General features: G+C 40.4%; 2 protein-coding genes and 1 long non-coding RNA gene across 5 annotated transcripts; 1 reads left to right on the forward strand and 2 right to left on the reverse strand.

Moving 5' to 3' along the window:
• The first annotated feature begins 7359 nt into the window (after positions 1-7359).
• On the forward strand, positions 7360-85042 carry ulk4 (unc-51 like kinase 4). The gene is given in 28 exon segments (XM_047340830.1): positions 7360-7406; positions 7962-8038; positions 10274-10497; positions 10787-10833; positions 12652-12674; positions 13304-13319; positions 14371-14404; positions 16725-16832; positions 18941-19024; positions 31479-31652; positions 32174-32336; positions 32339-32358; positions 34638-34765; positions 42667-42800; positions 42930-43051; positions 43329-43385; positions 43751-43802; positions 44636-44730; positions 48151-48202; positions 48643-48778; positions 50106-50231; positions 55956-56004; positions 58646-58751; positions 67170-67336; positions 69362-69463; positions 72183-72377; positions 79070-79158; positions 84982-85042. Coding segments are annotated over 28 exon segments (2688 nt in total).
• A 5004-nt stretch (positions 85043-90046) lies between these two features.
• ctnnb1 (catenin (cadherin-associated protein), beta 1) lies at positions 90047-105013 on the reverse strand. Of its 2 annotated transcripts, XM_035163735.2 has the most exons (17): positions 104859-105013; positions 97593-97643; positions 96467-96691; positions 96100-96353; positions 95773-96011; positions 95356-95557; positions 95109-95253; positions 94800-94903; positions 94526-94660; positions 94215-94418; positions 93456-93614; positions 93209-93328; positions 92742-92892; positions 92366-92487; positions 92150-92210; positions 91141-91391; positions 90047-90818 (listed from the first exon to the last, which is right to left on the reverse strand). In XM_035163735.2, the coding sequence occupies exons 2-16, from the start codon at positions 97603-97605 to the stop codon at positions 91177-91179; spliced, it is 2349 nt and encodes a 782-aa protein (XP_035019626.1). In that variant the 5' UTR covers positions 97606-97643; positions 104859-105013; the 3' UTR covers positions 90047-90818; positions 91141-91176. The 2 variants fall into 2 exon arrangements, with proteins under 2 accessions (XP_035019626.1, XP_035019627.1); XM_035163736.2 differs by lacking the exon at positions 91141-91391.
• Positions 105014-108370: 3357 nt separating this feature from the next.
• On the reverse strand, positions 108371-132289 carry LOC118114031. Of its 2 annotated transcripts, none has more exons than XR_004697416.1 (2): positions 132175-132289; positions 108371-108932 (listed from the first exon to the last, which is right to left on the reverse strand). It is a non-coding gene; the product is annotated as an uncharacterized LOC118114031 (long non-coding RNA). The 2 variants fall into 2 exon arrangements; XR_004697415.2 differs by lacking the exon at positions 132175-132289 and adding an exon at positions 120220-120594.
• Positions 132290-144179: the final 11890 nt, after the last annotated feature.

Below are 144179 nucleotides of genomic sequence, written 5' to 3' on the forward strand. Positions count from 1 at the left end.
CAAATTGAAACGCTTTTACTATTTGAATCTATCTCTTGCTTTTATTTTGTAGATCGAAATACTTTCAGAGGAAACGGTAGTCTTAGATTTACGCAGAACTTTACAGGTTGGGAAGTTTTTAACTTTGCATTGAAAGCCTTTGGAATGTTCATCGTTGTTCACTGATTTTTTACATCTTCATGCACAAACCAAGACTTAAGACACGAACGACTGTCTTATGGGATTTTGAAACCAGTTTTTATTTATTTTTGCTTTTTAATTTAATATATTTCGTCACTGTGGTGAGCAGGCATTTCTCTATGATTATAAAAACTTAATCGTACAGGTTTATCTTGATTAACAGCTTCTCTAAGTGCTCATGGTAAACATTGACTGATGAATGGCTTTGGCCAGAAAGAGGACTTAAAGGATCTCGAGGAAACATTTGGTGGCTGTTGCTTGATTATATAAAATGATTCACTGTAATGAACACGAACACGAGGAGTCTGATATGAGAGCTATTACAGACGCTGCATCACATCCACACTGGAGGGTCACGGGGGGCTTGTGTCCCACTACCGGTCCCATTCAATGAATGACGTCATTCTACTCTCATGCTTTGTGTGAGTGTGTGTGTGCGTGTGCATTTGGTTTGGTTGTTCACAATGAATAGAAGTTAGTACAAGTCCTAATAAGGGTTGCTGCACAAACTTGTGTGTGTATACATGTGGATGGGGTTTGCATTTTATGAAGGACAAAAAACACACAAGAATAAATAAATGAATAAATGTAGAAACACAGAATGGCCCTTTTCATTGCAAACAGTATCTTTTATTCATTTATTTGTGTATTTAATTGTTTTTTCTACATTAATTTATTTATGTATGTATTTTTTTTAATCTATTTATTCATTTATTTATCTATACTGATATTATTATTTGCCCTTCATAGATTTCAGGTTAAACTGTGAGCAATATAAGATACAAATCAATCAAATTAAACTGTAACGTTTTATGTTCATCTCGATTTCCAGTTACAGTGAAAAACATGACTTTCCTCTGCAGTGATTTTAATGGAGATCACTGCTGTGTCCCCTGAATACTGTTTTACGCTCTGCTGTCTGCGATCCGTTGTGTGCTCCCATGTCTCCTAGCAATGCAGGAATGCTCCATTTAGAGCCGAGCTACTTAAAACTAAAACACCCTTTCTTTATACATCAATCATCAACATTGCTTACTTAACCCTTGTGTTGTTCACTTGTGTGTGTGCGTGTGTGTGTGTGTGCGTGTGTGCGTGTCTGCGTGCGTGCGTGCATGCGTGCGTGCGTGCGTGCGTGCGTCTGATCATCTGCAAGCCCTGGCCGGTCAGGGTTAGGGTTAGGGTGACCCACGGGTTGTCATTATCCAATTCTCCTGGGGTCATTGAGACCAATGGATTGTCATTCTCAATTCTCCTGGGGGTCATTTAGACCCACAAAGAGGCCGGGGTGTTTCTCTGTGGGGTAATTTAGACCCACAGCTGATTCCAATTGTAATCTCGGAAGAAACACACCGGCTTCTCTGTGGGTCTAATTGACCCCACAGAGAGGCCGGTGTGTTTCTCCGTGTGCCGTTCTCCCTGACCAGGTCACGATGTCACGTCAAGCGCGTTTCCCCAGAGAACAGGTTCTCCAACAGTTGTTCTCCCAGCAACAATCCTCTAAACCCGAAGAGGACGCGGAAGAGCAAGACCGAGAAGCGGATGGAGAAGTGGACGGAGAGCAGGCAGAGCAGACGGAGAAGCAGACGGAGAACCAGATGGAGAAGCAGACCAAGAAGAAGGCCAAGACGACGACGACGACGACGAAGACTACGACCCAGTGTGTGATGCTGCTGCAGATTCGTCATCGTGCTCATCCTCGGAAGAAGAAGAAGAAGAAGAAGAAGGACAAGACCACGGCACCACCACCACCACGGGACTCGTGGAAAGAGAGACCTTCCTGTCAAGAAACGGAGAAATAACATGGTCCTCGAGGGCGTACGGAGGTCAAATAGTCAAGACAGAGAAACACTTCGCCTTTCCAGAGACTCTGGATTTGAAATATATCAACAATGAACCCGGATCGACCAAAGACACTCTATATGAGCTGTACGCTGTTGTAGCCCACTGTGGCACTCACTACTGTGGACATTACACGGCTTATGTACGGGATGGCGAACAACATTTGGCTCCTCCGCTTTAGCCGCATTCAAATATGTAGATGACAGCTTTACAGATGAACAGGGGCTGTCCAGCTGGGACACACACACACTGTTAGCCAGTCCTTCTAGATAACGTATCATGCACGTACTTTGGGCTCCAGGTGCATGTTTCTTTGTCAACAACCGGGAAGACATGATAACAAATCTCACATGGAAACAAAGTAGTCGTTAGAGTCAATGTCAATGTCAGAGTCGATACACCCTGCTTTGTCGGGTCTATCTAGGCTTGATTCGATGTTGCCTTTGGAAGCAGAAATGGTACGATCTTCGTCGCTGTCAAATTCCCATTCGGACAGTTCTTGTTCTTCTTGGCTGTCAACTTGATCACTCGGAGCCTTCAAAGGCTCGTCTCTGTTGAACCTATGCAAACCACCAGGACTCTGCGCTTTGTAGTGCTTTTCTGTAGATTCGTGCTCGGGCTTTCGTTTGTGTGTCGTATCTGGTCGCTTCTTGAGTGTTGTTCTCTCCTCTCGGTCAGTGTCGCTTACAGGGGAGAGAGTGTGTTTTCTCTTGGAAGGGTTAGCCTTTTTATCCCTCCGTTGCTCCTCCCCCTCATGAACATCAGTTTGCATAGCCAATGACTCGCCTTTTTGTGAACTCATCTTGGTCCCTGCATGGTTAAATCGTTTGGACCTCTTGTCGGACTTCACCCGGCTCTTTTTAACATGAGCCTTCCCTTTAAGATGCTGGGCACGTGTCCCCTTGGTGAAGTCCCCACTGTCACGCCTGTCCCCACTTTTGACAAACTTTGCATCTGGTTTGATCTCATCGTCCTCCGGGTCAGATGGTATTGAGTGCTTATAGCTCACAACTTGGTCCTCTTCCCCGCTACACATGGTTGCCTCCGGGTACTCGTCTTCCTCTTCAGACTCCGACAGAATACACCATCTCCGATTAGCTTTTTTGCTCTGCTGTGTACAGAAGTCATCCTCCTCGCTACTGTCTGAGACACTCTCTTCCTCGGAAACGTCATTTATGAAGTCGTCACTGTAGTCGTAGTCATCAAGGCTTTCCAGGCTATCGGATGTATTTGTCATTGCCAGGTCCTCACCCGGGATCTGTTCACACGCTTCCTCTTCGGGGTCGCTTACGTCTTCTGATTCTCTTAGCCAAGGGTGATCCTCGTGGCTATACGGGATGTGTGAACTGTGACTCTTGTCATGTGGCTTCGTTGCGTTCACAGCCTTGCGGCTAGGTGCGTTCACAGCCTTGCGGCTAGGTGAGTTCACAGCCTTGCGGCTAGGTGAGTTCACAGCCTTGCGGCTAGGTGAGTTCACAGCCTTGTGGTTACGCACTTGTACCTTAGCACAGCCTTTGGTGCCTACTTTACCATCAGGACCCGCTGGTTGGCCCTGTTTGAGTTGGAAGGCGGTAATCAACGTGCGTCTCCAGTTGTCGGTGGACATAGACTCTAAGCACTCAATCAGAGCTTCACTGAGTCTATCCTGCACGCCATACCTCTGGAGTATATGTTTCGGTTGTCAACGACCCATTCACAAAGGACGTCGCGATATCTTTTGTCCAGCAGAGTGTTATCTAACCCCAGGAGAGTACAAACTGCCTCTCTCCTCAGCTTGGCACCGGCAGTCAACCAGGGACCGCTCAGCAGCAGAGTCGACATGTTTTTGATCCATGTTGAAATCGGAATCGGGTCCGGTGTAACGATAGAGTACTCCTTTTTCTCGACACTAGCCTCATCATCGCCACAGTCTTCAATGTCGATGTTGCCTTCGATATCAACGTCACATGCAATGTCGACATCGTCTTCGGTGTCACATCCAATGTTGACCTCGGTCTTAGTGTCACCTTGGGCTTCGGTAGAACCCGGGGAGGATGATCCGCTCTGTGGATTGTGGTCTCCTTCCACCCTCAGACCCTTCTTAAGTTTGGCGTGATAGGTGCGGAGTTTTAAAAAGTACACCTTGGCCTTGGTACACATCTATGCAAACTCCTTAGTCTTCAGCCCCGTTCTGATAAGGTTGAACCAGGCCCTTTGGGCTTTGGTTACATTGTCCAGGGTATGCTGCTTGAACACTTCAAGCAGCATACTCTTGTAGATGTTTTTCGGATTGTAACTTTTGACCTGTTCAGATATCATACTTTGGTACACTCTTGGTGGAGGGCTGCACACTTCCTACCCAAACCCGAAACGAGCCGCAGGTCGTCCTGGACCGAGCAGAGCATCTATCCCGTAGACCAGGTCGATTCTGCCCACGTCATTTTACAAACCTAAAACAGCCTCAGTCAGTGTCAGGATCAAACAGCTCGATCGGAGGAACGAGCCCCATCGGAGGAACGTGTGACCCCTCCCACGTCTTTCCCAAACCTAAAGGAGCCGCAGTCCGTATCCGACCGAGCTTGGGAGATCATCTCTCCTGTAGACTCGGTTGGAGAATGGGTGTTGGTCGGTGGGGATAACAGATATCGTCAAGGGCTACGGTCGCATTGGCTACGGTCGCATTGGCTACGGAGTTATTGAGAGCATATCTGCCTACGCCTTAGCAGATCAGATTGTCAGTTGGCTCTGTAACCATGATCCCTCCCATGAGCCTGATATACACACAAATCGAGCACTGTACAAGGTTGCCGAACTAACCTCAGGTACCGGACGAAGACCTCAGCCCCAAGAACCCGGGTGATCAGATGGTGTTACGACGCCATGGTGGAGAATGAACGTCGTTGCCCCCTGATGACCACATTTGTGTGATTGTGTGACCCTTATATACAACAACACTGAAATCCGTATGTACTAGTGTGTGGACTATTCGGTGTTGGTGTTACCAAAGAAACAACTGTTAAATGAAAACCAGTTCAGGGAACATAGTCTGGATACAACACATACCACAAAACGTACATCCACGATCCGACGCCCATCTCTTCACAATGGTCGATCACAACGAGGACTACAGTAATTACTGGTGGCTTGTCGAGAAGGACGATTAGCTCAAGATGACCTTAATAGCGGCCCCCTTGATGATCGTTTTTGGGTTGGTGCTGATCACTCACAGGGTCTGTGGTAAACGGCCGTCCCGCATTTACAACCCGTGTTCGATACCCACGCACAACTCTGTGTACCTTCCCACAACATGTGCTTTTGATGATAGAAGGCATGATGCAATCAACCAGGATGAATATATCATCGACACTAAAGATGCTTCGGTGATCGGGGTGGAAAGGGGTAAATCAAACCTAATGTAAAAAACATTACGGTCTAGGTCTGTGTGTTTAGTGTCTTACTCCTGCCACTCTGTCTCAACAGAACCTGTCGGGGAGGTCCTGCAACAACCGGACCCGGGGAGGCTGAAGAGTTCAACTGCACCCCTTGTCAACCTGAGCTAAATCATTATTGCACTACCATGTCTATTCATTCATGTGAGACAATAAAGACTATTGACATTTCAAAGCTTGTGTTTTATTGAGCAGACACATTGACATACAGGTAACATGTCACATATCAATGACGGTCCCCTTCAGAGTGGCGCTGTGTATCTCATGGCGAGCTGAAGAACCTGATGTGTCAGAGGTTGTAGCGTTAAACGTATGTAGTTAGTTAACCCTCCCGCTGTCCTGCCAGGTCCCTGTGACCCACACTTGTTGCTGGTCCCCGGGGAGCCCGGAGGCGTGTCACGACACGGTACTAAATGCTGGTTGGTTTCCCTGGTACGCCGATAGGCTCCTTTCCTTGCCGTCCTCCTGAGTGTTCTCGGGTCACAATGTCCTGTCATTTCTCAGATGAGGTCCGGGGGCGGCTTCGCTCTCACAGGACAGACTGCTTTGACACCAGGAACCCATTGTCGAACAGTGGCTCCTCAAAGAGCCACATCCCAGGCGTGGGGTCAGGAGGTCTAGTGAAGCTGAGAGTCCTCCAGGCATCTATCACAGAGGTATAATAATAAGTGAGTCCAGTCAGTTTGTGCTGAGGAGAGTTCATCAGGAACAGCTGCTTGTCATACCCGAGGCCCTCTCCAGAGCAGCAGGCGTGCCACAGCCGACCAGCACAGTGGGGAGCCGTACAGCAGCCTCTGGGCTGCCTGCAGTCTAAAAGCAGCAGTCCTGGAGATGATGTCCGTTAGTCCATGGCCCCCCTCTGCCACAGGGAGGTACAGAACGGACGCCCGCACCCAGTGATGACCTGACCAAAAGAAGTCCACCAGCAGCCTCTGCAGTTGTTCCATGAGTCCCGGTGGAGGAGTAAGCACCTGGAGTCTGTGCCACAGGGATGCTGCAACCAGGTTATTGACTATCAGAGTTCTTCCCCTGTAGGACAGCTGGGATAGCAACCATTTCCACTTAGACAACTTTGCTTGCACCTTCCCCTGCTCAGCCCTCCCCACCTTCACAACACAACACATATCATTATATAATAATTTCACCCAGGACAGAAAGTGCTCCCCGACACCAAAAGCCTGCAGTGTGGCAAACAGGAATGAACGATCGACACGATCAAATGCTTTTTCCTGGTCAATAGAAATAATGCCAATATTAATATTATACGTTGTACACAAATCAAAAATGTCTCATTAAAAACAAATTGTCCTGCATTGATAACATCCATAAAAAATCTAGCTAACACCTTGGATAAAACCTTATAGTCACTAAAAAGAGAGACGGGTCTCCAGTTATTTAACAGGGTTAGATCCCCTTTTTTTGGCAGGAGGGATATGACAGCCCGTCTGCAGGAGGCTGGAAGAAGTCCTTTCCCAAACGACCCCTTCAATACATCCAGCAGGTCCTGTCCCATAATATTCCAGAAATGTTGTAAAAAATCTGCCGGATAATCCGTCCAACCCTTGCCAAGCCTTGCCTGCAGCCATCTGTGACACTGCAGTGGTCAGCTCCTCCAGAGTGATGTCGGAGCTCAGGGTGTCTCGTTCACCTGGACTCAGCTGTGGGAGGTCTTGCAGCAAATCGGCAACAGCTTCCCCGTCACATTCCTCTGCCCCAAACAGGTCGGTATAGAAATCCACCGCGTGTCTCCTCAGCAAAAAATGGGGAAATTACATGGTCCTCGACGGCGTACGGCAGACGACGCAGGGGGTGTCCACGCGTAGCGACTCCGAACCCGGCTGGGCCCACGGCGTACGCCGTTTCCCGAGCCCGCGACATCTCATCCGCGTTCCGCATGTTCGTCACGCCGGATATGGAAAAGATCATCCTGGACATGACCAACCTGCAGGGGTTCCGAAGGTACGGAGACGGCTGGAAAGGGATGGACGAGACCGACCTGCGCGCCTACGTGGGGCTGCTGATCTTAGCGGGCGTGTACAGGTCCCGGGGCGAGGCCGCCGCCAGCCTGTGGGACGCTGACAGCGGAAGGGCCGTCTTCCGCTCCACGATGCCGCTCAAAGTGTTTTACGCATACTCGGGGCTACTGCGCTTCGACGACCGCGAGACGAGGCCGACGAGACGCACCTCTGACAAACTGGCTACAACCTCTACAACCCCGGGCCCGACGTGACGGTGGACGAGCAACTGGTTCGGTTCAGAGGTAGTAGTAGTAGTAGTAGAAGTAGCAGCAGCAGTAATAGTAGTAGCAGCAGCAGCAGCAGTAGTAGCAGCAGCAGTAGTAGTAGTAGCAGCAGTAGTAGCATCTGATGAGGATGACAGCAATATCGTTGGACACCCTCAGAGAGAAAAGCAACATCACGTCCACCAGACTGATCAATAAAGTGTTGGAGGAGGTCTCTGCCGCCCTGCCACAAACCATGAGAGTTTTTGAAAAAACATGCTCTGTGTGACCAGTGGAGTGAAGAATCGGAATACAGTTTTCCCCTCCCTGTCCATCACCCCAGCTGTAGGGGAGTGGCAGGAGGGGGGTGGTCAGCTGTTGTCCTTCCCAACTCCTCACCTGGACAACCTTCAGACTGTGGAAAAACAGTCAGTTTACCAGACCTGTGTAAAGGTTCGCACTTTTCACTCTCTGGAAGGGACGAGAGAGTCAAGGTGGACTAGGCTTTTGGAACCGGACGCTTCTTTGAAAGGCAGCTGGTGGTCCTTGTACAAGCTGCCCATCGAATAACGGACAGCAGACCTCCAGTGGAGGGTAGTGCACGTAGGAACCAGGCCTGAACACTGGTGGCGTACATCCGGCGCCAATGCTAGTGGGACTTCTGAAAGCCAGACATAAAATAAGGACACGCCTACTACAGGATGATGTGCTGGCTTTTAGTCACATATGGGCTGTTGGGGGGATTTTATGCTCTCTTGGGGATGATAGGGAACTGAGTATTTACCTTTAAATTGAGAAAATACACTACCGTTCAATAGTTTGGGGTCACTTAGAAATTTCCTTATTTTTCAAAGAAAAGCACTGTTTTTTTCAATGAAGATAACATTAAATTAATCAGAAATACACTCTATACATTGTTAATGTGGTAAATGACTATTCTAGGTGGAAACGTCTGGTTTTTAATGAAATATCTACATAGGTGTATAGAGGCCCATTTCCAGCAACTATCACTCCAGTGGTCTAATGGTACATTGTGTTTGCTAATCGCCTTAGAAGACTAATGGATGATTAGAAAACCCTTGAAAACCCTTGTGCAATTATGTTAGCACAGCTGAAAACTGTTTTGCTGGTGAGAGAAGCTATAAAACTGGCCTTCCTTTGAGCTAGTTGAGTATCTGGAGCATCACATTTGTGGGTTCGATTATACTCTCAAAATGGCCAGAAAAAGAGAACTTTCATGTGAAACTTGCCAGTCTATTCTTGTTCTTAGAAATGAAGGCTATTCCATGCGAGAAATTGTGAAGAAACTGAAAATGTCCTACAACGGTGTGTACTACTCCCTTCAGAGAACAGCACAAACGGGCTCTAACCAGAGTAGAAAGAGAAGTGGGAGGCCCCGGTGCACAACTCAGCAAGAAGACAAGTATATTAGAGTCTCTAGTTTGAGAAATAGACGCCTCACAGGTCCTCAACTGGCAGCTTCTTTAAATGGTACCCAAAACGCCAGTGTCAACGTCTACAGTGAAGAGGCGACTCCGGATGCTGGCCTTCTAGGCAGAGTGGCAAAGAAAAAGCCATATCTGAGACTGGCCAATAAAAAGAAAAGATTGATATGGGCAAAATAACACAGACATTGGACAGAGGAAGATTGGAAAAAAGTGTTATGGACAGACGAATCAAAGTTTGAGGTGTTTGGATCACACAGAAGAACATTTGTGAGACGCAGAACAGGTGAAAAGATGCTGGAAGAGTGCCTGACGCCATCTGTCAAGCATGGTGGAGGTAATGTGATGGTCTGGGGCTGCTTTGGTGCTGGTAAAGTGGGAGATTTGTACAAGGTAAAAGGATTTTAAATAAGGAAGGCTATCACTCCATTTTGCAACGCCATGCCATACCCTGTGGACAGCGCTTGATCGAGCCAATTTCCTCCTACAACAGGACAATGACCCAAAGCACACCTCCAAATTATGCAAGAACTATTTAGGGAAGAAGCAGGCAGCTGGTATGCTGTCTGTAATGGAGTGGCCAGCGCAGTCACCAGATCTCAACCCCATTGAGCTGTTGTGGGAGCAGCTTGACCGTATGGTACGCAAGAAGTGCCCATCAAGCCAATCCAACTTGTGGGAGGTGCTTCAGGAAGCGTGGGGTGAAATTTCTACAGATTACCTCAACAAATTAACAGCTAGAATGCCAAAGGTCTGCAATGCTGTAATTGCTGCAAATGGAGCATTCTTTGACGAAAGCAAAGTTTGAAGAACAAAATTAATATTTCAAATAAAAATCATTATTTCTAACCTTGTCAATGTCTTGACTTTATTTTCTATTCATTTTGCAACTCATTTGATAAATAAAAGTGTGAGTTTTCATGGAAAACACGAAATTGTCTGGGTGACCCCAAACTTTTGAACGGTAGTGTATAGTGTGTGCATGTGTATGTACATGCGTAGATGTTTGTGTATATATGGAAAGGAAAACTTTATTATTTACTAATCTTGTTTTGTGGTTTTACATTTGGTTGTTGATGTAATGAGGGTTTTTCTTCCTGGAAATTCACAATAAATGGATTTTGAAAACCTCTCCTCTCCTCTCCTCTCCTCTCCTCCAGTTAAGGAGCTGCAGTCTCTGAATGAGGAAGGCTGGACTGTTTTCATCCGACAGCTTTGTTCCTCCCTTCAAGAACAGAATCCCTCCACTCCTCTGTCCTCCTCCTCAGCTGCTAATACTCCACTTTCTACCACAGCAGCTCGCTCCAAACTCAACCTGCTGTGTTACCTCTGCTGTGTAGCTGGACACAAAGTTATTACTAACATGCTGATTAACTCACCACTGGTAGGTAAACTGTATTTAGTGAGGGTCACTGTAGAGATATTCTTGCATCACAGTTGGCATAGTTTCAACAAGATATATTTTCAATTTATGCAGTGTGGGAGTCCTTGCTATTCGCTGAGTGAAACTTAGTTTTAGTAGTATTTTACCCAGGTTTTTACAAAGATCTAATTTGATCATTAGTAAAAGCTCTAATTAATCTAATATCCATATTCTCCTTCCACATGTCATTGTTTTTTACAAATTGTTTCTTTTTCTACTTTTTCCCTAATCTACCCTCTCTCTCATTTAGCTGTCAGTGTTGACCCAGCAATTACGACATGCTCTTAATTGGGATGTGTAAGTATAATATGTTTTTATCCTCTCTATATACCACGGAGCAAAATGTTGTACCTTTACAGGAATTTTGGAGAAGTGGTTAATACCGATCCATAGTAAAATCCCGAACTAAAATCTCATTGATGGAGATTACTTGCAAGCTAATGAGGCTCAGACATCCAAAATACGAGTGAATTAAACTATGATAAAACTACTGAATAAAAAGAAAGCAATGAGACAAAACAGCCAAAATTGTTTTGGCATTAAAGTATTAAACATCAGGGGTAGACACACAGAGAACCACTGCCCTGAGTTTCCAAATGACTGCTTTTTACACCAAACTATATCATGGTCGATGAACGCTTAAACAAAGTGGGCTGTTTCTGAGGTGTGCAACACACACATGCAAGCACGCAGGCATGCACGCTCTCTAACCCATAATACTCCAGTCTTAACCCAAAGCCAAGTGTTAACCCTCAAAAAGCAGTCTCTCTTAGTATGTATTAAGGTAGACGTACCTACCAGGATATAACAAATACCCCACATGCTCTTCTTATCTAAATGGAACATTTTAATTCTATATTTTTTCAATTAAACAGGGGAATTCCAAAACCTTTCCTAAATATTTGGAGAACTCAAATCTGCACTACCAGTTTGCACCATAGGGTGGCAGTACATACTAACATGAACCCAATTTATGTACATTACAGACAGGATTTATGCATAAGAGCATACATAAAGCACAACATCAATGAGTGTAGTACTGCAAACAGTTTGTATAATTGTTGCTTTATTTATATTATGTCCTGGTTAATGTTGCTCTGCCCATCTTTTTCATTCTAAGAATGTAATTATTTGTTTGGATGTTGTTCCTGCTTTCGTTCTGCTCGGAGGTATGTAGCTAAGGACGAAAATACAACATGAAGTGGAAATCTTCCCTAAAACAAGATCAGAAGGGGAAGACTTATCTGTAGTCCACTCTTACTTTGTAATACTAGTGTCTACCAGCAGGTGTCCTTAAAAACCCAAAAGACCACGTCTTTCTTTCGCCCAGACACGAAGGCAAATCAAAGACATAACATCAACCTATGTTAGATATGTTAGAGTTGTATTGAAAGTGAACAATGAGGGGGTTGTTGTTTGTTAACTTTCCAGTGTTTCACGCAGTAGAAACCACTTATTCTGCAGCACCTTGTCAGGGCTCAGAGAGTCAGAGTGGGCTCTGCTGGACAAACTGACACCATTTCTAAATGACCTTAAGCATCTTTCTCTGCATCACATTGTGTAAAGAAAGTTTTTATATTGCTGGATAATATAGGCCGATACTGATATATAGGCCTATATCTGTTCAGCCAATATATGGCTTCTGAAGGTGACTGTCACGTTATTACTTTTGTCATAATTACTTAGGTAGTTACAAGACTTTAATGTTTTGCTCATGTTTCTTAACTTTGTGTTGATTTGACAGATTATTTGTGGATATATGTTGTTATAGTTACAGTAAGTAAGAAAGTGATGTGGCTGAACACTTATCTGTTTAATAGGGTCAATCTAGCGGAAACTAATCAATTTAAGAATCCTGCAAATATTTGTTTTAAGATTACAATATTCAGTTTTGTTGAAGTTGTTTTAGATCTGACACTTGAATTTTGAGGATGCAGTTTGTGGTTGTTGTTTTTTTTGTCCACCCAAGATCAGTGAGGGTAGAATAAATAACACAAACACTGGTCAGTATATATCATTGTAGGGCTGATGTATTGGACTGCATTAGTTTTAGTTCGGTGGATCTAAAAAAACTGAGTGCATGTAGCTACATCGTTGTTATACCCATAATCATAGTAAAGGAAGTACTTTAAGGATTTGTCTACATCTTAGACAAGGACACAGAACGAATTCAGATGCTTTACTGAGCCCCCCTCGATACACGTACACACAAACATACATTCAAACAGCGAAGTGCTGAACTAATTTAATGTAAAAGCAGTTTAGTATGGAGGTGAGATCTTTAGACTCTCTCTTTTATTTGATCCTTTCATCCTGAACAGACCAAAACACCTTTTTCTGCTCCGTCTTTTCGTTTCTTTGTCATCTTGATCACATCGTTTTATTCTGAATGAAATCCTTCTGGCTACATTAGTTTTGATCCCACATGCTCCCTTTCCTGGTTTGTCTTTTTCCTCTATCTTGTTCTGACACTTTACTGCTACTAAGTCGTCACGGCAATTTACAAAATGGCTGACTGTGGCATAGCAGTGTTTTTTCAGTGCGCCTGTTGTTAAAGACAAATGGCAGAACATTTTTTTCCCGGCTACCCTCCTACTTCCCCGCAAGCTACCGTAGGATGACAAATTGTTGAGAGAAAGACAAAGCTGTACGTTTGTCCCCATGCATCTTTGTGTGTCTGTTTGTGTCTATTACCATGTCTGTGTCCATCTATAGACTCAGCAGGGCTTCTCTCTGTGCTTGTGTGTGCACGCACGCATAAGCTCAGCAGGGATCCTGGGCATGTAGTCTGTGTTGTTTTGTTTCCCTGTTGGTGTGTGAGCTATTCTTGCGTACTAGTGATGCTAACAGATGACCAATAAAACTGTGTGTGTGTGTGTGTGTGTGTGTGTGTGTGTGTGTGTGTGTGTGTGTGTGTGTGTGTGTGTGTGTGTGTTTCGTCTCAGCAGGGGTTCTCCTGCTGCAGCCCTGCTGGTTGGAGTGACAGGGTTGGGCTTAGTTACCATAGTAACTGCTATATGCTTCAATCACCCCACTCCACCCAACACACGCACGCGCACCCGCCCGCACGCGTACACATAAACACACACCTGTCTGTCTTATTACTCTATGCTTTCTGTTTGTCCCACACCTTCTTTTTGTAGTCTTTCTGTCCGTCTCTCTCACTCTGTCTCTCTCTCCTTTTATAAAATAAAATGAGAAAAAAATGTCTCAGTTAATGTTACTAACACAAGCTTGCAGCTTTCTTTGTGTGAGTTAGAGAAGCTGTGCTTTCAAAATCAAATAGATAAAATGTTCCCCTTTACTTATCATCACATATATATATATATAAAGTTTAAGTTTTGTGTGGCTTATACAGCAGTTTAGCTGGTAAAGCCTTCTGTGCTGGTAAAGCCTTTTAGTTCAGTCTATAGGAACAAACAGTCAGAGGGCGCTGGCTCCAGGAAAACACTATTCAAATCATTTGTGAATACCTCTTGTAGTATAATCATCAGATAACGAATGGATTTTGATAAGAATCAAAATATTCTGCCTTGCACTTTACATATAAGGTCAAGCTGAAAAAAATTTGCAATATTGTTTCTTTGAGATATCTATTGAAGACATTCTTAGTCTGCTTAAACCAAAATCCAACATATCTGAGATTAGGTCTTTGTCTTGTTTAACTGGTGTAAAATCTGCCTCAAGACACTTCAGACATAAATACATTTTTGAGAAAATCTATTATTTAGTTAGTAAATCTTTGTAAAAAGTTAAAATGTAACTTTATGAATTTAAGCAAATTGAGGTGGAAAGCTGTGTGCTTGAAGATAAGAGGGTTACCTCTGACTGCAGTGCTGCAACACTGCTTGGCACACCAGTCTCCTCTGTCCCCTCTGCAGAAACAAACCTTGTATAAGTTATTAAAGTCATGCACAGTTTCCTCTCTAAAGGACCAACAAGCCACCATCCTGTTCTCTGTATTCTTTCTTTTTTACTATGTGTGGCTGTCCCACTTGTACACACATGGTATCTGCCCATATGCATCGTCTGCGATAATGTGTGTTTATGCAAAACTTCTGTGTGTAATATTGGGACAACCTTTTATCCTCTGCACCACTACCTGGGAGTTGTTTATGCATATTAATTCAGCGCATAATGTGTATGTTTCCTCTTGAATATAGTGTGTGTGTGTGTGTGTGTGTGTGTGTGTGTGTGTGTGTGTGTGTGTGTGTGTGTGTGTGTGTGTGTGTGTGTGTGTGTGTGTGTGTGAGAGAGTTTATGTTTGCTGGTTCCACAGCAATGCCTTTAAGCACCTTCTGCCTCAGAGCAGCTGTGTGGTCAGTTTCAAACACAGCCCAGAATGTAAACTCCCCAGTCAGCCATTTATGTTATTAGTGGGTTCAGCTCAGGAAAGCAGGCACAGAGAAGTCATACAGGAAAAGGGCAGAGACCAAGAGCAGTTTTTTCACAGAATGTGTGTGCAGTTAACATACTGGGTTACCACTGACACAGCATGGTGTGAGTCTGTTAATAAATATGTTTAAATGAGGTAAAGTAAATCTTTCTGTCCCTATTTTCAAATTATATAAACAAGACCCACTCAGGATTCTAGTGGGAAACTGATAAGTACCATGCTTATAGATGGCTCAGTGTGAGGATACACAACGGCTAGGGCGAAAATAAAAGGAATGAGTAACTCTCTGGGGAAAGGGAAATATCTGTAGAGAGGAAGACAAACTGTTACCACCTCTCACCTTACAATGAGTAAGAGAGACAGAAGGTGAGCGACAATGACAGTGAGTGAGAGATAGAGATGTAGGTAAGAGAGTGAGGGATATTATGCGATACATCGAGGGCAATTCAAAGTAGAGCAGGAGAAAAGACAAGAGGTAGAGAGAAAAAAAACAGAGGGAGGAGAGAGAAAACAGCAAGATGGAAAAAGTAAAAGAGAAGGAAGAGACAGAGGAGTGAGGCACAACTTGCATCAGATCACAGAGGGGGGAAGCTGGCAGTAATGCTAATGCCAAGAAGCAGCCAGCCAGCAAGGCTGTCTCTGCATATCCTTAACTGTGCGTGTGTGTGTTTGTGTGTGCACGCATTTATTACAATTGCTTATGATTGCATGAATTTGTGTACCTAGTTATGTGATATGTCCCGTAGTTTGTGTGCGTGTGTGCATTTTAGTGGTTTTCACTGAGGCTGTTGTGTCTTCTGTCCTGCCTCATATCTTTCTCGTTACTGCTCTCCCACACATTCTGTGTTTTGTGGCAGAATTTTATATATACCCAACAGTTTAGATGTGGAAACCCCTAGAAGCTACACTTCATTATTTTAGGGTCAGTTACTATTGTCTGACTTAATTATTAAAAAATGTTGTACTTCCACAATAATACCACTTGTCCCATCTCTTTCCTCCCATTAAAACCTGCTTATGAGTAAATGTTGACAAAAATGAATTTTGTGCTCTAGCCGAACCAATATTTTGTCTTAGCCAACAGTGATATTTGGATATTTTGAAAAATCATATTTGGCCAAACATAAACAATCTCAATAGGCATTGCTTCGATTTGGTTGTTTTAAATTTGACCAAGACACAAGTGAACATTTCGTAAGTGCTCTGCTGAAAATCAAAGTTTATTTGTCATCAACATTATGCAACAACTGAACGATTTACACCAAACTTGATGGAGAAACATGACATGAGTCACGGAATCCATGTACGTTATGGGTCCAGGAATATTTTGGTGTCACTTGAACCTGAACATTTTGAGATGTGGCATTTTTTACTTTTTTGTGAAGGAAAAAATATTTGGATATTGATGTAAAAAATATATTTAAGATTTTGACATATATGAGGTTGTTCAATTTGACACAGATAATCATAAATTATGGTTGATATTGTCTTTGCTGATAAATAGCTCTCTATAGCTCTTCTAGTGTAGAGTGTGACCAAATTTGTTCATTCTAAACTCAAATTGTGGGTATTTGAAGTCACAGGAAAAATAGAAAGAAACTACATTAAGAAAACAACTTTTCTACATTGCAGTAAAAACCACAACAAGAAATCAATGACTATCTCTAAAAATGAAACCCCTTTGAAGTCATTTATTTCGGTTTTATTGAGCCTGTAGGTCCTTTGTTTGATTTCTTTTGTTTGTTTTCATAAACAAAGATAAAACTGTATCTCCTCTCTTCTCTCTTTTCAGGCAGTGTCCGCATTATCAGACCTGTTGAGGGATAATCTGAAGAATAGTAAAGTAAAGCATTTCCTGCTGCCACCACTTGGGGAGCTTCTCTACCTCATTGCATCTCAGGTAGGCTCTGCATGTCAGAAGACATTATCATAAGACAGGGATACTGCAGATAATTGATCAAAAGGAACGGATGTTTTTTCATATAGTACCATTCAGACACAAGGCAATTCAAAGTGCTTTAGCATTAGACGATAATAAAATAACAATACATTCCTTAATAGTAAAAAGAGGTTACATACATAATTTCTTGATAAGCCACAAACAATAAGCAAAATGTAGGTTATTTTCCTTCACCATTATTGACATTGGTGACTTGGTCTACAGTGATGTCACAGGGACATTGTCTGTATACATGCATTGTCTTACAATGGCAAGTAAACTGTAGTATTAAAGCCTTGATTTAAAAAGAGATGACAGCTTTTTCCATTGGTGATGAGCATAGATACTAAAAGCTGCTTCAGTTTGCTTAGTTTTGTTTCTGGGGACACTGAGGTGTGATGCAAGGGATTTGGATGTTTCATAACGTAAATAAGAAATATATTTTGGCCCAAACCCATTAAGTGCTTTATAGATGGCCATAGGATTCTAAAATCATAAAAGTCATCAGACACAATATACCAGTCTGTGATTTAAGGACTGGTGTAATGTGCACTTTCTTGGTGTTAGTGAGGACACCAAGATCGATGTCTCGATACATAGTTTTTAGTGTCGTGGATTTAAGGGCTGCAAAGGAAAAAGAATGTCTCCAAACACATGTTCAAAGTTCAAAGTGTTTTATTTGTCATATACAGTCCTGTATTTTCTTATACTTTTTTTCGGGCTGTGACATTGGATAAAAGTTTCTAATGTCTGACTAATGAATGACTAATGTGCTGGGAAGGTTAGATTCAGAGAAAGGCAGTAAATAATGCTAATTCTGGCATACGCAAATGTGAGATCAATTTCAACAAAATTTGAGTATTGAGAATATTCTCAAAATGTTCCTCAAACAGCAAACTAACCGATCCCTAATAAAACCCTCTAGTTATCTTATTTGTTTATAGTCCCGTGGTGGATGAATGCAAAAATGTCTGATGGAGTTTAAGTTCTGTCTGCAGTATTAGGGGTAGCTAATATCTTCATACAGACTGTGAAATCATCCTGATGGGTGGAGCCACATCGGCTGTTTAATGTCAGGAGAAGAAATAGTTTTATTGGAATCATTTGGAATGGCCCTTAAAGAGTCCCCTGGTAAAATCACATGTTCTTGCTCTGCAGCACCAGTCAATGACAACGATTAGCTATAGCCCCCAGTGCTGTCTTCATCCTCAAGGTTAGATGTGGCCCAGAGCATTGTGCAGTAGCAATGGAACAGAGCAAGTTTTATTTTCATGAAAAGACAAAAATATTAGTTAAAATATTTTGGGAATGTAATGAGAGTGCTGGTTTGTAGAGCATTGCGTATTTTATTAGGAAAAACAAAACACATTCACCATGATGACTAATTGAAGAATCAGTTTTGATCATTTAAACCATTCATCAAGCAAAGATGCCAAACTTTCCCTAGTTCCAGTTGATGAAATGTGAAGATTTGCTTTTTTCATATAATTGGAAACCTAAATATCTTTGGGTTTTAAACTGTTGACAAAACAAGCCCATTAAAGACATTGCCTAAGTCATAGGAAATTGTGATACATATTTTTCACAATTTTCAATAATCGTAAGATATAGCTGAGAGATTAATTGATACTGAAAATAGTTATTTGCTAATATGTTAATTTTAAATGAAAAAGTTTATGACCATAGTGAAAACAATTTTTAACACTTACACAAAAATAAAAGTGAGATGTTTCAGTAAACAAACATGAGACATTAAAGAAAACATCAGGTTTATTGTTCATATATACCATGTAAAATCAATAATAAAGTGCTGAATTTAAATGGTCATGAAATCATGTTCATACACAGACATGCTAACCAAATAATCAAGATGTCATGTCTCCCCTGGCTCCCATCTCCCTTCCCCAACTTGGCCCTTTCTTGCCCTTTTCCTCACTCCTCTCTTCTTTCCTCTCCTCCACATTATATCTCTCTGCCTCTCTCTCACTCCTACTCTACTCCTCCACTGGCCCGGCCCCCCCATACATACCCCCTCCTCTCACCCTGTCTCTCCTATGCCTCTCTATCAGGAAGAGAAGAGAGGCTCCCCAGAGGGACTGTGGTTCGTTCCCGCTGCCGCCTACACTGGCTTAATGAGGAGCCTGCGGGAAGGGGTGAGTGTCTCTGTGTATGTCTGCGTGTGTCTGTATTTGTGTCTGTGCTTGTGTAGCTGTGACTAAGTCTCTCTCGCTGTGTGTGCCTGCGAATATGTGTATGTGAAAGTGTGTGGCAGGGGATCCCTATGAACAGTAATGATGAGGCAGCTGTGTGGGCCTAAAGCGTTGTTTGCCAGCTGCAAGTCAAGGGCATGCAGAGCAGTCACACACACACACACACACACACACACACACACACACACACACACACACACACACACACACACACACACACACACACACACACACTCACACGCACTCTTACCTGCATCAAACACAACCCTTTACTGCTCAGCAGCCTGACCTCAGTAGCAATTAGGACCCTCCAGAAACACACATACAGTAGTAGCAGAAGCACAATCGTAAATATACGTAGCTCTTTCCTATTTGCTGGCTCTCTGTTTGTCTCTCTCACTAATCTCTTTTCCATTTAATTATGTTTCCAATCTTATATTAGACTGTCACAAAAACTAAAGCACTCTCCTAAAATGTGTAAAGAAAAAAAACAGGTAATGTATTAATGTTGGCATCATGCTACTGATGACTAGAGATTGATGTGGTCTTATTTTGGTTTGGACCTTGTGCTTCCTATCTTGAGCAATAAGTACCTGGTAACTGGAAGACATTTTATAATTAGCTCTACTTGTTTAAGTTTTTCTTCACTGTGCTCGTATGTAAACATAAGTGAAGGTTAGATCTTATATTTTTCATATTATTTGTAGCGTTCCCACATGGTAGGCCATTGCTGCTGAATAAGGAATATTTTGGTGGGAGTGATGGATGCAGTGGACAGGTAGAGGGAGAGAAGGAGATGGATGGATGTTGTTTTGTCTCTCTGGGGTAGAAGGGGTCTTACTGTGGTGGCCCACTATAGCAGAATGAATATAGATGAAACTGGTGTGCACAGTTGTCAGCTAGTACCTACTGTTGCTTCATTACCACTGGGAGTGTAGTGGGGGGTAGATGAACAGAGCAGGGGTGCATGTGACAGGGAGAGGGGTTGAGGGGAGGAGAGAGGAGGTTGACTTATTTATCATTATTGAGCTGTGAGAGTGCACTGATGGAAACACACACACACACACACACACACACTCACACACACGCAGCCTTAGGGACCAGACACTCATCCTCAGACCCACCCTGCCTCCCTCTTTCCATTTCTTTCTCACCCTCCTCTCCCCTCCCTCTCTCAACCCTGTCTCTCTCTGACTCGCTGTTTTTTTCTGTGTATGCACAAGTATATTTTGGTATTATCATTACAGAGCTGTCTAAATAGTCCAACTTTGTCTCTTGGGGATTGTATTCCTGGCGTTAACGAGATAGTGACAGTAAACTGTAGTTTACTATGCTTCCACAAACAGTTGAGACTTACTGAGATATAATGATATAATTCCTTGTGTAAAAATACCCTGTGCAACATCTCAGGAATGCAGAGTAACTAGTGTAAGTCGGTCTCAGGTTGCAGTTACACCAGCATTTATCACTATCAGTCGAATGCATTATATTGCAATGGGATCACTGCTGTCATTGGATGTGATGCTTTGGCATAAAGTTGAGCTTTAATGAAAATTGCTTTGTGGACCGAATGCAGATTTGACTGAGTTGACCTTTCCTGGAATAGAGAGCCAAAGAGACCACAATAGTGGAGGCTATCATGTTAGGCTTGATGCACCATCCAATTTATCCATGTCCCACCAGAGGTTGCGTCTTTTTGTAAATGATTATCCAGTTAGCTCCCTGCTGTCCGGCAGGTTATCATGGGTTGCTAGTTCTAAAGTGTTCTGCTAGCATTTTAGTGTTTAGCCTGCTAGCTACCTGAGGCACACACCTGCAACTAATTACAAAGTTTTCATCACCACCCATTTGAAAAGGATGTGTCAGCCAATGTCTTTGTGCCACTTTCTTCTTTAAGTGGAAACTCACTCATCAGACATGAACAGCTGTGGTAAGGCCCCCAAAAGACATTGTAATATATTCTGCTTCATTTTGGTTTCTCCTCTTTCCTGAAAATGTTCTTGGTAAACTGTGGAAAATATTGAATTAGCAATGGAATTTGTAATGGATTTCAGTCCCCTTAAAATAAGGTCAGGCCAATGCATCATCTGATTCTAGCTTATACAGATATCTGTAGCACTGTACTGCATGTGCTGGCCTATTATTATCAAGATCCTGCAATACAACAATGCCAAGGATATGCTTTTCGCACTGATGCCATTGCATACTTTGTCCATCAGAGAGCACTGACAAGGTTATTTCCAGTGGAAAATGTCCTGCCAAGTACATTTCTTGGACACAATTTTTGAGAAACAAATTTGAGGGACCTCAGTAATACTAAAAAAGTCTTTGCTACAAGAACATTTTGACCTTGTGTTTTCCTTTACTGGAGATCTGATGAGGATGATCCCAAACAATTGTTTTTTTTTTTACTTTACCTGTGAAGGATGAGAATGACATTTGAAAGATCCTGGGAGATTCAACACCACAGGGTTATCTGAGAGTTGAGCAGAAGGAGGGATGTCCTCTGTGCATCACATAGACCTTTGTGCTTTTCCTGTAACCAGTTTGCTTTTACAAGGCAGTTTTTCTCCAGTAATCCTCTGCATTGGCAACAGAAACACCCTTACTCATCATGAAACAGAAGAGCAAAACTGGTATTAATTATTTGTTTCCATATCTACTTAATGGCTGCTGAAATTCGATGTAGCTTTTGCTGATTCATCAGGCTCCTAGCACATGACCCCTTTCTGGTAATAATCAACTGGAATTATGTACACTGGTAGCCCCGGCTACCAGTGTACAACACAACATGGATAATAAATTACCCGTGTGTTTCTGACTCTGTTGTCTTTGCTAACATCTGTTTTAAAGTTATGTATATTTTACAACTGCTTACATGCATTGGAGACAGGCTTACTTTTGCCATTGCATGCACATTGCAACGTGGTCTCATTGAGTGGTCACGTGATATGCGTTTTCAAACATGTTGGTATTGATGGGGAGTGACCCTGATAAGGAGCCAAAATGCTCGTGTGGACAGATCCTTTTTAGTTTGAAAACATAGTAGCATGAATATATTCTGAGAGCTCAAGGACACTGCACGCCAACTTACACATGCAACTTGCACCCATTGGGCCGTAGTAGCTGTCAATCATGCATACCGTCTTTTATCTATTTTATCTCTTCATCTAATGTATTCTAAATGGTACCATAATTTACAAAATGATCATGCTGTGTTAAAGAAGACTTGAAACTAGAAATTTAGACCATAAACTCTTAGGAAAATGTTTACTGATGTAAATCAAGTGAGAAGTAGGATCATCGGACTTCAATAGAAACAAACTTTAATTTGCAACCAGTGAATTTGCACTGTACTGTCATTTGAGAGTATACAGGTTTCAGGCATTTCTATGCTGGGTTTCCGGACCCAGAGTCTATGTCTGTTTTTATATACAGTATATTCTATTGACAGATCCATGCGGATTTGTCTTCTCTTAAATCAAATATGCAGCTCTTGATCTGTTGATGTTATATGTGTCAAGTTGCATATTTAATATGGAGTTTCTCAGGGATCATGGATTGGCTATGTAAGTTGTGATGAAGCCAAAACACATTAAATAACCAGACTAAGCTGAACTTGAGGACATGAATGAAAGCTTTTCTCTGGAAAAATGTCTGCATGAAAACACAATCTGTGTGAGAATAAAACCTAGATTTGCAAAACTTAATTAAAGACTGTGCATCACACAGAATGTTCTGATATGATCTGAGTCAGACTCCAGAGGCAGAGGTCTCCACCTCAGCACTGCTTCACATCAGTCATTTTATATTCATCCACCACTGCTCTGTTCATCAGTTCCCAATCCCTTTCCTTCATTGATAGACGGTGTGTGTTTTCGTGGTGTGGACACAGTTGTCAATGAGTTGGTGGCCTGTTGTATTAGCTAGCAAAGCTGGTTTGGAACTTGGAAACATGGAAAGATATGACTCCAACAGTTCTTCTCTCTTTCTTTTCTCTCATTTCATCTTCTTTTTGATCCATTAAATCAAAGAAGATGCAAAATATAAAGTTGTGTATTAGTAATATAACTCAATAAAGGTAAGGTGAAAACAGAGACATAATTATTGATTCTTCAATATATGTAGTTGTACAGCAGATATTCAAGGTGAAGCCAGATGGAAATGCCTTATAAACACAGGGGTGGTTTAAAACTCATCACATTATAGAATCCTATTGTATGTAAACTTTTAACCTGCAGTAATTGCATATAGCTCCCTACTTTATTATGTTTCTAAAATGAGACTTAATGTTTTAGCTTTGTGTTTGTTAAAGTCATCAGAATAAAGAGTCAGAGAAAATGTCAGACACTTCATCCTCCCTTGACCTCCTACTTAACCCACCAGGCGGTGAATCTACTTCCATGGGCTGGTTGACTTATGAGAGGCTCAGCAGCAATGTCTTAAGCTTGTTGAACTTCATGACCAGTTTCAAGAGCAGTGTTGTTAACCTTAATCATCACTGTGGTTCTGTTCTTTATTAATTCACCTCAACTACCTTCGTCAATTATGATGAAAGCCTGACACTCATTCCAGGGTCAGCTCGCTCATTTGTGTGATAGTCACCGTTAAACCAATCAAGCCTTGATGTAATAGTGAGGTGTGATCTGCTATTGACGGATTGTTAAATTCCACATGAAGTCAATATTTTTTGGGGTGTTTCACAGTCCTGGTTATTTTCATAAATATAAATACAATCAATATGAGTTATTATTGATGGTATAATCTCCGCCTATCTGAATTTGAAATCACAGGCAATGTTAATTTCTAAACTTGAATTATTAATGATAATTTCAATCATTTCTGTCTTGCAATATAGTGAGAGCAAATGCTTTATGAATGTTTTTAATCACAAACTGTAGTAAATTACAGAGGGAAGTCATGTGCAAGTATTTTTCTGGTGTACAGTGCAACAACCACGGCTGCAAGGAGTATTTTGCCTGCTTTGAGTTGGCTTGTTGGAAGACATGTTTTAAGATGATGCTGCATTGAGTGGAGTGACATATTCATTTGTCAGTAGGAAGAAAGAAGAATGGCCAAAAGGGAGTTAAGACAAACTTTCACATTTATTTTGAGGTGTAGAGAGAGCGCAAGCTGGAGAGCAGTGGAGAAAAACCTTAGATACTCATAACCGACAAAGAGGCTAAGAGAAACATGTGCTCTGCCGCCAGATCTTAAATCAAGATTGAATACATTTTTAATTGTTTCTGTTTTTACAACTCCTAATATCTAACATATTAGATTATGCTCTTTTCATAATTCAAGTTGGTTGTGTTTTAGATTTAGCTGGAAACAAGTAGGAAAAGAGTAAAGTTGATGCCTGAAAAACCAAAACAATTAACTAAAAGGAGCTAAAACACTACATACAGGTAAGGGGAAATGCAGAAACGGGTAACTAGAGATGATAATTATCAGAGATTATAATCGTTGGTTTTTCATAAAGAGCACTACCGTTAATGTGACATATTTATTACATTGGTGTTTTAAAAAAAAAATACAGATTTGTGCAGCTTTGTATTAAATGTATGAGCTACTAGCCCTCCACATACCAGTCAGATGTGGAATGGGGCCAGTTAAGGAGCATTCAGATTCAGAAGCATTGATTATTTCTTTTGGGTTTCACATAACCTTTGGTTGAAAACGTAACATTTGTCAACTCCTACACACTAAGGGATGTTAAGTCGTAGCAGTATGCTCTGGCCTCACTATGCTAATGCAGGTCTGAAGTTCCCAACAAATGGGATGTTAGAAACATATGCTTGACTTATCACCGACGGTAATATTCCACATTGCCTGATTTGATAATGGAACAATTGCATCCTTATTATTGTTTTATGGCATCAATTGTGTATCAAGTACTTGGTGATGCATTTTTCATGTATATTTGAGATTGTCTAACCATGTGGTAAATGTAAATCCAGTGCCACACACTTTTCATTGCATGACAGCAATGAGATTCGGTGCCAAGACCCTGTCTAATACGCTCCAGGCAGTGTGGTTTTGATGCGTTTTCTGACCCACTGGATCACCCCAGCCCCCTCTGCTGCTGTTGAGAGTTTTCCTGATTTACAAGTAAAGCACTGGAGAGAGGGATAGAGATCACTGCACGAGAAGAAGGGTCGAGGGGTGGGGGGTGAGGGGGTTGATGGGTGGGCAAACAGCCAAAGAGTGCATGGCGGTATAACCAGTGGAGAAGGGGATAGTGGGGGATGACGGGGAGTGACAGAGAGGGAGAGAGCAGAGAGAGGGATCAGTGTGGTGGGATGGGGGGTGGCAGGGAGTCAGGGAGTCAGGGAGAGAGAGCTGTAGTTGGAGAGGGGGAGTGGATGGCATGGAGTGAAAGACAGGTTTCCAGGCCAGACTTGAGCAGCAGGAAATTATTTATGAGCATGAACAAGATGATGCTTCTGCTGCAGATGAAGAAAAAGTCTGCATGCGTGTGTGCGTCCATGCACAGCAGGAATGGGGTGTGAACTGTATTACAGTGTTAGAAGCCAAGGGGCAGAAGGCGCGCGCACACACACACACACACACACACACACACACACACACACACACACACACACACACACACACACACACACACACACACACACACACGTCAGTGGTGAGCCTATTAATGATTTATCACAATCTTCCACAAAGGAAAGGAGAACAGAGGGGGACTTTTTAAGACAGTCATGGGTCCTACCCTTGTGTCTCTAACATCAATGTGACCACTACATGTGCATGCAGTCTCTCTCTCACACACGGGTCGTCCACTAACTGACTAGGTTGCTGGTTCGATCCCCGGCTCCCAAGTGTCCTTGAGCAAGATACTGAACCCCAAATTGCTCTTGATGACTGTACCATATTGCTACATAAATACTGTCCATTTACCGTTGTGCAAGTCATTGTTTACTATATACTGTTAGTGTAATGATAATCCCTTTTTTAAGAAACTAGTGCAACAGAAAAATGAGGACGAATAACATAGTGCGTCTGTGTACCCACACTGTGTACCTTTCTTGTTTTGTCTAGATGGATGGATAGATGGATGTACTTTATCAATCCCAAAAAAATAAAAAAATAATTTGGTCTGTAAGTTAAAAAAATTGTCTGTCTGCTTGTCAGCCTTTTCTCAACTTGTCCCTCTGTTTTGTCCACATCTCTTCCACTTTCTTCACGCCTCACCGTCAGGTCTATTAATCAGACCGTCTGTCTCTCTCTTTGAGTGTGGTTATTAGTGGTTTTAGATGTGCTGTGTGAGGCTGATAGATGAGGGTCTGTTTTTGCCATAGGGGCTCATTCAAAACCAGGTGCACTGGCTTCTAAAGGACTTCAATTACAGAGGAAAACCACATCAGTCGTGTGAACACACACGTGTGTGCACACAGACACACACACACAAATCCTGTGTCAGTTCATGTGATGTATTTTTGTGATATATATCTCTTTCTACTTGAGACTCAGAGGCCAGGTGCAAACATGTTGGGATATAAAACTAATCCACTGATCAACACTTGAAGACAGGGTTTTATGGTTTCCTGTCTGCTCTACCCTTAAACCCTTTTCATCTGAATACTATAAGGGAGATTTTTTTTATTTTGAACATTTGCTTCTAAGCCAGTTAATCATATCAAAACCTGATGGAAATCCTGTTTAAACTTAACACATACGTGAAGCTAGTGGCACTCAGTAGAGGGCATACCTCCACCAAGGTCCAACTGTCCCCTTAAATTCCGTCAAGTTGCACCAAAATCTACACATTTATCATATAAAATATCAGTTCCCTAAACATGACAGATTTGTTTTCATTAAGATCCATGGGAAAATGTGGAAAATGCCCTATCTCACAATGTTAAAGCAAATGGAAAGAAAAATCCTGGATACCAAACAAGATTTGAATGGTTTTTCCCTGATTCATCCTACCACCAAGTTTCTTTGAAATCAGTTCAGTTGTTAATGTGTAATCAAACAAACAAATGGACAGCGGTGAAAGCGTAACCTCCTTGGCAGTGTTAATAAAATAATGGGAATGTGTTCCTGACAGATTTTTATATACAAATCATCCAGGAGGGGGATAATACATTTGCAGAAGCAGTTCTATTTTCCCTATTTCCCTAATATCCTAATATTATCTTCTTACAAATACTGTACTTACAAATAAAGTATTCTGCAATACCTGTTGAGCAGTTTCAATTTATTGCCCATTAAGTCATTTTAGATCATGAACCTGTTTAAGAGATTTATTTTATTTTCTGACGTGACAAAGAATCCATTATTATCTTTGCTTTATAATTTTGACAGTAATTCAAACTTCCTGAATCCTAAAAATAATGTCATCATAAAAGCACTATGTGAGTGATTTATAAGGAGACATGGTGCCGTGCAGTCCCTCCACTTAGCTGTAAAATGATTCAGGCAAGTTGGGACGTGATATGGTTTGGTCTTCTTCCAAATATTTCCCCAGTGTAATGATTTTGTTGATCTCCAGACTGTGCCTCTAGTGCAAGCAGGAAGTTGTCATTCTTGGTATTAAGTGAAATCTCTTGGCAGCTATTGACTACAATTTGCCACACATATTCAAGGTCCCAAGTGGATAAATCAAGCTTCTTTCAGACATGCACTGAATTCTGGAGATCCTCCAAACGAGGTGTATGTGTGAATGCATGTCCGAGTGAAAGCCTCCAGAGTTTCTGTGGATTTTCTCCGCCTGCCCCCCTAGAATAAAGACCAGAGAAAGTCCAGAGGAGCCGATGTCAGAACACAGCAGAAGGTCCCCCACTGGATAAACCGAGAGTGAGTGGGGGTGTTGATTACGCTTCTAACAAGCAGCAGACCCGAAAGGAAGAAAAGAAAACAAATATCTCCGGGTGAAAAAGCGGTGTTAAACACATAAAAGACACTGACAAAGTTGTCAAGAGAGTTTGTGGTGATAAGGGCCAACGTGGATGCGATGTAAACAAAAACGTGATCTCTGCAGCAGCATTCATAACGTTACATCCTGCCTCTGTCTGCTGTACCACCCCCCACCTGAATCCTGCAGAGAATTTGTTGCCTGTTGTGAAAGCGTCTCAGCAGAAAACCCCCTGTTGTGTTGTGCATGTGTGAAAGAAAAACTGCGGAGACAGTCCGGACCCAATTTTCTGAAGTTCCCTCTGAAAACAGTTCTGATGAACTTCACTTCTGGTGAATGTGTCAAATACTCAACTTGTTTCATAACAAATACCTACAAACTCACTTCCCCATCAGCATCAGCTATACTTTATGCTCAGTAATGGTCTGGTAAATGGTCTGGTCTCTGCTTTTCTAGTCTTGATGAATTGAATGAACGAATTAGTTTGAAACGCTTTACCGTACCGTTTTTTGCCATCCACCCATTCACACACACATTCATACAGTGTATCTATTTGCAGCACTTTCTCTATGAGAAAGGGCAATTTAGGGGTTCAGTGTCTTGCCCAAGGACACTTCGGCATGCGGAATGACCCATCGGCATGTGGAATGGGCCCCTTGGATGACCAAGCAGCCCTTGTTGTGCCATTTTGACTTGTCTTAGCAGGTAGAAATGGTTCAACATGTTTAACGCTGGTTTCTCTCGTTGGAAGCAACTCTCAGTTGTGGTATTGTGAGGAAAAAAACACCTCGATTATATAACTCTAGTTGTGCAAAATAAAAATGATACAGATTGCTCATCATTTACTCAAAATTTTGGCAAAGCTTTGGGTTTTGAGGAAAAAAACAATGTTAGATGACCTTGTAGTCAAAGCATTGGGAAAGCCATTGTGAAAATTTTTACTTTTATTTCTTTAAAGTTGACTTTCTGGAGATGTGAGGTTTAAGTAGGACACTGAGTATAATATAATGAGTGTGTGAACTTGTTTCTCACACTAGGAGAAATTATAATGAGAATAACTTACTCCTTCCTCTGTCTCCGGCATTTCTCTCTCTGCATCATAATGATGGAGTTTCTTGCATGAACTACTTGTTTCTCACCACATGTAAGGATATATCTCATTCGGTCTCTCTCTCTCTGGCGCTTTCTTTCAGTCCCCCCCTCTCTCTCTTTCTCTGTGTAGTTCCTGGCAGGGCTACAGTCTGTTAAACACACAGACAGTGGGTGTTCCCCCGTGGGCTCATTAGTAAGCTGGCCCGCACGGCCTAGGGAATGCTGGAACAGACCATTCCACTGGTTCCCAGAGGGGTGCCAGAGGATTCATTTTGTTGTCGCGCTACGTTGTCCCTTGGGGATGAATACACAATGTGATGTTCTATATTAGATTAATAGGTAGGCTATTTAAGCTATCAGTGATGATTAGAGTTCCCGTTCGGAAGGAAGTGTGTCTAATTTCAGTAAAAAGTTAAATAACTGTGATTCACAGCCTGCCCATTGATGCATTGTTTTTTCTCAGTCCTAAAACATTTTCTTCAGGACAGACGGAACATTATCTTGCAGTTACAGTGCATATTTTTTGGCAGATCTGATTTCATTTATTTAGTTATTTACAAATTTTGAACATGTTAAAACAGATGGTATTAAGAAAAATCTTTTTGTGAAACTGAAAACAATAAAACATGGGGTTTAATACCTAAAATGAGGATCAAAGCTCTTTCTGACATTGCAGTATTTAGTCAATATGAATTGATGCCTGTTGTAGTAAATTGCTATATTTTGACAAGTTTTGTGGACAAAAGTGTATCAAACCATTATTTATAGAAACCTCTTAAATCCACATAATCCACATTTGCCGTCCGTACATATCCTGCATTACACTGCGTGAGTGTAGGAGCTTGTGCGAGAAAAACTTGAACAGCACAATTCAAGATATATTATCACTTTAATTATTGCATTCTTAAATTTTGTTCGCTGTACTGAATATATAGACAGCAAGTACAGTTATGTGTGAAATTAATGTGTGTAATAATGGGATAATCTGCCACGTGTGCCACTCTGCAGAATTACCATGATAAATAACCACAGAGCTGCTATTATCAACATTTAACACAAAATATAGTTAACTGGGTTTTATGAATAGGCTCTATTGTATCCCATATCTAGAGAGAGTAGCATCTAAGTGATGTAACACAGTGAAACACAACAATAACCTGACAGAGACAATCACTTCTGTTCCACTTCCTGTCTTTCTTCACAATGACTTTCCTGGAAACACTCATTTCCTCCGCCACACAGATTTCATTAGTCTGGCCCCATTGTCTGAACACAACAACACATTCTCTACTCAGGCCAAGGTGTGTGGGTACACGAGTACACATAAGCATACACACAAACACTTGCACACTAACTCGTATATGCTCACTCGTGCACACACACACCCTCCCTCTCCTCTTTGTGGTGACGTGATGCTGAGAGCTAATCTAATTGCCAGTTTGTGATTTCATTGGTGCGTTATTCATTTCTGCCTTTTGCTGTATGACATTTTTCAGTTAAGTTTAGAGTTTGTAACTTAATGATGAACCAGAGAATATGTTGCACAAGATGCCGTGAAAGCACCAAAAACACATTTTGTTGGTGCTCTGTTATTAAGATGGATGTGCACATTTACACAGCAGTATGAAATCTTATCTTATGTATTCTTACAAATAGAAGACACCCACCACTTGGCTGTTCTAATATGAAGTGTTTACACTGGGCCAGCTTCTGCACCCTAGAGGCATTACGCACATACTGTAGTACTTGTACTTGTTCTTTCTGTCAGCAGTCTTAGCACGTTTCCATTATCCATTTAAAGTCCATGTTAAGGAGGGTCACTGTCACAGTGCTGGGGCTGAGTTTGGATTCAAGCTGCAATGTTTTTGACAAATACATGGTCTCACATCCTCTTGCAAGGTGGACCAGGAAAACTAGATCATCCATCTGAAATAGTTTTAATTTATAATCATGTATATAATGCCTGTATATGTGGTTTCATTTACAGCCATTATAACAATTACTGATATACTATGCAGTTATTTTTTTTATGTTATTTATTGCATCTGATAAAATATCTGATAAAATAATAACCAATCGGACACAAGATGGCTAAACTTGCAATAGTGTTAAATAATACTGTATTTCATTTATTATTAATTTTAACTGATTGATCAGAGAGAGTACATAGGCAGTATTATTTCGTTATAGGTCCAGTAAGTTACTTAATAGAATATACCATTACTATAGCATCTGTATGACTCATTATGGTCTAGCACTTTAAATGAATTACTGTTGTAGGAGATCTGTCTCATTCTCACCGTCTTGGTTGGGTTTGTTAATACTAACTTCACTTCATAATTTCAGTTAACTTGTCAAAATTACTTACGGTCACTTTACCATAGTGAATATAAATGATTCAAAACTGTTTGTTTGTCTGTCTCACAGGATGATTCCATAGTTCATCACATTGCTGCAAAAGCCATTGAGAACATCTCCACCACTGATTCGGGATCCTCCCACCGCCTGTTCACCACAGAGATGGGCTCGGCCCTGTGGTACCTGTTCACTCACTCCGATGTGGAGGCTGTCAGACTCACGGCCATCTCTTTATGTTCGCACGTATGAAAACACACACCATTCATTAAGTATGCATTACTACATACAGATGTGTATGCAAACACCATCTCTGTAAGTCCTAGAAACACACATTAGACCTACAAACAAACTTAAGATAAAAGCATCCAAAGTTACTCGGTTGTTTGAAATTGATGAACTGCTTATATTTTGTGATCGCTAATGAAAAATTATGAATCTTGTTTCCTGACCTGCATTATATTCCATACATACTGATCACTATATATGATATCGTGACCAGATAGTGATATATTGGCCATCACTATATATGTTATATAGAAGTTGATATTTTAAATCCACCTTTGTCAGACTGGAAATAATAATATAATGTTTTTGTTAACAGTGCAATAGCTACCTATGGGAACCTTCTCCTTTTTTCAAAACAGCATAACATCGGCAATGTCAAGTTCAACATGACATTACAAGAGAATGGGACAACACAATCCATGAATGACATACGCTACCTGTGTGTGCATGTGTGTTTATCTGTCTGACTGTGTTTCCAGTCTCTTTTCAGAATAACCCGGGTGGTCCCAGCAGTCTTCTCAGCTGTGATTGACACATGTGGCCCTGCGGCCATCTTGGGGGGTGTGGGGGGTGCAGGGGCCAGGGTCCAGCAGCACCTGCTCACTGCTATGGCCACTGCCTTAGTCACCTCACGCATCCAAACACCCACGTCACACAGACCAAGGCATGCACGCTAATTCTAAGAATGTAAGAGTATGTCGTAAAAATGCCAAATTAATGCAAATACACTCACATTACATGTCACAAGAAACCCAGATACAATAATCCATATTGTTTTCATGTTATATTCTATTGGTGCTGCTATATAGAAATTCTATAGCTTTTGAGATAACATCAGTTTTGGGCAGGGTTGGATTTTTTTACATTTACGTGGGCAGTATCACTAATGAGGACGTTTTTACACAAGCACTGAGGGATGAAAACACGAGTTAACACCCCAGCGTCAGGAACAAACGGAACTGTTTTCAAACTCTATAAACCTTTACTGCAGGGTTTCTCTCTGCCCCTCTCTGTCTCTTTGCCTTTACTCTCTCTCTCTCTTCCATACAGTTTATGAACTGATGCTGAACTGTGTGCAAACTAATTTGTCAGGAATTATTTGTTTAATTTTTCATAAGATAGCCATGTAGTGTGTATGTGAAGTGCTAATCTTGGTAAGGCAGGGGGCTAAAATTGATTTGAAGGTTTTCACTTGGAGTCTAGCATTGGTAATTGACTCTGAACTGAATTTATTTGCATTGAGCATTTCCAATTTAACACCAGAATACAAACTTAGTACTTTAACTCTACTCTAATTATACACTGATATGCATTCACCCCCACCCCACACACCACCCCCCTCTCCCCTGGCACAAAGACAGACAGTCCAAGAGTTTGTTTACACAAACCCTGTCTGTCTGTGTGTGTGTGTGTGTGTGTGTGTGTGTGTGTGTGTGTGTGTGTGTGTGTGTGTGTGTGTGTGTGTGTGTGTGTGTGTGTGTGTGTGTGTGTCTGTCCGTCCACACATGCACATACACTAATTTGTGGAGTGTGTCAGTATCTGGGCTAATTGGCCTGAATGAAAGCACTGCAGCCTTCTACTTCAGCAAAGCATTGTGGGTAGTGGGGAGGGACTTATCTCAGCTAGGCACACACTACTGGGCTTTGAAATTAATTAACTTGGTGTGTCTCTCCATAAACACACATCCATGCACACACACACACACAGTCTGGAGTGTATGGTGTTGATGATAATGGTAATGAATGTTGGCCAGTCAAAAATGTTTTTCCAACCAGTTACAGCTTCTGTGAATGGATGTCTGCATGCAAGTTTGTGTACATGTGTGCATGTTTTTGTAATAATGTAGAGTCTGGGCTAATTAAGATTTTAGCCTGGTAGCTTATCACATTTTCTGAATAATAAGTTTTTCTTCACTTTAAGGTACATTTTACATTGCGGAATGTCCTGTTTTTCCACATACATTAATTGAATACAATTCAGGAAAGTATTCTAATAAGATAAAGCTAGAGTATAGCATTGTGTTCAATGAAGATATTTTTTCTTTCCGTATTCTGAATCAAATTACTAAGTTGGGATGTCGCCATCAAAAAAACATTTAGATGTTACTTTGCAATAGAGCCCAACATATCAATCGGCTGATAAATCAATAATGTTCCATTACAGATATATAGGTAAAGACATTTATGTTGTCTAACATGCTCCAACATGATGTTTTTTTCTCCGTGCTGGCCGTGGGCATTATGTTTTCGGTTTGTCTGTCCTTATGTACGCATGCCCATCTGTGCCATTATTTTCAACAGGATATCTCAAGAAGAATTTTTGGTCATTGTAGGGCACAGGGACCTCATGTTTTTGTGAACATGATATATTAGCAACTCCTGAAGGGAGTTTCATGAAATATGGCGCAAACATTCACTAGGACTCAAGAATGACCTGATTAAAAACTGGAGGATAAACCCTATTTTGCCTCGTAAACACATACAATTAGGGTGATTAGAGGTCAAAAGTCAAGGTCACACAAACATGTTTTGGCCATTTAAACGTATCATGTCTGCCTTAAGGGGATTTCTTAAGATTTTACGATTAATTGATTGGATTTCAGTGGTCACAGTGATCTCATATGAGTCTGGAAAAAAATATATGTAGACTCAAACTGCACTGGTTGGCGGAGGTATATAACAGCGGGGCAGTAATTAAAGTTTTGTATCCAGAAGAACATGCAGAAATAGATACACAGACATGCACACACCTACACAATCAGTTTTGATTTAAATGTTTCTTACCTAAAATTGATATAAGTATCAGCTCCATTCGGTCAGGCTCTACTTTGTAGTGTTAATGCGTAAGTGTGATCCACATAGCTGACTTGTATTTGAAATGCATAGTATTGCATCTTGGACTTCACAAGCAGAAACCTGCACATTTCTGTTTGCGTCTTGTAGGATTTGGTGATGAAGGTGCTGCACTGTCTAGAGAGTCCATCCACCGTAACAAGAGCCAAAGCAATACTGCTACTGCTGCTGCTGATCCAGGACAACTCGGACACACTGCTTTACTGCTGTCGTCACAGGTAATTGTTGCTCACAGACAAGTGAAAGTCTATAATGTTTAGATTATTAAACATATATTTGTGTCATTGACTAATTGAACAACGGCTGGAAAGTAGTTCACACAACGAAATGCAATTTTTTTGCGTGTTGAGGTAACATACAAGTCAATGCAAAGACGTGAATTTTACAACTCTCGCCCTGGGTGATGCAAATGGTGCGATTTGTGCGGCACGAACGATGCAAATGTCGAGTTTGGTGCGATGCAATAGATGTCAAATTTGTGTGTATCGCATCATTCGACACTCGAGTGTAAATATTTGAATTTGGGCGACAAATTCATATTGTGAAAGCCAATCCGCGCTGAGAATGAAACTCACCCGACTCCTTTCTGGCACTGATCCGAGCTAAAGGGTGATCAAACCTGCCACTGATCAGCCTCGGGTAGAGCAGTCATCCAGACACAGCTCCTGGAGGATGGGGGCAAACTCTTTTACCTCTATGCTCTTCTGGATGGGCTTGTGGACCTATACACAACGGCACAACTATAGTCGCTTCAGCCAGTAGTCCTCTCTTTGGGAGGTGAACAGGCAATTGGTCGCTGGTTGTGAGTCATTTGTGTTGAATCGCTTTACTTGAATGTAATGTGATTCAACACAAATTATCCTGTGGTGGGAACTTGCATCGCATTTGGTGAGAACACAACATATGAGTTTGATCAGCTGGAAACCTTAAAAGGCATTTTCACATGTTAAACATTTAGTTTTATGCCCAAAAGCTCTTGAATCTTGTCGTGTTTCTTTGTTGACATCTTTGTCAGCGTCTTTAATCTGTAAGGCTCTTTTATGTGTTGGCCTCCTTTTTTTATGCTAAGATATTTGTATTCTTTTCGGGGGGTTTTCAGTTTTACATCTGTCCCATGTTAGAAATCACCCACCCATCTGCATGCAGTGAATCCTCATGATAATCTCCTGCTATTTTCTCACATGGGTTCATGCAGACATTATCCAGAGTTCAGTGCATGTCTGAATAGCAGCTTAATTGCGTGATCTTCAGAAGAAAGTATGTTTGTGGTCTGCAAAGGCAGTAGCCATATGATATGAGTGACCAGGGTTTTCATTCCTGTCTAGTATGAAGGATGCTGAAAGTTTGAAATATAATTTTGTTTTGTTGTTACACACTTTTTTAACTGTAGTTGCAGTAATAACATTTGGACACAACTTTAGGGGGATGTTTAACTGTTGTCTTACCACATGAAGTTCAGTGGCCCCTGCGTCTTTCTGACTGCACTGAGAAAACCCCAAATTCTGCTCCATGTGTTTGTTTTTCTGATATTATTCATTTTACAGAGATTGGCATTAGTACTAACTACCACAACAAGGAATCTACATGGTTAAACTGGTGTATATTGCACATAATCTGATTCCAGCCAAGCTGTCTTGTTGGTCCAAGAGAACCAGCAGGTGGTAAGCCATGATGAAGGGATTGCTGGGGAGAGGAGATGGCATACTCAAGGTTTCACAACAGTATTATCTTCTCTCTGGCACACTTTGTGAAATTGAATCTCCACAGACAACTCTTCAATCACAAAATATGCAGTTATATCTGTAATGACTGATCAAGGCTGCGGGTGTGATTGTGAGCTTTCTGGTTTCACTGCAGGCAGATTCATTGAGCCCATTATGGTGGGATATTATAATCAACCAAAAACATTGCAGACTACTTTACCATTAACTATTCAGTTAAGTCTCTGATATTTGATGCCTAGTAAAGACAGTTTGCTCAGCCACTTTTTCTTTTAGCACCTCAAGAGCTGCTGAAAGAAACAGAGCTGGTTCTAATGTCAGTAAAAATCAGTGTGGACTGACGAGACCAAAGGTTTCAGTAGCACTCACATCTCACGTTTAAATAGAATTCCTCAGTAGTGTACAGCCTCAGTAACTGACTCAATCTTGTACTTTTGTTGTTTGTTTTCAGGTTCCGAGTTATAGGTAATAGACCATTGCCCTGTGAAATTTACTCACACATGGCAGCTGATCACAGTCTTATGTCATTGTTTACCAAAAGCTCTGTTTTCTTATGTCCATAATAAATACAACCCCCATATTTCAGATTTATTTACTCAAGAGAGCATTGTAGGAAAACTGAGAGAAAAATAAGAATTTTCTTATTCAATCAATATAGTCTGGACATGTTATACAAGAAAGATCAGATAAATTCGAACCGACACATTTTCCATACAGACCATGCTCAAAGTGATTTATCTTTAAGCACATAAATCACATTCAACACAGTTAAAGCAGACTGCTTTAAATAACGTGAGACTTCCTTTGGGGTTGTTGGCAAGGCACTTGTACTCTGTGTAACCTTTGTGTTAACTAGCACAGCAGCTGTGGGAATTATAATATAAATGTATGTACCCTGGACATTCAGATTGTGCTGCTGCATGATGTAACTTTACTGGAACTTCAGATGGTTCATTAGAGCTGGTTGTCCTGTGTTTCACCCCACTCAAACTTGCAATGCAGCTGTGAATGTGCAATGCTCATATGATCAGATGCATATGCATGATATATATATACACCCAGTTCCCCTGGTAATTTATGACCAGTTGGTATTTCAGTTTGAAAAAGATGCCCTAGATTACTGACATATGGTTCCTTGTAACAGTGTCTCTTCTCGTCGGCTCTCTCTCCCTCTATTTCGCCATCTCTTTTTTTCTCTAAGTTTGTTTTCTCGTTTATTGATATGACTCTCGCTAACGCTCTCTGTCTCCACTATGGTTGTCTCACATTGTACACATGTGAACTGCCAGATTAAATATTCAAAACAAGAAGGGTATTGTTAGTTGGGGTCACAACCAATGATTTACTTGATAATTGTTTTTTATCACCAAAAAACAGTAAACCAGTCTGTAAACACTATTTCATTATCTATGACACAAATAACCAGAAAACTGCTCCTTGGCAGCTGCTAAAGAGCTCACCATCGCTGTAGTTTGATATTTTGCCAAAAAGGCATTACATATTTTATTTGTTTTAAACAGTTGCACACAATTTATAACACCCGAAGAGTGTACACAAGTTGTGTGTTCATTTACCTACTAATTCCACAAACGTCTGTCTGTTCGTCTGCCTGTCTGTATGTATGTATGTGGAACACATATCTTGCGAACAGTTCATCTAATCCACTTCACATTAGGAATGTGTATTGTAAATTGCCAGAGAAATTCCAATTCAGACTTTGGTGCGATTTGGACGTGTAATACATTAAATAACTAAATAAATTGAATAGACAAATAGACATAAACAGGTGACCAGTGCTCTGTAGCAGTCAGGGGTGCAGTTTGCTAATAGTCAGCGAGTGGACCGAGTTGAACATGTCTTCCATGTCCTTTGCTAGACTACAGCAGCTGTTGGCAACTGGGTCAAAATTTCCACCAGATCATTTTGATACTTTTTCTTTTTCACCATATTGGACTGACACAGACATTCACAGGTGTCACAGGAGCTGATCTCCGTCATTGCAATAATATCCATGGAATCACTTCCTCTTTAGCAATTAGTCTTCAAAGTAAAAGCACAACATTTGTTTTGTCACTGCAATGCTTAAATGCTTAAATTGAGCTGAATTACAGAACTTTTATTTTGAAAAGTTGTGAACTTGGGTCTGAAAATTGTGTTGATTGCTTAACAGACATTTGAAATGGCCGACATGCATGTATGGAAAAATAACAGCAGTTCAGTAAATCATTCACTTGTATGAACCACACACGTAAACATTAATAAAGCAAATTCAGTTACCCTTTATGAAACACATTGACTATAAAATCTTCCTTTCAGACAAATCAGGTAGGATGGACACAAAGTTTTCAAACTTCACTCTCACGCAACGTCGTGCAAAAAGTGACAGTTTATTGTAGAACTGCTTGAAATGCACTCACAAATGACAAGGAATAATTATAAAGTAGCTCTGAAGCATTAACACCAAGCAAAACATTACAAAACAGGTCCAAAGGAAATAATGCACCTATTCCCAGTTTGAGATTCATTTTAAGAAATTGGTTGTGTGGTCAAGAATAGTTTTGAAAAGAGAATACGTTGTATCATATTCTAAAATACAATATCTTTGTGAAAACATTTTGTTCCACATTTTAACAGAAAAATGAACTTTGCAGTTTTACTGTGATCTGTAGACACATGCCTTTGATCATTTACTTTTAGAGTAAAATGTTACGGTACATTACTTCCTGCACTCTACCAGCCTAAACGCTTAAGGATATAACTTTCCATAATCAGAGTGTATGCTCTCGAAGTGGTACCCCTAAATGGACATGAGTCTCTTTTTGATCAGACCCATCTCCCTGAGAGACAGCTTTATGCCTCAGCATCATATACTGGAACTTACAATGGTTTTTGCTTTCTCATATTTAGGTATGAGGCTGAAATCCCTGGAAATCCAAATATAAACTGACCAAACCAAACATGACACTTTAATAGAATTAAGGTGTTTGTAATTTTCACTTCCACTTCAATGCATCTTTTCTGCCTGCCTGTCTTTCACTCTCACACAAATACACACTCTCTCTCTCTCTCTCTCTCTCCCCCTCCCCTCTCTGTCTGTTCACAGTGTTAGAGCTGTCAAATTTGACCTGCCTGTCTCTCTCCCACCGAGCTCTGTGCCTGACTCAACCACACACACAGACACACGTCTTTTCCTCAGTCCTGCTTTCACCCAGACACGTTGTGTTTAATTAGCTCCTCAGTGGTGTGAAAATATGTGTGTGTTTGTGTATGTATTCGTGTATGTGTTTCTGTCTGTGTGAGATAAACTTGTGCAGGCCCTTCTGAGGAAGTGTCAAGATTGCCTTGGGAGTGGAGTGAGATGGCTTTCAACACACACACACACACACACACACACACGCGCACACACAGAGAGAGAGGGGGCCACTTGAAGGTCAGTTGTGTGTGAGTACTTTGTGAGACTCCCATAGTGACTGACAGAGAGGTGGCAAATTTGTCTCTCTTTATTTAGCAATGTGGAAAAATGGCAACACGACTAACTGCGAAACACACCGGCAGAACTTTAGCATGGAGACAAATAGAAAGACAGACGGGATACAGGCATGGAGTTGGGTAGATAGACAGATAGCTACTCAGACACACATACTTGCACGGTAGATGGAATGTTACATTGATAAACATTTTAGATAGTTATCTTTTAGACTGGTGAGGTTATTACAAATACTGACTTAAGTCCTGTTGAAAGTGAAGTATACCCAAAATATAAACTAAAGGGTAACCTCAAAGTACAGCTCAAAGTACAGGATGCATCTGACCACAGTTTATTTTTGTAAATTATAGTTTATATATATATATTTTTACAAATACAATAAAAAACAATACAACTGTAATAATCTCAAAAGCAATTTGCTTTAGGGCAATTAAGAGAAGACCAAAAAACAAGATACAGACATGCAACAAAATACAATAAATACACTTAAAAGACCTGTAAAGTAAAGAAACGAAGTTTAAAATACATAACATTTTCTGATTCCTGCTCTGCATCGTCTGAGTGAAATCCCTGTTTTCTACCTCATCGTGAATTTATTTGGTATCAATCATTTCATTTCCTGCTGTCATTGTTAATTATATCATTGTATTTAGTACCTATCACATGCAATTAAGGTAGTAGATTGTTCTATGATACCAACTACGATGGAGTCATTTATTTGACTGTGACTCTTGCTTGTGTGTGATTAAATAGTGTATAAAGATAAGAGGTACCTATCATTTGCAGGTCTGTTCACAGGTTATGTTGAATGTTGAATGTGAACAGTAATACCAAAGGCAATGGTTTTGTCTTTTTTGTCTTTTTTGTCTTTTTCCTTTTATTGCATTATAGTTATTTTTCTGTTTATTTGCAATAACCCATAACAGTAAAAGGAAAATGAATCCATTAAAATCCATTTAAATCCAATTAAATCCATTGGAACCCTAATATAATATTGGAGCTTTGTTTCATATCATATAACTGGATGATGATCTAACATACAACATTATGAAAAAAAATACTGACTTCACAATCCCCAAACCCTTTGCACCATTGTCACTTTGAAGCTTATAATTAAAATGTGTGAACTAATGTGACCTCTGCATTCATTCAGGCCTGTGTTTTCACCAGGCCTGGATCTAGACTGCTCAGATTGGGGGGGCATTGAGAATTAGGGGTGGGAACTTTTCACACACTGGACTTATAGTGTTGAGCGTTTTTTCCAGGTTTTAAAGACTAGGAAATTCAACCAAGCTTTTTTTAGAAACCAGGAAATCTGGTGTGCACTGATAATAATAAACTTTATTTGTATAGCACCTTTCATACAAGAAATAAAGCTCAAAGTACTTTACATAAAATATAGACAAAAATAATAACATGTTAATAAGAATAAAAACATATTAAATTGTCATTCATATAGGAGAACCGATTTTAAGTAACGTAAGAACATTTTGAAATTACATTTATAAGAAAAGGAATAAAAAAGAAAATGAAATTAAGAAAATGCATAAAAACAGAAAAGAAAGAAATTGATACAAAGTGCGGGCAAGTGCAAGATCTAGTTAAAGGCTGAAGTAAAGAGAAATGTTTTAAGTTTTCTTTTATAGACGTTTACTGAACTAGCTTCTCTGACATCTAGCGGCAGTCTATTCCACAACTTTTGAGCGTATAGTTTACAAAAGCTCCATATCGATTTTAACTAGGGATTCAGCTATGTAACTCTGTGCTCACCCATTCAGAGCCTTGTATGTAAGGAGGAGAACCTAAATGTGTTTAGGTAACCAATGCAGAGCAGCGGACTAATGTGTTCTCTCCTCTTGGTTTTTGGTCAACGACTGAGCAGCAGAGTTCTGAATAAACAGGAGTCTATTGTTTTCTTTGTAACACCTGTAAAAAGTACATTACACTAATCAATCGGCTAGAAATGAAGGCATGAATCAGCTTTTCTGCAGCTGTCTGATTTATAAATGGCCGAACCTTTGCTATGGTGGAAACATCAGGTTTCGGTCACCTTGTTAATGTGGCCATTGAAACTGCAAGTACAGTCCAAGATAACACCTAGACCTATTACTTCTTATTTAATCCAAGGAGTTAGCTGACCCAGATTGTTTTCCAGCATATTCCTTTTTGGTTTTCGGCTGATTTAAAGGATTAGCGATGGAGGGCAGAGCATTATTATCGTTCGGCTCAGTTGTGTATCATCTGCGTAACTATAGAAAAAAACATTGTGCGCTCTGATGATGTCACCCAGTGGCAGCATGTACAGTGAGAATAATAAAGATCCCACGCAGCTTCCCTGTGCAACCCCAAAACAGCTGTCATGTTTGTCACATGATCTCCAACGCTGACATAGAACTTCTTCCCTTCAATGTATATGTTTTCAACCAGTTTAGGAAACTGTCAGACGGACCAAATTCTCAAAACAATTGATGATGAGGTTAGCACTGCTAACCTTATGCTCTGCTGTGAATTTGTAAATAGAATATCACTGATTAGTGTTCAATTCTCACACTTTGGCGTGAATAAAAACTTGAGGTCTGTCTGTCTGTGTCATGCCCGGCAGCCCAGTTTCCCCAATCTTTTTTATGCATGTTGTCAAAACAGTTCACAGACCAAAATTATGTTTTTGATGCGTCTGTATTATTTTCATTATTTTCATTGTAGTAATTAGGTTAATATTGGTGAATATCTTAAAATGAATCAAGCAATAAAATAAAAATAATCCTTACAATTTCAATAGGGCCTCCCACTGTTCAGTGCTTGGGCCCTAATTAATTAAAATAGTGATCTGTTATTAATACTAGAGACAGATCAGAATTTCTTTCTTTTCTATTTTATGACATACAATGCATGTGTGTCTCTTTCTCTGTAGATTCATCAAATACTTGGAGAGAGACCTGCGTGAAGCCACACCTCTCAAAGTGAACCCCGGCCAATCAGAATACCTGTCTCAGAGTCCGGACTTACTGGTTGTATATCTGACCGGCGTTTCACCACTGATACTGGGTACAGACAGAACATTACTGTACAGTAAAATATTGTAAACAAAATCTTCAAACATTGTTCTTGATGCACAGTAACCCATCAGCCCTCAACTTTCATCCCTTCTCATCTTGTCTCCTGTCCTCTCTCTAGAGGACGTCCTATGTGCATTGAGAGATGTGATTGGCAGGAGACACCAATCTCCAGCTCAGAGCAGACAGCTTAAACACACCTTGCCTTGTATGTCTGTTGTGCTGGACCTTCTTTCGTCGCAGGTATCTGCGACTGAAAGGAATATTGTCCACAATTTACATGCTTTAAAAGTCCTGTTTTTAACAAATATACTGTATGTAATTGTTTGGTTAGGTTAGTGCCAGATGGATACATTAGGATTTAGTTATGACACTATACACCATCTGAGTTTGTGCATAAAATACCTTCCAGACTATAATGTCGTCTGAAGCACTGACTTCCTCTGCGTTTTTTTTCACTAATTTACTTGTTTGTCCAATCAAATCCTTCTATGTTGACTGTGACTAACTCTTTTCACAGGTCTTTCGATCTCAAATTGTGACTGACGGGTTTCTGGCTCAATTTGGATTGCTTCTTGTAAGTGTTCATATTACAACGACTTGTTATCTGCCTCCACACCAGACTGGCTGTTTTACAAACTAATAACACTGTGATGCATTGGGGCATTTTGAATATAAACTTTTGGAAATATTAAAACATGCGATGACTTCCCAACAAGTTTAATCTATTAAGACAATTACAGTCATATAAAGAGAATTCCTAGTTTCCAATGTCGTCCTTTAATATTTTACAGGGATACAGATAGAAAATAGTATCTGAAAGACACAGCTAGACATGGTGATAAGTACTTGGCAAAAAAATATAGTCTTTATTAGTTACAGCACAGTAAAACTAACAAGGTTTTTCGTTGATGTAACATTTCTCCACTCTCTTTCTCTCAGAACTATGTCACCTCTATAGAGTCCAATGAAACCAACCTGGCTAGAGCTCTGGGTGAGTTACTTTTTCAACTTTCAACTATAACCTTCTACCATAGGCACCTGAGCAATAGTGCAAGTGCATCCCCATTATTCAGTAAGGGGGTGAAAGTTATAGTTTTGCGACTCCAATTTTTTGTCTTTATGAAAATAAACTTCACACAGTCCCCACAATTACTTTAGTCAGCAACTAACAAAAATAGGCAATAGATAAAAGTACACGTTTTGACCATGCTTTCTATCCAAGTTTAAGAGGGAATTCCGGTATTTTTCAACCTGAGCCAATGAGGGTGTGTAAATGAATGGTACTAAGACATTTTTTTGTTTTGTTTAGTTGTTTAGTTTTTGTAAGAACTGTTCATTTACAAACCCACGTTTATAAACACAGGTCCCAGGTAAAAACCAAAACAAAAAACATAATTACCCTGTAAGGCCACTGTTGGTTCTCCTATACTTGGAAGGGAAGGGTGGAGTATCCAATTGGCTGTAATGTGCAACCTCAACACATGATGCACCTAAATCCTACACGCTGAACCTTTAACAGATTTCCACTTCATATCTGGAAAAAATATTATGTGGAAGGTGAGAAAACGATACATACAGTACATCCTTGAAGAGACAGATGTGACATTGAATGTTAAAAGTGTTGTACACAAGGCAACATTAGCTGTAGCAGCCACTGTATATAGTGGCATAGCATATTATCAACCACACTTAAGCTGACAGTTCACAAATAAACATGCAGATGTTGGTAAAGAGAATTCAGTTTCTGGCCACCTTGTGTGTCATCCTCCACTTTTATTAAGGAGATGATTCAGTAGAGCTGAATAGTAATTGATTCTCTTCTAGGTGCAGTAATATTTGATGAGTTGATCAGGACATGTCTGTCCATCGTGAAAGTCCTGAGTCAGCACCACGCTCTCATCACTTCACATCATCGTGCTGTAAGTATGCAAGCAAGTGAAGATGCAACCCACTTTCTGACTCAATAGCTATGTCATACACATTGTTTATAAATGTTTTAGTAAACTGGATATGTGTCTACTTGTCTGACTGACTGATTTTGCTGCTAGTTTTATAAAATATAAAGGGCATACCTCCACCAAGGCCCAACAGGAAAAAAAAACAACTGGATCCGGCCCCAGTGATCTGGATCCACACCAAACTTGAATGGGCTCTTCTTGCTTGACCGATATTACATCCTTAAATTACGTTTTGTGTTAATTCATTCAGTAGTTTAATGCGTAACCCTGCTAACTAACAGACAACACAGAGGAAACATAACCTCCTTGATAGAGGTAAAACAACAGGTATGTTGTGATATTCAACATCTGTTAATCACCTCTGACAATTTCTCATAAATCTGGTATTTTTTTGAAAAAATTGTAATAATTACTCACAGAAAACAGGTGAGTGCTATAAAAAATGTCAGGTGAATGTTAGAATGTATCCAGTTTTTGTCCATTTCATATGGTAGCCCCTAGTTTGATATTCACTGTGTGTTCCAGTCCACTAAACCTGTCTAAAAGTGGTCAGAGGACACAGGGTCAACTCGTGGGCTATTAGGCAAGACACTAATCAACTATTGAACCAACAGAGTCTCATCAGATCTCTATCTGTTGCGTGTGTGTGCGCATGTGATGGGACGATAAGATTGCATTTAATGACTATTGACGAATGGAATTGTAGAGCAGCAGGAAGCACACAGGATTGAGGGAGAGAAAAGAAATGAGGAATAGAGGAAAGGAGCAAAGAGTAGTCTGCTGCTACTGAGAGTCAATAACACAGGAAGACACTTTAATTACCATCAGCCAGCCTAGATTAACTTTTATTGCCCGCTGGACAGGGAGACATAGTTAACGTGTCTGAATCCGTCTGAGTAAAGTTTGTTTTGCCCACTGAAACAACTACTGTGTGATTGAACTGCTGTGTGGAAACACAGTTATTAAGACTAATAATACTTCCAGTTGGTTTCATAGAATGATTTTATTGCACTAAATGTGCAGTCAGCCACTAAGGTTGGTTCATTACTTTTTGGGTTATGTTTACATATTTAGTAATTCATAGCAGAAGATGAGAAAACAAATAACATCTTTTCCTTAACATTTTTTTATATATATGACCAAACCAATTAATTTAATTGAATAATTTGTTTATTTTGATACCAGAAGTCGTTACTTTGGCAACACAATATGCCACCATCCTCTTTTCAACCTAGTCTGACAACGTTTTCTAGAAAGACTAAGAGATATTTTGAGCATCATTATAAACTTCTGTCTGCAGAAGCTGTTTGCTAACAATAGCCCATTTTTTGTTAGATTAATGATATACAGTAGCTCCAGCACAGCAGGTACTGTATATTAACGACCATGTAGTTGTATGCGCTGCCTATCAACAGCGTACACATGAGGTTTGTTTACCAGCAACATATTTCAGAAGACCACCTGTTGCCTCTGATTTGCAAATGGTAGAACATGTAAAATAACAAGAGCATAACAATATTGCATCTTTCCTCGTCCTGTGAGAATACAGATGAAATAGCATTTTACTATTTTTGTAGTGGCTGCAAAGCAAATTGTGTGAAATTCATCGTTGGTTGCAAATGTGGTGTTTTTGCCCCACTGTACAATAAGCAGAAAGATGACTCTTGTAGAGGGCAAAATCAGAAAACTGGGGAGAAGAAAAAAGAGAAATAACACACACACCCCATCCAGGCTTTTGATGGTTGTGATATTAATACACAGGCCATCAAGTGGTGGACAACATCCTTTGTACTTTTCTTTCTCTGGCTTTCAATGTAATGACCTCACACGCACTCACTCAGCATTAGTGTTGTTTCTATGGTAATATTGGTAATCATGCAAATTCATGCAATACAGATTCATGCCTAAATAAAGGCTTTGACAGTGGCGGAAGTACATTTTCTCTGTGTGTGTGTGTGTGTGTGTGAGAGATCAAAGAAAGCACTCAACAGTGTATTTCCATAGTAATTTGATCCTCTGTGACAGTGGTCTATGTGGTTGATGGCCACTGAATTAATATAGAACAGTGTCTTCTATTCAGTCTCATCTAAATATATCTGTTTTTAGATTTGCTGTATATCAAGTAGGATTTCAGAGGAAGGGATGAGATTGCTTTTATTGATATACTTTTTTTTTACCCCGAACTAAAAGGACGTGGGACCAAATTAAACTATCGGCTATAATTATACTGTTCATATTCAACAGTTAGATCTTAGATGTAAAATAATTTATCATCACAAGGATCACAATTCATTCTGCCTGATTCTGCAGAGGGAACCCTTTGGAATCGCTTCTACTTTTCTGCATTATTTGTTCATGTAATGTGATCCGGTCTCTGTCCAAGTCACAAGTGGAAGACAACGTGCTGAAGCTAATTACATACACGAATTATGATATTTTGTGTTTTTACTGAAACGTGCTGGTGGGAAAAGTAAGTGAACTATTTATTAACTGCTCGAAGCTTCTCTGGTTACAATAATTTCCTTTCTTATGGAACTGCTTCAGATCATCCACATTCATAGGATGTCTGTTGTTGAAGCGCTCTGTAGAGTCATTCTACAAAAATTCGAATGCGTTAAGGTCTGATCTCTGACTGGGCCACTTCTATAGGTCGATTGTCTTAGTTTGTAAGTAAATTGACTTCCATGTTTAGGCTCATGTTCCTGCTGCATCCCCTAACTTCTACTGAGCTTCAGCTGGCGAACAGCCACCCTGACATTATCCTGTAGTACCTTGAAAATTAATTTTCCCCTCCATGATTGCGAGCTGTCTAGGCCCAGAGGCAACAAAGCTGCCCCAACTAATAGGCCCCCCTCTACTTTGTTTCACTGTTGGGATGATGATTTTATGTTGGTCTGAACAGTTTATAATTAGTTTCATCCGAGAATAAAAACATTTTGCCAGTAGTGTTGTGGAGTGTCAAGGTGCACTTTGGCAAACTTCTACGCTGTGCTTTTGGAGTCAACTTATTCTGACACCCCCTTCTTGGGAGGCTAGCCGCTGAGCTAAATAATCTGCATTCTAGCTGTGGACTGATGAATATCTAAACGTTTTGAGATTACTCCGTAACCTTTTCCATCTTTATGCAAATCAACAGTTCTCGATTGTAAGTCTTGTGAGACCTCTTACTTTGTAAGGCCCAGTTTGATGATTTGTGTGCTCTTAGTTAAAATAGTATATTTGTTCATGATTGTAACTTAAATGAGGATCTGGCCATGTTTTTAAAGGGTTCACTAACTTTTTATGCCAATGTAGTTCATCAGCCTCTTCCAGAGTATTGTAGTCAAGGACCAATACCGTGTAATGTGTTAATTTTTGGGGGTCTTAATATGTCTCTTAAAGGTTGTGGATGCCATCCTGCCTCCTCTGACAACACTGGCTTTCAGCAAAAATGGTAAGAGTAGTGGTGAGTCGTTTCAGGGAGAGTGGAGAGAGAGAGAGAGAGAGAGAGAGAGAGAGAGAGAGAGAGAGAGAGAGAGAGTTGAAACAGAAAAGGAGCAGAAATAGAAGTAAATGTCAGAGTAAAGACTACGGAAGAGCAGAGCAAATAGCAGAGGTGAATAAGTGGAAGAGGCATTTATAATGATAGAGCAAAATAGCAAAAGGACATAATGACATTCACCTTTATTTCATGTGATATTCACCTTTCTTCCCCATAGATAGATAGATAGATAGATAGATAGATAGATAGATAGATAGATAGATACAGTAGATGGATTGATTGATTGATTGATTGATTGATTGATTGATATTAGCACAATGTTATTCAGCTGTTGAGTGTCACTGATTTTGTGTAAAATATGAATACATTTTTTTTCTGTGTTTATGTTACAGTGGAGTGCTCTGTAGTTGTTTTGATGGTGCTGTCCGAACTCAGTCTCACCCTGTTGGTCCACGATGGTGATAGTTCTAATAAAGATGAGAAGACGAAGGAAAAGACAGAAACTCTCATTTACAAAACTATTCAGATGTTTACTCTGGCTCTCTAAAGTGTGGTCAAGTGCATTGTTGCTTTGATTATCCTTGAGATGTGTCTGGAATTGGTCTGAGTTCATCCAGTTTAATTCAATTGATTGGACGTAGTTTAGAAAGGCAAACATCTGTTTATGTAAAGTCCCACAATTCACACAGCGTGCGATAAAATTCTGTCGAGGCTTTGATCAGGACAAGGGCATAAAACTATTTTAAAGAGTTGGGTGTTTCTAAAAGCAAAGTGACCACAATGATTTTGAAATGGCAGCAGTTTGGGACCAGCAGGATTCTGCAAGATATTCAAGAATCCATTGGTCACTCAGCAGAGCCTCAGAAGTCCTCTGCAGAGATGAAAATAATGACCACCAACTCAGCCAACTCCATCAATCAGGCCTTAATTGTAGAGCAGCTAGACTGAAGCCACTTGAAGTAAAAAGCATGTGACAGCCCAGTAGGAAATAACTATATATACTCTGAGAACATGATATGTTGCTCGGGTTGTTTATCTCATGTCATCCTATGTCGGTAGGGGGTGGTAATTAGCTGTGAACTCATTAAGAACCAGAGTTGGTGAATGTCGTGCCATTATTACTGCTAAAAGGTGACCTGCAGCGCTCTCTCACTGCTCCACTCTTAATACATCAAACTTACACAGAAACATTTTTATGAATTAATAATCATACTGTAATAAAATAATTGTGATAACTCAATTGTTAACAGGTCCACTCAAGATCTTGGGGTTTCCTTCAGTCAAGCTAATTGTACATATTACCTGATACTCATGGTGTTAAACAACATTATTCAAAATCGTACCTCTATCCTCCTTAAAAATAGAATATACAAACTTGTTTTTGTTCTGCTTCTGTGGTAATCGTCACATCCAAGTACTTGACATGAACAAGCATCTGTCTTTATGAGTGTTGACATCCAAAGATCATACAATACTGTAGAGAGCAGAGACAGTCATGCAGTAACAAAAATAGACATTGACATTTGTGTTATTTTTTCTCACAATACTACTCCCCCTACATATCTATCCTGCCAAAATGTCCTCATTTCTATCAATTTTGTCTTGTGCATTGCCTCTTGTTCACTTTTATTTCCACCCCCATTTCTCTTCCTCATATCTCCCCCTTGTCCTCTCCCCTTGCCTCTCAAATTCTCGCCTCTGCTCTTCTTCCCACATTTCCTTTTTCTCTCCTCCTCCTATTATGAATCTGGTTTCCCCCTCCCCCTCTGCTCTGTGCTCTCTCTCCAGATCTGTTCCAGTTTACACTCTGTTACTAATGATCAGAACAGTGTATTAATAATTAACACTACGAAAGCCAAATGTTGTACTCATGAATGTTTGTGTTTAGGTATGAATCTCTTCTTCAAGCGGCAGAGCCTGTCCCGCTCTACGCACTCAAACTGCTGGTATCAATGACGGAATACAGCAGGCAGACACAAAGGTACTGTACACAAAGCAAAGGTCCCTCATAAGTCACACACAATCAATCACACACACAGACAGAGAAGGCATTGTAAGACCAAAATGTGACTGTACTATTCGAAGTATTAACACCATAGTTTACTGCTTTTATATTATACATCTATTAATGTTGGTCCTATGTACAGCAGCACAGACTGACATGCAAACCTTCTCTATAGATGCTGGTCAGGCACCTCTTAAAATCCATTATTCCTTCTAAAAGTAACTGAAAGTATATGTGGACAATAGGTTTGTATGGAGATATTCCATTATTATTGCTCTCTGTCCAAAACCAAGCTTTGGTTGTATTGGAGCGTTTTGCAGTCCGAGCAAATAAACACACACAAATACACTCAGGCACATTTTAGGCTCTGAATGTGTGATGTTTCAATGCCAAGGCCAGTCACTCCCAGTCCAGCACTGTGAATCACTAATAAGTGTTTCTAATTCAAAACCATGCACTCACAGATGCATACATGTACACACAAACACACAAACCTACCATTGGTAGTGTTTTATTTACTCACTACAGTACAGAACATACAGATGTACACAAATAATCATTATTTATTGACGTCGCTGATACACATTCACAGCTAACAGCAACATCAGCACAGCAACTCCAATGCCAGTGATCTACAGTGAAAACGCCAATGTTTTCTACATTAGTAATCAGTTTAGTGGCAGGTATAAGCTGCTGTATCAGCTAAGATGTGTAAAGACTTGACATGTTGTGCAGATATATATCTTGGCACACTAGCTACTCCTGAAGAGCTTTGTTAAAAAAGTGTAATGCACATGCTTGAAATATACAGCTCCAAGGCAAAATGATTGCTTCTGTTAAGATTCACTGCTGCATAATGTTGAAGTAATTAAAATACAAAATAAGTTCTAAGGAAGCAGCCTTCTGACACCAAAATAAAGAGGTAATATGTTACAGAGAATCTGCTGATCCCTATTCTAACATTGAGATTGACTCACCTTGTGTATGTGTGTGTGGGGGTCTTTTAGTGAGTGCCCTGACGTATGTGTGCTTGATCGATGTGTTTGATCGATGTGTTCTGACAGCAGCTGTCAGTAAATCTTGATTCTCTGGTCACCTGTCTTCTCTTTTCAGCTGTTGACAGACACAGAATGTGAGGGTGAAAATAAAGGAGCAGAGAGAGAGAATGGGAGAGAGAAAATGGGAAAGGCAAGTGATGGATGGAGGGGTTGATGGAAGGACAGATGGAGGAAGTAAGAAAGAGATGTGAAGCGAGATTGAGGAAGATGAATGGAAGTAAGAGTGGGCAATCTTCCTACAAAGTCATACCATGACCTTTTTAATGAACAATAACAATCCACAATCTGAATTGTGATCTTTCTTCCCAACTTTGTAATGTGCTGCCAAGAAAATCCGGACTCTAACTAGCCAGACTTATGTATTTGCATCATTTAAAACACAATATTGCATTGACAACACTGTTTGTAAATGGTACATCTGTGTGTTAAATCCCACAGCTTTTAACGGCACCAAGAATTTGATCACCTGGGTCATCTTTTTCCATCGTTTACTGCTGATATCATATTGTGACTGTTAATATTTAGTTTGTCCCTTATTTTTTCCTCCTCTTCCATCCACTCATTTAATCTACTTCAACCATTATAACTTAATAAACCTCTTATCACTAATGCCATACTCTTCGTCCATCTCCATCCATCCATCCCAGAGTTCAAAGTTCACCCACATAGGAGAGTAGGCCCCTACTTCTCTTATCAGTTATATTAGCCCTTCTCATCTTTGTCCTTCTCTTCCTCCCTCTCTCCTCATCCCCTCCTTCCTTGACACAAGTAGAGTGATGTGAACTTTACAAATTGGTGTCAGCACTCTTCTCTCTACATCTGTTTTTTCCTCTGACATTATTAACAATATTTTACTTTTTTTTGCTCTCTCCCTCGTTCTCTTTCTCTCGCATCTCTAATTTATTAACATTAGTCCACATTTCTGTCTTTCCCTGTGCCCTCTCTCCACAACTCACCCTCCATCACTGCGGTTATACAATCAGAAATTAAATTGCCTGGGTCTTGGTTAGATAAGTGTGGCTATGAAGCCAGCCGTGCGGTAATTAGATGGTAAATTGGGGACATTAACGTTGGGAAGGCAGCCTGCTGTCTCTCTCTACATTATCACAGCCCAGACACACCTTCAAACAACTACATTTACTGTGACCTTTAGCCAAAGAACCTCGTGCTCTGTGTGTGTGTGGGCTTTGTATGCTTAAATGTCCTTCTACTGGATCTATCTGCAAATTGTATGTGGATGCGGCCTTTTCACACATTATGCTTATCAACTTAGTATAAGGTTTTATTTTCTCATGGTTTACCTTGCTTAAATATTGTGTCGGAATTTTTAGAAGAATATCTACTGTATCTTAAACCTTCATAATTCTTGCCTGTGTGTCTTTTACTTTATCATTCGTTAATAGCTTGACTTAGACTTAAGCCATTACATCATGAAATGGCTCCAGTCCAACTCTCTCAATACCAGAGAAAAGAGGAATCACTAGGTGTTAACGACACCTAGTGATTCCTCTGGTGATCATTTTCACATGTTAAAAGCATGTTATTGCATGCAGGAGTCTGTTTGCGCTGCTCTCTAGCATGAATAAATGCATAAAGAAAATGTTAAATACTCTTTAGATGATATAAAAACGAGGTGACGATTTGTCACTCATGAATAATTAGACCATCCTTTTGATTATACGTTAAAATTACTTCCTACTGCTAAAATACTGTATAACCTCACTATACTTGGTGTTTATAATGTTTTCACTTGAAATATTTTATTAAGGTCCATGCTGCCTTTTCAAAACCATCATGATTAAGTTTGATCTATTACTGTTTAATTGACAGCAGCAATATCTGACTACAGTGGAGCATGGGTTAATCTAGTTTAAAGCCTTTCCTTATTGTTATACTATATTCTCTATTATAGAGCTGGTGATGTATGACTACTGCAGTGAGGGCCGTCTTATGTTCTATTATTGGCAGTGTGTTGTGCTCTGGTCTGTTCAGTGTCTGGGCACACTGTCTATTGATGTATGGCTGGTAGGTGGACGATGGTCGAGTTTATCATGTCACGCTGGCCTGGCCTGTCCTCTCATGTCTCAGGCTGTCACCTCACTAATGGGAGTTCATCCATCATATTTGTAAACACGTACGTACACACACACACTCACGAGCACACACACACTTATGCCTTCATAAAAGACCTAACATAGTGTACTGAGCAAAATAGCACAAGTACATCCTTAATCTCTGGATTCATTCATCTTGTCAAGTAAAAAACTGCTCCCACTGAAATACCTGAGCCCTGTGTGTCTACATGCACCCTGTGCCTACAGCCAGTGAGACATCTAAATATAAAACACGTCACTATTCAGCTGAAAAATAGTTCCTATAGATTTGAATGCTCTAACTTCAGTGGGGCTGATAGCATGTTAAACATCGCCGACTCGAACATTAAGCAATTAAATGAAAAACCTCCATGACCAATGGTTTATTAGGTCAAATTATCTCATTGAGCATGGTCAGATGAGACGGAGGATTTGTTGCTGTTGTGAACACGTCTGTGCAGAAACCCTTTTTGCTGCTTTGTGGCAAACTGCAGATATAATCCAGACCCAATTCTCCGGAATTCAGGTCTTGCCTGAAAATGGTTTAACAAGACTTGTTCAAGGTAATAGACTTGTCAAAGTTGGCAGAAAATGTCCCAGTCTAACAATCTAACCATGCAGTCTTCTAGTTTTACCAAATTAGTATTACAACTAAGAAGTTCAAATGAGGTACATGATCCCCGAGAAGACTGAAGCAGCTGAAGTTACTCTTTTGCCCAATAAAGCTTTCTTTTTCAGATGCTGACTGTGAGCTGAGAAGTTGGTGTATTTGTGGGGAATATGTCAGCAAATGTTTAGTTTAAAAAAAGTGTAAAAGGTAGCATGCATGACTGAAGCAAAAATACTTTGATTCAACAAGGATGAAGAGATATATATATATATATATATATAACAAATGACAGACGTGTGAGATTCCAAAAATAAATTCATTCATAAAATAATATTACAAGAATGAGCTCGAAATGGTAAAGAAACTTAATATTAACAGAATAAAGTCATAATATTACCAAAAAAAGTCATAATCGTAAAAGAGAAAAGACAACATTTTTCTAGGAAAAGCAGCTACGAGAAACAATGCTCGCTGGAGTTTTACTCCTTCTTTATCCAAAATCTTAGACCAGTCTCATTCTGAAACTATGAAACCTCTTTGAAAATCATGCAGCTGTAACCAACGATATACAGTCGACCACTATCAAACATTTCCTTTTCCACAAAAGAGGCAAATTTCTTAAAGCCTGTGTGGTTCCTTCTTCAGAATAGACACAGTTTCTTACACAATCTTTCCAAAGTCCTGATACTTATGATAATGTGGTGCTGATGTGTATTACGGTAAGTATTATGGTATATGTGAAACTTGTTCAAAGATGCTCCACATTCCTCATTTAAACAGCCTAAAATTATGACTTCACTGTTATAATATGACTTTATTCTTAAAATTTGAGAATTTTTTTTCCTTCAATGTGGCTCTAATACCCAGTGGTAATAAATTAGGCAATTGACTTGTTTAGAAAAATAATAATTTAAGCCGTAAAAAAGGAATGTCAAAAGTTACGAAAACAAAAGTTACGAAAAACTTGTTAACACCTCTAGAGGGCAGTAACATTTAGTATTTCGGCATTTCTACAAGAACTTATATTAAATGACAAAAGCTTCTCAGTTAATATGCACCATACGTAGGTCCCATCCCGTTCAGTCCCAAAAGAGCATGTGACGAGGTGCAACATAATGTTTGTAACTGTAGGACACTGTTGAATCAGCTTGTTTAAAGGTGGCCTCCATGAATGGCCTGACGCCTGTTGGACAAACTATAAATCATAGTTAGAGTGAGGACAGATTTTTTAAATCAATGGTCAGGCTTTGTTGCCTTCAGTATATTAACACCTGTCTGACTTTAGGCAGCTTTGTTCCCACTGCAGCCTGAATGCCTTCTTCTTTCCAATACACACAGTGTGTAGGTGTGTGTGAATATGTGTGGACAATCCAAACACACAGCAGTTGGTTGTGAACCTCAATCAGTAAGGGAAAAGACTGTCATTTCTAATATACTGTTGACATTCACATCTCTCTCTCTCTCTCTCTCTCTCTCTCTCTCATCACTCTTTTCTTTTCACTCTCTACTCCCCTCTTCCACCCAGTTGTTTCTCACCTCCTCTGTCCACCCTCTGTTCTATGTCCTAATCCTCTCCTCTCACATCCCACCTTCTCTCTTCTCATCACCAAATGTAATCTTCTCCTACCTGATCTTCCCCTTAAATCTCATCTCCTCTACCCGTGTCCTTGCCTCTCTCCGTCCTCACCTCGTCTCACTTCATCTGCTCTCATCATGTCTCCACTTTTCGTCTCTACCCTCTCGCCAATCCCACTGGTACCAGAAAGGAGTCGTTGTAGCGGAACTTCAACCATAATGAAGATGAAACCTTCCAGTGTGTGTGCATGTGCAAGTGTGTATGTGAGCAGTGCAGTGAATTGCTGCTAAATTTAATTAATTCCTCTCCCGCCCTTTTCTATCTCTCATCCAGTCTGCGTTTTTCTCTCTCTCTCCCTTTTAGGTTGATCAAACGCAGTAGGATCCTACCAACAGTTTTTCAGCTCATTATGGTAAGAAACCAATCTCAGTAAATCAGTTAATCAATTAGTCTCAATTCAAACAATCAGTAAATCACTCGGTCATTCAGTCACTCAGCAAAACTAACCCAGTTATCCCAATCTGTGTTATTTTGTCATTTCTGCTCTGTTTTATTACAGCTCCTTCCTTCTCTTACCTCTCACTAACTCCATCTAACCTTATAGATGTATTTATGTAAATTAATCCAAGTGGTGTTGAACTATTAGAGGGCTTGTGTAATTGACTGGCAGGTCAGCAATAGAGAGGGAGAAGGGTTGATAGAGTGGGAATAGTGCACACACACAGCACATATACACACAAACACCTCAGCACTTGTCTGTTATCAGCGAAGCATAACAACGTTTCCAGCAGACAATTTATTTCACCTGACCCTCTTTGCATATACGCACAATCTAATGCACCCACCGACAAGCACAACACAATATGTTTTCAGAAAATCAAAACACTTGTGCTGCAACAAACATCTTATGCTTTACACACACACACACACACACACGAAATGTGCTCACACGTTCTCACTTAATAATCAGTGTACTGCATGGCTGCCCGTCCAGCCCTGACTAGCTGATGCAGAATGTTAAACACTGTTATCCACAGCCTGATTAACTTTTCTCCTGATTGTTTACTCCTGTCTGAAGCAGTCATGTCAGGATCCATTAGTGCCGTCTGTATTGCTAACATGTGGATTGATTTATGCTGCCTGAAACACTCTGATCTGGATTGATTGGCCCGTCACTGGTGATCACACTTGTCATGGAGAAACTCACCTAATTGTATTTGTCGAGATGATGAAGTAGTTCTGCTTCAGACATTAAAGGGCCTCAGGAAGCCATTTAGACCATGCTTCTTAATTGGTTGGTTGCTGCGCCTGAGGAGGCAGACTATTCACACCGGGTTACAGTCAAATACATTTGAAAATCTTGCCTTATTTAAACCATACTGTAAGTACGTACACCTTATGGCTACTAAGTTGTAATGCTCTGAGTCAAGGGGCAGGACAGTGAGTCTTCAAGTTAAACATCATTTTTCTTTGACATTCCTTGTTGTTTTTTGCCGGCGTTACGCTTTCAGTGATGTGCACAAAGTCTTTTCATGGCTTGTTAGCCCATAAAGATCACAATAAATTAGCTGTGTCATTTGTTGGTACTGACAGGCAAGTTGTCCTAGGTGTGGATTGATGTCGTTGTCTTTCAGCCTCAGGCTACAGTGCATGATGAGTACCAGTCAGGCTTATCATACCGTACACAGATCACACTGATGCGCACAGACCCTGCAGGCAGAGCTGGTGCATCCCAGAGAGGATCAAATAGTGAAATGAGGGCAGGAGAGAGAAGGAGAAGAGAATTAGGGAGGAGAGAAGATTTTTGAGAAGGAGAAAGAGGAGAGGAAGAGAGTAAATTAAGGAAAAGCAAATGAGAAGGAGTCCGTGAGAGTGCAAAGAGATAGAAGTAGGAGGAAAGTGGAGACTGCAGTCTGGCTCCCTCTTTTTAAAACGATCTATTATCACAGGTCACGAATCCACCATCCTCTGATAGGTTAATTCGATTTTTTTGCTCAACATTGAACCTAATATACACTTACAGTTCACAGTAGATCAAATATGTAATTATAAATAAAACACAACAGTGCATATACCAGACAGTTTCTTTTCTCTTGCTGGTTGGCTTCTGTGCTGTGTGACCCAATACTAGTATTAGTAATACTTAACTAATTTGTCATTTTGGGGGGTCCTGCCCACAGTTTCACAGATTTGTGTGTAATAATGCTTGTGGGAAAAAAACAACACCCTAGGTACAGTACATGGTGCGAAAAAAAAAAAAAGCTAAATGCCTTAAAGACTTTTTTAAAATTGCCTTTATTCAAAAGCCATGCTTTTGCAATCTACTCTATAAATAGAGGCTCCAACTAATAGCACTTGTTGGAGCGCATACCTCCTCCACCAAGGCCAAACAGTTCCCTTAAAATTGAATCAAGCCGCACCAAATTGTACACACCCTTAGATATCAGTTCCTTAAATATGCATCAAGAGTCATATATTATTCCCCTGGAAAATTTGTGAAAATGTAAAAAAAATATGCCACATCTCGCAAAAAAAATGAATTAAATATTCTTGGATCAATCCGTCTGTCCAGATCAATGGCAAAAGGTAATGGGTGTCTTTCTTAGCCCATGTCCCATTGTTACACTGACTGAACATCTTTTCAGCAGTTGTATGTTGCAGTTGCAGCAGTAATGGACAGGGGTGAATAACATGGAAGTTGATCATTTGGAACTAAAGCTTCCAATTTTGGGTTAAGCAGCATACATGTGTTTTTACTAAGAAAGATGTATGCCTTTAAAACAGATTCAAATCCATCGAATGGTTATCCATAATGGTGTGTTTGTGTTTTTATAACTCTGCATACACACATACACAAACCACTGCCTATTGCGATGTGACCCTAACCCACTATCTTATCTTATCATAGTCCTATTATAATTATTTACATTAATAATCTCAGGTCACATATAGTTTGTTGTTCAACAGTAGATGTTAGAAGTGCTAATAAAGTTACAAAACATATGGAATACTGGCTGTTGGAAGATCTCCTGTAACTTTCTCTCTCATTTTAGGCCAATAGAACTCATGTTAACAGTGGGATGGTCCAAAATGCAGTTGCCTTGCTGTGTAACCTCACTGAAGATTCAGTCTTAGACCTGGAGCCACTTCACCTGAAAGGTACAGTATGTCTGCATATAGTTTGTATTGAGATAGAGAAGATGCTACATTTCCCAGCTTTTAAAAAAATTCTTTAACTGGACTTCTCATGTAGTGCTCTCTTTTACATAAGTAAGGCTGACCTGTCATTAACTTACAGCACTACTGCACCGTGGGTCAACATATATCCCCTCAGTTCACATTAGTTATTGTAATTTTACTTGTTGACATCTAGTTTCATCTAGGTCAACAACTGTGTGTGTGTGTGTGTGCGTGTGTGTGTGTACTTTTACAGTATAACTTGAGGACCAATTTGAGCCTAGAACCTATAGAGTGAGGATATTTTGGCCAGTCCTCACTTTCTAACCCACTTTTAATGGTACAAACGTGTGTCTGTGGGTGTGTGTGTGTGTGGCAGAGGGATGGTGAAACTCAATAATATTAGAATTTCTTGTCGATTCTGCATGATTCGAATGGATCCAGTGAGGGGTGGAGTAATTCATAATGTACGACTTGTGGGAGGACATTTTTCAGAAGTTTTCAGGATCATTTTAGGCCCATTTGAGGAACCAAGACATAGTTTGGGATTTGGACTAACATTAGAAGGAAGGAATAATAAGCAGCTGAAATCTAGCGTTACATAATAAATCCACTAAATTAAAAATGTTCACAAGAATAAAAATACAAACACTCCTCTCTGCCTCTGTCTGTCTGTCTCTCTCTTTCTGCCTCTGTTTCTCTCTCCCTCATAATTTAGTTTCTCATTTCATGTATCTTTTTCTCTGCACCTCTTTCCCTTCACCACCCAAAAAACACCATAACTATCAACCCCTCCTCTCCCTCCATTTCTATTGGGTCAGCAGTACAGCAGTTCAGTAGTCAGCATCATTATCGTCCAATCACCTCTCCTCTCAACACGAAACTGTCAACCCAGCACTAATACTGGCCAGGCAATTAACACTATCTCTCTCTCTCTTGCTCACTCTCTCTTTCTCTCCTCTCCGCTCATCTCCTCTTCTCTCCTCTCCTCCTCTGTTACCCTTTGCCATATTAACTTGTTCTCATCGTCTTATCCATCCTTTTCCTCATCTATCCAGTTTTCTAATCAGCTCACATCTCGCTCCCTTTTCCTCCCCTCTTCTGGCTTCCCTCCATTCCCATTTTTACCTCTCCCCTAGCCTCTATTTTGGGCTCCTCTTCTATCTTCTTCTCCCCTTTCTACACTCTTTTTGTTGTGGTTCACTCTAGATCGGTGTGGTGATGGCAGAAAGGAGGGAGAGGGAGAGAAGAGGAGAAGGGAGGAAGCATGTATAATTGGCTTTTTAAGGTGTGACAGAAAGAGGAAGGGAAGGGTGGTGTGTGAGCATGTATTTGTGAGTGTGTGTTGGAAGGCAATGAAATAGACAGTGAAGATGCACACTGTGCTTGTGTTAATATATCTGTGCGTATGCTTCCCTGTTTGTGTGTGTGTTGGGTGGGTGTGGGGGACGGTGGATGCAGGAGCACCCAGTATCTGTGTGTGTGTGTGTGTGTGTGAGAGAGAGACAGAGGGAGGAGATGACGTTTATAATTGGGTAGATTTGCCTCTGACTGAGATAATACCCCCTGGGGAATGAAGACAGAGGGAGTAAAGGGAGAGAGACAGAGATAGGGAGGAAGAACAGAACAAAGAAAGAAAGAAAAAAGAAGAGAAAGGCATGAAAGACAAGAAGGAAAGCAAAACGGGAGGTAAAAAGGGCAACACGGAGCAAGAATGAACTATAGAGAAAGAATATGGGCATTCGGGTGAGACGACAGGGAGGTGGGATTAGATGATAGAGGAGAAAACTGGAGGATGAAGTTTGTGACAGTTTGATAGAGGGAGAGATAGAGAGGCGGGAGAGGAAGAGTAACTTGATTGGGGAGTAAGAGACACTCCCTTAACAAAGTTTGTTGTGGATTGTTCTGTTTCGAACAGACTAATGTGGAATGTCTTGGTTATTATCTGATTATATAATCATATGAAGCCTTGCCTCTCCCAAGGGCAAGTTTGAGAATCATTTTGTAGGTACATTGACAAGCAGCCTGCATGATTTAATAAGAACATGATACACGTAGAGCATGTAGAACAGCCAAACTCTGTTTGCATCTTAAGCAAGCCCTCAACTTGGTCTTAGGCTGTGGTGCTGACAGGGTGTCAGTTAATTAAAGCATGTATGTCCTTTAATTAATTAAAGTCTTCAGGGGCTCTGTGTGTCTTCACAATCCTTGAAGGTCTTTGAGGTTCCTCATCGGGTTTGATCCATCACCAATCTTTGTTATTTCTCCTGACCTTCTGTGAGAAGCTCAGAGGAGTTTTTTAGGTAATTGCTTCTGTGCTGCTGTTTCCATTTATAAATTGCCATTTGAAATTGGGCTCAGGTTATTTCCCCAAAGGTGTTTAAAAGTTTATAATGATTCTTCCACACCATGTCCATATGTGTCCAATCAATAACAATGCCCTCTGGTATCATTTATACCACAGCCATCTTCCATATTAATGTTTTTTATAGTAGCAAGCATCCAGTAGGTGACTGAATTGACAGTTTAACAATCAATCAGAAATAACAAATTCAAGGTTTCACTTTGTGTCTTCAGTTTATTCAGTTCATTGATTCATTGGTGCTGGTGCAATTTGCATTGAAGTCCTTGGATACACTGAAAACATATAAAGGCAAAAGATAGATTTGTAACATTATTTATTTTAGGAAGAACAACATCCCAGTATGAAAACCCAGTCTTACTATATCAAATATGTACATTCATGGTTACTATACTGTGATTTTCACCATTAATGATGAGCATACTCTTCACTGGCTTCAGAAAGTATTCAGACCTCATTTTGTGCATGTCATGTCATGTCATAGATTTAATTTTAAATTGATACATTTGGAGTTTTTGCTTGTAATTCTACACCTATAAATACAGAACACATGTTTTTAGATTTTTTCCGAATGTCTCTAAAACCCAAAACTGAAATGTCCCGTACGTATTCAGACCCTTTATGTGGCACTGCAAGCTGTGGTCAGATACATCCTGGTTGTCCATGGATGTCCATGGGTTTTGTCCACATGCAGCTTGATTCACCTGTAGACCAGGTAATTCTACAAAAAAGCATTTCTGAAACCTTAAGTGGTTTCCATTAGCTTTAATGAATCTGAAATGGAAAACAGTTAGGAACCACTTTGACTTTGGTCGCTCTACTCAGTTCCATAAGTTGTTTGCAGAGTTGAGCGAACCAGCTGGAAGAACGTTAATCTCAGCAGCAACCAGGCCATTATTGTAGAGAAGCTGGACGAAAGCCACTTAAGCATTTTTTCCACAGGTCAAAAAACCACAAAATACATCCACTAACTTCTGACCTGTATCTGCAATGGGTCAAATGACTGTGCAGTAGATTGACTACTAGTTTATTTTTTTTTTCAGCTCCGTCTCCAGTTGGCAGTGATTGAAACATTACACCCTACTGAGCGTACTGATTTGGGAAGACAGTAAAGTGAGAAACGCCTCACTTTTGGCAAGTTTGTGATGTCATACATGACGTACTGGGGGAAAAACAGAAAGGCAAACTCTACCACTGGCAATGCGAATGGAGCCAATCGCTTTTTTAGCATTTACCTGCATTTAAAAGAAAACACGTTTGCCAATTAATTTCCTGTAAATTTGGAGTGGCCTCTTGAGAGCATGAAGGGAAAGATTATCTGGTCCGATTAAACAAAAACTTTACCTCTTGTGCAGAACTCCAAACACATCGGCCAGTAAACACCAGGCACTTCTAATGTACCTTATCCCCATGAAGCACTGTGGTGGTATGGGGCGAGCTTCTCAGTGACACGGACAAGAAGAGTTGTCAAAACTGAGGGAAGGATGTATGACCTGAGACTGAGGCAATGGTTCACTTTTGCGCACAACAATGATCCAAAAACATAACGTTTTGACAATACTGTAGTGGTTTCAGGACAAGTCTCTGACTGGCCTTGAGTTGCACAGTCAAAGCCCAAACTTAAACCCCACATAACATCTATAGAGAGATCTGAAGATCTCAGTTCATAGATGCTTCCATCCAATTTGATGGAGCTCGAGATGATCTGCCAGGAAGAATGACAAACTACTCAAATCCACGTGTACAAAGAGTGCACATACCCAAGAAGACGCAAAGCAAATCTACAAGGGACTGAAGTAAGGGTCTAAATACTTGTTTCAGTGAGAGATTTAACTTTTTAGTTTTCTCATACATTTGCAAAGTATGTTGTTACTTCGTCATTATGGGTTAATTTAAGTTGAATAAATAAGTTTGAGTTTATAATGAGTGACAAATATTGCAATTATATCACATTGTATTTTATTACAATAAAGTGTGGAACAGATTAAGGGGTCTGGATACTTTCTGGCACCAGTGAACAAGGTGTTAACAATCATTAATGTGGAAAATAACATTATAAAAAACTGCTTAAATTGAGCTTCATAAATAAACCGAAGCATTATCCATTATTTACAATAAATCAGTTTAATAGAGGTTTTCCCCCTCAGAAAACTTTGTTTCTTTATTTGACAGTAATGCCCTGAGCCAACCATCATCGTCCTCTGCAATAGAAATCATTTTACAGTGGTTTATAAATAGATGATATTGCAAAGCATTGTGGAACATCTATTTTTAACCTAGTTAATGTCTAATCTCCAAAATAGGACAGACCACAGTGGTTTCCACTCACTCACCTGTCAGTGAAACCAATATTCATAATTACATAATGCACAAAAACACGCACACAACACACACAGACACACACACACACACACGCAAAGATGTCACACTGGATGCTCTGGCATCTTATTTATGTATCTACCTAAGAAAGATACAATGGGCTCCTTATATGTATTCGTATTCAATTGCAGAAAAAGTCATGTCCCCATTAGGTTTGGTTCGGTTAAGGTTAAAGTCAAAGTAAGAGGAAGGGTTAAAGTTAGCTATGATGCTAGGTTAAGGGGCTAGGGAATGCATTATGAGTTAAGGGTCATTATGTTAGCTGCTGACATTACTTTTTAAATTCAAAGTTTCCTTGAACTTTGCGAACTGTTGTGCTCAGTACAACAGTTCACAAAGTTCAAGGAAAATTGAAATGATGTCAGTAGTGTGTCAATTCAGGGGCTGCTAGACAAGACTTGATTACGAAGACTCCTTCAAATGCAGCCGACAAATGTGTTTTTCCCCGAGATACAAAGGCTCCGTGTGGATCCCTTTTGGGCAAAGCAATGGGATTCATTGTGTTTCTCTTGACAAGCCATTTTTCAAAGAGGTAGCCAGCAGGCAACGAGATGTCCAATGCTAAAGTATCAGGCTGCAACTCAACCGAACAGCTAACCGCACACAAATTAAAAAAGGGGCATTGAAATGTTCTCGTCGTAGCTGGTGACGATCACAGAAATCCTCTATAGACCACTTAGTCTCATTTCAGTCCAGCCTCCGCACTCTACAAGGCCCACAAAGACTGTGTCCTTGAGTTGGGACACAGCTTTTGTCCCTCACACTTCCTGTAATTTGCACAGCTTGTTAAAAGTAGCCCCTTGTTCTTTAAGGTTTGTCAGACTATTCAGCTGCAGCTTGGTGCTTGTTGAGCATTATTTGATCAAGAGTAACCACAGTGGGTCAAGAATGCATAAATGTGCTTTTGTTCAATCTGTGAGCAGTTGAGGAGGTTGTTGTTGATCTATAGGTCAGTGCAGAATCTGCTTTACTGACATAGCATTGGTTTTATAATATTAATATGGAGCTAAATATCTCTTATGGTTTTAATTTATTTATATAGATTAATCGATCACTTTAATCTGTATATGCAGTGTGTCACAGGTTGCTGTTGAAATTCTGTCAAATAAGTGTTATTGTGTTAAAGGGCCCATATTTTACACCTTTCTGGGATTTAATTTGAGGTATTAGTACCCCTAAGATGATATATCAGTGGTTTAAAGTCGAAAAAACTGCTGCAATGTGTATTTCCATGTCCTGTCTTCTGCCTCTCTCTGGAGCTGTAGACATAACAGGCTGTTTTCCCCTTCCTCTTGAGCCCCTCCTCTGATTGGCTGACTGCACTTTGAGTGACACGCGACCAGACCAGACACCGGTCTCATTCTGGCGCATTCACTCCAGTAAACACAGCTGAAAGACACGTTGTACTGTTTTGATACATCTATAGAAGACCAGCCACATATTTGTCGGTTACAACAGGATGTTTCTGAACGGTAAGTTACACCGTCCTCATGTCTGTTCAAGTTTTAGCAGGACAGTCGGCCAATGTAGGAGTAACGCCCCGAGTTACAGTACGGAGTTTCACAATGGAGTTTCAATACGAAGTAACGTCTACGTTACTCCGTACTGAGCACAGCGACGCGGCACATCAGAAGTGACTGTTTTCATACTATGAGGGTCCCTACTGACCCCCTTCAAGTCAGTACGGGTAGTAAAAGCCCAGAAAATGTATTTTTACGCAATTTGGGCCCTTTAAGAACAGACATGGTCTTTGGTTGTCTAAACAGTGAGAAACATCAGTTTTCTCTATATCACTATTTACAGTGACTCACAAAATATGCAATTTTATTCCATAAGAAGTACATGGAAACAGGATTGTTGATTTGTTTCTTAACAATTAAACAGCCATATAATTTAATTACATTGATGCCTTGAGCAAACAGGTGTTTTTATGAGCTACAGGGTGTTGCCCATGGTGACAAAAAGTTGAAAACAAGAAGTGATTGGAAATAAAGTTGCTTAGACCAATTCCTTCTCCATTCTTCAGCTTTTCTGGCTTTTTTGTCACCCTCGCCTTCCCACAAACCTTTTTCTTCTTTGCACCTAGCTCATGTGAAAATGTGTATAGTGTGGAAGAGTAAAAACTTCATCTTGGCCTTTGTAGTGCTGGTTTGTCTACATCAAACTGTAGCAGGTTAGAACACCAGTTTGAATATTTAGACTCCTATAAAGAGAATTTTATACTCTAATAGGGCATATCATCATCATCAGTAACACGCAGATGCTATGTCTGAGGATATTCCCAATATGAACATAAAAAATTTGCAATAATTTTAGATTTGATCATGTATGCAGCTATATTGTTTTAATGGCTATAATCCTTTGTAAATAGATGACTCATATATGGAGTTTATTTGATAAAATATACCGTTTTTTGTCTTTTATTCATAATATGTTGCAGATGGATAAGTATAAGGGGGGCAGCTATACTCAACAGACATTAACAGAACGACGTTATTAATATACATGATACATGAGAAACAATCTATCTAGAGCAGAGTTTACTTCTAAACAGGACTGCATTGTCAGAACACATTAACAGAAGAAGGTCTTTGTTTGACTGAACAGTCCAAAGTAGAGCAGCCTGTTTATTTAATTTATGAGGCCGCCTGACAAAGTAACAGTACATCTCACTCACAGAAGTCTAGCCTAATAGCTTTCTAGTGTCTGCACTGTTGCACTTTCACTCACAAAAATAAACACACACAACATCTATATTCTAAATAAAGATCTTTTGGAATAGAAAATAACCTGGCTGTACTTTCCCCAGTGAAGACAGTGAATCGGTTCATTTGTTATTTAACTCTTATTTTTAGTGAACAGAAATGGAACTGACTTTGGACTTAGGCTCATGCAGTGTGCATTTTTTCTCTCTCAAATGCATGTGTCATGTCAACCCATCCTGTCTCCACTTCCAGAGACATGTGGTGAGAACATCTCAGGGACAAATACACACAACAGCTAACTACACAGATAGACCTGCAAAATACACAGTATCTTCTGTTCCACGTTAAAATTAATGAGCAAGGAACGTGGGTTTTCACTTTAGTGAGTGGTATTTATTCATGGCTTAGCAAGGGTAAGCAGCTTTAAACCCTGTTCTACATTGGATGGTTTTCTAGGCAGAAATGGAGGGAGGTGAAAGAGATAAAAAGAGCAGAACAGAATTTATTTTTAGTTGAGCATCTAAACTGAGTTGTGCTCCGATGTTATCGCTTGTGTTACCATTGCATGCATTGATACGATTCGATCCCTCTACAGTATAAGTTCTGTTTAAATTGTTAATTTTTAAATCAGCTATTTTCTTTCTGCTTGGCCAGTTAGTGACAATGAAATGCTAATGGACCGATGAGGGAGAGTGTCTCTTATCTTGATCTACTGAGGAGTCGAACCAGAGCCTGCAGTCACAAACATTTACACACTCAGGTTTCTCTTTACAACTCAGTTAACATGTGGCAAAATGATATGTGGTGGGTCTGTTACATTTCCTTGGCTGTGGTTAATGTGGTGTAGATTGTCCACAGAGTGTAGATGATGATATCTTTCATTTCACTGGGCTGAAACAAAGTCCAGCAGGTTAGCCATAGCCTTCTCATGATGATATCTTCTCTGCCTCACAGGCCTAATGGAGTTGGTCGTGACTACCTTCTCGGCGGCTGCAGTGGTCTACCTGGACGAAGACAGGCATGCCACAAGGAAGATCGGCCATCTTGTGTTAAAAGCTCTTCTGGAACTGCTTCACAACATACTAAAACAAACATTACATCTCGTCCGCTCTGCACTGAAGGTATCAGCACAGTTAAATAAACAATAAACTCATCACCCTCTTTTCAGCAATGGTCACTAAGCTGCCTCTCATTGCAACAGAAAACAAGAACCAACCTCTAGTGTGATCTTTCAGTGCTTTATAAGCAGTGTATTTCAAATGATCCCCTGCCCCAGTGTCAGGGATTATGGTCGGTCACTTGCACAAAGTAATTTCCCAGAAGCATCAATAAAAAGCTTATATAAAAAAAAAAAATCTTTAAAGAGAATACATTTTAGATAAAGATTTCTACTCAACAAACTAAATTGAAGTACGTCTTTTTTTCCATATTCATGTCTGTGAATGAAAACCTGCTGTTTAGGCACATAAATGGCTTAATTGTAATATTAATTATTCATTAGATATTAATGTTAATTATCTTTTGAGAAAATATAGATATTTTAGGATATTCGGCCTCAAGTTACAAACCAATATCCTTACAAATGTATAACTACAACTTTCTGTTCTCCTGCATTGCAACAGTCCTTGCAAAGAAATGGCCTCGCTTGTATTTTATAATATTTTTCATTATTGTTAGCTGTGTTTCAGTTGTTTTGCTGTATCATGTAATATTGGTCCTTATAGTCTGGTGTATTTCCCACATTGATTCACTACTATTTATCAGTTTCATCTCTGCTGAGCACAGAATCACAAAGCGAAGTCAGCTCCCTAAAAATGTTGTCCTTGTATCTTGTCCCTGAAGGCAGGTGTGTCTATGTGTGTTTGTTTGTGAGTGTGTGTCCATTGATGTGTGCAGTGGAGGCTAGCAGGTTTAAGCAACTGCAATATTGAAGTTGTGAACTCAGGAGGAAGCAGATAGGGTCCCAAGTCACTGGGACACACGTGTGCACGTGCACACACACATTCTCATACTTACAGGCGAACGTAGAGGGGCCTGTCTGGCTATGTCCCTGCGGCCTCATTATCACCACTGGCTTTGTCCTCAGCTTGCCTCCCTACACACAGATGCACACACACTCACATATGCTCACATACACACACCAGACCCCATCTCCCCATAGTGTGCACCCCAGCCCAACGCATACATATTAATGCTTAGACGGGGGGCTAAAGGGGAGGCAGGGTAAAAGACTGGGTGGAAGAGAGAAGGACAGAAGAGGGAAGCATGGAGAGTTAGGAGAGACAGAGATGGAAAAGGGAGCAGGGCGAATGTTCAGCGGAAATCAATTCTGTGAGAAATGCAAAGCTCATTAAAAAGAAAACTTCTGCCCAAACCAAATTCATTTGGGTAATAAGGTCTGATAAGGAGAGAGGACGTGACTAGACCACTCTCCCCAAACTATTACTCTGTTGGTCAAGAGAGAGAGAGAGAGATTATATATACTTCATAAAAAAAGAAAAAGCAGGAGAGGATAACAGAGGAGTGACTGTGGGAGAGAGAGAAAACGTGTGCCAATATTAATCTTATTCCACTGCTAATTGGGCTGAAGTTCCACTGTAGCCATGAACTGAACTAAAATAAGCCAAAGTCAGGGACAGACGGTCTAAAGGAGCAGTGAGGGTGGGGTGTAAGTATAAAAGGAAGACATGAGAGGACTTACATTTTATGAGCTTATTTTTACAAAGTCGGATCAATGTGGGAATGATGAACCTTAGTTCCATTTTTCTGTTGAAAAGGTTGTATGTTGTATGTTGTGCCAGCTTGTTCAGTTCAGTGTAAATACGCAAAGCAGTGTCTTCTTAATGGTAATATATCTCTGTATAAAAGAAAGTGACAATTAAAATGAATAGATGAACGTATGTTGTCCTGAACAAGGGTTAAAATAACAGAGTATAGAGGAAAACTAGTTCCTCCCTTAGTCCATCTATCAGTGTGTCTTTCTGTGTCTGTCTCAGTCTGTCAGAATCTGTCTTGGCAGGTCTCTGGATCCATCATTATTGACTGTCAAATCTCTATAAATGATTTAACGTGTGTGTGTGTGTGTGTGTGTGTGTGTGTGTGTGTGTGTGTGTGTGTGTGTGTGTTGTGTTGTGTTGTGTGTGTAGAGCCAGAGGCTATCTTGTCCAGCAGTAGACAGGGAGGCAGCAGAGAATCTGTTCCTAGCCAACAGACCCCTGAGTCAACTCAGCACACCCTTCATTCACATGGTGAGACCAACACTCAAAGAGCCGAGTGTGTGTGTGTGTGTGTGTGTTTGTTTGGTTATAGACTGTTAGTGTGCCTGGTACAGTTAAACAAACTGTGGATACATCCTTATTCATGTGGGGAAATGTGAGTATGCATGTGTGTTAGAGAGAGAAGAAAACACAACAGGAGAAATGGTGCCTGCCCATGTTTTTCCACATTCTGAGAATTAGTCTGAGTGAACCTGAATTAGTCTCCAGGCATTATACAAGTAAGAAAAATTACAAGTATTCATGAAATATGATGTTAGCAATTGAAATCAACTCCTTTGATTGAAAGTAATACCTTAAGAAGCACCTTTCACCAAACACTAATGTCCACCACAGTCACTTCCATGTGTACTTGTGAGTGTAAATCTCATGCTCGGCTCAGACCACAAAATTTTAGACTGTTGAGACTAGAGTCATAAATCCTTGCTGTATCTTAACTGAGATACATGACAGACTACATGTTCCTCCCCATCCACAGTTTGCCATTTTTACGATGTGCCTAATGTTTCTTCTTCATTCTGTCGACACAATCCCTTGAGGAACTAGAATGGCACTGAGTAGAGCGCATACCACCGCCCAACAGTCCCTTAAATCCAATTAAGTCGCACCAAATTTCTCAAACTCATAGATATCAGTTCCCTTAATATGTCAGATTTTTTGTATTCCCTGGGGAAAATAAAAAAATATCATCTCACAAGGGTTAGGTTAAGAGAAAGTAATACAAAAATACAGGATCCCCCTGATCTGGATCCTTCCAGTGGTTTTTGCACAATCTTGCTTACAAACAAACAAATTGATAGGGGGGAAACCTAACCTGCTTGGTGGAGGTAAATACAAAACAAAACGGGGTGTTGTTGCCACAGCTCGACAAACCTTACTTGAATCACAGCTCCATCTTCCAACACCATCATTCTTTTTTTATCTTACCCATGTTTACATTTATTTACAGCATAATTTTTCCCAGCAGAACACCATCATCTGTGTTCCATTGGTAAACATCACAGAGGTGACGAAACCGGTCAAAACAAAGAGTCTGCCAGTCTTTCTGTTTCCCAGAAAGGCTTCCATGATGCAGCATCAGTTGTCGTCCATTACGATTCACAATAATTCTGTAAAATTATATTTTGAAACTAACACCAGATGAATCCAAAAAGACCATCAGAAAAAACATCTGTTGTTCCGTTATGACAAGTTTCTTTGACTGCAGCTTGACTGTTGCTTATTTCACTCATAAAAATCATCTTAATTCCTCAAAATTAAATAGTCAAAGGTTTGTCATGAAAAGAATCCCCTCAACACCTTAAAATGACTGAAATGCAACTGTATATCTTTCTTCATCATTTTGTGAGTGGGATCTATGAATATGCTGCAGGACGGGTAGTCCCATCACAAGTTGCCATGAGTGGTTTCATAGGTTTGGGACATAACCCTGGCTGTTTTAATCCCTATTTTTCATACTGGTACTTGTTTAGTGTACTGAATTCCTTTTTCTGCAGTTATTACAAATATTATACCCACACATTTACAGAAAGGAGTCTTATATCTGCAAGTACCCACACAAAAACTTGTGCAATCTGAAAACAGGAAGATAAGAGTGGGTACAATCATGGTCTTTCTGCTGAGAGAAATGTGGAAATGTTTTCACAGTAGCTATTCAAACAGCCACACATTCTGCCACTATATAGGCAGTATTGAGGATTCAATAATTGGATAAAGAATAAATGTGATGCAGAATAAATTCCTCCTCTATCTGCACTCAAAATCTTAGAACTGTTATCTCAGTACAATGATATAGTTCAAATCTAATTCAGTAATTGAATAATGCCATTTGTGTCTTTCATTCTGTAACTTTTTACTTAAAAACAAAATAAAAATGATTTGTAAACTTGATGAATAAATGGATATAATGGAGAAGAGAAGGTAACGGGTGGAAGACGTTCAACGGAATGAAATGGGGCTGAGACTATGAAATGACATGTAAAGATGGAAAGAATCCATTCAAAAGAGAGAGGGTGCTGTGAAGCATCCTGGGAAGTTGAGGACGTAAAGGAGGGAAGGGAAAAGAAAGGCGAGTGGGAGGAGGAGAGGATGGAGTCTCAAGGGACACAATAGAGGTTTTTACTTATACTTGACACATCGAGTGTGAGCCATGTGTGTGTGTGTGGGTGTCTGATTGTGGGGGAGAGGGTTAAGGGGGCAGCTGACACACCCCCCCAGCCTCTGCACAGGGCTTTTGCCCCATGGGGTATTATGGAATAGAGAGAGCAGAAGTGTCAATATGAATCTAATATCATCAGTAAAGCAGGTAGTGGACCAATTACTGATGCATGGTGAATTAGTAAGATTTCAATAGCTGTAATAATTATTTTCCACAGTGGGTCAGTTATAGACTTATCTTATTCATATACACATGGTAGAAGGAAGGGGGATCCTGGATGATTGGCTGTTACATTTTTGATATTTATTTTATATGGACTATAAATAAATCAATGCATCGATACAGTACAGTACATTATGTCTCTTATTATTTTCATAAAATGTAATTAATGCCATTTAATTAGTTTAATTATTTATGGTATGTACTGTAGGTACACCTGGAAGAGAAGGTGAATTAAATCACTATTTAATGACCACATTATTATTATATATAAACAGGAGTTATTTTTTATGAACATATTTTCTCTTTCTGTAGCTGTCCACTGAAAACCAGGAAGTGTGGGCGGAATCCATTCCATGTCTGTACCTATTGGCCCGGCTGTACCGTGGAGAGGGTCACGACTGCCTGTCACCTTCCTGCTTGCAAAGCTTCTCACACGTGCTCTCCACACACATGCACATGATGACGGCCCAAATACAGCGCACAACCCTTAGTATCATCAAACAGCTGGTGAGTACATAGAATGACATGCACACACAAATATAAACAGACTCACATCTGCAACCGCAAACACAAAGCAAATATCGTATGTCAACATTACTTGTATGACATTTAACTGATATTTATCTGTGTTCAGTGTGTTTTCCTAGTACTGGTCAAAACACAACCCTGAAGCATGTTTGATTGAAGAATCTTGGGCCACTGAAGAATGAAAATATTGGAATAACGGGAACTGACTCAGACACACGCACACACACACACACACACACACACACACACACACACACACACACACACACACACACACACACACACACACACACACACACACACACACACACACACACACACAGTCATGCTGTGCTGAAAATAGAGAGCAGTTTCACCACGACGTGACTGACAGAGGGAGCAAGACAGAGAGGGAGAAAAAGTGTAGGTTTGTATCAGCCTGTCACTCTATGTTATGAGTGCCTGTCCAATTTTGTCTGATAGTCAAAATGATTTGTAGTACAGGCCAAAGACGGCTGACTTCTACAGTCTACTGGAGTGAAGCAGGTGGAGATTTATTAAGGCTTCTATTCTCCCATTTCTAATAATATTATCTCAATCTGGAAAAATGAGCAATACGGATGCAGCTTCAGCAAACTGTCACCAGAATTAGACAGGTTTTAACTAGGAAGCAATTTCTTGTCCTGTTAGACACACACCACAATAAAATCACAACAACAATTCAGTACGCAAATTAAAAACCCAATGAGACAGTTGAGTAAACTGCCAGTAAAATAGCGAGCAGACACTCAAACCACATCAGACAAATCCTGTTGTGAAGCACTCAGACCACGGGTTTGGTATACATTCTGTAGCCTTCCAAAGAAAATAAATTCATATTGGATGATTCTGCAGTACAAGATTCACAGTCAGTGCCAACACTCAGTAGCAATGTAGAAAGATATGACTGTACCATCTGGACAAGTTAGCAATTTACTTGAACACCAAAGACCAGGGTTTGCATCCTTTCTCAGGCCAGCAATTCAGACTTAATTTTTAAACCATGATGGCATTTCTCTAACCTTAAACCAGAAGATTTGGTTAACTAAACTTAACCATACTTAAGGAATAAGATGCCTAAAAATGTTGCCATTGAGAATAATCCAGGATTTTTCTGAATTGTACAAGATCAGTTTGAACTGTCAGGTGAAAGAAAGGACACAGCAGGGTTGGAGGGGACAGTCCAGTGAAACTACATCTCAAAATCAATATGACCAAGTTTGGAGAAAAATGGCTGATTTTGCTGTCAACTACTTATGAATAATGTAAAATACATTCTTAATGTTCTGACATGGCTGCAGGGTCAATGAAGAGTTGCTGTACTTTGGACACAAGGTCAGCTGTCACCCTGACTTTGTCTGGAGGCTACCTAATATCTGTAGGTGTGTGTGTGTGTGTGTGTGTGTGTGTGTGTGTGTGTGTGTGTGTGTGTGTGTGTGTGTTAGTGTGCAAGAGTGCAAGAGTGCATGTGTATGCAGTGTGCAATGTGTGTGTGTATATTTTTGATTCCTCTCACCAATTAGATCAAGACACCTGAACCACCCACACACTAACTCCCTCTATCACACACACGCTCACAGATTTACCTCTTTCTCTTTCTGACTGTTGTAACAAATTTGTCCTCATGTGCAAACTTCCTCATTACCCACTGTGCTAACAGCTACAGTAACATTGACATGTGTATTCTATATCCTGCTCACCACCCTCAGCACCACAGACACAGACACACACATTGTCTCAATGTTAAAGTGTTACTCTCCCTCAGCATACTGCTGCAAACCTGTTCTCCCACCTTGCACTTTTTTCTACTGGAGTCCAGTATAGCTAAACTTAAAAAAAAAATTTTTTTAAATCCTCTAATCGTTTGCTAAATTTAATTTTCTTGAATCTCATTGTCAGTCAGTCAGCAGAGAGCAATGTGCAGCTTTGAAAGAAAGCAACAGACATTCCTTATCCGCAACAGACACTTTTTCACAGCTGCACCGTCCCTGAAACACAATGACTCACATATTCTGTCTCAAACACACACCTACACACGCAGACGAGTGCCTGCCCTTCAACAAAGGCTTTTTAATTATCTTTCATTGATTTCAGGGCTCTGTTAATCTCAATCAAAGATCCCACTAATAGCTTGGAAACTGTCGGGGAGGAGTGATGGAGAATGAATCGAGTGAATAAGTAACATTTTCAACTTGTCTTTTTTTTCCAGTCACAACTTGGAAAGACTTAAAGCGGAATACTAATTTAATGAAACCGGATTCAGAGGAAGTTTTCAGAGCAAGAAGCATTCATTATTTCTTTTAAAGCAGTTTGCTTTGTCACTGTAAAATGTTTTTTAGACTTTACAATCTCCCTCGAGAAACACTGAATGAATTGTGTTCAATAACTGGTGGTTAATATGTATGTAACAGAGGTCCTCTCAGTCTCCGTTATGTTTCTGTGTCACTTCCGGATTGCATGCAATATTTCCACTAAAATACAGTGATTTGCACAGTTGAATAATTGCAAATTAAATAATGAGGACAGACAGAGAATATATTTCAGATTTGATTGTGGTTGTTTTTAGAATGGTTGTCTGTGTGTATTGTAGTGTGGTTATTCCGGACGCCAGGTGGTGGGATTGGTGCACTACCTGTAAACGACATTTCAGCAGCGTGATTAGTGGAGTGCAGACCGGCAATTCTGTGGCTCGCTGAATCAGCAAGAAACACTACATACTACATGCATCTATTTTTTAGGTTTAACTACAAGACAAATATACACTCACCTGTGCTCTCCTGTCTCTGGATGCTCATGTCGAAGAGCCCCCGGGGAAACAAGCACCTTTTTATCAATCCGGGAGGGTTTGAACGTAGGGGAGAGGCATAGGGGGGGTGGGTGAAACATGAAGGGTTGGTTTGTTTGCTCTGTATGGTCTTAGGATTTCTGACATTTACATTTTTAGATAGTTTATGTATTGTTAGAATTCGTTTTGTCAGATTTTTGTATGGTGTTTTTTTTATGTTTATGTGGGATGTAAAATAGGTCCCGTTGAGCACCCCTGCTGTTGGTAGCACCCAGAGGTGAAGAGGTATATAAGGCTGCCCTTTATTCCACCCAATATTTCCTTGATGCTGTCTAATCTGAACTTTGGTCTATGAATAAATCTACATCTGGGGTCGGTTAAATCTCTGGTCTCTGCCTCTTACAAGGTCATCCTAACAACGTACAAATCATGTTTCCCTCACTCATGTTAACCTGTCCAGCAGTGATAATGTTCATTACTCTTGTATTTGTGTGTAAATGTTGTCACACACAATATGTTGACAGGGTTGGATGTATGAGGGAAGGCACACTGCGGTTGTTGACATTGTCCTGTCTCACTGCTTGTTAATCTCACACTTATGTCTAGAAGCTTTCTCATCTCCATAGGCTGAAATATCTCAGCATAGTCTCCAAAATGTCAAAGCAGACATCCAATTATTGTGACCTGTTCCATGTTTGAGCTGAAACATGAACATTTATTTATTTATTTATCAATCCATCAGTCCCACCGTTCTAGTGCTTCCTTTCTCTGCCAGGTGCTCAATCAAACTCACCTGACTGTTGTTCCATATCAAGTCTCGACAAGTGGCATTAATTGAACTGAAGATATATATTTGTGTTCAACATGTTTTCAGTTCCATCAAGATATTTTCCTCACACCTATCCAAGTTGTACAGATTGAAAAATGATGACTGGTTATTTGTGACCAGTAACTTTTTCACAAAAAGGTAAATACATAATACAACAGTATAAAAAAGGCAGTTGTCTCATTCTGCAAATGTGGGTCCAAAAGAGGTGAAGAAATGAGGCAGTCATAATGACCATGATGTCATGCACTCTAATCAAATGTGATTGTATAGTGCCAAGATTATTCAAATCAAAAACTCTCATAATATTTTCATGGACAGTGAAATCAAATGTCTGCACAGGACATGAAAATGTCTCCAGACAGTCCCCAGTGTTGGTAAATATCTCTCAAAGAACTCCATTTTTATAACAGCAGTGTGTAGCACTTACCTGTTATCCACTGAACAATCATTCCTCAATAATCTCACTCACATTCACTTATTTATGCATTAATGTACCACTCTCTCTCTGTTGTCAGATACACTGTCACTATATGACAGCCCTATTCTGTCTTTCTAAGAGGCATCATGTCTGTCTGTCCTTCTGTCGGTCAGTATTTGAATCAGGTGTTGATACGGTAGAAAGGGAGAATCAAAGAGGTGGACAGTGAGGGTGGAGATGGGTTGATAAGAAAGTGTGTGTGTGCTTGCGTGCGAGTGAGGCGAGCATCTTTGTCTCCTCCTAACTCCGTTGCCTAGCAACAACCATGCTGTGTCACCACAGAGACAGAGGTGATGCTGTCACTGGAGATCAGAGAGAACACATTCACAAAACATTGACTAGCACGCACAAACACAGACGCACACACAAACACACCTTGAACAGGGCTTAAAGAAACACAAGCAAACAGATTTGTTATAATGTTTTATTGATAGTAAATTGTTACATAAGTTTAACTGCCACTGTAATATTAAATCATATTATTGTACTTAGCAACCAGTTTAAACATTATAATTGCACTTTTGTTAGTGAGAACCATTGTGAACACACACTCAGACACATAGCAGTGTGAGGACTAGGTGTGTAGCCTTCTAGAAATAGAAATAACAGCAGTTCAGTAAATAATTCAAACATATATATAAACCACACATGAACAGTAATAAAACAAATTCAGTTTCATTTTATAAAAGACATTATCTATAAAATCTTCACTGCAGATAAACCAGGTAGGATGAACACAAAGTTGTCTAACTTCACTCTGCACCATAGACTGTTTATAAAAAGCTATGCACACAAACAAACAATACAAAGTGACAGTATATTGTAGATTTGTTTGACTCACTAAAAAGGAAAGATGCTGAAGTATCTCCAGAGCACTATCACAGGACAAGAAGATAGAGCGGACACTGCCCTAGTATAAAGAAAGAAGGAAAAATAACAGAGTGTTGTGTGCATGTATGTATGTGTTTGTGCGTTCAACTGGATTTTAGGGACATTAGCACTTAGATCAATCTCCTTTGAAATGGTATTGACCAATTACTGGGATGTCACTCAGCAGTTGTTCATACCAACATGCAGGATGATTGTGTGATGATCAGACAGACTGATGTGTCTTATATGCTGTGATCAACACAATTCTGTGAAAAGATGAAGAATGTGAATATTGGGGCAGTAATAAACAAATGTATCATTGTTATCATTAGTGAAACACTGGTTACTGCTGCTTGGCTTCCTGCTGAAGTCCTCAGAAGCCTGTTTAAAAAAACTGACAATCGTGACTGGTGTTACTTTGTTGAAAGTAAGAAACATCACTGATAAACAGTTCAGTTATAACAGGCCTGTTTATAAGGCCTGGAAAATGACATCATACAAAGCCACACTGAGGATTAATGTTTTTGAATCAAAAGCAATATTGACCTTTGGGCTTGTTAACTTGTAACATGACACAAGGTGGTAAGTTTGGTTTTTGTTAAACTAGTTAAACAGACAAAAAGGAAAAAAAGATTTGAATTCTGAATGTATTTTTCAGATAGTGATTTTCAGTGGGGTTTTGCAGAATTGCAGGTCACAGTTCACATGTGGTCAGCTTTGACTGGTCATATCTGTTTTGTACAATCCTGTGGCAGTGATGATCTCTTACACTGTGTTAGTGCTCAGTATTTGTTTTCAACCTTTGTTGAGTGTGGACTGCTGCCATTTAACTAAATACTAAAGTGGCCGTGTGTTTTTTCTCTTTCATCATGAAGCTTAGCGTAAGTTCAGTCAGGAAGACCTAACCTGCATATTAATCAGCTGATTGTGGGTGTTCCTAAATTTCCCAGCACCTGTCAAACTTTAAAATCCCTTCTCTCTTCCGCAGTCAGCCGTCTTTCAGTGACGCGCATAACCCCTCCTCCACCCCAATCTCCTCCAGTCTCCAGCAGAATATTCATCACCTCTTCCGGATCCCGACCTCAACTGATCGTATGCATAATCCCACATCGTGTTGGCAGCGATCATGGACCTTGATGATGGATCCCAATAGTATCAGTGGATCATGACAATGGATCGTGGATTACGGCGGCACCCGATCATGGTGGGAGCTGATCGCGGACTAAAAAATCATCAAGACTGCCTGACAATATACCTATTACTCGTGGCATCCATTGCACTTCTGTCCGTCCTGGAAGAGGGATCCCTCGCATGCGGCTCTTCCTGAGGTTTCTACGTTTTTCCTGTCAAAAAGGTTTTGTAGTTTTTCCTTACTCTTGTTGAGGGTTAAGGGCAGAGGATGTCACAATTGGCGAAGTCCAATAGGACAATTCTCATGAATATGGGCCATCCAAAACAATCGATTGACTGATGAACCACCACCAGTGTCTAGACCCGGGGGGGTATTCCTGTTCGATGCTCTGCTCCACCCCCTTCTAATCCTGATGACATCTCACAGGGGTCTAAAATGCCAAAGACTGTAAACATTCACATTACTTCTGTTCGTTTGTCAAAATAAACATCGTTAAATTGAGAATCAAGTCTCTCCTGATTGAAATTATTTTGTCCTTCCTCTCTCCCTGTTTCTTAAGGTGCAGACTACAGACAGATCTGATTGGTTAGAATGTCCTGAAGGGGCGGATCTAGTGAGTCTACTGAAGGATATAACCACATCTAACAGGTGAGTGTGTCTGCTGCTTGTGTATCTCTTTAGCCGTTTTCAGGCATGACCTGTGGATAAAGTCTGATGAATTGGGTCCAGACTTTATCTGCAGTTTGCCTTTCAAACATGCAAAACGCAGCGGGAGGTTCTCAGCACAGACGCATTCACAACTGCAACAAATCCTCTGCATTATTCAGGCGAGCGCTGATCCAGTCGGGTGCAGCAGGCAGAGGCAGGAAGTGATGCATTAATTCCACTATGGAGCTCATGTGATTGTTCTTTTACAGCACATCAAAAACGATGTTTTCTAAGTGCGCGGCTCCACTTTTTCACCCAGAGATATTTGTATTCATTTTTGCGCCTGTCACTTATTAGAAGCGTCATCTACCCCTTCATTAGCACTCTGTGAATCCAGCGGGGATCCCCTGCTGTGCTCTCACATCGGATTCTCAAGATTTTCTGCTGACTTTATACTAGGAAGCCAGGTGGAGAAAGTCCGCAGATAATCCAGAGGCTCTCACTCCATGACATTTGTGTTTACACATGCACCTCCTCCAGAGAAAGTGCAGAGTATCTCTGTAGTAATTATTAGGGAATATTGCCTCTTCAATTTGGTAGAATATATGTTTTACATAGATCACTAAAGCTGCTTTCATGTGTGATGTGAGCTGGTGACAGGGCACGGTCTCAGTTAAATTGCTCAAAAATAGCTGGGGTCTGTGGTTCTTGCAGGACTGTAACATAACCAATAATTTTATTTGGACTAAAATGATTGGCTGGTGTACCTGTCTGTCACTAAGCAACCTGCCTGCCTGCCTGCAAGCACCCTGGCTGTGCTCTCACTGCACATGACCAGAGTCTTCAGCTGAGGAGACATACACGATGAAACAGAGACGATAGTCAGACGTTTGCGAGCGAGCCACAAAAGAGTCGTATTCTTGCAGTTGTCAAGCATTGGTTGCAAGTGTAGCCTACTAGATTTTCCAGGATTACCAACCCTATCTTTAACTGTGACTCTTTCATGACTAAAGCCATTTTCAGACATGACCTGCAGATACAGTCTGGACAAGTGGGTCCAAACTTAACCCATACTTTGCTTTTCACACAAGCACAACATAGCAGGAGCTTCTCTGCACAGGTGTGTTCACAACAGCAACAAATCCTTCGTATTATTCAGGCATGCAGCAGGAAGTGTCACATTCAAATTCAAAACAACGTCATTTACACCATGTTTTTAGCCTAAATATCACTTGGATGACACCACTCGAGCAGTATGGAGGCATGTTATGTTTTTTTCCTCGTGTTTTTTTACATTTGAAGAATTGGTCACAATTTGCTTCAATTGTATTGGATGTGACAGCCACACTGTTTACCCCTGAAACTCCAAAAGTGTTTTGTTAGTGAATTTAAATTTTGGGGTGAACTATCCCGTTATACTCACTTTCAACCATGTAGCAATTAACACGTTCTAAATGAAGGGAGGAAAGTATTCTACATGTGCATTGTCAGACTGTGTTTTGCTGTACACTAGAACAAAAATATAAAAACAAAATTTTTTATTAAGTAAAAGTGAATCAATCGGATTTTGAGTAATGCTAATATTTGTACATTTCTGCTTATTTAAAAAGTAAAGGATTCTACTCCCCTATTTCATGAGATTACTTTGATGCCTTCTCTACTCCATTTTAATAAACTCAATCACTTGTTTTTGTCATAAGTGAGATCTATTGCAAAGCAGCAGGGTGCCATAAAGACAATGACATCTCAAACACACATCAATTTAATATCACTGAGCTGTGACTTTAGAATGGAGCAAATTTATATGAACATCCTTGTGTGTGTGTGTGTGTGTGTGGGGGGTCTTTTCTGAGTATCTCGGCTGAATATGTTTTCCCTCTTTGAGCCAAGGGTTTTGTCACCGTAGCGACCGACCATGCTGTCTTTGATCTATGAGACTAGCTTCCTGTCTCTCTCTCTCTCTCTCTCTCAAACACACACAGACCTTTAGTGTATACACACACACACACTCTTCACACCCTTCTTCATACAAACTCTCTCAATCACACACACAACCTGTCAGATCAATAATAAAGGTGTATTGTTGTCCTGCTATAGAGGCCTCTGCTACCCTCTCCCCCTCCCTCTTTTCTCCTTGGTCTCTTGGTCCCTTTTTTCGCCTTTTTGTCACCCTATACCCATTTTTCCTCCTCTCTCCCCGTCCATTTTCTTTCTATTTTCCTCATTTTTTTTCTTTTCGACCGCCCCCCCGCCCTCTCATGTTTTCCCTCTCCCACTTCTGCTCTCCTCTCCCCTCGTCTCCTCTCTCTCCTCTCCCTCTCTGGCACATGAAAGCAGAGATCAGCTCGAGCTTTGAAGTAGCGGAGACTGGCACACTCCCACTGGTTTAGTGGTAGGAGGAGGGGAGCAGAGGTTTTCGGAGAAAGGGCAGGAGATGAGAGGAGTTATGAGGGGAGAGAGAAGAGGAGAAGAAGGAAGGGGGAGGGGTGGAGATTGGTTTTAATTGAGAGGAGGAGGAGGAGGTGGGCCAGAAAAGTGAAGATGGAAGAAAGTGTGAAGGAGAGGGGAAGTCTGGGCTGAGATCCTAACCTAAATGATGTCATTCAGCCTTCACCATGGCAACCTGAGGAATGCTTTTTCAAAACCTCAAGCCTGATCAAGTGTGGTGGGGGGTGGGAGGGGCCGTAAGGCCCAAAAACCTGATCCCTAGTTTATTGTGTCAGTCAGTTATACACATGAAGCCGTCAGCAGTGCTGAGCACTAATGCCTGCTCAGGCTGCAGAGCTGCCAAACTACAAAACTACTCTAAAATCTTTAGCTACAGTTTGTGAAGAATTCTACCAAAGCACATGAATACCTTCAATATGTAGAAATATCCTAAACTGCAGCACATCAGAACTATGATGGTCTGAGTTTTACAAATCTTTTTAATCTTAAATCATTGTTTCACTCTAATTTCTCCCCATTGTAAGGGCAGTGATTTCTTACTAGAGCAAACCAGAAAGTATCATCTATATAGAGCGTGATGAGAAGAGTTGATGGTTTGAGGCAAAGGTTGGGAGCCACTGGTTTAAGGAACATGACATTGGTACATTTCATGACAGTGTAGACCATGCTGAAGGACTGCGATTAATCCACAGAGGTAATCTCACAGTGAATGAACCAATTTACTGTGTTAGTGTGACGAGAGATGAAGAATGTAAATTAATGAAACAGTTTGAGGAAACTCTAGTTTCCTGCTTTTATCTGAAATGGTGGAAAAAACACATGTAGTGTAAACTAATGTGCTGCTGCAGCCGTCATTCAATGTGATCTAAAACCATCTGTTTCATTTTCCACCATCCTCTGTGTAGCTGATGGCTGTGGAAGTTTAATGAGTGACCAAACTAAGGTTTGGGCTAAAACTTTATGGATCCAATTTATTTATTTATTTATTTTCCAAATCCACAAACTTTCAAGGATTTCTGAGGCCTCTGGGAGATATGATAATTAGCTTAATTATATAGAGTTTGAATTAACTAAGGGGAGTAAGTGTTTTTTTATGCTGGCATGGATTCCCTCACAGACACCTGGGAGGAAGCTAAGAGGGCAAGGGGGGGAAGAGGAGGGGAGAGAAGGAGTGAGGTCATAGACAGCCCTGGGGGTCTGAGTATATTTTTAGTAAACCATAACAAATATGTCATGTGGCAGAGTAAAGTAAAGAGAAATCCAACCTATGTAACATCAAATATGACATAAGAAACTTCTAACATACTACGTGACAGTAATTTAAAGACAACAACTCACAGGAAGTCATTTAAAAAGAACTGGCACAAGAAACAAAACTGAAACCGCAGCAAACACGACCAGTGAGAAACTAAACCAGCAGCTCAGACCAGAGTGGAGACTCGGTATAGAAACTGTAACTCTCCACAGAGTCTATTCATTCAGTCCACTCAGCAACACAATCCACCTCAACACAACCTTGATTCCTTTCATTGTCATTTTCAACAACACGCTTCCACTAACAACACACACCTCCAGCAGTTTGCATCGGCCCCCCCACTCCCCACCTCAGTGCCTCTTCCCCAGTGTCTGACTTTTTTATTTTATAAATGATCCCATAGTCATCAGTTGATCATTCTGTGAGGTTTTTCCTCTTCAATCCCTCTTTAAATAAGCTCAAATTGGTTTCATCGTTGTAGATACTCACTTGAGTACATTTGTAGTATTGTTTATATAATGTTTACCTAACTGCTGCATTTTAATGTTTGCCATCAACTCTCGTCTTTCTGCACCATCCTTAACAACAGTGATGTTCTTGACGGCCAGCAGGGGACTTCCTCCATTTTGTTCATTGTGTCATACCCCTAGAGGCCAAGGAAAAAAAACCTGTCTCCTCCATTTTCTATATTATATGTATTGTGCAATGCCCCTAGAGGCCAGGTACGATACTGCATGCTTTCACCCAGCACACCTGTAGTGTCAGTTCACCGCGGTGAAGGCATAAGCCGACAGTGATGGTGTATGGTGTCTTTCAATGCTTCAAGCCCATTGAAACAAAGGTCTTTTACCCATTTAGAACCACTTCGAGTGCTTGGACCTTAACCCACAAGACTTATTGTGCATTCACATGGTGTTGGAATAATTGCAAATTACTTCCCCACTGGGAAAGTTCACATGAACGCTATCTCAAGTCAGTTTCACGAGTGGCCAAGTTGCTGACATCATCACTTATAAATCAATTAACATAATTGACATTGGAAGAGTGGCTTCACAACTCGGGAAATGGGACCTTCAAGGGAGCATGTGACTGCACGTTTATTTTAGGTGGTGTTAATAAAGTTATTAGATCAAATCTTGGGTGTATTCATTCAGCCAAAGGTAAGATTGGAGTCGCAGTTGAATTTCCATGCAGACTGAAACCATTGACCTGTGGGTTTGTGTAACATCTGCTGTGTGTGTCCGAAGAGAGTGAGAGAAATATGAAGGACTTAAATATACTAACATGTTAACCCTTTATGAAATGTTACAGAATACAGTTTACCTACTGGTACCTTATGTACATTATGTGATGTTATGATCTGCACATTTCAACCCTTGTATGGTGCTCGGGTCTGTGGGACCTGTTTTCAATGTTTGCTAAAAGAAAAATGATGCGATAAATAATTTGTTCAACCTCAGACTCATTGGCCTTGGCTCATTTTCTGTGATGAACATATAAAAGAACATATTTTCAGTGACTGTACACTGTACACCCCTCAACACATTTATATTACATATGTGGTGTTCGGGTCCACTGGACCCAGGACTACGACAAGTGTTAAATTGTACATTTCTGGCATCTCTGCTCTCACATTCCTGCACATTTTACCCTCTGTCTTGCAGGAAAAATTCTCCATTTTTCTCACACTATCCCAGCTGCAAATTTGGGGCGGGATACAACAAATAAATAGCTTTGACTGTGTGGTTCCTTATCACAATCTATGAAGATGGCGAAAAGATACTCTGCTCAGAGGGCCTTAGAAATGATTTTTGAAGAGAGAGAAGCTTTGGAAGACAATGAAGAGGAAGAGTTTTCAGAATATGAAGATCATGTTTCTGTCAATTCAGAGTCTGACAGTGAGTTTGAAGAAGAGGATGAGATTGACCATCAGCCAGCTACGAAAAAAGTCCATCTGCAGCCAGTCCCAAATCCAGGCCGTCCGCAGCCAGCCCCAGGACCAGGCCGTCCGCAGCTGAGTGACCAAAACATGAACACCACACAAGGGTTAAAGAAAGCCTGTGTAAACAACATAATTGTGATACGGTGAATTAACAAGCTAATATCTGATTGTGTCCCAGGTGTCACGTTGATGTGGTTCCACTGGCTGGTGAAATCCTCCAGGAGATCTCTGGATCCTAGAAGCTTCTCCTCCTCACAGAAGGTCGACAGTGTGCAACCCTTTACCACCACCACTTTAAAACATACGCATGATTAGCGACGTAGTTATTCGATATTTCACTGTTTCTTCAGATAACTTGTGTCTTCATGGTTTATTTAAGTAGATGTGTTTGTTCTTTGGAGATGTCCGTTTTGGATTAACATAGATATGAACTTTTTTCAATAAGTTAACTGTTTAGATATTAGTTATTTATGTATCACATCTCTGCTCCTCACAGGCTTGAAATAAACATACTGATGTGCTGTATGTGGTTGGTTGATTCTGAGACAGGCTCCTGTGAGCTGTGAGACACCAGTGAATCTGTCCGTGTGCTATCAGAGCGTTCACTCGACTCTACATGACTCATTACGTTCACAAATTGGATCAATGACTGTAATAAATATTGCCCTGTCACGACAATAATTTGACAGCTCAATCAAAACATCCATCCAGTGTCCGTCAGGCTGTAGAGGATTACAGTGAGGGTGTTCATCCAGCCTGTCAGAGGCATCACAGCACTAGCCTCTGGGTTTGCCTGGTCTCATCCACTCAGTATTGGAGGCAGAGAGTCTGAGGCTGCAGCTGTGAACAACACACTTTTCAGCTGCTGCCAGCATTTCTCCTTTCCTGTAGGCATCACACACTGAGGCTGGTTGTGATCAGGAGTTAAGATACCACACAAATGAAGCAGTTTTCTTCTGCAGGCTGACAACAGGGACCAGAGCTGCCAATATACAGACTGAGGTAGTTCGCTACAAAGTCAGATAACTTCATCAGGTCGTTGTTGGGTCTGTTGCCTAATACGAGGTGCATTTGATTTCTGATGCACAATTACACAGAGTGTCTGTGAGGAGACAGGTGTCCCAGCAGTAGCTGCCTCTTCCCTCCTCCAGAAGCTGTAGCCGCTCTGCAGTGTGTTTGAGCTCATTAATTACACTTTCAATATTCAACGTTATTGCTTTCTTCCTTTCTATCAGATAATTGTCTTGTAGTTGTTGTTCTACCGCTTGATTCCGACCAGGATGTTTTTAATCCGCTGCCTCTCGATACAACTGCACAGAAAAATGGATAGGTGCCTGTTGCAGTTCCAGCACACAGCCGGGGGTGCTGGTAAGTCTGTCAGTGACATCACAATAGTTGTCTAGCAGACTTTTGGCAACAAAAACTCAAGTTAATCACGGTCCAGGCAACACGGAGGGAAATTAAACATTGCTCTTCTTCATATACTGTATTATTGATATTGTAACAATACAAAGCTGGTTGATAATCAGTTTAAGACACTGACTAAGAAACGTGTGTCCTCTAGGTGACACCACCTCTGAGAAAACTAAAATCCTGGACACAGTCATGGTCACCACTGGCAGAGCTTTTACTTCTTCACTCCAGGTTCTAATTTCATATGCAAAGCTGACTAATCTCACGAAAGCTGCAGCAGACACAACTGTCTAACATCGTTCACCAAGTTTTACCAACTGAAATTTAGGACACAGTCTCATACGGGGAAGACAATGACCTGAACTGACTTCCTGCCAAACAGCGCGTCTCTGCAGGTGGATGTGGATGCTTGTTTTCCACACCATGCTACCCAGCTGTTTGTTGGGTAAGACTGAGGGTCACACTTGTGTTATGGTCCACGGCTGTCAGATCCTGCCTTGTTACAGCAGAGAGCCTGATTTTAATTTGACCCAAAGAGCCATATAAGCTGAAGTTATTATACTGCTGTGTATGTTTGACTGTGTTTAGTTGAGACACAGCTCAATACTACAGACCTCTGAAGGCAGCATCAGTGATGTGACTGGTCAAACCATAGACTGTAAGGTCATAAATTCAGCCTCCTCCATGTTATTGGATGGGACATGGGACAAAACTAACAACTTACGTTAACACATTTTTCTCAAAAATGGTTTCTGTCATTGTTGGTAGTTCTTAGCTGAGACGAGTCATTGGGAGAGCATCAGTACACTCTAAAAAGTAATTCAGGTGACCTGTTACAGCCACTTAATTAAATGCATGGTAGCAGGCCAAAAGATCGAATTTATTGATTCAGATCAACATTTTAAGTTGGCAACATTATTTTGTTGAGTTATGATGAAATAATAATGTTGATAATTACATCACCTTAATATTGTGTCTTATTTCAAGTTAAATGTCTGCATTAAGTGATTTGACATAGAGTTTAAGTTCTAATAACTTCATAAAATTTGCTTGCCAACTTAATTTTTCGCCAACTTAGTTCAGGATTTTAAGTCCCCATTTAACACGCCCGGACATGTTCAGACAGTTGGGACTGCCTGTCAGAGGACCTGACTGAAGGACATTTTCAAGGCAAGTATCATCTCACTCACATGTAAAAAACAATAAATTTCAGTATTCTCAATTGTGATCTTGACCATTAGTGGGCTTGTGTACGGATGTTAGGCTACAGCTGCTGGAACATGTTGTACTACTTCACATAGCTAATGCTATTCATATTTAGCAGGCCATCATACCATTTAATGTAACTCAGCAAGGGATACAAATGATAAAGTTTCATTTTACGCATCTGCTCAGCAAGAGGGGTCTTTTCATTTATGCTGTGGAAAGAGAAAGCATTATCTCTTGTTTATTTAACTACAAATTACCAGCCTTTGGAAAGTGGAAAGTTCTGTGAGAGGGGTGAAATTAGTGGAGTTTCTTTTTTGTCTTTCTTGCTCATTTAATTCAGTGTTGTTTTTATGGCTATTGCACATGCCAAAAGAGATGTTAGGTGTGATATTTGTAGTATAAATGATTTTAGATATTGGTTACTGCTGTGATATAACAACTTTGTATTTTTCGTAGTTTTAAAGGCTGCATTACATTTCATTTTAGGGATAAAATATCAAGACCTACATTTATCTACTTGACATAAAGACTTTGCATTAACAATTGTATCCAAGATAGGCTTACTATGTCATTCTATTTTGATTAGTGTTTTAATAAGTTGGCCCATTTGTAAAAAAAATAATGAGCTGGGGTTGCAAAATGTGTAAATTTGGAGCCTCTTCAAAAACAGAGTTGCTAAAACATTACAGGCTACACCATGGTCATGGGGGGCAATCACTGCCATGTCTTCACCAAGATTGTTTCTCTTCCTTCAAAACATGGGGTAGCCTGAGATCACATCTATCAAGGAATCACTCTCAGGAAACTCAGGAAAGAGTGAGATGTGTAGAAAGTCTCTCTTTTACTTGCCAGTGTTGCAGTAACAGTGCAATCTCCACAGAAAAGGAGTTTTTTGAACATCACGGTCAGCATTTGAGAAACAGAGAATCTGAAGCATTTCAATGTTTTGTCAGGTTACCCACCTGATTTGTTGCATGATCTGTTTGAGGGTGTGGTTCCCAGAGAACTTGCTCTCTGTCTTCAAGTGTTTATCAAAAATAAATACTTCAACCTTGATGAACTCAACAAATGCATCAAAACATTCCCTTACAAATGGTCAGACAAGACTGATGCTCCACAGCAGATCCCTTTGACTTTTGCAGCAAAGAAAAGTGTCGGAGGGAACGCCCATGAAAACTGGTCATTGCTGCGATTCCTGCCCCTCATAATTGGATCAAAAATCCCTGAGGGTGAACCAGCATGGGAAGTACTTCTAGTACTCAAAGATATAGTTGAGCTTGTTGTGAGTCACGTTCACACTGAGGAAACTATTGGTTATCTAGATAGTAAGATCTCTGAACACAGACACAGGTTTCTCATATGCAAGTGATGAATATTGCCATTATTGGTGATAAGCAGTTGACCCCAGGATCGGACCAGAAGTCAGCAACCATCGTGGTTGAGGGAGCCAAAAATCCTGGTGGGAAAGGACATGCCAAGTTGCTGTGCTTTGCTCATGGGCACAATATATGCCCTGAATCTGAGTTATCGGAAGGAGCTTAAATCAACGTTTTAGGTTTTTCAGAAACTGTTCCTCGGACTTGATGGACTGAGAACCAGTGCAAAAGTGACCAATCTCAAGAACGCTATTTTCTGAGGATTTGTTTGAGAGTGTGAAATTATAGGGAACACAAGGCACTGTGTTATTTGTGTGTTATATGTGGTTGTTTCTCTGTCAAGTTGCCTGAGATATGGTTTATGTGCAAGAAATATTGTCTTAACGGTTATTTAAAGATTTTCAAAGAAAGTTATTTTAGCCTACAGAGGAAACGCTAGTTTTTGTGTTTTGGAAATGATTGTCGGTTTACTTGTCGGAAATGATTGTCGGTTTTATGCATAGAAATGTTCACTGTTCAATTGAACTGCAGTTCAAAATAAAAAAAAGTTAAATGCCAAACAATGTTGTTGAATCAATTATTTTTTTCTTAAAGGTTACAATATCGTCAACTCAAAAACCTGTGTTCATTATCATTGAAATCAAGTACAAAACACTTTAAAAGTCCTTCTCAATAACTTGGAAAAAGTACTTGGAACAACTTAATTTTAATGAGTAACCAACCTGAAAACTATTGTTTATTGTAACAATTTTTAAGTAAGTAGCGATTCAAAATACCTTTGATTGCAGATGAAAAGCTAATTCCCCTAACTCAATGTTGGTTAAAGATAATTTGCCAAAAACTCAAAAAGATCAACGCAAACTGGTGCGTTAATTTTTTTTTAGACTAAACAACAGTTTTTAGAGTGTACGACCTTACCATCGGTAAGACTTGTCCAGATGATGCCATCGCTGCAAGATGGCAACGTTTGTATCAAGGATTTTTTGGCTTCATCTCTGGATAGTGGGAGGAAGTGGAGACGTGTCGTCCATCTTTTTTTATAGTTATTCAGAATCATCTGACTTGGTGAGATTTAGAAGGAAACTCATAATTGCATTTCTACCATAACCCATGATCTCTGCTGTGGACTCACTTGTAGGATTTAGTCAAAAGATCGGTAGACATATTTATCTCATAGTGTCTCCTTGTGCAACCCGTCCTCCTGGCTCTAGGGTGTAGGTGAAATGAGACGTGGAGGCGTCCAGGTGAAATGACAGTCCATTTTATTGTTTCAGAACACAGCAGGCTACAGCAACCAGCTCCTCCCACTACCCCTCCCCTTAGTAACAGCAGACCAGTAAAAGCCCTCCTCCACCCCTCCAGCTTTAGTCAGCTACACCCCCTTTGGAACAGCAGAGACACGTCAGTGTCCACCTTTAAAGCAAGAAAATAGCTTGATATTTGGACCATGATTTCCAATTCATGTTTTTTATACAAAAGCTACACAATGTTACACTTGATCATCAGAATACAATTCAACTGATTAACTTTAGTGTTTGGACACCATTTAAAATGTGATCAGATTCTTTACTTTAATGGAGCATTACCACTAAAAAAAACTCAACACTATCAGACTTAAAATACAAGGGACTGCAAAAACAAGAGATGAGTATCATAATTCTGAATAATGAAAAAAGCAAACTAGAACCAGTTTGTACAATTACAGACTTGAGGAAAACAATAAAAAAGTAAAACAAGTGAAAGAAGTAAAAATGAAAAACAAAATACATAAAAAGGGTTTTTGAAAATCAATTGTTGAGATCAGAATCCATGTGTCATGTCACGATTTGATGTCAGCCCCCCGTCAGGCTGAGAGACCAGAACAGAACCGCACTTAAATCTTGTTTGTCCCAATGGAGTTCCCATAGACAGGAAACTCTGCTTGCTGTTGTTGAGTCATCTTCAGGCACTTTCTGAAACCCCGCCTCCTCCATGTGGGCGAATCACAATGCAGGTTCATCCAGATCACATGATACAGCTGCAAGAGGGAGGAGAGGCATGAGTGGAGCAGACAAGGAATGAGGGGAAAAACCAGAGGTGAGAGGAAGGAGACCGAGTGCAGCCTCGGTAAAGACCACACACACAGATCAAACATCACACACACCACATCACACAGCGTTGCAATTAGGAGCAGTGTGACCATGCAGCAGCCTCCGTGAGTAAATCCACTCTCCTCCCCCCTCAGCCATTTTATCCAGACACTAAACCTCCCTCCTGTGCCTCTGCTTTATCGGCACAGGAAATGGCTCCCTCTCATGTCAGCTAACACAAGGCCACAGAGGGACTGCAGATATTCTTACCTAGTAGAAAGAGTAGTTTAATGTTGTTCTTGGTATTTACAGGTCGGTATCAAACCAGGCCAGTTGGTTGGAGTCGCCGGGTGGCAGGCCCTCTATCAGTTCCTGGGCGTGTCCCAGGTCAGGCAGCCCCTCAACTGGGGGATAGTCCTGGCCCGGGTGGTGGCCTCCACCCAGATCGTGGTCCATCATGGGCTCCATGCCCATCGTGTCCCCTCCGTAACCCCCTGAATGGAAGGAACGGTAGCTTGGGTCTGGGGGAGGAGTGGATGGAGGAGAAGCAGGGGAAGCAGAGCAGTTGTTAGAAGCATGTTAACAAACCAAGCGGTCACACAGTAGTATGATCAATCCACACTACACAGCAACACAGCACACGCCCTTCCTCTGATCTACTGCTCAACTCCCTTCAAAAAGACTTTGAACTGAAGTTAGCTGAACTCGTGGTCCAGTTCACCACGTTTACTTTGGTCCCACAGACAGAAAAACATCTGCAGTGACCAGGTCATTCTTTCATTAGTCGGACTGAGAGCCAATTAAAGCTGTTAGTGCTGAGAGAGAGAGAGCGCTGTAAATTAAACAGCCAACGCAGGCCCCTCAGCTTATTGAGCAGTACACAGTCCAAGGTCCTGCTACACTGGTAACATTCAGATGACTGACAAATGTGACAACTAAGAGCTGCAGTATTGCATGTGTTAGAGCCACCTGTGTTGTGCTGACTGACCACAGGGAGAAATTAAGTATTACTGCCCTTCTTCACTGTCTGTGGTTCTCTGTCTATCATGACCTGTTACAACCAATCCTGTTATCTGCAGTAATAACAAGGACAGAAAGAGCTCCGTCAGTGGACTGACAAAATTTAGATGTAAAGGGGAATAAGAGTTCCATGGGTTTATAGGAACTCATAGGACATAATTAGCCTGAATTCAAAGGCACTGACAACAGCTCTGACATTCCTGACTTGTCCCCCATGTGTTAGAGCGCCCCCCCCCAAGCCGGAGGTGAGATGACTTACCTTCCTGTCTGTAGCCCAGATGATCTCCCTGTGCTCCGATGTCCAAACCCAGGTCTCCAGTCTACAGAGCAACAGACACACACAAAGATGAGCAGGAGGCAACCGTTTGTAATAGAGCACAGACATTTCTGCACCAAAGTTAACTTTAAATATCTGAGCGTTTTGTGCACAAACATCCTGCTTTAAACACCAGAGGTGATTTTAAACGTGTCGCACCTCGTTCCAGGCCATTGGTTCTGTCCTGAAGAGCGAGCTGGTGAGTTCTACTGAGAGGCGTTTCTTGTAGTCCTGGGGTTTGTCCTCAGACATACGGAACAAAACTGCTGCAGCGTAGGTGGCTGGAGGAAGACGAGGGGTTTATAGATTAGTCACGTTTATGTGGCGTGTCAAAAATACACTTGCTATAAATAACAGAATAATGAAGCCATCATAGGGGGTACTGCCATGAGTCCAGAACAGTTTTTTCTAAGTGACAGTGTTTTATACAAACATAACCAGACATTTCCCAGTGGGACTCACTCTGAACATCTGTGGAGTTCAAGAGTAGCCAGTATGTGAATGACTGCAGTATGTAAATGTGTTGTTCACATACCAACTCCTTCGTTGCGGCTGTGCAAGAGCTCTGTGAGTGGCGCAGTGGCTCCCTCTGCCTCGATGGCCTCAGCAGCCTCTTTGTCCTGAGCCAGCTCACACAGGACGCCTGCTGCTACACGCTGGATGTTCTCAATGGGAGAATACAGCAGCTGCACACAAATACAGACAGGATGCTCAGCAAAACTCAGGCTGCACAGTATTGTGCTGCTGCAGACCACAAGTTCAGGGATGCAACAATGAATGTGATGACACAGCAGACAGCACAAGAAACTCTTCTTTACTGACCATGGAAAAAGTCATGATTTTTAAAACTACCCCTATATTACAAATATTTAGATCCATTTTCCCCATTAATTTGCTTCTGACAATTATCAAGTTTATAACATCTTGAAATCTTCAGAGCAGTTCAAGCTCCTCATTCTCAATATTATTTGGGTTGACTGTGTGAAAAAAGCATTATTGTACCTGTACAAAGAGTGGAATGGTGTTTAGTCCTCTGATGACTATTCTGTTGTGGACATCTCTGGCCAGGATGTGAAGTGCTCCTGTGCAGCCCTCCACTATCTCCTCCATACGAACTCCCTCCTACAACACAATTAGTCAAGTTCAAACTGTAGGAAACACTTTGATGAAACATGGCACCACTGGACTATGTGTTCCATTATGCCATGCTGGTTTAGTTATGGACATGTGTGTTCGTGCGAGCTCTCACCACAAACTGCTGCTGTGTGCCTCCCATGCTGGTGCGTCTCTGTGTGTCTTGGTGTGCTCTGACCAGCAGCTGAACCAGTCTGGGGATGGCTCCCTGCTCCCTCAGAGGAGAGTGGTTTGCAGGGCACAGAGCCAGATTACGGATCAGACCAACTGTCGCCTGATGGAGAAACAGTTACATGTTATTTAAATGCCAACTTTAGGTAGTTAGCTTTACAGCTGATCAGGGATCACAGTAAAAAGCTACGTTTTCAAATACAGGTTTGTATTCACATATGTTGAATTGCAACATCCTAATTCTCTCTTGATTCCCTCTGCCAGACCACAGGTGAAACAATTTGTCTCAGTCGAGGGACAAATTGTACTAATACTGATTTTAGTGGTCAATAACAACAAATACCATATATTATAGACCTGATGATGTCACTCAGGTGCACTTTGCGGTCTCTACATTGGACTGGGCACAGAACAAGCAGGGATTTGCAACTTACAGCAGTGAGTCAGTGCATTTTTATTGCACAAAACATTCAACCCTGAGAGGCCCAAAGGAGATCTGCTGCCAACATGGGTCAGTAGCCAGCTCCACTACAATACTGAGCCTTTAAAGCCAGGTTTGGCCCATTATTTTGGCTTCAATGTTTGGTTAAGTGTAGAATGCTTCAGTGCACTAAAAGTACAGCCAAATAACTGTCTGACAGTACGAAGAACAGCTTATGTGGCAGACTGCTGCTGGCAAGTCTGTGCGCGTCTGTGTGTGTACCTTAATGAGAGGCCAGTGTGACGGCGGATGTAGTAATTTGACAACCACAGGCAGACCGTAGTGCAGTCTCACAGCATTCTGTGCCATCTCAGCGTCCTGGTGTCGAGATGTGAGGTGACGCAGGGCACAAATTGCTGGCTCTGTGATGTCTTCTCTGTCTCCTGCCCGGAGCACTGTGCGCACCAACGCCTCAATACCTCCAACCTACAGAGAGACACATTAATGATACATCACACATTCAATCTTACTGTCTCAATCATATTAGAATTTTTTTAAAATATGAACTGTGTATGTGCGGTGTGTCTCCTCACCTGACAGACCATCATCTTGTTCTTGTAGTTGTTACAGGTCAGGTTAGACAGAATACCAGCAGCACAGGTCACCACATTAATGTCATCACTGCCGAGCAGCTGAACCAGGGTTCCCAGCAGACCCTCCATTCCCTCCTGTAGAGATACACAGTTATGTTAACATGCAAGGAAAGACTGGGAAGTTGTCTGTATAGGCATCTGCTCAGTAATGTTGCCCGATACCCCACATAATGACTTCTGCTTCAGTGTTAGTACAAGGGACAGTTCTCATCACCTGTTTGGTGGCAGCATCTGATAAGTTCCTGAGAGTCCAGAGACAGTTCTGGACCAGTCTCTGGCTGGGGTCTGTCAGGTGGAGCCCCAGAGCCTGCATGCCTCCTGGAACATGGAGAGAATTAGTTACCAAAAAGTAACATGTTAGCGTTATCACAAATCAATATATTTTCTGTTATTGTTGTTTGCTGCAGTGGTTGAGATGATAAATACATTTAAAATAAGCCAAAAGGAAGAACTCATGAATGTACAAAAACAATAAATCTATAATAACAGTAGCATGATATTCTCTCGATTGTTTGAGACGTACCAGCTTCTACAATGGCAGGCTTGTTACTGGAGCAGACTGACAGCACTTTGAGAACTCGGCTTGTGGTCCACAGCAGCTTCTCATAGGTGTAGGTCCTCATGATGTTGACCAATGCCTGAGGGCCACCACTGGCCAGGATTATCAACTACACAAACAGAACACATGTAAAACATTAGGGGTTTGAATGTTCTCATGATGGCCACTGTGGAGAGCTGTTGTCTTGAAATGTCAAAATCCTGCTATTCACCTTGCTTTCCTGGTTGCCGTAGGCCAGTATCTGGAGACAGTCAGTGGTGATGGCCAGGAATTTGACATTGGTCTTGTTGAGTAGAGCCACCATTTTCTGTAGACCACCAGCTAGACGGACAGCCATCTTGGCTCCTTCCTGGTGCAGGAGGAGGTTGTGGAGGGTGGTGATAGCGTAGAACAGGACAGAGTCCACTGGTGAACTGCAGGACAGACAGATTATTAGATTACTGTGCCACTGGAAAAGATGCACAACTAAATCTCTGTCACAGTTGATAGACAGCGGAGTCAGAGAGTAACCATTAACTGAGAATCAGAAAATCACGTAAAAAAAAAAAAAACGTTGCTTTCTGTACAGGTGAGCAATAGTAAATTAAATAAAAGAAACAAACTATCCTCACATCGTCCTTTCACATACCCAAGCATTTTAACTAGAGCAGGTATTCCTCCAGACTTGAAGATGGCCAGCAGACCCTCTCTGTGATGGGAAAGGTTGTGCAGTGTTCCCGCGGTACAGCGAGCCGTCTCTACATCGTTTGTGTTCTGCATGGTCCTGACAATAGCAGACACCATCTGTGGGGAGCGCATGATGGCGTGGCGAGAAGCCTCTTTCTTTGAAAGCTGGTGGACCATCACTGCAGCTTTGTTTACTACGACCTGGAGGAGACAGACACGAACGTTATGGGATGATAGTAAGAAAAAACAAGAGCTAAATCCAGGAGATACTTTCACAATGGACAAGTACCTGGTCTTCATCGTTGAGAAGTTTGGTGAGTTCTGGTATGGCTCTGGTTGCCAATTCAGCGTCATCTTGATAATTGATCAGATTGACCACGGCGTGTTTGAGCATTTGCGATGGCTCTGCCAGCCTCTGGACATTGGTGGGGTTTGCTGCATCAAACTGTGTCGAGGGGATCTGCATGCCCTCCTCAAGAGTCTCTGGGAACATTGCCGCACGCACCCGCTGTGCACGTGTCATGGCATACTGACCATCTATATCTGGAAAAGAGGGACCATCAGTTGTTTTGTTATATTAGGTTTTAAGCTCCAAGATTCCATGTGCAGTGAACAGCTCTTTCTCCTATTATCAAAAGGAGTGTATCACAACTTACCTTGTACTTGGTCCTGGGAGAAGTTCTGGTTGAAGCCCTGCTCCCACTCATACATAACCTGGTTGTCGACATCGTCTTCCTCAGGGTTGCCCTTCCCACTGAGGGAGGGAGCAGTTGTGGTGGCACCTGAATGGATGCCTGAGTCCAGGTAGGACTGTTGTTGCCAGTGACTGACTGCTGCCTTACGGTCTGGCTCCATGGCCATGTCCAGCTCCATCAGATCAGCTGTAAGAGACAGGCGTATTAGAAAGTGTGCATCAACAAATGGAAAAATAGCTTGTTCAATTCTTCTATCGAGGGAAAAAGGCTCTGGCTTGTTAGATTCTTTAGACCAATCACAATTATCTTGGACAGCAGCGATCTGTAAAATAGTGTTTTAGAATTGCAAATTCCCTGCAAAGAAAATATCATAAAAAGCAGTCAGACATGGGAAGACTGTTTGCATGATCCAAATCTTTGTCCAAATAAAAATGTTGGCCATCTTGCACTTGTAATTTGTTGTTTACCAAGGTGAAGAAAATTTGTAAATGGTGACAGGCAGGAACCAGAAGAGTAAAATGCTACGCAAGACACAGCCAATAGTTGACTACAACCAATGAGCAGAGAAGCTATGTGGTTATCCACTAGAAAAACTTGATGCAGTCCATGATGCAGCAGATGACAATAATGACATAATGCAGAGGAACCGGTATTGTCAGCTTTATAATTTCTTTGGAACAGTGTTGCGGGAGAAATAAATGGTCTACACAATAACTGTCAGAAATTTAATTGCACTTGTCCTATCCAGCAAAAGTATTTTGTAAAAAGGATGGTTCAAAATACTGTATTAACAATGTTATTTAATAAGCAGAGTACCAACAGTCTCTGAATGCACAGGATAGATTTCTATCTCACTCTAACCTGCCATTTCACCATTTGAGCATGAAGTTTGATTTCACACTAAACTGAAATCAATAACTAATTCACTTTGCTCTAATGAGAAAAAGATCTGCACCAGGAGAAGAGGCAGTTTGGAACAGCAGCAAAGTTTAAACACACTGTGTGTGTGTGTGTGTCAAATATGCAGAGAAATGATTAAATAGAAGCTAGAGAGTAAATAGGTCATTTCTGAAAAATATGAACTCACCCTGGGAAGCCATGTTCCGTTCTCAAACCGCGACCAACACAGCTTCCTGATCTGAAACGGAGAAAAAAAGGCAATTAGGGCAACTACCCCAGTCACAGCTCGCCTTTGCTCTCTACACTGCCGATCTACTTTCTTTCCAATCAAACACAAGACATTTTATTTTAAAACAAAGTGATCATAGCAGAGATTAAGGCCAATTGTTTGTGTGTGTTTTTTCTGAGGTGTTTTGTTAAAATGAAGCAGTCCAGACAAGTAAGTTTCCTGGGCCTTCTTTCCTTTCCTGCCTCCTCCCTTTCTTGGATTTCCTCCTCTGTTCACACCAGCCATCCAAACAGCAGCAGCTCGCACACAAAGCCTTCATTAAGTTTAGCAGCTAGCTACTATTTAGGTGAGGAAGGACAGGGGGAAGTGGAGCATTGGGTGGAGAGAAAAGAGGCAGGAGGGGGGAGGAGGACATACGCATTCCTGCACTGGCTTTGAAGCTGAAACCACACTCTCCAGGAAAGTAAACACTGGCAATGGCAGCAGAGAGGTAGAGCAAGCGAGCAAGAGGGGATAAAGTCAGAAAATGTTTTTTTCAATTCAAACTCATAGATATATGTCATGACAGTAACACACAAAAAACACTAGGAAAATAACTCAAATGAGAAAGTGGGGCTGTGGTCCCTGAGTCAGAGACTCTTTAGTCAGACCCTTTCAAGTGTATCTGTAGTTACTCAAAGATGAGTCCTCCATGATGAATGTAGACCAAACCCCATTCAGTCACGGTATACCAGTTTGGACATGTTGTAAGAACTAAGAGAAAAGTGATAAGGGTATGGCAAAAAAAAAAATATGTACCACAGCTCTACGTTGTTGACATCAAATCTCTTTAGCACTGTTCAAAACGCATTAACGCAAAAATAATTTACTACAAGACGGTCCGGCCATGTTTCTATGCAATAGTGTGAATTTAAGTAACCTACTTTCATCCCCACAAAAACAGCTCGTGTAGGATTATTTCTCAGTTGTCCCCACTGAAAGTCAGTGTATAGCTGTTTTCAGACATGACCTGCGGGTAAAATCTGGAGAATTGGCTGCAGCGTTTACCCAAAGTTTGCCTTTCACACATGCACAACACAGCGGGTGGTTCGCTGCACAGACGCTGAACAACAGCAACAAATCCTCAGCATTATTCATGCAAGAGGTGGAGCAGTTGGGTGCAGCAGGCAGAGACAGGAAGTGACGTATTAACTCTGCTGTGTAGATCACGAGATTTTGTTTACATCACACAGACACTGGCTCTAGCTCTTATCACCACAAACTCTCTTCACATATCTTTTTCGCAGGGAGATGTTTTCTTTTTGTTTTTTAAATGTTTGCGTCCTTTGCGTGTTTGAACCGCCAACCCCCCCCACCCCGCTCGTGGTGAATCCAGCAGGGAATCCCTCTCTGTATTCACACAACACTTCTCCTGGATTTCTACAGACATTATACGAGGGGGCCAGGCAAAGAAAGTCTGCCGACACCGCAGAGCATCTCACTTGGACATTTGCGTTAGCACATGCCCCTCCTCCGGAGTAAATACGGAGGAAGTGCGGAGTTCAGTGCACGTCTGAAAGCAGCTAAAGAGAATCACATTCTGAGCAGCCACTTTTTGCCCCAGGGCTCAATGCAGCTGTGTTACTGCACTAAGGTCAGATGTTGTTAGTGACAGCAGCAACTCTGAGGTCAGTGCCTGTAAAATAAAAAAAGGTGAAAAAATTGCTGCGAGAAATACTATTTAATAGGTCAGGTAACTGTGGTCTGCAGAAATTTGACAGTCAGGGTATTATTCACAAAATAAAGTAGTAGAATATAATACAACATACACCCATCCCCTGTAACAATTTACATCTAACTACTGAGTTAGATGAATAATTACATCCCCCAGAAAAAGAGTCTTATATCTATCTGCCTGTGGTCAATGACATAATAATGCCTAACAATGTTACAGTCGATATCTGAGAGGTATCCTGTCTTCAGAATTGATCTACTTTTGGTCTAGTTTCAAAGAAAACACTCGGCTGTGAATAGGCTGTCTGAATAAGTCATCTGATCAACTTGATCAAGAGACACCCCTCAGGTCTTCTCACATATCACATTTTGCAATAACAGAAGTCCAATAGATATCGATACGCTTATCCATTGTGTGCCAGCACAGTGAGGAGGTATAACACAAAATTGATCTACCTCAGATATGTAAAATGATTGTTACTATTGACAGACATGAACATTTTTTTTGCAATATAATTGTTGGCTTTATCGCCTAGCACCAATACTGTGCTTTTTAACAAGGATATAAAAGACTCAGCTAATGTATTAAGGACATTGTACAAGTGCTCCTCCACCGTAGTGAATTTTTTTTCAATGTGTTTAAATACGTGTCTCCTAAACGTTAGAGTGAATCAAACATACACAAGGTAAACTTTAAGTCCTGTAGCCTACGTGTCCTAATAACTTCTGATTAGTGTTGGTGTTTATTGTTAACGTGTAATGTGAGCTCAGGTCATCAGGGGAGTGTGGAGGGAGGAGCAGGGTGATACCACACGGAACGTAGCGGAAACAGCGCGTGAATGCACGCATTGGGGAAAGTATTAACCGACATGTGCAAAATTAGGTTGGTTAGAGGTTATAAATGTTTCTTTCGATACATTTCATTAAGTTGCCATGCCCTGCTTCTGTGTATTAAAAACATAAATTTAGATGTTAATTTAGGAGGCTTTTTGATCAGATGGTTCTGCATTTCAAGTATCTGGGTGATGTCTCAATCAATACTTTCACATTAGTGTTCTTTTCTCACTTATTCACCTTCATTGGCTTTTAGCTTTGCTTCGACCAGTTCTTTAGAGTTCTTAAGACTAAAATCCAACCAGACATCTGCCTCTAGGCTTTGTGATGGCTTCAGTGAGCTACGACCGCCCCCTTTGTCTCATGTGGACAGATCTTGCTGCGTAAGACGAATGACTACATGAGACAAGTGATAGTAAATCTTTAAAGACTGTAACAGTCATACATCAAAAGATCTAGCTCAGGATTTTGTGAGTCAGTATCGGATCAGTTAAATGAGGATCAATTTAAATATGATTGTTCTTTTGTTTTAATGAGCCCTACTAACCCCTTCAGATTCATACAAGTATTTCATGTTCTTTAATTTCTGCTTAAGATCAAATGTGATTTGGTGTTTGAGTTATATGCCAATATTTAACAGTCTAAAAGATATTCATGAGTATAGGCTCCAAAAGCAAAAAGCCAACAAATGGTTATTTAGACACTACAGTTGGTGATTTAAAGGTTTACATTTTGTTTTCCTGAGGACTTGTTATCTCAACTTTAAAATGCTCTATACCATACGTATAATATATTATGTCTAGAACAAGAATATAATGGAATCAAATTAAAAATGATAAAGCTCAAAGAGAATACTAAAAGGCTGAGAAAAAAAAACAAGTATAGCACATAATAGTACAAATCAGTCTGGCATGAGGAAAAGCCGATGTGTAGGAGTTTGTGGTATTAAATGGTCATCAATATACAGATTAATTCAAGGACAACTGAACCACTGCTCTGAATTACTTCCCTCCTCGCACACCCACACCACACAACTCGGCTGTGTCATTAAAACACTATCTTGAGTCAGGCTCCAAAACTGCTGCTTCTAACCACAAACACACCAACTCAAACTCGCTGTTCACACGCCATCCTCCAGAGCTGTGCAGGCCTGCCCTCACATAACCCAGCCCTGCCCTAATGGGAGCCATATGTCCCATACAAGGCTGCAGAAAAATCAAACGTACAATCAAAGTGCACAGTGGAACCATTTATCATTCAGACTGGTGGAAAATGTGGTCTTTTACATCTGGCTTTGGGAACTGAGCCGACGATAGCTTTTTTTGAAGGCCGAACGAGAAAAGTCTGGTCTTCAATTGAGAGTCACAAATGGCCGCCTTACCCTAAAGTCAAGAATCTGACTCTTAAAACAAAAAGTCATTACAGGAAGAGTGTTCCTAGATATCAGGCTTGCAGCCGAACCACAAGAATCTAAAAAGAGGTTTCTTTCTTTGAAGCCACATGTGAAATCCAATATGTAGAGTTGTGCCTGATCCAGTTTCAGCCATATGACTCAAACCAGATGAGTAATGAGTGACATAGCAGTCACAAGAGTCAGATAGTCAATCTTGGCTTGTGCAGTATGGATCATCAGGATAATTATGTAAAAAGTAAGAAAATAAAAATCTTGATTGCTCTCACATACTAAGGCAAACTTGGCTCGTTGAACCATCAGGATTTCCCACATGTGGCTCTTGCTTAATTGCACAGAGGTCATCTCTGTCAAGATTAGGCACTAAGCCAAATGACTGACAAGTATCATGAGACAACTTCATTAAAAAATAATAAGTCACCAGCTCGTTATTCCATGTCCACAATGACTCCTGCAAAGTCTAAAGCGTCTTTAGAGTTTAAATATCTAAAAACACGAGGAGCTAGCTAAGCACAAATTTATAAAAGGCTGTGAGCTCTAAGTGAAATTTTGAGTTTTTGAACACCTTCAGGCACAAGAAAACAATGACAGATGCTGTCACACAAATAAAAAATCCTCGTCCTCACTGCTGCCCTGTGAGTATTGTCTTCTCCTTTCCTTTTTTAATTTGTGGGAACTTTAAATAGACCAATCCTGGGAGGGTTGGAAACCATATTTATTCATAGATGGCAATCAAAACAGACCAATCCTATTTCCACTTTCTAAACAGAAAAGATGCTCATTCTGTCAGCAAATTTGAGCCTGGCAACCAAAAAACAAGGTCAGTTAAGTTTCTATATTTACCTAGTGTGCAGAGGACAGCATTCTATTCCCATTTCAAAAAAATAAATCACTGTATGAAATGCACTTCTAATTGCATTTCACTCATTTAGCCCGGAGACATTTGGGACTTAATTTTATCCTCCTAGTGTGAGGTGGCATTTAAATAATTCATGCTAAATTAATTTGTTAGAGGTAACAAAGTCCTTGAGTTAAAAAAAAATAAAATTGAGAACAAGACTTCAAAAGGAGTTTCAACTAAATCTCATCTAAACTCCCGCACAGCCCGTTCTCTCCCCGGTGACAAAAGCCCACAGAGTGGTTTCAATACAGGCACATAAGATAATGACCCAAACAAGCTGTATTATCAGCACAAGCAGGGAGACGGAGCTGCCACAGGATTCAGTGTTAGCCACGTAATGTGCAGGGTCAGCAGCACTCACTGCTGGCTGCCAACAACACAATGAGCTCAATGCCTGCAGCCGCTGCAGTGTTTTGTCTGTGTCTCAACTGCACAATAACACATGCCCATGGAGAAACACGAGCCCTGGAAATGCTTATATATTGATTGAAATATATTTAAAAAAGGAAAAATTTGAATGTTGTATTTTCTTGAGAAAAATCTAATCACCAGTTTAAACTGAACATTTATTAATACCAATTGATCAACACTTATACTGATAATTTCAGATTTACTTTAACATTTTTTTTTAAATGTTCCTCAGAAATACAAGTATGACAAATAACCACAACGGTGAATTCAAGAGACAGAAAGATTACATTATACGGTAATACAATACCACTAAAGAGGTTGATGACAACAGCCTCCTCGCAAGTGGATCACCTCAAAACAAACCACTACCGGTCTGTGATGTAGACAACACCCACGCTTCCGTCTTTAGAACAATTTAATGCACTGTTTGAAGGAAATTTCGCTGACAAGATGATGTTAGTCAGTTTTTGTTCCACAGTGTAATCTGATTGGAGATTGATTTTTTTAAACCATGTTGAGACAGACCTAAAGTCAATGCAGCGATTTCTGTGGTATGAAAATACTAGAGATTTGTGTTATTGGTCCAGTAAATGCAAGTAAAAATTGGATCCAGCCCCGTCCTCATCTAAAATAAACAGTATAGTAGTTTCAGAGCTTTAGCCATTTAAACAAATTTGGGAGCCGCCCGATGAGATGTCATCATCCACGCAGATAAACATCGATGTTTTTTATCTAAATCATCATTTCCGATGTAACCAAAACATAATCAATGACGTGTAAAACCAAATCTCAACCCTCAGCACCTTTAAACCACAGAACCATTAAGTTTTATCCACAGAAGCAGCCAGTCCGCTGGTTTCCAGTATCGACAGTGCGGCGAGGAGCAGCGAGGAATCCAACTTTCCTCCGTAGTGACCCGCCGGTCCGTGCCCAGCTGCTCAACACACACACACACACACACACACACACACACACATACACATCTGGCTGAGCAGCTGGAACTAACGCGAGGAAACCAAACCCCCCACACACAATAGATCGACACATTATCCAGACAATCATACAAATATTAGCGTGGTTCTCCCCGTCTCCTCCACAGCTGCCCGGACTTTCTTTACTCCAACACCAGCGACTCAAATTTCACACCGTGGCTCCTCCTCGTCTTCCCCAGGCTCAGGGAGGAATGTGTCGGTCTTTGTTTAAAAGGACGATTGGAAAACACACGCACCGACATTTCACTAAAAACTCACTCGCGTATGATCGTTGACGAAACATTTAAATTCCAATTCCACCGGCAACGAGCTTCATTCAAAGTCAGAGTTTCGAGCAGTTTTCAGTTTTTATAAAAGTTCAAACTCAACTTTGAAGGAAATGTTTACGTAAAGGTCAATAGACCGCTGCTTTATCTAACTGGACTAAATGGGTACATGTGAACACATGGCCACCGCAGACCGGGCTCAACAAGCGGGGTCTCTTCTCGTGTTAACTGTTAAACCGAACCAGCTGCAAAAACAAGCGAGTCCGACTAGAGCAGCAGCACAACTGGGCTACTGTTGGTTAAGCTAACTAACCCGGGCTAACGTTAGCTAACTAGTGAAACAAGCGAAGACACAACATGTTGCGTTTACTCCTAAACCTCCAAAAAGGTTCGGAATAAAACCGCGAGGCAGTGGAACTACTGCCCACTTCTACCCGCTGGTGTCTGTGTTACCGGAGCTGTGATAAAGTCAGTGAATGTCGTCGGTAAAATGTGGATTTTCCCTTTAGGCGGTGGCCACCGGCAGATCCCAAATATCTGCCGGGAGAGGCTCACTAGCAGCGGCGGCGGCAGCAGCATCATCCCCGGCCGGCCCGCACACAACAACCCGTCCGTCCCCGTTCCTGCTGCCAGTCACCGGCAAGACCAGAGGCAGAAAGTGAGCGGAGCCCATAGCTGAAGAATGGGGAAGCCTACCCTTGTCAACAAAAGCAACTCCGTCCACTCGGGTCCTGGAGGGTAAAAACACGTAGAAATGGAGAAAGAAAGTCGAGCTTCAGCGGGGAGCCCACGTCCACTCCCTCCTCAGTCAGACTCACACCAGCCCGGAACAGACACTGGGAAAGGTAAGATGGCGGCGTAGTTATATAGACCGAACAACACCTCCCGGTCGTCGCGTATCCTGCCCTGCGTTCTAATAAAATAGAAACCCAAATCAAATAAATCTTTACATTCACACAACTACTTCACGTTCATACACATTTATTATCTAACATGAAACCACGCGGCTTGGTTATGAGTTTTATTTCATTCAAACAATGTAAAGCAAACGAAAAATAAATCACTGCCTGCAGCAGAGTATGAATACACAATTGAATGAAGTTCCGGCCGACTAGAAACAGGGAAATCCAATCCAAGTCAAACTTCCTGGGCTGAAAGAATCTTCTACACCTGAGAACGGTGACACATCCACGTTCAGTCAGATTAATGAGTCAGAGTTTCACCGTTTATCAGCAGAATAACAAATGACACACACATTCAAAAAGTAGTCCACACTATCAGTAGTATACACAGTAATGAACAACCGGTTTAAAAACACTATAAAGACAGAAGTTTCATTAGAGCTACCAAACAATGTGATCACCTTATCAAAAAGCTAAGTGACACCAAAGGTCAAACTAAGACTCAACCTCTTAAAATCGGTTCTTTTCCCAGGCCAATGCTTAAATGTTACATGGCTGGAATTATTAGAGTATCTCTGCAACTACAGGGTCTGTATGAATAATATTGATATCCACATAAGGGTTTTTATATAAAGATCTCCGCAGAGGTGTAACCATAAGCATATATGTTACTAGACCAGAGAAGATGAAGATGAACAACATAAATGAAAGATTTCATGTCCACCCTAAAAATAAAATAAAAAATTGAGTGAATATCTCCAATGACAGCACACAATAATAAACTTTGAAAACAACAAACAGGTTTTTTTCACTATGTTGGCAGTCGATTAACAGACACTGAATGTCCGTTCATGTCAAATGTCAAGTCTCAGGAGCTGACCTGTTCACAAACCACTGTTCTGTCAGACATTCAGATTGTTCTTGTAATATGTGTGTAAGCATTTCATTGGGTGTTGGGGTCCCTAAAGCGATCAGGTGATCAGGCCTCTGGTCCTGCAGCAGGGTGGAGCACCTTCCTGATGAATTTGTAACCCAGTGATTGAGTTATTGATGAATGAAATACATTTGCCTGTGTTTGTGAATTAAATCAAATCTCACACGTTAAGGGAATATATAAAAGAAGTGACTCATTACCACTGTTTTTTATAGTTTGAGTGGGAGAAAATCTGAGTTCAGGCAATTAATTGTATTATAGACTTAACTGATCAAACAATGCCTGCATTCCTAAAGGGATTATTTCTTCAAAATATTATAGACTTAGATTAATCATATTTCCTGACTCCATTAGAAAGCAGATTCAGTCATTAGAATTATTAGTGATCTATGGGCACGGCCGAGGCCCTTTTAAGGGAAAAGTGTGATCTCTCTTTTATTCTAAGATCACAGAGTTGTGGCTATTAATTTTCAGATGACTTTTTTTATTTCGTTCCATACTAAGTGAGTCAAACCATGTAGGAAATTTAAATATGCATTACAAGTCCTCTAGTCGGTGTTCGGTCGCTTAATGTCTGTGTAATAAAAGATGGAGAGCAGTAATGTGCTGCCTTCACACTATCCCTTCATTCTACAGGTGACACTGTCATGGACAAACACAGGAACAAGTCTCTCTTCTCATCTGCCTGCAGGCTATTTCATTAACCTTTATTTACAGCATGTGGGTGGAATAAGTTAGTGAAAGCCAAACTCTAATTCTTACAGTGCAGCACATGGGATAGAACATATGAGAATTATGACATCACCTAGTGTGAGTCCACCTTGTGTCATTAGATTGCAACACTGACATTTACAGAAACTGTGAGTGATTCATATGATTTTGAACGGATTTCAAGCCACAGTGAGAATTACTGTCAGTCAGTTTAATATACAGCCATGGTTTGTGAAATCAGTTCACGCAGTCACGTGATCTCTCGGGAGCGTGCTGATATAACCAGACTCTGAGTGGTGGCACAGTGGGTGACTGGAGAAAACAGGATGACGTCACATCGCATGTGAGATCTTTTGATTATATTCCAAAACATATGTCAGCAGAAAGGAAGTGCAGTGGTTTGGGGACCATGTGCTTGGTGAGGTGTGTCTCTAATATGGCTGAGGATATCTTTTTTCCATGAGCAAGGCACTTAAACTCCATCTTTACTCAGTATATATTCTTCATATCAAACACTAAACACTGTAGTTGTGGGTCAGGTTTCTAGGATAAAATTAAATAATGAAAAACGTATCTCTGAACAGGGAGAATGGTGCACTGCCATAATAATAAAATACTTTTGTTATGATGTGATTTGTAACCAGTTAACTGTCTTTCTATTGGTGAAATAAAGTTGAGCTAACCTAAAAGTATTTCTAGGAATTGAACTGTGTACCTGTTTATATTTCACTTTGGCCTTGACAACACAAACATCTGATAATTAAGATCATATATCAGTGAAAAGGAGCATGTTGCATGTTTTTTTTATATTGCACGTTGAAAACCTTTACCAGTTGGACATGTGTTGGCCCATCACAAATCAAAATGCAGACGTCTTTTAGTTCACTGATTATTACAGCCTTTTCAAAATGTTATTGTGTCTCTGACAGATGTATCAGCAATCAAAGCTGTGTGTTGCTCCTGTCACACAATGCAAAAGCAACAGGAATAAATAATGTAACATGAACTCCTTAAACAAAGACAGCAGAGGATTGACAGGGTTTCAACAGAGGGTGCTGCACTGCAGCTTCAGAGCTGGGTTTATTCAGAACCACACTGTAAACATACACTGTATCATTTTGTGACCACTGGTCCAGGATCAAGAACCAGGGTTAAAAATCGAAATTACCGTTCGTGTAAATTTATCTGTGACTCATTTTGCATCAATCAAACTGTCTTTGCGCTCAGTGTTTCTGTGTCAAGATGTTTCATTGAAAAACACAGTCAGCTTTCGTGTTCAATGCGTGTGGGATTATACAGAAAATCAGATCACATTCATGTAATTCCATTCACATTGTTTTGTTTTGCTATTTTCACACACCGCTATACGACCTCTTTTGTTACATTACAGTTATTCCTGTATGTGAATAGTTAAATTTAGACCTGTCAATCACTTCCCCTGTCATACTGAACTTTTTAATATTTCTACATTGCAGCCCAAAATAACAAACAGGTAATAATAAGTGAAGGAAGAGATGAGACGTTTTCAGCCGTGAATCTAGTTTCTGTGTGTCTCGAATGAAAATAAACAGGAGTAATAAATATAGATAAACTATGAAAATCTGTTCTTCTGTTAGTGTAAGAATGGAGAGGTTTCAAGTCAAAGAGTTGAGGTAAAAAGCTACGGCTCTTACAGTTTATTCAATTTACAATTTTATTTAAAACAAAACAATACAAGTAGCTTAGAATTAGCTGGGAAAAAAAGCCCATTAAAACTTTTTTGTATTAAGTGAAAGCTCTTTTTAACCACAATGAATCTTTATTTCTTTAGATGACTCACCTGAAGACGGATGTTCACTGTACAGAGTAACTACATTTCCATCCCTTCATAGGGAGTCAGGTAATACATTGAGAAAAAATATGTGGGTCACATTCAATCCTCTCTATCCCGGTTTATCAGAGGAGGACTCTCAGCTCGAGGACACGTGAGGTTAAACATCCAATTTGGTTTGATCCTGGAGAGATCCTGCCAAAGATTAATCCATAATGCCTGTGAAATGGCTCTCCATCCAACAAGCTGTGCTGAAATAACACAGATTGTTCTGTGCCCAAACACGCTGCGGCCCTCCAATGGCCCGGTGTTGTGCCACTTCAGGGAGCCCACATAGCTCTTGTTCTTCCAGCTGGAGAGGCCGTTTCATGTTCCACTGTGGCAGCTGGACGAGTTCGCCGGAGGATTGACACCTGCAATTTATTGACAGTAAGACAGCATATTTTATATTAAGCATATAGTGCATTTATAATGGCAATTTTGTATTTATTTATAACTATACATGTAGTTCATAAAAACTTTGTAAAAGGTAAAACTTAATTAATGTAGCACAGTAATTATCAATCCTTAGTAGTAAAGAAAAATGTGTCACATGTTGACTTGCAATGCAGGACACGTTAAGGTTGATGTTATTCAACATCATGTATGCAGCTTGCGGTCAATTCAGCTTTAAAGGAAACAACTAATAGTGAATAAAATATGTTCACTGAGTCCATGAAGCCATCAACCTTCTTTATTTCTTCACATGGTGAAGTGGTCTGACGTTCCAAACATTAAAAGAATTACCGTCCTCTAAAACTGACAAAAAAACAACACCATGCATGTGAAAAGCAGATTAAGGATCTCGATACACACCGGCACACACAACCAAACCTGAGGGGATTGCATACTTTATTACCCACTCGCAGTGCACAAATAAATACACACCTTGACTGAACCAACAATTATCCTGACTTGTGCACTCATCCGGCTTAATGCACGACTGAGGAAACTGCACGTGTGTGTGTGGCTTCTGCTCTCACTAAACACAGGACGAGCCCACGATAACACAAACCTCAGGATAGCACACTAATAACACACACACACTGAAGCAGGAGGGTTTTGGTTTCCCTGAGGGTTTATGTTCACAGGAGGCACAGGTCAGATTCAAGCTCTTTTTTTATTGGCTGAAGCCAACTCGGTGTGTTTCCATATGTGTGTGTGTGTGTAGCTGCATTGACATACGTGAACTACAGTCTTTAATTTATTCTACATGTCTGTGAATGTTTCCTTTAAGACTTCCTATATGGATATACAGCGTATGGTATTTCCTCAGTCATGTGTCTCGCCCTCTCTGTCTAAACACACACACACACACACACACACACACACACACACACACACACACACACACACACACACACGACACAGGCAGACAAAATATGTACATGTATATATATATACAGTCCCCACCATAAATATTGGAAGGGCCAATGCCTTTGTTTTGTTGGACACCAGCGACATTTGGATTAAGATCAAAAGATGAATATGAAACACGAGTTCAGATTTTCAGCTTTTATGTATTTACGTTTGGATGTGTTAGGACACAGCGCCTTTTCTTCAAATCCATGCATTTTTCATGTGAGCAAAAATATTGTAACATGTGACTGACAGGTGATTCTTTTTGCCCAACTACATTCATTGTTTAAGCATTGAATTCTGTGAATACTCTGGATGTATGTGTCTATCTTTCATACTCTTTCAGCGTTTGATTTTACCTCTGAAGACTGCATTTGTTGTTGAAAAGGTAAAAACAACATAAAGAGCAGAGAGCTGTCTATGGGAGAAAAGCAACCCATTTTGAAGCTGAGAAAAGAGGGAGAATCGATCAGAGCCATTTCACAAACATTGGGCAAAACCCATACAACAATTCAGAATGTACTAAAAATCAAAAAGAATACTGGTGTAGGAGACATCGTACAGAGAGTAGTCATCACGACACAGTCACTATGGTTTAGAGAAACACTTGCATCATGGTTGCGGGGTTCATAAGTTTCTGACCTAGTTAGGGACCTGATCGGTCAAGGACAACAACATTATTTGAAGAGGAATTTGAGAGCAGGGACACTGAAGCCAAACCACAAAATGCAATCAGCAGCAACTGGAAGGTCAGAGTGGAATTAGCAAATAAGAGATGAGGTGTAAAAGCTCTGGAACAAAGTTTTTCTGGATTGATGAGATCAAGATTCACCTCAATCAAAGTGACAGAAAGGCCCAAGCGTGGAGAATGAGAGGATCTCCTCATGATCCAGAACAAACAGGTTCTGTGAAGCCTGGAGGGAGTAGTGTCGTGTCTTGGACTTGAATGGTTGCTTCTGGAGCGGACTCACTAATCTTTATTGAAGATAAGACACATGACGTTAAGAGCAGAATGAATTTAGAATATTTTGCCTGCCCGACTTACAACTTACCGCAGTAAAAGGCTGGGAAAGCATCAGAAGTGAAGAATATAATATTGCAAGCAAGGGTTATACAACTAAATAATACATTTAATTTATATATATATATATATATATATGTGTAAAGAGAGAGAGAGAGAGAGAGAGAGTGTGTATGTAGCTATTCCTGAGGTTACCCTAAGAGAGACTGCTAAAGAAATCCCCAAATCCCAGGAGAGCATAATGCCACACACACATACACTGGGCCTAGGTCTGAGGGGTGTGGTTCCTTTCTCTAGCTGTGAAAGAAAGGGGCAGGACTGAACTATAGATAGGGGCAGACAAAACAAATACCCCCTCAAACACAGGAACACACACGCACATTACAACAGCAGCACAGGCCAAAGAAGTGCTATGGACAGGGAACACATAGATGCAATGTTTGTTTTGGACACTTTCGTGTCAAGGGCTTTGACTTATGGCCTTATTGAAAAATGGCTCTCATGCAGCCAGACAAACCAAACATAATTTTTTAAACACACAGTGGGTACAGGACTGCACAGGTCTCAATCTGTGACCAATTTCAAATGTATGTGTATTTCTTTAAGTAATGTATCCCCTATATTTATGAATATGACATTTATCTATTGAGGCCTAGTGTATTTAATATGCAATATAAAATACCCTGAATAATAATCCAACGTTCTTCACTATCACCTTCAATACATGCTATTTAATTTAGTTTGCACCCCTGCATCTTTCAGCAGAGGGTGAATTTTTAGTGTACGGGACATGTAAACATTGCATCATCTAAACCACTGAATGTACAGAGGTGAAATTGCTTCTCTTTTCTTGGACAGCGCAAACATGGCAAGATTATAAAAGACAAAGATACCGTAATGAAAATTCTAGGTGTCATTTTTCAAACACGTCCATTTGTAATCCAGTGTGTGAGGAGAAGGAAACAGAAATCCTAGAAAAAGGTGAGATGACACTGCAGGGAGCAGATATTTGAGTCCGGCTACAGTGGGATTACGAGGATTGACCAGTATAAGCCGATATAGGAAAACAATGTGAAGGAGACACTTGACAATATTGTCAGAGCTAACATGAAAAAAAAAGAAGTGGTGCTGTAATACAATACAGGAGGCCATCTACAAACTGCTGAATAGTGACTGAATAGAAAGGATGCTGCGGTGCTGAACTAATTCTAGACAATAACCTCATTTCTACAGCAGAGACCAGTGGGATTTTAGTGTTGACCACTCCAGACATCAAAAGCTTTCCTCGCTCACAACCGCCTGCATGACATTTCACCTGCCTTCCATGAATCCAGTATTATTACGGCGGTAGCCAAGGCTCGGTCTCTGCATCTATACTGCATTAGTGGTTGCCATGGTAAAAGTCCCCCCATCCCGCATCCATCCTGTGCAGACAGAGAGGCAACACTCATGCTGGTTTCTGCTGGAGCAAATTGAGGGTCTGATAGTCAGACACAGCTGAAACCTAGAGACAGCTATTCACAGTTACACGGTGCAGTGGTGTAATTGTGATCTAACTGTAAAATCACGCTGAGATTTCTTGCACTGTGTCCATCACATGTTTATGGCACAGCACAATATGGCAACTAGCACAACAAGCCTGTGGACAAGGAAGGCCGTGCACTGCAGCTGCGCTTGTTTCCCTCTGAGTTTTACTCCATATTGAAAGAAAATTTCCGATGTCACCCCCCGGACAGACAGACAGACAGAGAGGGAGGGAGGGAGGGAGGCCATGTGCTGGATTACAGTCAACATGACACTGTGAATGTGCGGCGGATGCACCAGAGCGATCCCACTGCTCCCTGATATTTCATTACTTATCACGATGTCATGTTCAAATTACACTCCACATGGAGAGATCCTGCAGCCGAAGGGTTTAAAGCTGCTAAAAGTCATTTATCACATAGATTATCGCTAACAGCTGCTCATTAAAACCAGCCACATCTGGATTTATGTGCCATTTGTGTCACATTCACTGCCTGATCCAATGACCGTCAATATTATTGTCATATAACTGTGAAGTAAGAAATTATTTTTTACAAGGCAAGAGCGAGCAGAAATGTTAGTTTGATGGGAAATAAGAGGGTCATTTCAAATAGTTCTCTACAGTGATTTTTTATTCACAATATAAGAGATGTGGTTTATGTTGGATAAACTAGAAAACATAAATCATACAATGCTAAAATAATGCCGGGCCATATGTTTTAACAGCTGTTTGAGGGTAAACAAATTGACACAAGGCAAACAACAATCATAAACTGTATCACTGAACATTATTATTTAAATAAATGATTATCAGTTCAAGGAAATTTAAATAAGGGAATTGAATGAGGAAATAAATCCCTTTAATATTACAATTACACACAATTTTAAAATAGAAAAAAAATAGATGACCCATAGTTAAAATACATGTTACCATACATGCAGAAAATGAAGCAGGCACAGACAATATGATTTAAGTAGAAAAATGTAATAATCTGAAATTCAGCATGTCAAATTATTGTTTCCAAAGATGGAAGATTGTCATCCTGCGCTAGTCCTTGTCTGAGACAAGGAAAGTGATGCCATTAAATAGATCAATATTGAGCACATATTCCATTGTTACGCGATGATTCAATAATCATGATCTGTTCAGCCCCAACAAATTTGAGCAATAAACCTGATATAAACAGCTGTATCACGTTTCTATCAAATCATCTTTTCGTAGCATAACACAACATCCTGTACGGCTGGCTCCAGTTCACCTTCAGCTTAATCAATTTAGGAAGCCAATTTTCTTCCAAACGTGTCACCATCGAGGAGGACAAGGTTGTCATATCCACCTTATTAGGACTGAATACTCTATCATTAGCAAATCAATTGCACTCTCTTTTCACATTTGGAAGGGGTTGAACCGAGAATGAGTTGAAATGAATTCATGCCCTCCCCCTTCTGTACAAAGCCTGGTTCACGCACACTAAGCTATATGTGAAGCGAGAAAGCCTTTTCTTCTACAAACTATTTGGAATTGTCCTTTAAAGTTCTCCACTCGCCCCAAAGCAGCTTATAGACAACAATGTCAAGTTGGCCCATAGACGACCTCTAGCATGACTGATCCTCCGTATGTCTGACAGACCCCGTGTGTGTGTGTGTGTGTGTGTGTGTGTGTGTGTGTGTGTGTGTGTGTGTGTGTGTGTGTGTGTGTGTGTGTGTGTGTGTGTGTGTGTGTGTGTGTGTGTGTGTGTTCATGACAGGGAAAATGTGTTACACTGATGGAAAGAGTGAAAAAATGAAAAATAGAGAGAGAGATAGAGAGTATTGTTTTTAGTTTAAAAATCTGCAGCACACACACACACACACACACACACACACACACACACACACACACACACACACACACACACACACACACACACACACACACCATCACAATGACACGTTTCTGTTTATGTAGACGGTTGGATATGAATAGCCGCCTACATCATAGGCCTCATCCAAACATAATGAATGGAGGTAATAGATTCAATGGTTAGAGGGAAATTGGCTTTACACACATTCATCTTAATGAGAGATATATATATGTGTATATATATATATATATATCAGATGTGTGATGTGTGTGTGTTAGAAATTATCAAAATTATCGAAATCTTATCATGTAGATATATTGTCAGAAAGGTTAAGTGTATAGATACAGACGTGCTGTAGATATTACAGGTAGTGATGTAGAGAGCTTGATAATCAATCTGAAACATGTGAGTAATTTTTACCTGTAGAGATAAGAAATGTGTAGTGTGATAATAAATATGAAAGAGGAGTCACTTGAAATCATTTAGCATTAGAAGTCTGATCAAAAGCTAAAAAACGATTTACATATACATATTTTTTCCCATCACAATGCCTGTGGCTTCCCTATATTGATGTATAGCTATACATATATATATATTTATACATACATACATACATACATAAATATAGTTTATGTATAAGACTATTTTAGAAATTAATATTAAGAAACTGAAGAAATTAAAATCAAGTTTGAAATGGAACTGCAAGTTAATGTTTCAGGAGATTGTTCAGTGCCTGAGATCCTATGTGATCATGATAAAAAGAACCAAATGAACTTGAGGAGTTCAAACTCTATTTAGAATGAACTCTGAGCTCAAGGTCAAAAATCTCACTTAAAACAAGATCGTATGTCATAGGGTCCACAGCCAAAAGAACAGGTTTTACAGTAAAACAAGTAGTAGTTCAGAAGATTGGCACATCTGATGGAAAAAAACTATACACATAGAAAAAGAAAATGAAAGGCAAACTTTACTTGCACCATTTTTGATTTGACAGGAAAACTGTATCCATCAAATAAGGTGCATTCAACATATCAAGCCAATGAAGGTGCTGCGCTGTACGATAATTTTATTTGCTTCATATGTGAGAAAATTAGTTAAGCTAAATTATAGAACATAATAATAATAATAATAATAATAATAATAATAATGTAATAATTGTTTTTAACCTATTTAATTATGAAAGTATTTGACATATAAAAAGACCCTATAATTAACAATTTTCTTTACAAATGGTAAACAATATATTAACAATCCTAGCTAATTACATTTCAATGTAAAAGCTAAATAAAGCTCTGTTGCTGATGGTTTATTTCACGTTCATTTGTACTTTTTAAATATTGAGGAGACACAACATGTTTTGGTGATGAAACAGATCTGAACATGGTCTGCGGGTGTGAAAATGTTTTAATTATGTTTTTTTTTTATGATTACATTTTTTTAATGGTACTGGAAATAGCAAGTTAATATAGAGCATTCACAATACATTATGATTGATATTAAACTGATGTCAATATATTGTAATAATCACATCTGAATAACCACCTGAAAACATATAATTATGTGATTATTATTGTGATTATTGTCATTATTCTGATCACTGTGTGACTTTGCTTTGAATCTGTATACCAGATGACTAATGTAGGATCTTTAATTATATTATATTACAAATAAAATTGTAAATCACGAATCTAACAAGGCTGAGCAGCACATTACCGGAAATGTCTTTATGAAATAGAAAATAATAGAGCTGCAGTTTAATGGAATGGAGACATTTAAAACAAGACAAAATAACACTTGTATTTCTTTGGACATTTAAAGTTATCTGACAAGAAATTTTTTTTCACAATGATGAAATATGTAATGTTCTGCTTTACAAGAACAATCGCTAATTCGGCATTTTGCATGATATTAGTTTATCAATCTGTTATAAAACCACCATGTGAATATAACAACCTATTACTATGAAATATATCTATATAGAATCCAGTCTCACATGCAACCACAGTGAGGTAGGTGTGAAGTTATAACATGTCTCTAAATATGTGAGATGTCACTGGGCCAACTTCCATGCTTTTATCAAAAAGATTACACAACGATTTTGCACAAACTCCGTCCAGCCATTGTGAGAAAGTCTAAGACAACAAATCAGCATCGTATGAAAATGTGAAGCGACAGAGGCGACACAAGCTTGTAAACAATGGTTATGGTTGCCACTTTGGCTGTCTGTCTCACTGACCGCTCTGTTAATCCACTTAACACACAATAGACAGCAGGCCCACTGATCTAGTGGATCACTACCTCGCACAACACATTCCTAACGATTTATGACTAAAATATATTTTATTTCACTCCACTGTTTTGCTGCTAATATATAAATAAGGACTATAGTGGTAAAAAGTCACTTAATTAATCAGAGTTGATGTTTTCTATATGGAGAAAGCTGGTCTGGGTCATTGGGACTTGGATATGGTCTGAGTAATTTTTCACGGTGTCTTCTCCTTCGCTCTCTTCTCAGCATTACCTTAACAAAAGCCTCTCTCTCTCTCTCTCTCTCTCTCTCTCTCTCTCTCTCTCTCTCTCTCTCTCTCACACACACAAACACACAAATGCAAACACACACACACACACACACACACACACCACACACACACACACACACACACACACACACACACGTACATCTACTCCACTAGTGTGACAGACAGAGAGACAAAATGGCTGAATAGTGATGGAGGGGCTGTGTGTTCCTTTATGTGTCGACTAACCAGCCAGCACTAACATGTGTCAACACTACACTCATTGTCTGGCACACAGAAGGAAAAACTAACACTCTTTTGATAACCGGACAAACGAATGAGGACAAAATAAATAAAACTTCATTTATTGTGAGAGGATCAATAACGAAATACTGCATCAGGACAGTTTCTCTCACAAAGGAAATATGTTTTAAGAGATTACAGCAGCTGGTTTCTGTTCAGGATTTATTATTCTATTTTTTAAAATATTTTCTTGTAAAGCTGTATGTGAGCGACCAGTGGAGATTTTGTAATGGCAGCTCCAGCGTTACAACAAAATGCTGGCTGACGGCAACCTTTTGAAGCTTGCTGCAGCAGCAGTGCCGATATTCTCCACCACATACAGTGTCATCAGTATTCTGCAACGCCCGCCTCTCTCCAGCTCTGCTGTATTTTTATTAATATAATTGACAGCTGACATCATCTTTGAATGCATAAATAATATTCTATAGATCCAGCGCCAAGCAGCCACTGATAATAAACAAAAAAGTGTAGAGATAGATAGATAGATAGATAGATGGATAGATTTCCCTCAATATTAGTAAGAAATTAGTGAAAACATTGGTTTATGATTTAAAGAAGATAAATACAATCCAGTCATTGCTATAATAGAAAACTGTATTTATAAGAGATACTGATTTTGCTTTAAATGTTATTAGATTTTGTGCCATTCTAATTTTTTGAGAGAATGTTAGTGAGTCCTAAGCAAGTGAATCCTTTTCACTCAACCACTGAGGACAGAGAGAGGCATAGTAAAAGAGGTGGAGAGATAATGAACCTGTGTCTGCTACTGCTATAGGCAATCAGGAACTAACCTTGTGAATAATCAAGGCTTGGCAAGCTCGTGAGGGAGAGGGGGTGAGAAAGGAAGAAAAAGAGGGAGAGAGTGACTATAGCACCAGTCTAATCCTATCAGTCCGGTCCATGGTGTGTGTGCATGTGTGTGTGTGTGTGTGTGTGCGTACGTGTGTGTGTGAGGGTTGTTTCTTTAGGACGGCTCCCACAGCGAGCAATGAAAAGCAACCTGGATTCAAAACCTAAATGCATCTGTGTTTGTGTTTATCACACAATGGTGATCCTCTCATTGAGGCCTTCTATACATCTGAATCATTCTGCGGCTCTTTCTGCTTCGCCATGCATTTCTAGGGTTTTACTTTGTGCCTGTGTGTGTGTCATATATCAATGTTTTCCCCTTGAAATGGCTCTTTCACCTTAGGCAGTGCATCACTGACACCTGCACGAAAAATTATGCTGCATCTGTTCAGGTTAAAATCAGCATGTATTAGCCCTTACACTGCTGGTTTTATAGAGTCAGGCATGGGGGGAGTTGTTATTGTCTCTGCATCAGTGCTGTGACTCTGATTGTGTGTTTATTGTGTTGGGTCAAGTAAATGGAGCTTGAAATAAGAGAGCACAGCTGATGACATAGCAACTGTGACAAGTTATATTTTCTGTCATCCAATAAACATGATGAGCAGCTGTCACTGGTGATGAACACCACACTGTACATTGAGCAAAAACAAACAAACAGAAAAGAAAAGAAAAGAAAAGAAAAGAAAAGAAAAGAAAAGAAAAGAAAAGAAAGAAATATTGGAAGCTTCACAAAAAGCAGCATGTGTTGCAGAACCTAGGTATTGATATACATTATATTAAAATGCAGTCCCATTCTTTTTTTAACGTGATGTGTGTGTGTGTGTGTGTGTGTGTGTGTGTGTGTGTGTGTGTGTGTGTGTGTGTGTTTGCCCCCGATATGGTAACTGTTCTCCTTTTCGAAAAGAATGGTACGGAACAATGACCTCTTTCGTGTGTGTGAGTCCACATAAGAGTCGACACAAACATGCTAACACATACCTAATGTGTGTCAAAATTAGTGGGGGATTGCGAGCTTCTGTCCACCTGTCCACATGCAGCATCAGCTGTTGTTTGTTCAGACACACACACATACACACACACTCACACACACATACACACACTGTCTCAACTACTAAGCTTACATAACTAAAGTGCAGAACTAGTAATTGTAGTCAAAGCATTGTTGGACATCCACACACACATTAACACCGTCCCAACTCACGTACAAATAATCAGACATACACGCGTTGACGGAGAAAAAGAACAAATCGAAAACAGCGAACAGCAAAGTGAAATAATCGTGTGACAGAAATCAATGTGACAACAATGCTGTACAGAAACAAAAATTACTAAGCCGAGTCCTCTGTCTCCTGAAGCCGTCCAATAAAAGCATATTTCTCGCCCTCCATCTTACAGCTGGCTGGCCGACAGGCAGACAAAGAGACACTACTGCAGTGTGAAAATACACTGACGTAGCTGGCTTCTCTGTGGCTGAGATTTACTCTGTGTGTGTATGTGGAACGAAGTAAATATGCATGCCATATAGGGTGTGTCTATGTGCACAGATGTTTCATGTGATTTCATGTTGCACCAAGTTTGTCTTATTGTCGTAATAATCCTATGTTTGTCTTTTTGGTGTGTTTTGTTGACATGCTCTCTCTGATTCTCACCATCTCAGCTCTTTCCTTCCCCCTTTCTCGGTCACCCATCCCCCTCTCTTCTCCTCTCCTCTCCTCTCTTCTCCTCTCCTCTCCTCTCTTCCTCTCCTCTCCTCTCCTCTCTTTTCCTCTCCTCCTCTCCTCTCCTCTCCTCTCCTCTCCTCTCCTCTCCACAAAACAGATAGTATATATATAATTGCAGCTCTACAATTTTAATGACAGTCTTCTCAGTAACTGCCTGGATAGACGCAGCAAGGAAAGTAAAAACAGTGGCTTCTTTGTGGGGAAGCTACACATGTTCACCCAGAATACATTTAGACATGCACAAAAAACCTTTCTTCGTCCTACCAGTAATAAAAATGCTTCTAATTAAAAATATGTTCGTACCATTACAATATGAGGATTCTGAGACATAGTAAGAGATGCCAAGCTTTTACTCCAGGACTACCAATGCTAACAAGCTGATACATGTCCATCCAATAGCACATTCCTAATTATTCAAAAGTATTTGAAGTAATACACAAGCTACCCAATTATAGACTCCTCAGAGAAGAACACACAGCACAAGTCACAGAGGTGCTTAAAAGTTGCATGTTGCAGATGCTCACCTGTCTGAGAGAGTTGCTGTCCACGTGATGGGGGCCTGCCGCTCTTTTCTTCTACTTTAAGCTGACTAAATGCAAAGAATGGGCCGTCAGCTAACTCTAAAAAGCAAGTTAACTAAGGGTGGGGAAAAAGGAACCAAAATGCACCGTTGCACCCGTCTTTGGTGTAAGATTCAATTAAAAAGTATTAGAAAGAAGAGAGAGAGAGAAGAGGTGATGAGGACAGGACAAAATCTAAGAAAGACAGAAAGGGGAGACATGCTCGCACTTCACTGATCCAACTTTCAACTTTGTGAACAGCTAGGAGCAACAGATGCAGTGGTGGTGTATTGTGGAGGGTATTAGGATGAGGGACACCCCAAAATCTCCCCCACTGCGTGTACGCGTTTGTTTGTGTGTGTGTGAGTGTGACAGCGGGGAGCAGCTCAGTGCAGGACGCGGCACGCAGCGAGGGGCCATTAGACATGGTGGGGTGACCCACATAAAAGACACTCATACACACACACAAGCATGAACCTTTCCCTTTAGCGGCCAATGTGCCATGATAACCATAAAGCCAGGATTCTTTAGCATGGCCATTGTCACATGGTTCTCACAGTGTAGGATTTGGTGGCAACTGCTGGTTCACTGAGTCTCGGCATATTCAGTGGCAATCAAACAAACCCTTTTCACTGATGAAACACATTCTTCCTGCTCAATTTTCTAAGTGGAAGTTTTTTTTCACAGTGTACGTGTTCTGCTGCACTTTGGCTTGTGGTGCTGCTCTGTGCATTAAGTCTCAACACTGTGAAGGGCAGATTTCTGTCAGCACTGACTCATTAGTGCTGATAGGATGGGAAAGGGAGTTTGTGGTGGGATATGCACTTTATTCTAACACACGCACCTGACAAGGCCACTCCAACACTTGACTGTAGGTGTGATTGTAAGTCTGAATGGTTGTTTGTCTGGTGACCTCTCCAGGCTCCAGGTTCCCCCTGCGACCCTCAAAGGATAAGTGGTATAGATAAAGGATGGATGGACATTTTCTGCTGCAGATAAATTTGATGTAGTGAAATAGATTCATAAATATTGTAAATGTGTTCCTGTTATTGTTCCCCCACTTGTACATGTACTTAATAAAAATATTAAATAAATAATTTTTCCTTTTCACTGCATGTGCAGCAGCAGATCTGTTCGTGCATAGGAGGCCATTTCTATAATTTAACAAGATTTTATGGCAAGCAATCTATACGATCTATATTCAATGATGTTTACTCACGAAGATATCTCCCATCCTGTTATCTTTCTGTGTGTCACAGCACATGCTCAGTTAGCCCAATTTCCTGCTAAATAATTACAGCTATGCATCCTGACTTCAAATGTATAAATCCATAACATTACATTGAGGGAACTACGTATACATAGCAAAGTTGTGAAAATCAACCAAATCTCTTCTTCCAGCTCCATGCTGGGTCCTGCTACAACAACCCTGCTGGAAGTAAATCTTCCAGAAGACAGTTATCAAATGCAATCAATATGCAGTATATTGCAGTTATTCAGAATAATGTTACTTTCTGTCTGCCTTAGACTGTTATAAGACTATACTAACTATGACAGTGTTTTTACTTAAAGGTTTTTAAATATTTGTATAACTTTTAAATAACATTTAGCACAAAACTGGAACCTCAGTTGGAACTCTGAGGGCTTTAACTGGGAAAACATTGTGATTTAGATGATTTCTGATTATTTAAGTATTAAAAATTGGACGTGAATGTGAACAACTGTGGTTGCTCAGAGCATGCCTGAGGTGTCAGTGTGGTGTAAATGAGTCTGCATCCCATCATCAACAATGGACAATGATAATTAACTTTTTAGGCTGTGGGGAACAAATCAGAATCTTTGTTCCATATGCAAACATATGAAACTGTGATCTGTTCATTTGTTTACCTGTGCTAACATGCATCTGTGCTTATACTGCATATATACAATATGGTGACATACTTTCAGTACGACAGGCCTAATGATTAATTTGAATAAGTTGGGGCAGCGTCAGGTTCTCCACCAACTCCAACACAATGTTTGTGTTCTATAATAAATCTTGAGCCATGTCTTTTTTCTCTCAGATAATTATCATTTGCCTGCTCAGCTCCACTTCCTCACAGCAGACAGATTGTTGAGTTGGTGAGTTGGCCTGCAGTTCTGAAACTCTCCTTCTTTCATTATCCTTATCTCTCTCCTGCCCCCACAACACGCACGGACGCACAAACGCACACACACCCTCTGGCAATGTGTGTGTGTGTGTGTGTGTATATGTGCACATGCACAGCAGGGAGTTGCCAATTACAGCAGTGATTAAAACCCAGTAGTGTGGAAAGAGAGAGTGAGCGAGGAAGAAAGAAAAAGGATATGGACAGAACGACAAGCAGATAGATAGAGATACAATGAACAAGGACACAACAGAGTGCCCCCATATGCTACACAGTAGTAGTAGAGGTGATATTTGTCAAAAGGTCTAGAAATGGGTGTAATGGGTCATTAACTGTGTGAAGCCCAAGAGAAAACTCAGTAAACACTATTGTGTATTTGTGTAACCAGCATCACTATTGTAAGTGGGATAAAACCAGATAACCATAGGCAAAGTGCATTCCCTCAAAAAGAAAGAAAAAAGGGAAAGCGTCCATTGAAGGCCACATTGACTTACAGTAACAAGCCACCAGCCGGTCCTGCCATCTGCTGAATAAGTTATGCCACGACATTAAACATTTTGTATTTTCATATGTGAAGCCGTAGAGTTATAGAAAAACATACATGACACGAGATGAATATGAATATAGAGCCTGTCCTCTCCTCCCATCCTGGCGTAGTTCACAGAATAAGTAAATGGGTGAGAGCTCAGCCTGGAAAATTAGGTAAAACATATTTTAATCTTTAACCTCCTCTCCTATTTACCTCAACATCGAACCAAACTATCTACCTTTTAGTTCTTTACCCTCATATACATATGGAGAAGAATAGAATAGGGCACAGGACTGGAGACAGAAGCAGAGGAGGGATGTGTGGAGGACAGGAGTGGTACTATGCGCATATATCGGTAATGCTTAGATTAAACTTTTTAGTTATTATAGTTGTTAAGAACATTTTAATTCAATCAAACTACTTGAGTGTATCTTACAATCTTGTACATATGTGACAGCTTATCTGGTCTAAGTTCTGGTTTCCTTTGCATTCACTGTAATAAGTGTTGATGCATAATTCTGGATATCTCAAATATGAAGCCTTATTCATTATCAATAGTAATGGTCACGGTCTTTCTCATTGGCGACACAGGTTAGAAGATATAATTTCTTTCCTCAGTCTTTCAGGAGCCAGATTTGTGTTTATGTGTAATAATAGAACCGTAAATGCATCTACTCCTCTAATTGATTGATGTAAGGCGACCACAACCTATCCCAATCTTTAAATGATGAAGTCACCATGGCGTCACACTTTAAAGAGGCTGGTGGCTGAAACACTGAAAATGGAACCAATCAATCAGCAGTTGGCTCTGTGCAGGGTCGGACAGATGTAACCGCCACATTTCCTCGACTACCGTGTCATATTTATCACAAACACAGGCTCCCGACTGATGAGAGGAACCATTTAAGTCACCGTCCTGTTGCACTTGCATGCGAAGAGACTTGTGCTTAGAAATTACCTGCATATTGACATGGGCTACAGAAACCAAACTAAGGCCCCTTTTTTAAAAAAACGTGTACACCAATTAACACCTGACTTTATACTGCAATGGGAATGGATTCTATCTGCATTCACTCCCAAGTCAAATGACTGCAGAAGGCACAGGTTTTATCAGCAGTTATGGAAATATGGCGCTCGGGTGAACGATTTGACAAAACAGTAAGGTGAGCGAGCGCCTCAGTTTCTGGTGCGTTTATGATGTTGAGCATTGGGGGAAAAAAAGTAAAATCACTATTTTTTTTGGCGGGTTTAAAAACCTGCATATATCCGCTAATTGTGAGAGAAGACGTTTTTTTTAAGTGAGAACAACTGCTACTTTTTTAATCGTCCTTTGTTTATGATTATATGAACTCTGCCAAATGAATAACACATGAAATACGGACACATATCTCAGATTATGGTTGGTTCAATCTGGTGATGTTAACTCTTAAGATACCAGCGTCAAAAATTATTAAAAGCGGCCTCTCCTTCTGCCAACGGGAACCTAGTTATCCTGTAAGTGAATTAAAGAAAATCAAAACTGGCGGTTTTCCTCAAGACTAAGTCAACAAATATCTTTCAAAGCTAAGTGTGCAGTGTTCATTCAAAGTCTTGTTCAGTGACCCTTCAAAAGATCACGTGGACACACCAGCAGCTCAAACGGCCATTGTTGGGGTGGATTGTGTGAAGGAGAAGTTGGTCTTTGTCAGCGCTTGCTTGTCAAACACATCCTCCACCGTTTGTCTTGAGGACAGAGTGGAGGACAGAACACGGTTGGTAAACACACTTTCAATACAAATTTGATATTTCGCTGCTCAAAGCTGAATTAAAATTCCTTGATTTATTTTATTCATCATATCGAAAGCCAGGCAGCCTCTTTCTAATGAAGCCAGTGGACAGTTTGATGTGTGTGTGTGTAGTATGTGTGTGTAGTGTATGTGCAGAGTGGCAGGTGAGTGAGCTATCTGCAGCGCTCACACACTCACCCCCTGCTGTGTTTAATCAATACCATTTTGAATTCCAGCCCTTACACACACATATACACACACACGCACACACACACACACACACACACACACACACACACACACACACACACACACACACACACACACACACTTTGCAATATCTTTCTGTAAGACACCAAGGGAATACTAAGTATGAGTAACTTCACACTCCTCAGTGGTAAATTGTACACACACACAGACAGACAGACACACACACACATAAAAGTAAATGTGTGTATTTATTTGTGTGCCTTTTCTTGTGGATATGGGATAGGTGTGTGTCCATAACAACTAGTTAATTCTCGTCCATCTTGTCCCCAGGGAGAGCGGAATATCGAGACTGAATGAGGTGTGTGGTGTGTGTGTGTGTGTGTGTGTGTGTGTGTGTAAAAGCTTCTTGAGAAGATTCAGAGCAGCAACTGGATCGATTCGACCTCACTGAGGATGGAGAGAAAGGGGGGTTAAACAAGACAATAGGAGAGGAAGAATAACAACCCTCATTCATCATATTAATAATGATACACTTACTGTTTTCATTTTTAGTATTATTATTATCATTATTAATATAAATGAATTGTAAATGTTATTTAATTACTGGAACTTAAAAAGCTACAATCCTACTCTTGATGTCTTAGTGTGAATGGTTGAAGGTTAAATGCTCGGGTCAGAGGCATCGCCACAGTGGTTCAAGGAGGACGGAGCCCCCCCCCACATCTGCTCAGCCAGTGCTGGGACCGAAATATCATGAAACCCCAATGCCCAACAAACAATTCAAATTTGAAAGACTCTTGATTGATCATATATAAAAGGTAATGTTTTGAAATGGATAGAAATAATGGAATATGCTGCTCTCACTGAGTGTATATAAATCTAAATGCTCGTAGGAGTCAAGATGTAAAGATAAAGTTCAATGAACAGTTTTAGTTGTTTATTTGAAAATGTCTGCATTTTTGTCCAGTGTCAGATGAAACACTGCACTCCAAACGTGAAGCTAAGCATTGCCATTGTTTTCACTCTGCTTCTACCTCTGTTTTACATTTGATCTTTTTCCGGAAGTGTTGTTTTTGATCAACTGGTTTTTTGAGACTGCAACATCTCCATTTCACTGCTGTCAGTTGACACCCCAGTTACATGTTAACTATAGTATATGTATATGTTTATATATTCGATTTCCTGACAGTGTGTTTTTAATGTTAAGGATGTTTTCTATATTAGATCTATATATATTTTGGTCTTTTAAAACAGCGAAACATTTCCGAGCTCTTATTTGCCCAAAATAAGATTATGTGACGTTATCTTTGTGATACAATCTTAGGGGAGTAGGTTTCAGTCAATTAATATACACTAAAAATCCTGGGGATCACAGGGCAGAGGTGTTTCAGCTCTGTGAGTTAAAATATGACTCACAAGCTATTTATGAGCTGTTTCCTCATCCTGCCGCCTGTCTCCACTGTGTGAAAATAACTAGTTAGAAAAATCTGAAAATGGGCCGCATCAAGACGAGGGGATAATTAAGGCAAACATGCATCCACCCCCGCCCCCAGCCCCCCTTTGCAGGGCGTTTTCTGTCCCTCCTGACACCTTGATTTCCCCACACACACACACACACACACACACACACACACACACACACACACACACACACACACACACACACACACACACACACACACACACACACACACCTCCACCACCAACCAGCTCCCTGCTGTGAGAGCAAACACTCATAGCACATGATCATCATGACGATATGGAAATATGAATTATGCATAAAGGCAGCCTCGCCTCGGCTGTGGGTACAAAGCCGTGTGGGTGATACTCTCCTTTCAAATGATATGGGAAATATCCCCTTAGTATTAATAATATAATAATCTATTCTACCACATTCTTCTCCGCCGTATTACTCCCTCATTGAGCCGTGCTTTGTTAGGTGTTCCACACACTGAACACGGAACTCTTAACACGTCGAAGAAAACATTTTGTGAGTTGTTTGCTTATAATATTGAAATTAGCATAAATGATTAAACGTTGTATTCACATTTCAAGCTTCATCACAGAAACACCGGTATTGGCCTTTAATAAAGTGTTGGAGCTGTGTGGGGGGGGGGATGTAGTAATGTTTTGCTGACTTTGCTTCTCTAAATGTTCCTGTGTCATTTCAAGGTCACAGTGCAATTAAACATGCCCACAAAGAACATACATACAGTATTAGTCCTGCAGAAAGATAATACAATGCCATGTGTTGTCTATCGTATTATTATAGGCAACCATTTCATCAGCTCAGTATTCAAGGGATCCTGACAGTGTGTAACCGCTCTCTGCGTCTAAACTTGGGTAAGAGCCCTCTGTCTAACACACTGGCTATTATTAGATATTTGTCTAAAACAAATTTGACGTTGAGATTATTAAAGTAGCAACAGATCCAGTGTTGACAGGCAGACAAAAAAAGTGCCTGGCTGTATTTTCTCAGAAAAGAGCAGTTCCTGGAAGGAACAAATAAAACAGGAGAGGTCCACAGTGGCTCGGAAACAAGGGGAAACAAGAGCTGGCTGAACGGTTACATTATGGCTCCCTGCTATTTCTATAGGTGTTAGGTGAGCCAATGGTCTGTGAGACATAACATTATAAAGACATGGCTGAAAATGGCTGGAACATAAAAAATGAATAAACAAACGCTGTTCCATTTTATCTGGCAGCATCCAGCCATACGAAAATGCTTTGGATATAAATCACATTACATTTTGGCTCATTTTAACATTTTTATCCCTGCAGGCAAAAAGAAATGACCATATTACACCGGGTTCATCTTTGTTAATCAAACAAAAGAATAGATTAAATAATGTGTGCTTTCTGCTGTGCTACAATTCCCCCCCCATCAAGCATAATCAAATGCTATTAATTATTATTCACATTGCTTTCTAAATTATCTTGTTATTAGGGTCAACATAAATTCTTGCAATCATAGAAATATTTGTATGTAGCTTGGCATATTTATTATGATTATTATTATATTATTATAATGTATATAATAATAATACAAATAATAATATATCCCCTCAATTGTCAGACTAACTTTGAAAAAAGCTTTTTAGTTCACAAAGTAATAAAAAGAAAGCAATGTTGAGAAATGCATATCACATTTAAAACAGTATATAATACAGTACTCAATATATCAACCCATCCGTTCCATTCATTATTACATTGTTTTATTGAATTAACCACTGCTTCTTGTTTGTTTTCCACTGTGAAATGTCATCTTGTTATAACACATTAATGTCAACATTAATCATAATGCACTTTTACAGTAAAATATTTGAAACTGTCACCTAATGCAAACATTATATTGTAAAGGCCTAGTTTTGTATGCAGTACCTTTAAATTAATTTGGCATTTCCAGTACGTTTTTCAATGTGTGTGTCTGTGTATAAATATGTGGCATTAGCACTTATTTCATGTTACTGGGCCTTAATGCATCGCACTAACAGTATAAGCCTGTCTAATTATCTCCTCAGTGTGGCAGAGTGTATACACACTAAACAGAGATGACAGATGTGTGTGCAGGTGTGGACGCGCTCGTGTGTACGTGTCAGTTAGGTGGGTGCAATGGTGCTGACGCTCCCATAACTGCGTGCTGACACCTCCTCAGTATGTAAGAACCATCTCCTGCACTGCATTATTTAAAGGTTGAGAGGGAGACAGACGGGGGGAGGGAGAGAGGACGAGGAGAGATAAAGGGAGGGAGGAAGATTCAGGTATCCTTCGCAACTGTCTCTACAAGGTGTCTGAGTTATAAACCAGCGCCAAACTTAACTAATTACTCCACTCGCCCCCTCTCTTCCTTCTTGTCTATTTCACCTCCGGTTCCCAATGCGATTTCTCTCCCTCACTTCTCTCCCCCTCCACTGTTTCGTATTCTCGTCTACATCACCTTCTGCTCTCCCCCCCCTCACACCCTCCCTGCCTCCCTCTCTCCTGCTACAGCTAACAACTGAAATATGATTAGCACATTGGAGGGCTGAAAACCATCGTTTTTTCTTGATGGAGAAGTCAGGCACACACACTAACACACACACATACAGTGCAATGCCGAGAAAGAAAGAAATGGCGGGAGAGAGGAAAGGTAAGGCCAAGACACATGGTGTGACGGATAATAATACCAGGGTACCGCATCGGCCCACCATAGGTTTCTGTGTGGCGTTTGATTTAACCTCCATGTTTGCCCAGGTTTCCTCCCGCAGCCCAAACACACACACAAGCCAGAGGGATCGGAGAGCGTAAATTGCCCCCGAGTGTGACTGTTTGTCTATCTGCATCCTCCATATGATGCTCTGGTGACATGCTTAGGGGGAGTTTCCCTGTCCTCTGCTCAAGGCATGCTGGGAAGGGCTCTAATCCCTGCCCCCTCCCTTTCCACCGAACAGTAGAGTAACTCAGTAAAGACCGAACGAGTCAATAATCATGATGTTGTATCATTGCACGAAGTTAAAAAACACACTATCAGAGCAACTAACGTTAGTATTTTCTAATTTCTCCTCTACCGTAAATACTGCAATCTTATTTCATCGTTATGTTTTCATGGCTCCTCCTAAAATACTGTGGATGTTGTCGCGGCCGTCATTCATTGGTTATCATTCAGGCAACGCGCACTCCCACAACAACTCTCCTCACATAACCCCTGTCCATATTTAAACCTGAAGAAGGGAAACACATTGTGAACAGCGCCACTATTTCGGTCTTAACGTGTTTTAACAAAGTTACACACTGAAGTAAAATAATCAAGGAAACAACAAACAACAAATCAAATAAAGAAAAAACTAAACTTTTGCCGATTATTGCAATAGTGATGCCAACAACAATTCTAGGAAAGGTTTGCCATCAACGGTAAATTACAGTCTAATTAGAGAACAGCTCAGGATACTGCAGAATCTCACTGACACGGAAAATATACTAGATATTAAAAGTATGAAAATTATTGGCAATGATAATATCATTGACTGATGACGCAACCACGTGTCATAACATCAAATACTCTAATCGTAAATGTGACTTTCAAAGTTTCTGTTTTTAGTTATTTCTTTAAAGAACGTTGAGTATTTCCACAAGAAAGACAAACAAAGACTAGCAGGGAGAAAAGCAGAGACTGTGAGGGAGTGAGGGAATGAATAAGGGATCGCAGGAAAAGACAAGAGAGGAGGGAGGGAGAGCGGAGTGGCTTCAGGCCGATGTGAAAGCCAGCAGGTCACAGAGGTTCCCTTTAAATTTAGAACAAACCACGGCCACTGAATGTCTCCTCCAAAAGGCTCAATGACTGATTATAATGGCTGCCTGTTTCGATCTCATCCCGTCAGCCTCTCGCCGCTGCTTTCTGAAGAGGGCTGTGACTGCTGGGCTAACGTGTGGGCAGCCCTACAATTTACAATTACAATTAAGGCATTTAGCTGACGCCCTTATCCAAAGTGACTAACAATAAGAGCAGCAGCAGAAAAGGCTGCATGTGTCTGGTAAAAAAAAATGGAAGACTTAGGAAACAGGTGCAGAGCCAAACAAGTGAAAGGAAGAACATAGAGGAGAGTGAGACCACAGTACAACACACAAGTATGAATCAACATAGCCGGTGAATAGGAGAACCAAGGTTATACTGTGTTTACACTGTGGGTGATAACAGAGCGACTTTATTTTAATTCCAAATGACCATACCTTAAAACACCTCAGCAAGGCTATAGGCCAGACAAAACAGTTTGTACTGTATTTGTGTTAACGTTATGAAACGTGTGTCTGTAACTTATATGTTTAAAAAAATGCAAAAACTATACAGGAGGACAATTATTAGAAATGTTTGCTGACCAGTGCTAAGCTCCTCACACCTGGTTTACAGTGGGTCATTTTCCTTTGGTTTTTATGCATTAGATTTAATGTATTGACATATAAAATATCACAGGTTAATGTCTTATAACAACAGAATAATAAGGTGACGTGTGCACAACAGGCCAACAGAGCACCGAGCTCAAGCTAGCACTCGAAGTTTCTTCAAGGTCAAGCTGCATTATCACTGATCACGCGCAGGAATCAGCATTCATCAACATTCATCAACATTCATCAACATTCATCCACATTCATCCACATTCATCAACATATCACTCAGAGTCTGACCTCCATCTTCAAACGTCAGGGACGAAGAAGCTGCTGGGTGACAGAGTTGTTTCCTTCACTCATTATTCTTCACTGCACAACAAACTTAAAGGCCTTAAACGCTATCACACGTAATGTTACTTCTGCTAGTGTGCTATCAAAAACAGTCAGTAAGTAGTGCACACACATACACACACACAGAAAAATGCCAGCTAACTTTTAAATCTACTCACAAACCAAAAAAATCCCTTTCATGTGCTTGTTTAATATGAACACGTCATAATCAACATGTCTGACTATTTTAAAAAACCCTGCCAAATAACATAAATTTGTATAAAAACTTGGACAAAATGCTATTGCATCAAAAAAATATTCCGATTTATAACTGCCAATGATTTACAAGGCAAAATGTGTTCAGCAAACATTGAGGGAAGATCCACACAGATCTTCTATTTCTTCTTCTCTGCACAAACAGTTTTTGTTTACCTGTTTGTCCGTCACCTGTTAAAAATACTGTGATTGGTCAGAGTCAGGTCTCCTCCCTTTTTCATGGTATTTAGTGCAGAAACCTGTTGTTTCGTTTGGGTCCAAGTTTCCATTTAAGACTTGAGACAAGAAGCAAAGAAAGAAACACTCTAGAGTAAAATGTTATTTATCTTTTCAGTTATCCAGTGTCAAAAATTTAAACTCAACTATCATCATAGTTCTATATATGTAATAATTAAGTAGTAAGAATTAAACCATTATAATATCCCTGTAAGAAAAGGTCTCATAAGCATTGTGATTACTTAGAGACTCATTTTAAAATTTCATGTTGATTATTCAACCCTCAACTTAAATTATTTTCAAATTGAGAACCATTACCAAAAGAAGATTAACAAAAGATAACCTCAAATATATTTGTTATTAAATTAAATTTCAATTTTTTTAAATTTGTTACTAACATGAAATAATATAATAATAATAACATAACAGTAAAATTACATCAACAATTTTTTAGATTAATGTCTTTCGTCTCAAACAGATCATGTAAATAATCACGAGATACATTTGTAGTATTTCTAAGAAAAGGGCAGCATTGGAAACATGAGCACAGAGCAGAATAAAACCAAACAGAGCAGGTACTCACTCAGACAGAAGTAGGAATAGCCCCCAAAAAACACATCACTAACATGCTGAAGTCTGCCTACGATCCTGTCAGGGTGCAAGCGAGCTGCCTTGGCCCTGGCTGGGCGTTATTTGTGAGCCAAATCCTTAAAGAACAAGAAGCTTTCTCTGTGCCTAAACCTGCCGTCAGACAGGGGGCTTTGAAGGCCCCCAACCGAGCTCGGCACTGAGCTTTGAAGCCAACTGAAAACTCTGCTTTATGAGACTAAATGAAAGCGAAGAAAAGGGGGAAAGTTATAAAAAGCAGAGAAACACATCAGCACTGTTTCTATTTTTCTCTGCTGGTTCATGGTTTGTTGTGGTTTGACGATTAACTGGAGGATGTGTTTGTCACTTAATATAAATATATATAAATTTATATGAGGTCTGCGGTACCATGTATCAGTAAGTACTGTGACACTGCAGTTTGTTGGTCTGTCTTTTCAGCGTAAGACACAGCTGACTGTTTTATGTCCCAGGTATTAGTTAAAAGTATTGATAAATGATCTTAATTTGAAAAAGTGTATTCAAAAATGAGAACCAAATTATAGTGTATTGACAAATTGTTTATCGTTAAATTTAGTAATTTGTTCATGTTTAACAGACAAATTCTCTGTTGTTTTATAAGATACTTTGTGTTTTATTTTACAACATTAGCAAAGAAAAACATTTTCGAGTGGTTTTGTAAGGGTGAAAATGTCTGCAGTACGAAATGTTTATTTTCTTACACTCCAACAACCATGATATACATAGTTTTTATAATCTTAAAGGCAGATATTACAGAACAGGAAACACAGAAAATGCTGTTGTGTGTTATGTTGGTGTGAATGTTCATGGCCTTGGACAGGTTTCCTCTTTACAATATTTTCCTGTAAAATGTTATTGCTTTAATATGAGGTGAATAATTCAACTTTAGAGAAACTGTTACTGCTGTCTTTGGCTCAACCAGTAGAATTCATGTTATAATAACACCTCCTTATTCCTGGACTGTCAAGGCCACACCTTTTGCTGTGGGGCCTCTATCATTTGTTGTAAAAAAAAAATCATGTTATAAAATAATTCCCTTAGAATAAATACTTGTCATTTATTCGTCATCTATTTATTTCCACATATATCTTTATTATGGTGGCATAAAAATGATGCAGTATTTTGTGTTGTCGGTGTCTTTTCATAATAATCACTTATTAGAAGTAATGCATATCTTAATAGGCTACAGAGAATGTAAGGATTTCTGTTTCTCATATAATGTAATTGTCTTTTCTTAAAAAATACATTTTTTAACGAGAATTTTTGCAGCATGTTTGCACCACATATTATCACATTTATCACCATTACACTTGAAGTCAGATTGTCCCGGTTGAAAAGCTGCTGCCTCACATGGTATATTGAATAGTTTCATGGTGATAAAGAAGGGTCTGTGTGGCAGGGTGAGTAAACACTGGCTTGTGAGGGGAAAATCTCACTTCTCTTCTTCTGCTCCGTCACCTTGATATCTGAACTTCTGCTCCGCAAAACAACTCTGGAGCCAAGAAGCGTCCATGAAACATCATTACCACGGTGCTTCTTAAGTTCCTGTTGCCTTATTAATCATCAGAAAAGCAAACAACACCTATCTAAGCTGAAGCCTGTGCATTTTTCGAGGTGTTGCCGCTGACTTTTTTTTAGACGCACATCTGCGATCAGATCACAAGCTCTGGACTCTCAGAGAACCATTTATCACTTTCTCTGCCCCTCTTTCCACCGCTCTCTCTTTTCTTTCAATACGTCCTTTAGAAGCACACAAACCATCTCCAGCAGACAAAACAGTGGACAAGCCTCTGTGATGTTCTGACTCATTCTGCTCCTCTCCTCTCCAAAGCCTCAGGGCCGACGCATTGGGACCCAAAACCAACAGGCACATAATGGGGCCTTGTTGGGGCCGCCTTAATGTCTCTAATGTTATGTAAATGAGGAGGGAAGAGGGCAGGGAAGGAGAGGAGCGGAGGAGGAGGCAGTGGGAGTGTTTGTGTGTCCGAGGAGGCTGCTAAGCTCCCATTACCAGGGGATTAGGCAAATGCTGCCGTTGTATCGATGCTGGTTCGACAGCGAACCGCCAACCCTAATCCCCTCCTCTCTTCTCCTTCCGACAACGCCTCATCAACGCCTCCTCTCCTCCTCTCTGTACACCCCCCACCCCACCACCAATCGTTTGTTAAAAATCTCTGAACTTTCTGGATTCAACTTTTCAACTCTTGTTTCTCACTCATGCATATACGCTCGAGCTGACACAAACTAAAAAAAAATAACACAAATACCAGTAGAATTACTTGGTTCACAGCCAGTGTAAATTTGTCTGCTCATTGATTTCTCTGACATGTGATGCTTGTCTGTGGGTGTGTGTGTGTATGTGTTTGTGAATGTGTGAGAAGTGATCAATATTGAAAGCCAGAGAGTGCCTTTCTGGTTTGTCTGTGATGTGTTCGCCTGGAGCCTCAGATTGCAGCTATGACCTACTGGCTTGTGAACGCATCATCTCTTCAGTTCACCGCTCCTCTGACTCTGGGCAGGAGGACGAGTGCTGGTCTCTGGTTGCTGCTCACCGGTCCCTGGGCGCCCTGGTGGCTCCTTTAAAGGGATTCTGGAGACATCTCTGTGCTTCATCCTCCTGCAGAGAGACGAGAGAGCGAGATAGAAAGAGAGCACATTGTTCACAGTGCTCTAGTTGTAGCCCGGCAATTTCCTTCAAACTTTCTCCAGCATGGCTGCCTCTCACATCTCTTTTATTTTTTTTAGACTTCATAATTACATTACATAATGAAGAAATTAATAACTGATCAAAAATAATAAATCATAAATATACAGGGGAAGGATCAAGTGTGACTGTTGAAACATTTATTAGCTCTTTCTGGCTCTAGGGTTTTCATATATGAGGCAAGAAATACAAAGGAAACTAAATCCATCGCTAAATGCACATGTCGGAGATAATGCTACATACATCATACAAGCTGACATGCAAGCAACAAAAAAGAACAGATTATTCTCTGCATGTGTTATCGCTAACTATTCATTATAGCTCAGGTTGAAGTATGTCATCAAGTGAGGAAGCTATTCTGAGACAAACGAGCTGTGAGATGTTGGTATGTGTGTGTGTGTGTGTGTGTGTGTGTGTGTGTGTGTGTGTGTGTGTGTGTGTGTGTGTGTGTGGAAGAGTGTGTGTTATTGTATGTGCAAGTGTGACACAGTTGCAGATAGAACTTGGAATACTCAATTATCACATTAGCACAAACAGGGAGAAGCCGAAAGGCTACACACACATATGCCTAAGAACAAGTGCACGCACACACACTCTCTCTCACACACACACACACACACACACACACACACACACACACACACACACACACACACACACACACACACACACACACACACACACACCACCCCCACATATCTCTGGAACTGCAGGCCCCCTGCTGAGAAGCTCAAACACACCAACTGAGGGTGGGGGCTGGTGGTGGTGGGCTCGGGGAGGAGGGGGCTGTTGGGCTGTTGAGAAGCATGAGGCTAGTGAGTGACATTGAGACCAAGGTTAAACACAAACCATCCGTTCTGTTCTGCTGTCGGACGTGTTGAGACCGGCAGCAGCACTGCGTCACAAAACACGGCCTCCTCGTTCATTTCAGACACCGATGCATCGGCGCAGCAGGGGTGACGCTGCTCAGAGCAACAGCAAAACAGTTCAACCTCGCTCAACCTTTGCCGCATCGCACTGCAACAGCAAATCAGATACGAGCATTTACACACCCTGAAATGTGTAGATTTCAGCTTTGTGCTAATTCCACTATTCACCCTGTAAACAGACAGAACCTTCGGTTGATATTCATAAACCTAAAAATCTCAGGCTGACACTAAACTCAAAACAACATGAAATTTGACATGCAGGCAAAATTACTTGTAATAAAGTGCAGACAGAGATTACACAGGCCTGGTCTGTGGTGGCTAACGCACTGCATCTTGAGAAAAGACCAGCAAAGCCAGGGAACATGTTCATCGGTTCCACAACATGGGCTGCGAATTCACACAACATAACCAAATAGACAAACGCGCTACAAATAGACACACCAAAACAAAGAGACAATGTTAAAGAGTTTCATTTCTATTAAGCCGTTTTCATACATGAACTTTAGAAAAAGTCATAATCTAGCAATATATTAAACAATATTTTTTTTTTGTGTTAATTCTTTATGCCTTTGCAAAGTTGTTGCACTGAGCAGGAATCTTGCAACTAATAACCCCCACCTTCTTATTATTTTCTTTCTTTATAAATTACCCACTCACAAGTCAGAGAAATCAAACAGGTGGTTGATGCTGTGGATTATTTTGTGTAGCAGTTGTTGCCAATGAAACACTGAGGCCTGTTGTTCTCCTGGATAAATAACTGTACAAGCACTGACAAACAGCAACATTAAAACTCACTGCTCATAAAATCACCCTTTGTTAGGAAAACATGATCTAAAGTCAAGATGTATACACCTGATGCTTGTGGCAGTATCACCTTGGTATACCTTTTAAAGGTACAATGTGTAGAATTTAGTGACATCTAGTGGTGAAGTTGCATGTTGCAGCTGAACACAGCTTGTCCAGTCTTGGCTACTGTAGAAAACATGGCAGCCTCCGTAGAGAGGACCCGCTACTGATGTAAATAAAATAATAAAAAAGTATTTAAATATAAAAGGGCCCATTCTAGGGTTAAGAAAACAACAATTAGTACAATTTTAATGAAACGCACTCGTGAAAACATCACTAGGATTATTTTATATTCAATTTCTTCCAATAGATCCCTTTCACCTAAATCTTACACACTGGTCCTTTAAGCTCTTATACTGAAAGGAGCAGAAGTTTAAATTCATAGAAGACTAAGGAGCATATAGACATGGAGCAGTGATGGTGAGTAACTGTCAGGTCTGCTCACTGTCAGCTGATATGCTGTAAGAGGTGTGGCTATTTAAAGTCTAGTGGTTGGCCGTTCAGACCACAGAGCCATTACCAACTTGTGTGTGCTTTACCGTGTGTGTGACTTTAGTGTGCCTGAGCTGAGGTGTTGGTATGATACTTTGACTCTCCTGGTATGTTGTACGCAGAGAGAGAGAGGGAGAGGAAAAATGGGACTGTGAAGAGAACAAACACGCAAATACCTTATGAGCAGGCAGAGAGGCACGTTGAGAGGGAATGAGTGCTCTGGAGTGTGAAATATGTGTGAGTAACAGCAACGTCATGCTAAGTCTGGGCCTCGTCGGACAACTATTGTTATAGCATACAACATAATACCAGTAGTATGTGAGACTGTAACAAAATAATGACTTCATTGATTATGATTATTTTCTTTTCTGTATTTCTGTCTTGATAAACTGTATCTGTCATATTTTACAACACATTTTTTATTATTGTAACCACCATTTTTCTGGTGCATGGGAAGCAATTCTGGTTGAGACCAGTGGCCTATAGATCTAGTACATTTACCATTTAACGTGGGAATTGGGCTTAAAACTGTTGGTCAGAAATTACTGAAGTAGTAAAAAATGGTTATTTGAAAGTTATTTGAAAATATCACTTTGGGAACATGTGAAGAAAACATAAAATCTGGCTCAGCTTTTACTGCAGTGGCAAAGTCAGTTGTTGGCCAATGTAATACTGTATGTGTGAAGGCCCATTTATGTTTCTTTGTAATCTATTCAGTCTTTTTAAAAGCTGAGATACATTACAAAAACAATGTTTCTGTTGAAATACACATTTTCTGTCATTACAGCTATTTTTCATTTGGTACATCTTGTATCCCCAATCCCCATTGTTATTGTGTTTATTTTTTCTTATTTTTTGTCCCTGTCATGTTTCACTGGATTTGCTTGTGTTATTTGAAGTTGTTGCCGATGTACACAGTTACAACTCCTAAAGATACAATCACATGGATGACTCTCCATAGACATTCTACTATGGACCTTGCGATTAGCTCAACAACAAAAATCAATATGAAATGATTGTCAATGTAAGTTTCCAGGACATGGAAGACCATGCCCCCATTTACGTGGCCCATGTTTTGGTTTAATTCAGAACCAAAGTCAAATCAGTTGCTAAAACTGATTTAAACAAAGCAACCCCAGCGGTTTGTTTCACTAACATGTAAGAAAATCGGTAGGTATATGTATCATGGCCTGACTTACAAAAAAGTGTCTTGGAGCAATAGCCCTTATTCAACAGGAAGCAGGCGAAGTTGATTGTAATGTACAATTTTTGCTTTGTTTTTGAAAATTCAACATAATCATAGCACCATCTACTACAGAACAGGATTCACGCATGCATCTCATGTTCGTGGTTAGAAAGTCCCTGAACATCAATAACACTAAATTTTGGAAGAGTTCTCTTGATACAGCCATAATTTGTATGGTACATAGTTGAAGTGCAAAAATGGAGGAAAGCTTATGCAAACAGACTGAGCTTAAAAAGTGTGTACTGGAAATTTATTCAAGAAGTTTTGCTCTGTAACTACTTCATAGTTAGCATCATTCCCAAATGAAAATCGGCAAAAGACAACTTATAGTATGTACTCGCACAGAATATCAGGCAATAGAGTACGTGGACCTTGATTTCATTTTTATTCTGGCTGCTGTAAAGCTCCAATTTATCATTGAAATCATTATATATTTTTGCAGTGCAGGTCTCTATTGATTCCTCCGTCTCAGCTGAGAGCAGGTTACAGATTTGTATCATCTATAAAGTTTATTCCCATCTATATCGTTAATGTACTTAACTATAAAATCAAGTTATTAGTTTTTTATTTTGATTGAATTTAATAGACTTTTCAGTTTTTTAATGGCTGTTATTTTTTTTCTTTCCACTCTAAATGGCCTTTAAATCACAGCAGCAGAGACGCAGTGAAAAGTGTGTATTCACACTAATACACACACACACACTTATGCACACATTGTGGTTAAATTGACTTCTCTTTTGTCCATGACATGAAATGTAAGCAGAAATGCAGTATGGCCTGAAGCCTTGGGAAATATGAACAAGCAACTGTGAAATTAAACATCAGCAGGAAAATAGACTCCACACAAAGTAATCGCAGGTAACTCATAAGAGCGAGTGAACGACATGTTGACAACACTTAAAAAAACGTCCTCACAGAGCTCTCACCCCCACTGAGATGAATTGTGGCTTACGTGCTTTGCTCCTGTACTTGAGCAGTTTTAATGGCACGTGACAATTTAAGTAGATTTATGGTAAATCTGCTTCACAAAATGATATGAATGTTTGTCCTGTAGGAACATTGGCTAAATATCCTTCTAGACATGTTGTTACAAATGTGTCACTGACTTCTCGAGATTGACCTTTACGAATCACAAAGAGGCTCTAGCCTGAGTTATGTGTTTTTACCCCTACAGAGGAGATTGTGCTCAATCGTGTCGGTTTGTTTAATGTCAGCAGTTGCAAATAAACAACTGCACTGATTTGCACCAAACTGGGTGGAGAGATGGGTCATGTGTCAAGAAATAAACCATTGAATGTTGGTGTCAATCTGTTCAAAGGGGTCAGATCCTGGATCTTTGCTCAATGGAACATGTTCAACAATATATGGCCCTTGATCTAAAAGAGTGGACTAACTGGTGTTGACATATACAAGCTTTTAAAATTTTTGTGAAAAGCCAAATAATAATGTAATTTGATATGTAATAAATAAAGTTCTGTCATTCATGCAGGAAGCCTATAGGTGCATATAACATTGGACTCCTGGGGTTTGGGAATCCACAAGTTTGTGAGCAACCAACAGAGAAATCATGAATTGAAGTGGCATACCAGGAAAGAGTTAACACTGCCTGGCTGTAAATATTTTGTTTTTTCTATGGTTAAGAAAAAACACACAACATATTCTTGAAACTGTTCTTTTTTTTTTATTACATCTCTATCTAAATTTGGCTGCTCATGTATCTAAAAAGTAAAATGGCAACACATAAGTCAAGTTTACAACACTGGCTGGATATTGAGTATGAATGTCCATCTCATTGTGTTTTTTTTAAACTTGTTTACCTCTCAACAACCTCGTTTTTCATTCAGGCCTCACTCAGATTTTCTGGCTCGTGTCCATTTTACATTCGGTGTCCTCAGCTAACAGCTGATCCAATCGCCTCTCCACAGAGTCGTCCTGCCAACTGAGACTATCTCGGGGACACCTGAGTGTGTTTCAGTGGGTCAGGTGTGATAGTGCCAGTCCAGCCATACCGGGTTGTTACACATTGACTGAATGTGTGTGTGTGTGTGTGTGTGTGTGTGTGGTCAAGCGCATGTAAAGAGGTAATCTTTAGTGTTGGAATTGCACGGCCTGAAAAACAGCAGAGAGGGGTCAGGTGTGATACTTCCTGCCTAGCTAGCTAACCTGGCTGAAAGTGTGTATGTGTGTGTGCGTGTGTGTATGTGTGTGCGTCAGCTGTGGTAGTTGACCTGAGAATTTGGGGATTAGCATGGATTTATCTGAAACAGTGACTTGCAGCGGGGGTGCCGCGTGACAGCTGATGACAAAACGCTCTTCCGACTATGAAGATGAGGCAGAATATGATGGCCGTATCCCCAGTGTGTGGCTACCTGAGGCTCAACACATGAATCATGTTGACTGAACATCCACTACATGAATGTTGCGTGTTGCTGTACGCAGGCCTGCCAGAGATTGTCGCAGGACACAGTGATTGAATGAAAGTGTAGCTGCACATGAGCGTGTGTTTGTATGTGACAGACTGCAGTGCCCCTAAGATAACAATCAGAAAACAACAGTCTTTTTTCTCCCCTTTTGTTGAGCTGCCCAGTTTGCACGCAACCTGCAGCTCTGTTGCTTTATCTCTTTATCTTTATCTTTGTCTGACACACACACACACACACACACACACACACACACACACACACACACACAGGTCTTAGTTAGACTTACCATTCTTTATTAAACTTCAATTTATTTCCTGGACTAAAAACTGAACCCTAAACATGACTTGCCGAACCCTTACTTATATTCTAACCATGAACAGGGCCTTCATACATTCCTTTTTAGGTGCTGACCTTTGACCCTTTCAGTTTAGTCTGACCCTCCCCTCCAAAACAAAAACAGGTGTTAAAGTTTCCATGGACCAAAAAGACCTAACGATTACAATCACCAAATTGATAAAATGCTGCTGTCAAATGCATGCCCGTATACAAACCAATCAATGTCAATTAAAGGTAGATTCAGCCCCTGCAGGTGATGATGACAGGACGTATTAATCTCATACAAAAGCACTTAGTCCGCTCCCTATAATCCATCCCTAACTTGAGACCACAATTCATCAGATCTAATGTAAACACTGTTATAAATTGGTGGGATTATGTTGTGAATTTGTGAAACTGATACATAAAAGTCTTGAATACCAATAAGTATGATGACATGTCAACAAGTCATCCCGCCCAAATGGATGCTAGAAAATTAACAGGAGACTGGTGCTGTCAATCAAAAAACATGGTCCACACCCACATAGTGCTGAGGAGGTGTCTAGTATAAAATCACCTGTGTGGGTGGAGCATAGGCTTCAATGTGTATAAAACGTCCCCATGAGGAACACAAGTCCCCATAATGTGACTGTAGAAACAGATTTAGGACCCCACAACGCGAGTAATACCTTGGTCACACACCCAAAAAAGTGTAAGGATGTGTGTTGAGTGTGTCCAAATATCTGTGTGTTTGTGTCCAAGTGTGTGTGTGTGTGTGTGTGTGTGTGTGTGTGTGTGCTAAATCCTCGTTAATCTGACTGTACTCAATCACTGCGCTGTTGGCAGCACATCTGGACTGACAAGGCAAACTCAAGGGGCAATCCACCCTGAAACTCTGGGCCTGCTGCTGTCCACAATCCCCTTTCCACTGAAATGTAAATGTGGTGAGTTCTATTTTGAGATGGAATTTGTGATCTTAAAAAAAAAAAAGAAGAAGCCTGGCATCACAACTGATGAGGCACAGATATTAAAAATGGCAGGAACGGGTGAGTCAGCCTCGCAAAGAGAGCTTTACTGGTTTTATCCCTGAACTAGACGACAAGCACACATTCTGTACAAATCATGTAGCTACACATGCAAACACAGCAACACATGTCACACGCATACAGCACTTGGCATACACACCGCTAAAATGCTTGGCTACAGCAATAGACACACAGGGTTGAGAATCACTGGAGTTGCACTATTCTTTTCCAATGAATGAAGAATGCTAATATGTTAAATCTGCAGACTATTGGAAATATCCTGCCAAATACTTTGGCAAACTGTGTGAAGAACTAAGCTGCCAGTTCCTGGAAGGTGTCTTCATGGTGACAGATGGATACACTGTAAAAAAAAGTTGTATTAGCTTCTCTACAGTTGAATACAATTTTAAAACTAACAATTTAGTAGCACTTAAATGGCACTTACTTATAGCACTTTGTAGTTTTGCTTTTTTGAAGAAATTGTACTTTCTTGATTCTTGTTGTTCTGGGTTTGTACCCTCATGGTTGAATGCACTTATTGTAAGTCGCTTTGGATAAAAGCGTCAGCTAAATGAAATGTAATGTAATGTAATGTAATATATATAAAATAGTAAAAAAATCCTGGTACAAGGGATGTAAAACAAAAACAAATAAAGCCACAACTAAGCATGCGGCATGATGTTGTTATCCACAGCACAGTATAAACATATATTTCATCAACACTGATTTTTTTTTTTCAAAAGGCTTCTTGCTAATGTGGATCTACTTTTATTATTAGCAACAGCCTATATATCATATTCACTTACTGTTTCTGCCACAATACCAGGCCTCATTTATATCATTTATATAACCTACCTAAAGATTCTGCTGCAGAGAAAATATTTGTTCACATTTCTTACAATGTTCTGGCATTGACGCATGTTGTGTTTTGATCTGTTGATTCCCTCAAAACCTTCAAAGAACTTTGTTAAATACCCCGAAGATGGTTTTCACCTGAAGTTCAAGTCCTCACTTCTTCCAATAACTGAAGGTGAAAAGATCAATGGGTAAAATGGGAAATGAAAATGGTGATTTTGCAACTTTAAACTGGATATATTTTTTAATTGAAGATATACATGATGGAATACCATGTTCTGTTACATGATAGTGGGAGAGGATGAGACTGATTTGCATACCCTTGTGTGGATCTCTTTGTCTGAAAACACTGTACCTTTAGACGAAAGGCATCTTGAACCCCATCTTCCCAGATTCGGTAAGTAGACTGTCATAACACTCTGTGATAAGCCTCTGACCAACTGTCCTAGCGAACGGGTCCCGGCTGAGGGCATCAGCCACTATGTTCTTGGTTCCTGCAATGTGCTTTAGATTGAATATGTATGGAGCGAGCTTGGCAACCCAGCGCTGTTCGCAGGCGTCAAGTTTTGGTTTGGTCATTATGTATGTGAGTGGATTGTTGTCTGTCCATACCGTGAAAGAAGTGCCTTTTAGCCAATGGCTGAACTTTTCACACACACTCCACTTAAGCGCCAAAAACTCTAGCCTGTGAGCTGGATACCTCTTTTGGGAACTGCTCAGGGTCTTACTTGCAAGCTAAGGGTCATGCTTTACTTTCACCTACTGGTATTTGTGACAATACTGCACCAAGCCCGTCCAAGGAAGCATCGATTGACAGAATCAGTGGGCGTGAGAAATCAGGGTGGGCAAGAACCACGCAGTTCAATAGATTCTCCTTCAGACTGACTAAAGCAATGTCACATTCTGGAGTCCAGTCATCGGGTTTAAGTTTCCTGTATGTCCCCGCATTTTCCTTTACTTTCACTTTTCCTCTTCTCTTCTGTCCAGCAGTGAGAGCAAAGAGTGGTTTAGCGATGGAAGAGCAATTGGGGATATAATGCTGGTAATAAAATACCATCCCCAAAAAGGATCTGATCCTCCGCACTGAAGGTGTACACCCATCATCTTTCATGAGATCAGCTTTGGA

Source organism: Hippoglossus stenolepis, chromosome 8, assembly GCF_022539355.2.
Source record: "Hippoglossus stenolepis isolate QCI-W04-F060 chromosome 8, HSTE1.2, whole genome shotgun sequence".
Taxonomy (NCBI): Eukaryota; Metazoa; Chordata; class Actinopteri; order Pleuronectiformes; family Pleuronectidae; genus Hippoglossus; species Hippoglossus stenolepis.

What these genes read in the sequence shown, in the direction of transcription:
- ctnnb1 (XM_035163735.2), bottom strand. An exon ending in CACACTGGCCTCTCATTAAG is followed by an intron (nt 93,615 to 94,214) that starts GTACACACACAG and finishes TTTCTCCATCAG; the next exon opens with GCGACAGTTGGTCTGATCCG. An exon ending in CCATTCCACTCTTTGTACAG is followed by an intron (nt 92,893 to 93,208) that starts GTACAATAATGC and finishes ATTTGTGTGCAG; the next exon opens with CTGCTGTATTCTCCCATTGA.